Genomic DNA, 137,535 nt, shown 5'->3' on the forward strand with positions numbered 1-137,535 from the left:
CGTGTGTGCATGTGTGCGTGCGTGCGTGTGTGAAACCCAGGCTTTTCCCCCCTTGGGACCTGCACAAACACGCTTCCCATCTTTCCTTTGAGTTTCACATTCAAAGGTTCCACTCGTTCAGCTGTCAGTCATTCTCTCAGCCAATCAAGGCGCCTCATTCTCAGTCTGTTTATAGATCAAGGGTAGTTTAAGCGTATGTATGTGATGTGACTGGAATTTTTACCATGACTAATACTAATACTGTAAATATTCATATTTTTTTTACACATCACCAGCAGTGTCAATCAAAATCAAGACTATTGTGACATATACGGTGAGTGCACTGGAAGTCTGAAACAATGTAGGTGAACACTCTCACACTGCTCCTCCTGGAAGCTCATTGTTGGTACTGGAAGGATGCTGGGAAATGCAGAAAGGAAATTTGGACCGAGGGGAGAAAAAATGTCTCAAATGTGGCTGAACGGAATGAAGTTAGTTTATGGGGTCTGTGAAAAGATAGGGTCGCAGATGGAGGTTATACAAGGAGGTAGCTCTGTGTGTAAGTTAGGCCTAGTGTGTGTGTGTGTGTGTGCATGTGTGCATGTGTGTGTGTGTGTGTGTTTGTGTGCATAATATGTGTGCTATCAAAAGAGATTCAGCACCGTATAGAAGAAGCATTAACTATTGTGTTATCGGGCTATCGCAACCCAGATATGTCAAGCTTAATTTAGCAGCTAAGAGTACAAGAGAAAGAAAAAAACAAAGTTACAAATTACGGTGAAATGCACAATATGTCTGTAAGTAACTGTAAGTGCACCACACAGCGACTGTATAAATGAATAAGAAAACTGAGAAGGGAATAGATATAAAGTGATAGAGGAAGACAGGGGGGGTGAACAGACGGAGCATCAGGTGACAGCAGGCGTTATCAGACCTCACCTCTGATTGCCGTGTATTATCGTGGAACAATAGTTTCCTGTGGGGCATGCTAACGACCTGTGTGTCTGTGTGTGTCGGAGCAACGGGGGAAATTAACCCAAGCCGTACTTTGTCTGCTGTTTAATGCCAGGAGGGAAATTGACAAAAGAAGACGAACAGAGTTATTTGGTGATAGACAGCTGCCATATGTCCACGTACCTGCAGCGCGTGGGAACAACTGGGTGGGACTCGGCTACCGACAGAGGGCAGCAGAGAGCTTCAGCGCTGACAGGTCCCCTTAGAGGCCCCGCTCACAGAAAAGCTCAGGCTGGGACTCGCAGACGGTTCGTGCTGTTAAGATCTACATGTCACCTCACAGACGACCACTCAACATTCACATTATATACATATATGATATCAAATATCTTCAGGGAGATGCTGAACTAATGATGGCTTCACCTTGGAGCTGCTGCGGCGAGATACTTTGTTTGTTTTTGTCAACTTTACCTATTTTTCTCTGCTGGAATAAGGTGGGAGTGTGGTTTGAACTGCAGGGCACTGGTAATGGCGGAGCGAGTGTTCTACAGCACGTCTCGGCGAGAAACTAGCTCGATCTATTCACACTACATGCAGAGCCGTGGCCCCCAGGCTCGAGTTCCTGCTTCGGTAATGACTCTGTTCCCCTGTGGAATGTAGAACATTGTCTTTCCTCAAATGAGGGAAGCACACAATCACATGCACACACACATTTACACACACTCAAACTCTCACACACACACACACACACTTACACACAAGCATGCACTCCAATATGCATGAAACACACAAGAGTTGTAAACATATAAAGGCAAAATAGTGCACAATTTCATGTAAGTACACACACACACACACACACACACACACACACACACACACTCACAGACACACACACAGAGGCATGGATTGGGCCTCCCTCTCAGGTTCGCCCTGCCTCCACCATGATCAATCAGTAAGTTTATAGACCACAATGTGTGGCAGCCTGTATTGCTCTTTCTGCCTCTTCGTTACCGATCAGAGAAAATCCCCACTCTAAGCAGGCGCAATGCACATTCATGCAATTTTAATGACTCTTAAATTAACCATCATATTTTTGCTCCACTCCTTCACCGACTAAATCGCTTAATATGCATCAACACCGGCCTCACTTGTGGGTTCGCCGTGACATTTTTATAATTCCTCTGCACGGGCATTGTGTTTATTTATGAGCGTGTAGGCTTTTTTGGCTGATAAATGGCACAATTAAACAGTGCTCAGACACTCGAGCAGGCGCTTCAGTCTGCTGACAGATTTTTAGTGTCCTCTTCCCTGGCTAACGATGAAAGTAAATAATGTCTTAACGAGGTTGCTGGAGCAGTTGTTTGAGGATTCATTTTTATCTTTCCCTTTTTTTCCATTCGCTTTGAGCAGCAGTGGTTGAAAACAACACAGAAGTAAGGTTCACAGCCCAGATTTAACGCTTTGAACATGATTTAGTAGCTTGTTAACAAATTCCTTTACAATTATTAGCAAGGTTACAAACGAAATTTGATTTTGGAATTTTTTAGCAGTGAGCAGTCTAATGGCAGTATCAATTAAACATTTTCTTCCTTGTTTTTGCAGTATTTTTAGACTGGAGGAGTCTATTTTTATTTTATATGTGTACAACATGATGGGAGAGCAGGGTCAAAGCAGACAGATACAGCCCGTGTTGAGTTGCAGTTTGCAGGCAGCCACGGAACTGGAATCCTCCGACTTCCTGTATGCATTATTCAAGCACCCCTATTGGCTGCTGTGGGTTTAGTGATGAAAGCAGCCTGACGCAATACTCGGCAACAGTGTTTTACAGTATTGTTTTACAAACTATTGTAAGGCTGGGCTAGAACAAGAGAGAGTATTAGCCAGGCCCTGGGAGGAGGGTAGCTTTATGAGCCCTCTGAGGCTGGCTAGAGAGCGCCTGGGCTCCTGTGCAGTTAAGCAGTGGGCTCCGGCGCTACAAGCTGCCCCTACATTTACAGAATGCCCTTGGACGGAGGATGTGTGTGCGAGAGAAAGTGTTGGGCATGCATGCTCATGGGCTAATGAGTGCATGTGTTAATGCCCGTGTGTGTTTGTGTGCACATGCGAGTGTGCGTGGACGAGATGTTGTTGGGTTGAGTCAGTCTCCAGAGGGAAGGAGAAGGACAAATGCTCCTTAAAAATAGCCCCTGGGCAGCTGGTGTACACAGTCTATCAGCAGTCCGTCCCTGGGGCCAAGGAAGGGAGGGAGGGAGGGGAGGGGAGGGGAGATGGAGATGGAGAGAAAGAGAGAGAGACAGAGGATGGATGTAAGAGAGAGTGAGAGAAATGTGGAAAAAAAACAGAGTAGAATATGGGCGGAATGAAATGAGAGAATGGGGAAAAAAAACATTATATATGTATAAAGTTAAAAAAAGATAACCCTCTTTTCAAGACAGAAGAGAGAAGATGGTGAGAGAAGACAAAAAAAACAGAAGTCAAAGAGAAACGGAGAGCAAACTGACACAGTCAGCGAAACAGGGGAAGAAAGAGAGAAGGCAAAAGATTGCGGGTGCCTCCCGGTTCCAGTTGTGAATGCTCTGGAGGTCACAGTGGAGCGATGGGGTTTTGGAGAGAGCAGTTTTGTCCCCAGACGTCTTCAGTTACTAATATACCAGTGTGTGCTGCACTAAATCGCTCCCAGTCGGCGGGAGTAGAGATCCTTGAGACCCACTGAGACCCTTTATGGAAATAACTCTACCCCATTTGCTCTCAATAACTTGCTGTAACATTCTGTCTGTCGGTGTGTGTGTGTCTGTGTGTGTGCATATTTGAATTGAAGGTGCTCATTGAGCATTTGTGTGCGCAGTCTTAATGGACATGCACATAATGGATAGATGGCTTTTACAACTGCTCAATCTACTGGGAGCACCAAAGCCATCGGGCGATTAGGTATTTATGGCTCGGGAAATGCTCAGATTTTTTGAAGACTGCAACGAGGTGATGTGTGATTTTTGAGACGGTGTAGTGATCTCAGGTATGGCGCATTACCACATGCTAGAAATAATTAGATTAAACCCAGACATGAGAGGAGACTCTCAAAAGGAATATCAGGTGGTTGTACAGTGTGCGGCAGCCACAGGGAGGTTTTTGTGGGTGTATTTCAACTTTAAATGAGAAATAAAGAGCTGGAAGACACATTCTATGGTTGCCTGAAGGATCCCACACTCTCACAGTATCATCAACACGCCAATTAGAGCCACAGACTGGGGAAGGATCAATGCGCTTCTGAGTGTGTGTGGGTGGTGTGTGTATCTGTGTGTGTGTGTGTGTATGTATAGATGTATTTCGTCAGTTCCTCCACTGGGCTAATTGAGCTGTTTTTCCTCAACAGTTGGGAGCTCTTAGGCTGCGGACAGATGCCCTTGGGCACAAGGTGTGTGTGCGCATGCATGTTTGTGTGTGTGTGTGTGTGTGTGTGTGTATCAGTTTGTGTGCATCTGTGTGTTTGCCGCTGCAAGCATGTGTTCCACACTGCTATAGTGATTGCAAGAGTTTGTCAGTGCATGCCAAAATGAAAACTTGTGTATGATGTGTGTATGCGCGGCATGCTGGCCGTTGGTCTGTCAGTGGCGTATTTAGCGGTCTCCAGGCGTCATTAGTAACCTGACTGTCACATCGAGCCGTCTAACTTGAGCTCTTTATAAAGCTTTGTTTGGAATACTCCAGCCACATGTGCTCCACTGCGACTGATGAGTCCTGAGCGGGTGGTGATGGAGTGGGTGCGTGTGTGTGCAAGTGTGTGTGTGTGTGTGCATGGAGGCGGGGTGGTGACGGAGCAGAGCCGTCCTGACAAAGATGTTACCCAGAAGCAGGATCCTGTGACCCCCAACAAACACACACACACACACACACACACACACACACACACACAAACCAGCATCACCTACCCAAATGACCTGACTCTCAATGTCATCGTTAGGGTCGTGTTTAACTTGAGAGAAGAGGATATACTTTGTTTATTCCAGGGAAAAGACAGATGACCATTCCTCACATACAGGAAATACAGCAGTGCATGACCCTGATGGTCCCACTACACTGCAGCACTGCGGAAAGTAATCCACTATCTTTAATCAAGTACAAATTTGAGGTACTTATACTTCATCCTATACTCCTACCTGAAATATAATTTGTTTTATTTATCTATATGTCTTTGACAGCTCTAGTTAGAATTACTTTGGATATCAAGATTTGCACACACACACATATAAAAAAAATTGTATGCATAAAACACAACATCACACCCGATTAAACTAGCGACTTAAGTTCTTGCAGGATCATCATTTACAACAGCTGTTCCTAAACATTTCAGCCCCCGACCCCCTTATCTCACAAGCTGATTTTACATGTGAATATGCAGAGTCTGGAGGTGAGGGACAGGATTCTGGGACTGGAAGTCTTCTGGTTTCTGTTTCTAGTTTTACTAATCATGTTTGAGAGGCTTCGGTTGCCTGCAGGTAAACACACTGTGTGGAGTGGAAAAGAGGCAGAACACATTAACCGAAGTACACCAGGTTTCTGATTTATATGCTTTCGTAAGCAGATAACTTTTAATAGAGATTAGCCAAGCTGTCGACTTGACGCAAAACACCTACAAAAGGTATCACTGTGTTTTGTGAGGAGAAATGTTCAATTCGTGATAAAAGAAATTTGGCCTGGGGTCTTGGCCCGGATATTCACTGACAGCCCAAAATTATTGGCGGTTGCCTCCAGAAAATAATTCTTCATCAGACAATAGCAGATGGGCTCCAATTGCCAACCCCCAAACTCACAGTGCTACAGATTTGGGACCCCAGTTATCCCCCAAAAATATTCATTTGAACTCACTCCCAAAACAAGAAATTTCGTTCATGCACATGTCACAAGGTTTTCTTGTTGTTTTGTAAATTGACTTCCTGCAACTGAATCACCTCAGGTGAAAATGTTTTTGTTATGATCATTTATTTTATGACTACCTTTTTTTAAATGTTTGTTATGATTATGTGCACGTAACACTGCAACATGGACATTTATGCAAAGGCATGATTACAAAGGAAAGGTTTAAACCTCTGCTTCGCTTCTTTTCTTCTTCTTCTTGCCCTTTTTTCTTCTCATTCTTCGTTGAATAACTTGTATCACTTCTCCTGCTCAGCTGAGGGCAGCGCCATGAATGGCTTCCAGGAGAAAGTGTCTCCGCCCTTATCCCCATTTTTACGACTCACTGTCGAGACCACAAAGACTCACTGGAGACACAATATCAGGGAGGCAGAGGGACACAGCCAGGAGGAGGCTTTTTGCTCCACCTTCAAGTGTGTCCGTTTTCCTCTTTACACGCTCTGATGACATGTGGCACAAACTAGTTGGCTGCCAGATCTCCTGAAGTGGCTGTTATTTATTTATTCATCATTGTCAACAAACAAAAGAAAACCACAAGACTAAACTCATTCTTTTTTTACTGAAGTGGCACATCGTCAAATACAAGCTTATAAATATACTTACAGTTAATAGTTTTATTTTCAAAGAATGCTCATTAATTTCCTGCTGGGCACTGTTCTTCTTGAACAAATAAATGTAAATTGTGATCATCAGGGACCATTTTCAGCATCAAAGTTTTATTCCCCAAATTTGATCCCAGTGTTTATAAGTAAGCAGGTCATTATGTGTAGGATCGACAAAAAAAGAACTAGTGTCCATATTTTAAGTAATTCAAAAAATGTCATCGAGTATCACAGTTTGGTTTACAGATTATTAAATGGAAACAACTGCAGTATATCAGGCTTTTGCTACATAGACATTATTTGTAAACAGGTTTGATTCATTACTTTGGCCAAGGAGGTTATATTAAAAAAAACTACAGGACAGATTTCCACAACCTGGTGGAAGGATGTGGTAGGACAGGAAATAACCCCGTAAAGTTTGGTTTGGATCCGGTTCAGGGGGCGGATACAGGAATACTTTATCACTTTCTTTAGCATTTTCAACTTTATCCCAGGGATTCATTTGGTTATCTGGCAGATTTAGGGCAGTGATATCTATTAGAGTGTGAAATTGTTTGCATCTTAATTTGATTTAAGGAGACTACTGAGAGCCATTCCAGTTGGTTGTTTCAAGAGATTTGTTGGCAATAAGAAAAATGTTGAACTTTTTCAACCTTCCCCATCAAGATTTTGCTTTCATGTTAATGCAGCTGGAATTTTTGTATTAGTAATAAATACATAAATCATAATATTTAAATGCAGAATGATAAATGTGAATTTTCTTTTCTGCTTCTTCTACCTCCGGATGTGATGTGAATGAAATGCTGTCTGGGATTAAGGCCCTCACACGATTTTTGATGGACTTGCACATTAATATGTAATATATGTTTGCGCGCATGGATTCAACAAGTAGTCAATGTTGTTTTCAAGAAAACTTCCCTCCAGCATCTAGCTGGTGCTAGTCGTCTCTCTTCACCACGGCAGCTGCCTGTGATGGTTATCTCTCATTCATTTTCAAAAACACACACACACACACACACACACACCAGGCCAACGCACATTTGCCCGCCCACTTCTGCAACACACACACACACACTTCCACATTTGCACTTGCTTGTTCTTTTTCCTCTCTCCCTTTTTTTTAAGCAACACAACTTCCTGTTCAACTTCCAGCAGAAGTGCGCCACTCTCAGTCCTTCAGCGGGAGTCGTTACTTTGAGCTGCTCAGGAAATACAGTCTAACTTTCTAGTACAAGACTAGTCACTGAGTCTCTCTCCAGGGACCCCCTGCTATATAACTTACACTCACTTTACGAGACTTCCATATCAGTGGAAGGTATATATCTCTCTCTCTCTGTCTCTCTCTCTCTCGCTAACTCTCTAACTCTCTGAAAGCACTGAGATAGCAATCGGGATAAAGTTATTTGATGTTTTGTGGTGAATGTATCTGAGGTAATGGATACTGTGTGAAAGGCTACGGCAGCGGGAGTGAAGTGACAAAGTTAGTTTGGGCCTTACAGATCTTTAAATCCCACTGGATCGCTCAAAATGCCCTCTTCTACACTTACCACTCCACTGATTGTGTGTATGTGTGTGTGTGTGTGTGTGTGTGTGTGTGTGTCAGATGATTGGTACGTGGGCTAACAGAGCTGAGTCCCTCAGGTCCTTCTGTGGAGGTTCTCAGGTCTGGTCAGTTAACCTCCATCTCTCTCTTTGATCGCTGCGGCTCAGACGACCCTCAGGGAAAACACAACACAGTCAAACCTCAGTCAGATCTATTTTGACACACACACGCACACACACACACATACACACAAACACACACACTAAGCAGACAAAACAGATTGATACAAGAAAAACTTGCACATAATGCCAATGCATACACCCCCCTCTCATCCACACATATCTAAGTTGCCACACGGTGAGACCACGGAGTAATGCTATACAGCCAGTGTCAGTGAGAGCAGGGTACTTAAGGTGCTATTACACTCCCATTACCTCTACTCTCATGTGCAATCAGAGAGAGGTGATGGCCTGCGCTCTGGCAACACACACCCTGTTTCCCCCCTCTGACAGCACCGTGGACAGAAGCCCAGGGCAGTGAGCTCCGGGATGGTGAGGTAGGTAAGGCAAGAAGATTTAATCTGAAGGGTGCGTGTGTATGGTATCTGAAAGCAAAGCACTGTGACAGCAGCAGGGCTAACACAGATATCGCTCATATTCCCTATTTGCAAGATGGGGATGATGATGGATGCGCAGCGTTTCATGTGTTTGTGAATCTTTTTTAACAAAACATATCAAAAGAAAACATATTTCCCCCCAACCCCCATTTTTTAACTTTGCTTTTTGTGCCCTCTCTCCCTTCCTCTATTACACACACACACCAGCACACACACTCTCTCTCACTCTCTCTCACTCTCTCTCAGCTGGCCCTAGATAGTTTTGCTCTTCCCCCAGCTCCTCTGGGACCCCTTCTCTGTGTCGTTAATCAGAGCTCCTCAGCTCAGCTTCTCTCTCTCCTTCTCTCTCCCTTTTTCTCTCCTCTCCAACCAACACATGCACCTTGCTCGTTCACACACACACACACACACACACACACACACACAAACACACACACACACACACACACATACACACACACGCACGCACACACACAGTCTTGTAGTCTCTCTCTCTCCCCTCCTCCCACATGCATTCTCAGCCCCATCCATCATAAAATGGCAGTGGGAAGGTGGGGTTGTGTGTAAGTGTGACTGTGAGTGTGTATGTAAGTGTAACTGCGAGTGTGTGCGAAAGCGTGTGCGCCACTCTTCTGTGCGTGTGCGTTTGGTGCATGTGTCGGCTCATGTATGTGCACGCTATTGGCACGCATCTCTGTGTCTCCTCAGCAAAAACGAATTGAGACTTTACAAGAAGAAAGCAATTAGGCCAGGGCTTTGCCCTATCATTCACTGGCTAATGTATCAGAGGCAGAGTGAATATTATTAACGGACGGGGAGGGTACAGCTCTGTGGGTTTTACAGCCAGAAGGTAGGACAAGAAAAGACTAATGATTGTGATGAAGAAACCCTGAGTTGAAGGGTCTTAATCACTTGTATGCTTTGTGGCCTCGCAGTTGACACGCTCTTTATGATAACTGCATGGCTTCCAGCTCTCAATCTCCGCCATTCAACGGAACACTGATAGGAAGGAATCAATTGAGCCATTATTGAACATGGACATGGTTGGCTGGGTACAATGCAACAAGATTACTCATTCATCAGGGTGTGTGAGCGAGGCCCGCGGAGCCGAGGCAAACATATCATGAGTCAGAAAAATGGAAACTATGACGAACAAGTGGGAAAAATAGACAAATCACAGCTGAGGGAGAGGGCGCAGTGACAGAAGTGCAAAGGAGAGCGGGGTGACAGGGGTGGAGCATTGATGGACGGAGTCAAGGAGCAGACAGAGAAGAGAGGAGGTGAAGGAACAGTGTTGGGGCAGTGATGCGTAGAGGCAATCCATTTGCACCTCGGGAGCAACTGAGCAGAGTGCTCTTGACTTCTGTGTGTGAGATAGAGAGTGTGACATGTGAAACGGTCGGGGGGGAACTTGGTGCAGATTGAGGAGAGGTGGCCCTGTAATGGCGGGTTATTTTAACGACAATTTTCCTCTGCGCTCTTAAATGTCATGCGTTTTAAAAAGTCAGGTCTCTGCGGGTCGAGCTGACACTGATGTGTGCGCTCACTGCAGACAGGAACCTTCCTCTATGGGATTTAAAGCAACATTCCATGCGCTCCAGTTACATTTGTTGACATCGCTCAGCTCTTAACAGCAAATGTGATATGATAACTCAATCAGGCAAGACGCTAAATATTGAGATAAGTCCGTAGTGACCCCGAAGAAGAAAAAAATGAGGCCAATCTGTTCCAGCCTGTTTCTGTGTTACAGTCACAATTACTGGACATTACAGCCAAATCACTTCCACATGGGCTCAATGAAAACTTTACAATCTCTCCCACAACACACGATGAGGTGACTTTGTTTGGACTCGAACCAACAGAGCAAAGAGGAGGAGGTGAAGGAAGTGAAGGAGATTTCATGGATAGGTGGAGGATTTTTGCAGAGAGCTTACTTTTGAACCATCATGCAACCGTCATTTTCTCTCCCAAGAATTTCTTTTCCAAAATCTGTCAAATTGGAAACAAATGTTGTGGGTGAGACCGCACGAGAATAAAAAACATTCTTGTTGTTTCACAATCCACCACCAGAAAAGAGCTGGCTCAGAGGAGGAGTAAAAGAATGAGCAAGCAAAGAAAAATTAAAATCAGCTTCAACATCATAGAGCGCAGAGGAACGCTCTAAGGCAGAGACGTTAAAATATATTTGTATTTTTCTTAAAAAGATGCAGAGATGATAAGGGGAAAGTTGAGAGTTATGTCTTTTTTCATCTTACTAAAATAAATATGTTTTTGTAATGAGCAGGTGGTCAGTGTGACTTTTTTAAATACATTTTTCGCACCAGATTTATAATCTATTGAATATGTTTTCTTGAATTGTATTATAAATTAAAAAAAAAAAAATTGCATGAAGAATGTCAAGCTTTTCTGCCAAAAGTCCTTAACTTATGGCTTGGGATACACACAGGACAACTGTCATAATTTGGTTCATGGTTGCTTCATGAAAATGATAATTTGTTTAAAAGATTTATTCACCAATGTAGTTTTGCAATCCTATGATAAGGTTAGACCAGAGTCCAGGCAAGTTTCATCTTGACCCTCTCTTGGCACACCCATGAGCAGTTATTTCAACATTGTTATGTGTAACACAAGAGCTGGACCTGAACAGTAAGCTCAGACACAGAGACAGAGTCAGAGTTAAACAGAAATGTAATAAATCTGAAGGTGCAACAGAAAATCTAGATTATCCAACAGTCGAGTTGAGAGCAGACAGGCAGGTTATGAAGCTAATCCAGGAAAAACACTAAGTGAAATGACTTATATGAGGTCACTGTGACCTTTGACCACTGAAATCTAATCAGTACTAATCATGAAGACTTGAGATCTTGTGTACAAGAAACAAAAAACATGTTTTATGAGGCCACTGTGACCTTGACCTTTGACCCTTGACCACCCAAATCGAACCAGCTCATCTACTGAACTTTTTTTACCAAATCTGATGAAATTCTCTTGAGGTGTTCCGGACATTTTGAGATCACATGACCGAAACTTGTTCTCTGAAAACCCGAAATCATAAGGCCTCAAGCCACTGTCTGTCGCCGGCATGGAGGCATGAAAAGAGACTTACACAAGGAGCAGCTGAATCAGATGGAGCGTACGAACCTGATAAACAAAAATAGGCAGGATGGCAGGTAAGCAGGCGAAAACATGATTTAAAAAGAGGCAACAGGAGTCTCAGGAATTATTCCTGGGACGATTCGACCAGCTCTGGATGCACAGCCGCGATTTAATCGGAGGATGATAGGCAACATGTGGGATCAGGTGAGGAGGAGGAGGAGGAGGAGGAAGGATGGAGCAGACCTGTGGCAGTGGCCTGTAGCAGCACATTCACACTCACAGACGCAGGACACACAGAGGGAAGGGATAGATTCTAAATGGATAGAAGAGATAGAGAGACATTACTACAGTTTCAATGGTCACCAGTCAACACTGATTGAAGTTGCTTAAAAGGTCACAGGTTATAGTTCTATGATGCATGCACAAAGACCAGAGGGTGAGAGAGGGAGGCTATGGACACAATAACAAATGATATTCTTCTCTCTGTGCTTGTTTGAGGACTCGTTGCTGCTCCTTCCTGGCACCACATCAGTTGGAACTGTCATGAACCTCAACTATGCGCTCGTGTCAGTGCAACGACAGAATGAACTTCACATGTTTCCCAGTTGTTATAAAGCAGACAGTTGTTCTAATGGGTGAAGAGGCAGGATATGTGTCACACAACTGTCATCTTTGGAATGATGGACTTTTTTTTCAGGATTGTTAAAGGGATCAATCTGTATCTTTGTTTACGGTCGGACTCACAATGGATGGGTTAAACATATTTAGACGGATGCTGTGGATTTAAACACAGCATCTTATTTTATCCCACACATTCTTCCTTCTTGTTAAAATGTCAAGAGCTTCTGGTGGGCTACGTTAATAGTGGCTAATGCAGCCGCAAGCAGGAATGAGCCTCACAGACTTTCGATAAAAATGGATGAAAAAACCGAAGCCAAAATATCTCAGATACAGGTGCTGCCATCCTGCCCATTACAGTCTGTGCAGTAGTGATTGTGGTGTGAAGCCACATTTCACTTTATTTTTATAGCATTAAGTAACAAAAAAACAAACTTAGCAGAAAAGCTAACTCCTCATCAAACATCACTGTGATGAAACTACCTAGAGTGACAGAAACCATCTTTTGGGTAAACTTATTTAACACCCTGTGGCCCCGCATCCTCTTATGAGTTCATAACATTTAAGGTTTTCTGCAGTTTATAATCTATTCTACTAAACTGAAATCCCGCCACTTTTTGTGCCATCTTGGGTAACAACAGCACATTACGCTCATCGGTTGAACTAGGTGGCTGCAATCTCAGTCAAGTTGTCCTACAGCCGATCTCAACACAAAAGGGGACAAGGCCCAAAACCTTTCAATGTTTGTATAAATTTACTTTTTAGTTTGGTCATTGTCCAACCTGCTAACACAGGATTTATGACCTACACTGCAGCCAATCACCAAGGGGCATTTTTGAGCGCTGTCATGCAGTTCGTCTTCACATACGTCTGTGGGCGTGTTAAAGAGGTGTGGTCACATCCTCCAGATGATTTTCATTCTGAAGCTTACCCTCAACTGACTCAGGTGACATCACTTGAGACAATTTATCAGATTTCTGGCAGTTTCCCTTTAATGTGATTTTAGTGAATCAGTCGCCCTGTTACATTTTTCTCACACCCATTTTTCTCTGTCACTCAGTGGGAGGGTTAAAAAACTCCATTCATTTAGTACAGTGCTCAAGTCAGTGAGAGGAAGGGGTTGATTGTTGCACAAAAGTAATTTCTAGTTTTTCCCCCTTTTCCTCCATAAAGTCAGCTTGTTGAAATGTCCTCTTTGTCCACCGCAGCTCCTTGGTAAAACAATCCAGGGTAAAGTCAGAGCATGTGGTCGTTAACTCAGCCTGGCATACCTGTCTTGCTTTTATAGGTGGCAAAAGCTACTAATCCTTCAGTCCAATATTTACTTAGTCCAAGTTATGCTTTCCTGGACCATAGCTATGCATCTCTGCTCCCTGCTTATATATTCTTGGCCCTTGATGTATTCCTGGCTCAGGAAACAACTTTTAGTGGCCCGCAAGGGCTGAGTGAGAATTGACAGTGTGTGCCAGAGAGAGCGCGCGAGGTAGGGGCCCTGTTTTAGTTCCACTGTGTTTGTAAGGTCACTCAGAGTACATCTGTATGGAGTGGGAACTCACTCGCTTTCACTGTCACAACCACTCACAACAGCCATCTGTAACGCTGTTATGTGGAGCACTGTGTCCCTTTGTCCCTCACACACACACTTACAGAGGCAACCACACAGTCACTCACACACCCTCACACGTATATAGGCACATACGTGAGCGCGCACTCGCTCACACACGCTCTCTCACGGCGGCGTCACCGCTCACAGGACAACAAATGAACCAGCACAAACACACATTAACATAATGCTGGGTTCTAATTGCGAAAGCATGTGTTTCTAATGGAAAAGTTGTTTTAGGGTTCGATTCCGCTCGGCTGTCAAACAATTCGCTCATGTTTTGAAATATAATTGTGGGGACTGTAAGAGTTTCGAAACCAAACCAAAACATTGCCGCGATTCCTGGTTTCTAATGTTTCTAATTTCTTAAAATATGCTGAGTGAATGACAAAAGTAGAAGCGGGACCTGCCAAGAAAAACATATCGGAGGCCGGGCCGTGTGGAAATACAGAGTCTCTTTTAGAAACATGATCAATGTAACCTTTGTTACAGGAAGGAGAGAGGGGGGGAGAGAGGGAGAGAGAGGTAGAGAGAGAGTGAGAGAAGGGGGGAGGCAGGGATAAGGAGACAACGTAGCAAAGACAGTAGGTTCATGTCTGTGTATGTGTTCACTATATCCGCAGCGTGCACAGTAAAAACAAGGCGGGAATTCAAGTGGACAGTCTCATTGTGCAGATGTGTGCACCACACATCTGACACAGCCGACGTTGCATTGTTGTGGTGGAGCTAAAGATTCCTCTGTGCCGGGTGAATACGTTACAGAGTCATTTTCACAAACTGTCAAACGCGGAGGAGGAGAATAAGAGGAGGAGAAGGATTTAATCAGTTACAGATGGAAAGTAGATCTTTTACTTCTCGTTTATGCTCTTTCTCTCTCAGGACATGCACCCCCTCGCCCCCTCCATCCCACACAGTCCCAACCCAAAACTAACATACAGCCTGGAAGTGGGCTGAGGTGTGTGTGTGTGTGTGTGCGTGTATGTACGTGTGTGTGTGTGTGAGAGAGGGAGAGCCAAATTCATATGGTTGCAGAGCATTCCCTCTCCTCCTCCTCCTGCTGCTCTCTGCTTCTCGTTCTGTCTGTCTCCCCCTTCCCTCGCCACATATCTGTTTCTCCGAAGAATAACATACAAACCCTCTGTGAAAGGATTCAAGGTTTATTAAACCAGAGGTCCTTTTCCTGTTTCAACACTGAGACGAAAAAAATAAATACCCTGGTTTGTTTTCTCTCCCTCATAGCTTCGTCCTCTATCTGTCTCTCTATCTATTTTCATAAATTTTTTCCTCCTCTTATTTTTTTTCTACCACACTGGGTGTGTCGGTCAATCTTTCAACTTTCCCCCCCCAAACCTTTTTTTACCCTTGAACTTCCCATACACGCTTTGCCCCGTGCTTGTTTCAAGTCTTATTTTTAATTTTCATCTCTTGGACACCAATCAGTCTCACGGGCCATTAAAGCAGAGTGTGTGACCAGTGAATGGAACCCATTAGTTTACACCCCGTGTCTGCTCGGCCAGTGAGAATGTGTGTCTGTATTAGAGGAGGGCAGACTAGGATAACTCAGGGTAATGTATTGTCCTGGGCGTGCACCCTGACAGTTCCCCCAGCCGGTGCCTGGTCATTCATTAATGCTAATTTGACATGTTTACGGACCCCCCTCCTAACATTACATACTTAAGGCGATCGACTGACCTTAAATGGAAACACCTACAGCAGCCCGACATGTCAATATCAGATGAGGATGTTTGTGTGTGTGTGTGTGTGTGTGTGTGTGTGTATGTGTGCGCGCGCTCTCATGTGCGTACCTGTAAAGCAGTGCATCAATACTGAGTTAGTGGTTAATCTGGAGGAGCAGGTGAGTTATGTCTGCCGAGAAGGCTCCCTGCATTATCTGAGTAAGTGTCTGTAATGCAGCTAAGAGGGGAACAATTCAGAATAATGCATGGCGTGTGTGTGTGTTTGTGTGTCTGTGTGTGTGTGTGTACTCATGTTGTTACCTCTTTAGAACCTTTTCCAGCATAAACCAGAACCAATAGACCACCCGTGGACCAATGGGTGGTCATAATTAAGCACAATGCCATTTCTGAGGTCCTTGTTAAGGTTAACTGTTATGTATGAGTGTTTGCGCTCATGTGCGTAACTGTGACGCAGTGCATCAATACTGGGTTAGTGCTTAAACTGGAGGAGCAGGCTAGACTCACAAAGGGTATGTTATCCAACTAATAGGTGAACAGTTCAAAATAATAAAGTGTGTGTGTACGTGTGTGTGTGTGTGTGTGTGTGTGTGTGTGTGTGTGTGTGTGTCTGTGTGTGTGTGTGTGTGTGTGAGTGTGAAGAGGTACGAGTAGGAGATTAGACCTTTAAGAACCTGATATCTGTTCTGATTTCTATCCCGACTTCTACTAATTCCCCCCCCCCCCCCTCCCTCCCCTCTGTTTGTGTTTTTACACATTCAGCACTTAAATACAGTGTTGTGCCATTAAATGGCCAATCTAGCGTTGTCTCTCACTGATACACAACATTAATCACCAATTAGCTTGTCCTGCGACCGGCCACCTCTCTCATTAGAATATGATAGAATATAATGGTACTTAATGATGCTTGGAAAACATAATTAAATGAGTGAGCTGTAGAACATGTGGAGGAACCATGGTGCATCAATCAAAGACGACCCCGTCAATCCAAGACTGCGCAGCGAGGTAGAGGGTGTGTATATACAAACACAGGGTGTGTGTGTGCGTGAGCTTGTGTGTGTGTGTGTGTGTGTGTGTATGCACTCAGCAACCACTGGCCTCTATAGTGACCTCATTAGGGAGAAATGAAGGGTGGACGTGTCCCCATCACAAGATACCGTTGGTGCTTCAAAGTGTGAATGACATTAATATGTGACTGTCTCAATGTCAGTCGGTCTGTCTGCTCGCACTGGAACAGATGATGAGGATGGGGGGGGGGGGGGGAATAATAAAATCTCTCTGAGGTATCTGCTTCCTGGCTCTAATTAGCATGTGAATAAATGGAATAAATAATCCATATTATTTATGGATTTGCTTTTACCATTAATCAACATAACAAAAAGGCTGTCTAATGCGCCCGCTGCAGTCGCCACTGTAACATCAGCTGAGGGGAGGAGGACGGAGGGGGGGAGACAGCGAGAGAGAAAGAGAGAGGGGGGGAGGAGGAGGAGGGGCAAATAGCTTATCTTTTGTTTTTTCTTTTTTTTCATTTTAGTAGAACAATAAAGATAAGTGTTCTACATGCTTGCTTAACACACACAGTTCGCCGGCCTCCTCCCCTCCTCCCCTCCTCCCCTCCTCTCCTCCTCTCCTCCTCTCTCTCTCTCTCTCTCTCTCGCGCTCGCTCTCGCTCTCTCTCAGTGGTGAAATCCATCTCTCTATCTCTATCTCCCTAACATCCATTACATACCCCAGCCCCTCACCTCCCTACTCATTAGGCCAGCGCACACAGTAAATTAGCGGCAGCAATTACAGGGGAATATAAAGCACGGGCTCTGCCGGGCCGCCTCTGACAGGTATACCACACAGATCATAGACAGACACCCACAGTCACCAGGATAATTACTGTGGGAAACGACCACACAGCCGCCGTGCGAGCGCCAGCGTGCAGCCTGGGATGTTAGTGCACACTCATCCTAGGTACTGCCTGCACTCAGATATGCTCTGTCTTCTACCGGCAGGCGTGTTCATGCACACGCAGTTGCAGAACATGCAGGTCGTGTGCATCTGGAAACACACATTCATTACAGTAGGGCCAGGAACTTGCTTCCCGTTGCCTCTCGACGTCTCTTTATGATGTCCATTGTGACTATTTTCCTGCACTGAATATTATTAATATTCATTCCTCTTTCTCCTTGTCTTTTGTTCACTGTCTAGGTCTGCCTCCATTCTGAATACCCCCTCCCCAACTCACTCACACTCAGCATTCCTCTCCTCTTTCTACTTCTTTCCTTCTCTTTCTTTATCCGGGATCCCCATGGGGACTCCTGTTTTTCTTTCAAACACGCCTCTCCGCTCTTCCTCCCTTCATGTGTCCAACGTGAGGGAGGAAGGGAGAACGACGAAGAGGAGTGGGAGAGCAAGGAATACAGCGTGCACATTAATATATTTCATTAGGCAACTAGTAGCACAGAAGCTCCTGAACAGCACCTCTCTTGATGTGCGAAGGCTCTGCCGCCTCTATCTGGAGGAGCGGTTCTCCAGGAATAGCGTCTTTAATGTTATGTCTCCAGAGGGCTGAGGTCCGCCGGCTCCGCGCTGCCCTCGGCCTTCCAATCCTATTGTCCTCCTCCCACACTGACCAGTCTATCTGGGCCTGAAAAGCTGCTGGAAATAAAGTGCAAAAATGGCTTCACCTTTTGTCTATGTGTATTTATGATTTATGAGTGTGTGCATGTGTGTGTGTGTTGAAAGTACAAGCTGCATTTGGGGTTGGGGGGGGGGGGGGGGGGGTTCGAATCCCTGCAGCTGTGCACTGCAACACCGTTTGGCTCGCTAATCAAAAACATTAGGCCCCAGGACTCGTTCTCCCCTGCACTGTGAGAGTGTAACCTCCATAATTCAATATTGTTGCACGCCCCAACCCTCTTTACTGTTTGTCAGCAACTATCAGCTCCGTTATTAGATATATGGGAGGAAAAAAATTAAAAATAAACAGCCTTGTGCAGTTGTGAACCTTTGGGCAATTAAGCAGGCAAACACACACACACACACACACTCACACACACACACACACACACACACACACACACACACACACACACACAAGCGTACACGGTGTTTACGAGCCCTTAACTCATCAGTACTTCCAGGTCTTCTCGCTCCCCCCCCCCCCCCCCCCCCCCGGCGTTACGGAAGCCTCCAGTCACCGTGGAGACCCTGGAACACGTCGAGGTCAGCAGAATCCCGGGATCCGCTGATGTCTCCTGCTAATCCAATCGCGGCCCCTCCAAATTAGATATGCACAAAAATAAAAAATAAATTAATTTTCTGCTGATGACCGGGTATGCAAATGATGACTCAATTATTGGTGGGCTGGTGCGTTTGCAATTAATAACCTTGGAATCATCATTAACTAATATGTTTAGGAGGAAACTTGTCAGGCTAACCATGTTCACCATGCCATCAGTAATGCATTAATGAATTAGATTCATTAGAGGAAGGAGCCGGGGGGGGGGGGGGGGGGGGGGGGCAGGCCTGTGTCTCTGACCTGTGGAATTACTCTCAGCCAGGCCTCCTCTTCTTCTCAGTCAGCTGCCCGTCAGCTATATGAGCCAGTGACATTTTCAGTCAAACAAGAGAATAAACACCACAAATCCTCACTGGTCTCCACACAGCGGCATCAGAAAATACTCACACCCCCTTTTGCCCTTTGCACGTTTTATTGCGTTGCAGATTTCATTTTAAAGGATGAAATTCCGATATTTGCCCATGAAGTTTGCACTTAATGACCTGTTCTGACAAACTGTTCTGACTAACTCACAGAAGAATTCATTCCCATAATTCAAAGACTTTGTAGAAGCTCCTTCAGCAGCAGATACGGCTTCAAGTCCTCTTGGCTAAAGTCTCAACGGGCTTTGCACACCTGGATTTGGGCGGCTTACCCCATTCTTCATGGCAAATCCTCTCGAGCTCCTCCAGATTGGATGAGAAATGTTCGTGAGCTGCCATCTTCACGTCTCTCCACAGATGTTCTCCGGGGTTTAAATTTGACCTTTGACTGGATCATTCGGGGACAGTGAGAGACGGAGCAACTCCAACATTGTCTCGGCTGTATTCTTCTTAAGGTGAACAACTGCACTCTGCATGATTTTGTCAAGGACCTCTCTATTTGTGGCTGCATTCATCCTTCCCTCAGTTCTGACCGGTCTCCCTGCAGCTGAAACCCCCCTCATATGACGATGCTGCCTCCACGCTTTACAGTGCACATCATATTAGCCAGGTGATGTAGTACCTGGCATGTTTGCAGTTTTTTTTGTTTTGAATCATTTTCCTTCATCCTTTCAAAAGCATTTCATTTCTGTCAGGAAAACTACAAGTGTCCTGTCAACTGCCTTTTACTCAGTGTGGCTTCCGTCCAGCCGCTCTACCATAAAGCCCTGATTGATGGAGCGCTGCTGAGACTATTGTCCTTTCGGCAAGTTGTCCAGTCGCTGCAGAGGACGTCTCTGTCAGCTGGTTTGTTGGTCACCTCTCTATTACCTTTATCCATTTAAGTGGGACAGTTAACTTTAAGAAGACTCGCGGTTTGAAAATCCTTCAGTTTGGGTTATTGAGGCCACTGTGGAAACACTCAGAGCTTTAAACATGGTTTTATACCTTTGTCCTGATCTATGTCTTGTTCCCTGGACTTCATAAAATCATTGTTTTTGGATAATTAAAGCAAACAGGATGTAGGTGACGACAATGTGGAGCACCAAAGTAAAGGGTCTGAATATGTTTTGTAAATATGAGCTTTTATGTTTCTATATGTTGGTAAAAATTTCTTTTCATATTAAGATTAGAGATTATTGAGTTTAGACTGTCTGGAAGAAATGGTTATTATTTGCATTCAAAATTAAATCTACAATGCATTTAAGATTAGTAAATAGTATATAAGTAAATAACGAAGTGACTGTAACTCAAATCAGAAACGAATGTTAATGATATTTTAAAATAACAAAATAACAACATAGGTCACACACAAGAGGTAACTTTAATTCAACATTGTGAGTCCAAAAGTTATCTTACAGCTCATTTTTCATCAAAAACAATAACAATCTATACAGTAGATTTTTTTCTTCCCTTATATCGTAGAGCTGTTCAGTGTATTTGCAGTCAAAGACAAAACAGAGGAAAAAATAGACACCAGCTATTTGGTTTGCATCTTTTTTGTTTGTTTGTTACCTAAATACAAAACTTTGTCACCCATTACCAATATTTATAATCGGGATGGAACTTTGCTTACAAAGCAACCATTGTATACAACAGACCTCTGACTTTCATTTGAAACAGATATGGTGCAGCCCCTCCTGCCCCGGCCCAGACCAGCGCAGGCACCCAAGTGCCTGAAAAACACTCGTCTGTCAGCAGGCGCCTCTGTTAAAATGCTCCTCTCTACCCACTTAACAAATCCAGACTTTAGAAAAGAAAAGCAGAGTGAAAAGCCCTATTCTCTGTCCAGCAACAGCTTGAAGACACACAAAGAAAAAGACTACAGAAATGGCCGAGGGGCCAAAGAGCTCCGTTTCATGCCTCCTCACTCGTTCTTGTTCTGTTTGGCTTGTAATGAAGCTGTATTGTCCAAAAGGCTGAAACAGGGGGAGGAGAGGACCGGGGGGATCGACTGTCAGATACTGGAGTCGGACCTGTTCGACTCCATGTGTGAGAGTAAAATTGTGCTGTGACAGTGCTCGTCTTCACTGTGCGCCCTTTTGTACTGCAATAAAACAGCTCAGTGTCGTCGCTCTGTTGTGATCCTGTGGTTAACCAGAAATATCGCCAACATGCTGTTTAACTTATTTCATTAATCGAAAAAGAAATGATATATTTAATCGCTACAACAAAAAGACAAAGTGTTTGTGTGAACACTTCAGTGCAATGAGCACAGCTGAGAGAGGCCTCTCAGTGCTGACTGTCCTTCAAAGCATGCCATCGCTGTAGTATTATAGTACATCAGGGTGTGTGTGATTGTTGAATTATGGCTCTTTGTATTCTAGTCTGGCTTCACCACCAAACGGACTGGGTTTGTGCTTTGTCCCCAAGTTCCCATGAATTCCTCTGTGGCAATAGACAATTGTGGTGAGGGTAGAAAACTGTACACGTGATTGAATGAAGAATGGGTTTGCATTGTTAAGGCATCTAGACTGCTGGTAAAGATTACAGTGACAGAAAAAAAAGAAAGAGTATATAGATACAGTATGTAAGCAGGCATAAATAACATAGGAAAAGAAAGAACAGAGGAGGGAGAAAAGAAGAGGAAAAACAAAGAAAGAAAAAACACAGAGCATTTTCTTCCTTCTCTTGGTTTTTCCACGCACAAAAAACGAAAGTGTCACTCAAGAGAAGAACCCATGCATATTATCAGTTCAAGAACAGTATCAATCTGAAAGCCTCAAACAAAAAAGATATAGATTTACAGTATATATTAATGTGTGTATATATTCTTAAAAAATCTACTTCAACCAAATACTCTGAATAAGATGCTACTTTGTTGCCGTACAATAAACATTTTCAAAAGGAAAAAAATGAAATTGTTTTTTATTAACTTACAAATAATACAAAAATAGACAATGCCATGTTTTAAATCAACAAATGAAAGCATGGTATACCGATGCAAAACAACATACAAAACAAAAACAAGAGAAAAAAGATTAAAAAAAACCCAAAGAAGTCACATTTAAATAGTGGGGGACAACAGTAATAATGAAACAAAACACTGTGAAATATGTTCACTTACTGTATTAAACTTACACAACACAACTAAACAGAGGGGGGTGAGAGGCAATGTACAAATACAAGGGATAAATACATTATTTATAGGATATTTTACAGGAATCCCCTTTTTGTATCCAAATCCATGTTTGCTCATGTTTCGCAGATGAGATATTGACAACACACAGTAAATCTATCTTCTGCATTGAGAAGCTGCCTTAAGACATTTAATGTTTACATTTCAAACTATACCTATCGCAAAAACAAAAAAAGAAAACTCAATGTCAAATGAAAAATTCAACATTAGTTTTTTTTTTATGTACAAAAATATATCACATATAATCACGCATTTATTCTAATCTGATATTTGCTAGACTCCTTCAGTACAGTGCTGGCTGGACTCACACATCCTCTGGCTTTTCAAGTCTTTCGCTAAAACCTCCGACAAAACGTCAATTTTGGCTAAATCTTCACACGCCAAGCAGAAAAAGCATATTGCAAACAGCTCAATCCTCACAGTTTTTTTTTTTTATTAAAAGTCAAACAAACAAACTAAATGAGAAAAAAAGAAAAGAGAGAAAGAGAGGCATGGTTTTCTGATCTTAAAATATAGCACAGGGAGATTTTGATACACCACTTTTAGTTGTGTGGGAAAATTAGCAGCAAAATTAAGGGGTTGATGATTTTACTCGTGTTTGTATTTCTTTGCCTTTTTTCTGTGTTCTCGACCCTTGCTCCATTTGGCCGGCGGGCTGCTTGATGGTTTTCAGAAAAGCCAGCTGAGCTAAGGAAAGCATCTTCTATTGTGACAGAGGTTAGGTAAACTCCGCGGCCAAACCGACACTTTGCTGTTGTTTGTGCGAGCTATGGATTGCGAGACGGCGTGTGTGTGTGTGTGGGGGGGGGGGGGGGGGGGGGGGGGGGCTCCGGTAATCAAAGCCAAACCTTACAGGCATAAACATAAAGATAAATAAATGTTCTTTTCATGAGGTCAGTGTCACACTGTGGGCAAACTATCAGTCTCTACACACTCCACGAGAGGCGATGTCAGAGAAGCTACACTAATTCAACCAAGAGGGAAATAACATCACAAAGGTTTGGACTGTTCCTTCTTTTTTCCTCCTCCCCTTATCCCTTCAGATGAAATCCCAATGGAAAGGCCTGAGTTTAACAGAGTCCTGGCGTCTTATCTTGACTTCCTTCAGCTCAGCTCCGGAGCAGGGCAGAGACTCGCCAGACTCTGCTACTGTGTCTTTTCCTCTTTAAAAAAAAAAAAATCCCAAATCTCCAGCCATCCCAGATTCCTCTACATGGGTGGAACGATCATCCCGGGAATCGCTGCTTTGTGGGAAAAGAGGGGGGGGGGGAAGAGAAATAGGAGGAAAAAACGAAACGGAGAGAGAGAGAGAGAGAGAGAGAGAGAGAGGTCAGTCATGTGATTGCTGGGTTTCATCTGTCATCACAACAGTCACATAACAGCAATGTGCTCCAGCATCTGGCGAACAAAGACGACTCTCCCTCATTATCTCTTCATTCGGAGGCCCCCCCGAAAATCAAAACATTTTCCCTCGGCCGCGCCACAAACTTGGTCCGCGCCGACGACATGATTTAACTGTTCTCAGGGCTTTCGGAATGAGCTTCATGCGAGAGCTCCCTCTGTTAATTGTTAGCAGTTACAGCGTGCGAGGCCGTCGTGCAATCGCGGGCCGTAAATCAGACACGAGGGAGAGAGCATGGCGGTGACGTGGAATGACCGAGGTGATGAAATCCCGCTCGATGCTCGGAGATGGAAATGGAATCTGCGGCCCCTCTGCGGGGAGCTTTATTAACATTCCTGACTTCTTATATCGTGCTCTGCCGTGCCACTATAGCTCCTACTCTCACCTCCTCACTGCCGCCTCCCCCCCTCTCCCTTCCCCCCATTTTTACACACGAAGCCATCACAGGGAGGAATTTTTCATATAACATATTGGCTGCCTATTGATCCCGCCCTCTCTTCAATCCACTAATTCCCTGGTTATTTCCTAAGTGTCTCCGGTTTGCTGGGATTAACAGAATAGTGTGTGTGTGTGTGCGTGTGTGTGTGTGTGTGTGTGTGTGTGTGTGTGTGTGTGTCAGCATGATCAGCACACATCGGCCACTAGCCCCTGGGTCACCGTGGTCAGCGCTCATCAACGCCGACAGAGGAAGTGAGGAAGTGCTTAGCTTGGGGCTCTGATAAAGATTCCCATCCATCATTTCTCTCTCTCTCAGGATCTCAACACCATACAACATCCTGCCTAGACGAACAGACCCCGCGCTGCATTCGAATGGAAATGGGAGAAAACAGAATGACCTGTGGTGGCGCAACAGGCCCCCACCCTCCCCCAGCACCACCACCACCACCACCACCTCCTCCTCATAGAGACACCCACTGAAAGCGCAGGCAGGAAGCAGGAAGCGAAAACAGGAAATGGAACACATATGGTGTGGCATGCTGTCCCTCTGACGAGTCGAGAGCGACAAATAAAAACAGAAAAGAGAAGGAAGGGTAGGGCAGGATGAGCTGGTGTTCGCAAAAAGAAACGAGCGGTGGGATAGTGTGCGGTGGAAAGAACGGGAGAAAAAAGAGAAGAGCCAGAGCAAGGGATAACATACTTCAGGAGAAGGCCAGGCCCTGCAGAGAGCTGGCTGATGAGTACTTGCTAGAGTCCACAAAAGACTGATCTACAGTGAGGAAGGAGAATGGAGGGTTCAAGGGGGGGGAAGAAAAGGAAAAAGAGGGAGTGAAGGGGAGGGAGAAAAGGAGGATTGGAGAAAGAAGTAGGGGTAAAAGTGAGTTATTATTATCATAAGGAGGAGAAAAGCAGGATTAAAGCAAGAGAGTGAAAGTTTCTGAGTAATTAACCTGACTTTTTCAGTACATATACTACAATCTTTTCCACATAAGCAGCTAAAATTGTATTAAATATGTAAATAAATGCTTGGTGGCTTTTTGTTTTTGACATCTTACCTTGCAGGCCGTTAGCGTTAGAGCTGTTGCATGTGGGCGGGGGGGAGTTCTGGGGTCGAACGACAGGGGCGAAGGCGCTCTTCTGCTTGACGGCTGCAGACACCATGTTGGCCGGGGAGAAGGAGAAGATGCCGGAGGAGCTACTGCAGTTGGAGGGCAGGCTGGTCGATGAGGCCATGGTGGGGCTTGATGGGACGACTGAGAGAAGAGAGAGACGGGTGGCAATGGGGGGGAAGGAGATTAAGGGGGGGTCAGAGGGAGCATGTCAGGGAAGGACAGGGAGGAAGGATGAAGACGGAGGGGGGGTAAGACGGGGTTAGAGAGAGGACCGTGGGCAGAGGACAGGCAGACGGGATGAACAGAAAGGGACTGGTCAATGGACAATGGTAGGAGGGATAATATTTCGGACTCAGATCATTAAGCTGGGACTTTTTTCTTTTTGAGTTACTAAGTAAAATCACCTGGCATGGAGATATTCCATAGCAAAGACAAAATGTGTTTAGCTGGCACAGAAAACAGCTCGAAGAATTTTCTTTTGCCTTTGATCACTCGGTTTTGATGACTCATCCTCGGCTCTGGGGTTACAACAACTTTATAAACATCTCCTCGCAAACTCAAGGGGCTGTACCCCCAATGTGTTTCCAGAACCAGTTATAAACAGCAAATACAACAAATGTGCTGATAATACATGGTGTCTGCTGCCTGGTCACTAGATGCCTCACTGTGTTCATATTGGACTGTGTGAATGTATATATTGTTTCATATTATGCTCTATTGTTTGTTTTGTTGTGTTGCAAATACAATGAGCTTTTAACTGCAATGTTTTCCATCAATTGGAAGTTGCTTTATGTTCCACCACATAAGATGGGTGAATGGACGAAGTTTGCGTGTGAGAAGTCTGACACAAAACCGTGGACAGGCTCCCACAATAGACTCAACAACCACTAATCTCTCTTTCCACCAAGAATCATGTCAAATGACACAGAGAAGGTCGACCGCTTTAAATCAACTCTAAACTCAGACGTGGTAAGAGGCTTTTGTCTGCGGATTCAAGATATTGGTCATATGGCTGAGCCCTTCATCTATTGTTTTAGGAGCATATTTTGTTGTAGAAGCTGACAGTGTTTCTAGGGCTTGATTAGTTGGTGAATTATTAGCTAGCGAGTTAACTGCTAAAGGTTAAGCTCAATATACTACAAATAATTACTGTAGCTCTGTCAAATTAAGGAGCCTTCTCCTTCAGTGGATGCAATTGAAGAGCGATTGCATCACAGCGGCCCGACATGGCTTTCCCAATTATGAAAGCTTGTTCAAGCGTGACCGACAAATGAATCCTTTAATCGCCAAGCAATAAAAGCTTCAACATGTGGATCTTTCTCACGCCCGCCTATCGCATCATTTATTGCGCGTCGTTGACAAAACTGTTTTAAAGAAATGAATGCGGGAAACAATGTGACTAAAACACCTAAAGAGTAAACTTTTAAACGTGACTGGGTTCTTTCCTGACCTGGGACACAGCGTTTATATCTGAGATTCTTTGAATTTTCTCTGAACTGAGACACATCCTCACTGCTGACATTTTATTCTCCGGATGGGATCGAATTTCATTCTAATCAGAGTTGAAAGATAAAAGGAAGAAGCTTTATGCTAATGTGATTGTGAATTGCAAGCTGACTGTCATTTAGCTTAAGAAACCTCATTAGCTTTGTTGCTAGCAGGAAGGTAAGACTGGGTACAAACAATTACATGATTATCTGTAACCCCTGTTTTTGTAGAGAAGTAACGCTAACAAGGAGGTTGCATTTAACTGGATGGCAACACTCAGCTAATAACCTCCTCCATTTAGGACTCTCCAGTGACACTGTCAAGACCAATTGCTATTGGTCAATGGCTTAATCCTTTGTCTTAAAGTTCACCAGAGATGAACTCTGCTGGTCACCACACACTTTTAGTGTTTTCAAGCTGGTGTGTCCAGGAATTAAATCTTTGAAATGATGTGAGATTACACACCAAAACAGCATTTAATATAAATATTATTTCATTAAATATTTGGATTCTTATGATTAATATTAATATACAATAGCTGTGAGCTGGATTTCCTTTCTAAGTTGCAAAAATGAGACTCGACCACAGGTTATCTTCACAGCCCAAACCCCTTCTCCTCCTGACAGCCTCCCGACCATCCTCTCCTCCCGGGTTTGTCTTTTGTCTGCTAATACACTAAGAGCATTTTCCCCCTCAGTGATTTTACAATCAGCCGAGTCGTATTTCACCTGCCCTCTGATATCTGCTTCTGCCTTTATTGTTGTTATTATCCAACACTTAGCCTTTATGGCTCTTCCTGACAAATCCTCGCAATAAAGTCATAATCCATTTATGAAGGGGCCTAACTAATCAATTAATGAAAATTGGACCTACAAAGGCAGGCCGAGGGGCCATTGATTGAAAGTGTCTGTGTGGGGCCGATGAGCCTGTTAAAATACTTGTTAACACCCAGGAATCAAAGAGCTGAAATGGAATTGCTTCTCTAGCAATTAGTTTATTGATTTAATCAAGGGTCTTTAATGTAGAGGTGTGTGTGTGTGTGTGTGTGTGTGTGTGTGTGTGTGTGTGTGTGTGTGTCAGGGGGGTGCTCGGTGGTCTGCTCCCCTGGCCAATAAAGTGAGGATTTGCGTTTGACTCTGTTCTTAAAGAAACAGATGAGCCAGCTGAACTGAAAGACTCTCCCTGCGTGCTGTCTTCTCGTTTCCACCTCCCTGTGTCAATAACCATCAGACTTTCTTCTTCTTTCATGTACAAAAGCCTCTCATTCATTCATGTCTAACTTGCCTGCCTCGATTTGTGGCTACACCCATACCACACATCCATTCTATTATGGACAGAATGGCATCTTCACTATTCCAAAGTTTTAGAGATGCTAAATGATTGTTTTTTTTTTGGTTTTGACGTAGCCTTTGCTGATAAGTCCGCCTCCTATATCAAGATCCCTTCCAACAAGCAACACTGGGACATGCATGGGACATGTATGTCCAGAATACTTGAGTTTCATGTCACGTTATATGTGTTTTCAGGCATGTCAATATGGATAGGAATTAAAACTGATACTGAGCCAAAACGTTTGTGTGGACAGATATGGTTTTAGTTCCAATCCGTGATTTAAAATTTAGAGGTACGGATGTAGCCTTTGTCAACCCCTACCTAGATTTCAGAGCTACGATGTGGTGTATGTACTCACTAGCATAGGGCGAGTTGCCGGCAGATCCATTGAGGAAGTTGGGCGAGGTGCCCAAGGTTGCCATGCCAGAGTTAGCGTAGCCATTCATGCTATTGGAGACAGAGCTGTAGCTATTCTGCTGGGGGGTGGAGCCAGGGACATAACCGTGAGGGGACACACTGCTTGTATTCCTACTGAAACCTATGGACAGGGAAAGAGAGGGAGACAGAGATAGAGAGAGAGAGAGAGAGAGAGAGAGAGAGAGAGAGAGAGAGAGAGAGAATAGGTGTTAGGGGCATAGCAGATGGCAGTCAAAACAAAAATCCAGAAAGCCTACATGCAACGCTGCCAGATACTTGTTTCCTTACATGGCTAATGGACTCATAAGCCAAAAGAAGAGAAAAAAACAGCATATGGCAGAGTGAGAAAGCAATGAACGGAGCGGAGGAAGAATGATATGAGAGGGGTCGGTCGACAATCCAGCCCCTTAAAAAAAGTGGCCTTTAACCTTAGCGGCTCCTCACCAAAATTACATATATTGATAAGGCAATTAACACTAAAAGGCCTCTGCAGCCCTCTTGTAATTTATAAAGAATGAAGCCAGTATTCCTGACAGAACATTTGTCTCCCTCACGCTTTACATACAGGGGCGGCGAACAAAAGGAGGACAAGATGAAACGACGACTATAAATATATATCTCAGGTCAAACACGCTGACACTGGAGAAAAAAATAAACACAGCTGGAATTAAACATCAGGAATTTGTACTCTCTGGTGCGACAAGGGCCGCACTTCACTACCTGTATTAGCCTCCAATTCTATAATTAGGTGCCACCAGTTCCCTGTTCTCATCTGCTATGGGATGGGGATCAGAATAGGCCACAAGTCAAAAAGCTGATATCTGTTGTTTTCTTCACATCTGAGGAAATGTCCAGATGGATGAAGGGCAGAGGAAGAGGAGAGGAAGCTCATTGTGAGTATTGAGACACATCCAGATGCAGGTCTTCCTCTTCATCCCCTGATAGATGTGATGAATCACCACAGACTGCACCCACATCTCTCTTTGTCAGACAGGGGCCTACCCCCGTCTAATATACACACCCCTAGGACCCACTCATATTTCTCCATCGCACTCCATCCATGACTCTCTTTTTCTCCATTCTTCACTCCCTTCGTCTTCTTTCAATCCTCCTCTCAAGTTTTCCCTGTTTCTTGCTGCCATCTCCCATCCTCCTCCCCCTCTTCCTGTCCTCTTTTTTTTTCAAACTCTTTCTTATTTTCTACGGGCTCTTAAATCACCCTCTCTGAATTTCCCTCGTGAAAAATAAAATTTCCCTATCGCACTACTCATATTTACAATCCATCCCAAAAAAGAAAAAAACAACACATAAATCAGCACCGCATTTCTCATGATGATAGACCTCTCTTGTTGAGCTTGCTCACCCTGATTGCCCGTTTGCGCCACCTCCGACCCAGTGAAGGAGTTTACAGACATCATGCCAGCATGGACGGAGCCGCTGCCAAGACCGGAGAGCTGGTTGTGCCCTCTTGGCACCGTTGTGTACAGGGCCTCTGCGATATCTGCCGCTCGTTTCAGAATCATCTCCTGGCGAAGCGGGATAAAGAAAGAGAGAGATGTGGTCAGCAACAGAGCCAGGAGGCTGGGGAGGGGAGGGGAGGAGAGGAGAGGTTTTCTTGGACCATTGCAGAGAAAAGAGAAGTCACTCTAAACCATCACTCAAAAGCAAAAAAAGTTAAACAAATATAAACAAAGCAACAAAACCGATCAATCAATACATTTCTCTAATTAATCAGCAGCTGTCCCCCCCCCGTCCCCCGTCCCCCCAGAATATAAAATACCCCCAATAGTCCATCTGTGACTAAAGGCCTGGACTGTTCACCATCTTGTAATATAAGTATTTCACTCTGAGTCGGGCCTTCAACAGTCCCTTCAAAGAAAAAAGGAGAGAGGAGGAGAGGGTAAAAGAAGAGGGGCGAGACGAGAGGACCAGAGAAGAAAAGAGATGAGTAGAGGAAGGAAAAAGGAAGGGAAGAGATGAAAAGAGAGGAAAAGATAAAGAGAGAGGAGGAGAAGAGACAGACAACAGAAGAAAAGAGGAGCGAAGTGAAGCCCAGAGTAGAGAGAGGAGGAGGAGAGAAGATAAGAAGAGAAGAGGACAGAGAAGAAGAGAAGAACATGCCCTTGATGGAGGCGTAATGCTCTCATAAGAATGTTTGATCCCTGCTCCAGATATTGCTCATGTAAACTCGCAGCAGGCTGAGTGGTTTTTATCAGTGGTCACAGGGAGTGGTGGGATTGGTTCCAGTAAATGGAGGAAAGGCTCATTAACAGTCTCATCAAATCTACAGCCTGCCTCTTCCTCTCTTCCTCCTTCATTTCTGTTTCCTCTCCTCCTCTGGAGCCCCACCTCTACCTTCCCTGCTCTCCTCCTCGCCTCCCTCTGCATTTAGTTTTTCACTGCACTTCTCCTCCCTTCCAACTCAGAATATCAGCTGATAAAAGAACCGACAAATTCCCATGTGTGTGTTTGTGGTTCCCAGATCTTGTGTGAAAACACAGCGGGGAGCTGCAGGGCCAGTGGAGACACCGCTTTTGAAGCTGCCAGTGGTCCTAACCACAAACATAATTTAATCTGAGAAAATGCTTGTCTACATGCTTGGCTTTTTAATTTGTGTATGTGTGTGTGCCTTTACCTGGTTGTTGTGAGGCATGCCGTACAAGGCCTCCACCAGGTCCGCTGCTCTCTTTAGGATCACCTCCTACAATCAAGCAAAGGAAGACAAAGGAGATGGATCACGCGTGTGACAGCTCAAAGAGTTCAGTCACTTTTATTACATTTCCCTTCTTGCATTATGGTGTGAATGCAGAACAGAGTGTGTGCGAGAGGGAGGATTGAGGCAGCCAGGGGAAGGAGAGAGAGAGAGAGATAGAGAGAGAGGAAGAGAAATGGGCCTGTCCTGGCACTTTGTTACTCGCTGGGGCAGTTTGGGAGAGCAGAGGGAAGATACGCTTATCTGTGAATAAAACATGAGCCTATATCTCTCTATCAGTCAACCATCTTCTACGTCTTCCCCTCCCACCTGTCAGCGCCGGATCATGAATCCAACGCACATGATCACGCATCAATCTCATTTAACACAACATATCATCAGGTTGACGGCTATACAACTCCCCTCGTCAGCCGGGACACACCCGTCTCCTGCCCCGTATTAACCCCGGTAATGATCCGAGTGAATAGTCCTGCATCCACTTTGTGTGATAAATGTAGAACATCATTGCTCGGATGAAAACCGCCAAGTGGAATTTCCCACATCAAACATTTATCCTAACACGGTGTTGCTGCTCCTCGGCGCTCATTTTCTACCGCTTACCCTCTTTTCTCTCCCCGCGCTGTCTCTATTCTTTTCCTCTCTCCCTGAGTGTATGAGTGTGTGACTCCAGGCAGTCGTTATATGTGCGCGTGTGATGTAGACACCTACAGCCCTACGAAACCCTTTTTAAAAGTTAATGTGCCGAGGCCAGGATATATGCTGGAGGCGCGACAACCAGAAAATTGCAGCCCCCTTTACCATACCCCCCCCCAAAACCTTCCCCATCGTTTCTTTCTCTCCCTCCTTCCCCTTCCACCCGCGCGCGCACACACACACACACACACACACACACGCTGTGCGCTGTACCCTCCTGAGTGTATCCCTCGCTGTGAACAAGCCCTGGAGCATGTGTGCTCTCTGTTCCGTGACACACCGCCTTTCAATCAGACCTCATATCATACACACACGCGCCCGCACACACAGCCGTGCACATGTGGAGCCTGTCGAGCACAGCCAGGACATGACGAGAGGGTCAGCAAAGCAATAAAGATTGTAGAGCGCTGTCCGAGGTGCTAAATTCACTCAATAATGGGAGCGCTGCCTCTGTGTTAACCTCCCATTACTAGCACTATCTGGGGGAAGCAGGAGAGGGGGAGGCAGGAACGGGGAAGGGGGGGACGGAAAGGGGGGAGAGCAGAGAGGAGGCCCGCTCGAGGTGATTGAGAGATGTAGAGGCCCTAGGTAGGTAAGTGGTTCTTTAGTATGTATGCTCTGCTCCTCGCTTCCTCCTCTCTTGCTTTTTCCTCGACGTCCCATGCCTCCCAGGGATTGCTAGATAGATGGATGGATGGATGAGGGGAGGGTGGGGAGGGAAGGAGGAGGGGGAGGAGGATGAGAGAGAGGAGGAGTTGGAAATGAGGAAAGTGTGAGGCGACGGGACACAAACAGATCCCCAGCTGGGATGGAACGGTGTTCAGGGAGGACATGAGGAGCATCAGTTACCTCATCTAAAAATGATTTTGTCCTCAGGGCCTACACTTTCTGTGCAACTCCTCCACATCACCTGCGCCTCCGCACTACTTTCTCTCATCTCCCTCTTCTTCTTCTCCTCTTCTATCCTCTTTTCTCTCTATTAATCACTCTCTAGTGGTCCCTGTGCCCTGTCTGTACCTATCAGCCTCTCGTTAGCGAAGGGATCTGTCCAGTAGCTAAACACGATTAGGAATCGCTCCAGAGTCGTTCTGATAAACAGATAAATGTGGTTAGCGCCGCACTGCCTCCCTGGCTCTGTTGCTGTTAGGGGAGACCATTTCCTGGGCGCAGGGTCTCTTCCCGTAAAAGTCAGGCCCACAGAGACGTCAACAGGAAAGGGAACCTGATCCAGAGCAGAGCCTGGCCTCGTCTGGCAGGGCGGTCACTCATTAGCTGGCCCCAGACCCCCAGCTACACCGCAGCCTCGGCTAAACACCCTGCGAGTCTGGCTGCCCAGCACTCCCTCCTCACTGCGACTATCAGCTAGAGCACAGTATGGGGCTGTTTTCAGCTGGACACCGGATCATTACCGTAACATACAGAGATAGAACAGGCCCTTGCAGATATCCTGCTTGTTTCCTGCTGTGGGTTCATTAAGAATCCCCTTGCAAAAGGTGCCACTGGACGTGAATACATTATATTCCCAATCAATCCCATCTCGATTAAAAATTGACTGAAGAGCAGCCACAAAGGGACTTTGCCAAGGTAGCCGTGAACGGATGCTTTTTTTTTCTTGAGAAGTTGCCAGTGTGTGCCCCTCTCTGTAATGATTGAGGCCAACGGTTGAGAGAAGTGTGGTCAACAAACTGTTATTACCTCAATAAAGGCACAAATCAATAGAGCTGAAATGAACAACTGGGCCTGCCAGCTACCGCTGTTCATTTAGAAGAGACAGAGACACCGGCGAGGAAAGGGAGGAAGAGGTGGAGAGAGGAGATGGATAGATACAAAGATATTTAGAGAGGTACAGGGGGTTGATAGGCTAAAGACCAGAACTCACCAGGACAAGTCTTGTGTCCACCAGGCATGACACACAGAGAGGACAAGTGATTTCTCTATCTTCCTTCTGCATCTACCTGGGCTCTCCATCTCTGCCTCATGGTGACTTCAGAGCACTGTGTGTGTGTGTGTGTGCACGCAGAGGCATGGAGGAGTGTGTATGTGCATTTCTGTGTATGTGTGTGCATGTGTGTGTGTGTGTGCTGGAAGTAATAAAGTCCACCCGGGGTTGACTTCGATCCACTGACCCAGCAGGAGGTAAGACTGGACAGCTATGATGGATCACCTAACCTGCTTCTGCCTCTCTCTTCCTCTCTCCCCTCAACCTCCTTTCCTTTCCTCCCCCTCTCCCTCCCTCTTTTTCCTCCCTCCATCTATCCCTTTCCTCTCTCCCACTTTGCCAGTCTAAATGACCTTATACTCAGTGAAAGGATGAATAGGGTTGTTTGTGCGTTCGCTGCTCAAATACAGTGTTTGTTTGAGCAGAAAATGACCATGAACATATGATAAAATGTTTATGTGCACGCTGCATAGTGTCATGTATAGCCCACTGTCCGCAACACACAATCATCCCTCTGTACGTGAGGTCATACTGCCCTTGTGCCATGTATATCCATATATACTATGAAACCCTAGAAGTTGTCAATATGTCTCTGCACCAGTGTTACCAAGACAAATTCCTATAAAATGAGTGCATGTGGCAACTAGCACGAGTACCGACACATGAGGAGGAGCGGCGGCACTGTACCTTGGGTAATCTCTCTTGGTCTCCGGGGTGTCTGGGGATGACCTTCTGTAACCTCTGGAAGCCGTAGTCTATAGTTGGCTCGTTCAGCGCTAAGCACGAGCCGGGTGGTGGTGGGGGGGAAAAGAGACGGAGAAAAAAAAACGTGTTTAATGCTTGATTCTTAATAATGAAAAGACCTAATGTTCAAGAGCAACTGAGAGATAAAGCAGGAGAATCAACTGACGGCAGAAAATGACTGAATTAAGCGCGGTTTTACACGCTGCAAATGTGGGTGTTCTCTATTAAGTCTGGTGTGTGTCTTTGTTTGCCTGTGATGTAATGAATCTCTCTCTGTCGCCTGCTTTGGTGGTTAATAAAAAGACTGTCAGGGAATCGGGTGTGCACGTGTATGTGTGTGCATGCATGTGTGTGTGTGTGTGTGTGTCTTGTGGTCTTGCGTTGATCAGCGACTAATATAAGCAATTACAGAGCCTGGTTCCAATATAACAAAGGCTTGATCGCTCCGGGGAACAAGCTAAACACACACACACGTAGAGAGAGTTGCACGCGCACACACACGCACACACACACACACACACACGCACACACACATAGAGTCAGATCATGCAGGCAGCAGGGAGAAAGCACTCTCTCTGCATGCTGGTTGTGCTACGGTAATTGAATATGAGAAGATTTACCATGAATATTTAAACATTAGAATAAATACAATGAAGATCTGAGGCTCATAGTACAAACACTTCAGAGGAGGATTGTAGGATAAGTGCTCTCTACACATAATTCATTTCTAATGTACTCTCTCTCTCTCTCTCTCTCTCTCTCTCTCTGTCTTTTACCCCCCTTCAGTGTCTTTGTGGTTTGCCGGGGGAGTCAGTACACATACATGGAGGCAGTCATGAAAACTTTACTGGGCTGCAGCCCGTAAGACTTTGCTTCTGTTAAGACTTTTCGGAACGGTGCATGTGGCTACGACGTGGCCACATGCACCGTAAAAAAACCGACGTAAAAAAACAGTGAGAGAAAAGGAGCCATGAAGCATGAGGATCGCATGTATGTGTCTGTTCTCTCCGTCTGTTTCCCCTGTGGGTCGCAGCTTGGACGTTTCCTGAGGGCTGATGCCCCGCTCGCCTCACATCTGAGCAGCCAGGCTGACTAGGCGGCCCTCAGAAAAAGGGCCCCCAGAGGCTATGAGTACAAGCTGTCCTGCTGGACCTCTGGTGACTTCACCCTGGCGCCTCCTGAGCCACTCGCTCCAACACACCAACGACAAAGGGAGCAAAGGGAGCAGGCATTGGTGATGCCCTGTTTTGGCAACACAAAGGTATTTGGACATGCTCTCCCAGCGGGCTGTTCCAGTAATCCATAAGAGTGAAAGAAAGGAAAGGTGAAAAGCTCGAGGAACAGAGAGAGCAGAGGGGAAAGAGTAGGAGCGGAGATGCCAGAAGGAGGCTCAACTTCTGAAGAACGACACACATTATATGGCAGCTGGTCCACTGATAAAATAAGCCAAAACAATGAGATGATCACATGCAACAAATAAAGTATGAATTATTTCTGAGGACAAATATTTGACATTACTTCCCTATTGTCTGATCTCTCTAAAGCCTTAAGGAGGATTTGCCCTGGATTAGGCCTGCAGTCTGAGGAGGGGATTGTTCCGACAACATCCTCCCTTTTCGTCTCAACGGCTTTTGTTTTCATGATGAATTTTTTATCAGTTCTCCACAATGTGCCAAATGAGCCTCGAGTGAACAATAGCATGAAAACCCGGAGACATACACAGATACCAACTATTACAAATAAAGAGACAATTTTGGTAATTGAGAGAGGAAGTGATATTGTCTCTGCTCGTATTCAAGGACCATAAACCAGGGGGAGTTGTACGCGGGGGACAAGGCACGCCGCTAACTACCTGGCTCTGTCTCTTTGGGGATTATCTTGGCATTTTATGCTCTTATATCTATGCTCGATATCTCACAAGGCGCCATAGGAATTATTGTTGGAAGGAGAAGAAGAGGGGAAAAAAAGAAAAAGAGAACGCTCCTGCCTGGAACGAGGAGTGGTGTGCAGGTACACTCCAGGATTCAAAGCACACTCTCCTATACAGGTATATTTATAATCCTTAGCTGTCGCTCTCCAGAAGAGCAAATCAAAGCCAGTAAAACATAACTGCCATAAATAAATGAATAGATGAGCAACAGCCCTGGACTGGAGGGATTCACCTAGCAATCACCCACATCAGATCAGATCAATGCTCATGGAAATTTCATGAAGCCCAGAATCCACACCGCTTCATATTTCACTATAATAACCCACAGAGCCGCAGGGGGAGTGTGTATGAACGGGTGAGGGGGGGTGTCTATAGGGTGGAGGGCTGCTCAAGGTATGAGCTTCAGGGGAGGAGTAAAAGGGGTGGGTTGGGGGAGTTGTGTTGATGATGGGGGGGTGATAATTGAGAGGTCAGAGTGGTGGAGTCGTCCTGGAAACACAGGAAAGGAGTAGAAGCTATGGTGGAGGAAGAGGAGGAGGAGGAGGAGGAGGAGGGGAAACTACAGCAAGTGTCCAGTAACGCCGACTCTCCTTCTCCTCCTGTGTCACAACACCAAGCCTGTTTGTGTGGGAGTGGAGTTGCAGGGTTAGGTAATTGGCTCTGAGGCTTGATGTTCACACCTTAACAGGCCCTCGGACAGTGGGTAAGGAGCTGATCATATCACAACCCTCTGTTTCTCTCAGTCTTCCTCTCGCTCTCTCTCCTTTCGCCTCCCCTCTCCCTCCTCACATCCCTCCCTTTCACTCCCCCCTCTCTCCCCTCCCCTCTGCAGTCTCCAGTGCTCAGGTGTGATCTCATAAGCGCTGCCTGGCGATCGATGCCGCCAGTGGCAGGGGGTTCAATAGCCCTGAATTACGGCTTCACCCCCCCCTCCTCCCTTCACACAGATGAGAGCCGCCCGCCCCCCACCCCCTCCTCATAACCACCATACACACACCCACACACACACAAATGTACCAACTACTCACAATCTGGATCAATACCATACAATCTAATTTTTATCCATTTTTCCATAAACCCCGAGATTGCGTTTATTTGCAGAATCCGACAAGCTAAATAAAGCATCGCTTGAACATGTCAGGGAGACTAATGCACGGCTGGAAATTCATATACAGAAAACAGATGAGTAGAGCTTTTTGCTCCTAAAGGAGGCTGAGGTTGTGAGAGGAGGAGAAAGAGGAGACGATGGAGGATGGAGGGGGGGGGGGGTCACAAAGAGATTCTACAAATCAATGGAGGTGTGGATGCTACTACAATCTAAGCTCTAATTATCTCTTGCGAAAAAAGTGTGTGTCGACAGTTAACAATACCTGACAGCGTGGATCCTAAACGGGAAAAATGCAAATTCTTTTAAAATAATGGATGAAAAGTGTACGCTTGGATTAAGATATAAGAAAACACACTGAAATCATTCCCGCTGGTGAACACTGCTCATTTCAGCGGGGGTATAAAATAATCTACATTCGAAATCCATTTACATCATCATCATGGAGCAGATGCTGCCGTAATAAGAAGGGAGGATGCTAAAGAGGGGAGACAAGCCACATGGTGCAGAAAATTAATCTCAATCTCAAATAGAGGTGTGGATTTCCTCATGTTTAAGGCTGCGTGCAGTAAACGTGTGCGGCTATCTGAGCCGGGCCCTGTCTCCAGCTGGAGACCGGCCCTTTTAATCAACTGCAGGCCTCCACCCAAGCTCAATAAAAAACCGCATTCACAAATAGGCGCAGGACGAGTAATTGACCAGCTCTCGGCTGCACCCCGCTTTTATTGCCAGATGACTACACGCTGCATTTGCGTGCCTGAGTGTAGGTGTATCACTTGTGCACGTGATGTAGGACATGTCTGTAAATTTAAGGTGAACAATCGCTATCGTTACAAATCTGTAGCAAAGCAGGCGACAGATTTTCTTACTGATTATCACGCAACTTGCACTTGAGTCATTATAGCAACAAAATGATCCTCAAAGTGCTCAGGATCAGAGTGTGTGTGTTTGTGTGTGTGTGTGTCAAGCTGAACGACTACAATAGAGCCAAATCAAATAAATCCTAACTTTATTGAGCTTTATTCATGCTTACAACACTTACTGTGGCTTTATCTGGGTTTCACCCCAGTGTCTGTGGTATATAAAATGACAGACCAGTGACTGACAGTCCTTCCTCTGCTCCTAAAACTAATTTGAACCTTAGACAGAGAGAGGGAGGGAGAGAGATATCAGCTTCTTCCCTGACTGGTTTAAATTCTGTTCTTGACTTTTGTCTTTTTCCCTCCCCGCCACTCCTGCTCCTCCTCAGCCACAACTGAGTGATGTTTCCTACACACCTAATCTGCACTCAGTGCTGAAAAACTACCCCTAATGTTTGTGCGTGCGCGCGTGCGGATGCTCGTCGGCGTGCGCAGTGCCGGCCTTAATGTGAGCCAGCAGAGCCTTTTAATATCAGCAGAGGCTGTGGTGGAAGCACTAAGGAGACAAGGCTGCATACTGAGGAGGGAGGGATTGCCTTTTGAACGACAAGGGCGATTCATCAACAGCCCCCCAATCTATGGCCAGTATCCCCCGTGTCACACACACACGGGTCCTAGTGACAGAGAGTATTATCACTCTATATTGCATGGAGAAAAGAAAAGGGAGAGCTTCTCTGATGAATGCTACAAAGACAGCAATCCAGTAAACGGCGATACGCAACCAAACATAGAGATGCATCTGGGGGAGGAGGTGGGGGGGGGGGATAATGAGACACAGAGAAAGAGCAAGAGAGAGAGAGAGAGAGAGAGAGAGAGAGAGAGAGAGAGAGAGAGAGAGAGAGAGGGGGGAGATTAGGGAGAGTTGTAAGCCCCCAGAGGTGGGTATAAGGCAGAGGGCAGAGAGAGGAACAGAAGGGGGATAAGGGGATAAAAAAGATAGAGGAAGAGCTGTGAATGAAAAAAAACAACATTCTTTTATTCTTATCAGTGGAGAGCTTAATTGCCTTTGATGAGTCTAATTGGAGCTTTCTGAAGTCTAATAGCAGAGGAGTCCTCAGAGACGACAGAGGACACATTACTGTAATAGCTCCTCACCGAAATCTCCTCTGCACCCAAAGTCGCCTGCTCGTCTCCTCTGTCCTCAACTATACAGCTGATTTTTTTTCTCCATTCAACAATGGCTGGTTGTGGAGTATCAATGATCACAAGGGAGAGGGAGAGTTAACCTATAGATGGGTGTTGTGTGTGTGTGTGTATGTGTGTGTGTGTGTGTCGGGTATGTTTGCAAAGTAGCAGTAGCAGCAGTATTGGGTATGTGTTGACTTAATTAGGTCTGTGAGCTGCTCGCTTTCCTCTCCTCAGCAGAAGTTGATTAGCAATGCCAGCTGTCCCCAATGCAATTGAGTGTGCGCATGTGTGTGTGTGTATGATGCTGTGTGCACATGTAATGTATGAGCGCATGCGCGCGTATGTGTGTGAGCGTGGGGCTGTGTCGATGTGTGTGTGTGTGTGTTTGTGTGCGAGCTGCCAGCTGCCACGCGGCGCTGCCAATCCTCCATGATTAGTACCCACTGGCAACTGGGCGCAAACTGGTGCCAAACAGACCCAGGAGGGCAACATGGCCCATGGTAATCCTCCATCCCTCCATCGTTCTCCGCTCCCCTCTTTCTCGTCTACCTCTTCGTCTCCACCACTCTCGTCAATTGCATTTCCCGTCCAAACGCTCTGCTCGTGGTCACGGTGCTTTCTGCCTCAGCGCTCATGAAGTCAAATATGAGGAGGTAATATTTTTAAAAAGAGCTGATAAGGAAGCTCCATATAGGAGAGGTGCAAATACCCGCTGAGGGTGCAGAGCAGTGGCTGGAGTGAGGTGTGTGAAGGGTAAAACTGGGATCTATGCCTCGACACGGTTGACTGTGTCACTGTGAGGGTGCCAGCGCTTGGCAAGCAGCATCACAGTGCGTTCAGCCCCCAGTGGATGACCTCTTGCTACTTCTCACCTGTTGAGATTCTTCTATGAGCCTCCACAGGAGCCGGAGAGAGAGGAGGGGATGAATTCGTTCAAAGAACCAAGTTTTGAATAAGTGGATGTGACAAGGTGAAAAAGTGGAAGGGGCTGAGAAGAGATAGGGCCATTATGCATACGGTTCCCACATGTCTGGCACATTTAAAGCGCGACACACACAGTAAAACACACACAGCTCTACAAGTTTGGCAGAGCGCTGGCTGTCGGACAGCTCTGGCATGGCAAAGGCTGCCCACCCATCTGCCCTCTGCCTCAGTAATGCAGTTACTTGTCAACATGCAGGAGTGGGCTCATGGGTAAATTTACGCATATGTAAAGAACAAACACAGGCAGCCTATCACAGGTTTTCCAATAAGTGCACAAACACAGAGTCATAATTGTGACGCATGGACATGGAGTTTGTCCATGCACAGTAATTAGGACACACACAACATGCAACAAAAAAAAAAACATACCGGTGATACAAGCGCACACACACTCTCTCTCTCAATTGTGATTTTGTCAAATGTTGGCAATTCCATCCGGAGCTTACAGCCTAAGTCTATCAGTGGTTGAGATTACAGACAGATTTATGTGATTCACAGTCTCCCCTGGGACCTGTGGCCTCGCACTGGTTAATCACCGCTTCACATTCACTCTCCCTGCCGCTCTTTCCGTGGCATGGCTATAACTCTGCGCCGATATGGCCTGATGTAACACTGGAGCTATTCGTGCCACTGCTCTCCAGCAAAATATCGGACTCTCTCGGCACGGACCTCTTCCTTTCTGAATCACGTCTTTGACAGGGTTAAATCTCAATAATCCCACTTATCAAAAGGTTAAACCGCCCTCTGACCTTCACCTGCTTCATAAAAGAGAGCAAACACTTTCCCTCCCCTCAATGGTGGTCGTTGTTTCACTGAATTATCGAGTCCGGTTATTGTTTAGCATGTACATTTTGCTCCAGAAACACTGAAGAAAACCATAAAATACCATCTTTTGGCATGATGTTGCAAATATTGCAATTTTTAGCTTTTTGATGTAATCCTTTTATGCTAATTTTATAGTCACATGTAATCATGCCAAATCTACACACGCACACACGCAAACACACACACACAGGCACACACACGTAAAACTTCTACTTCATATAATATTTCTGTTAGAAAGTGTGTGTGCTGCTACTGGAGTTGTATAGCTCATAGCCAGACAAGGTAGATAACAATGATAACTACCACGTTAATCGGTAATATGTGTGTGTGTGTGTGTGTGTGTGTGTGTGTGTGTGTGTTTGTTTCTGTGTGTGAATAAGTAGGCATGCATTTTTTTTTTTTATTCATCCAAAACTTAGGGGGAGTTACACTTCAAAGCCACTAGTTGCAGGGTTTGTATGGGATTGCAGCTTTACTTTAAACTATTCAAAATGTATATGTTGTCGTTTTTAGAATCCAGGATTTCATGGGTAAAGATGGATCATCGGTAGACTTGGGTTTCTTTATGGCTTTTGATACATGATTACACTGCAAAGTACAGTTCAGAGTATACGTTAGAGTATACAGAATAGAACATACCTGTGTAGATGAAGCGTCCAGGTGTGCCTTTGCAGAACTGTTTGGATTTGTAGGACAGCGTGACCTCCACCACCCCGGGGATGTGTCTGGGTGGAGTCTGCACACGAATGGCATGGGGGGTGATCAGCTATACGGAGAGAGAGAGAGAGAGAGGCAGAGAGGGCACAGAGATTAATGCAATGAAACTCCACATCTAAACACAGGCTCTAGGGACTGTTACCGGCTCGCCCCGGACCTTTCCTCCGCTGCTTTTTGACTTTCTTTCTTTGTATAATCAGCCTGAAAAGGGTGCGTTAGCGCCAAAGCCCTCAGGTGGCTGCATAGCCCAAGGCAATGTCACTGTGAGGCTCGGGATGGTTATCAATGCTGACACAGAGCCGGTAGGAGGGGGTTCAAAAGCAGTTATGTGTTTATGAATAAAACACACACCTTCCTCTGCATACGTCTGTTACAAAGTATAAGTAAACGTATAATAGGCCCCGACTCTGCCCCTGTCTCGGTCTCTGTCAGCTGAGGCTGTCCCGCCGCCGTTAGCCACATTAAAGCGCCACTGTGTCTGAAACACGCTCACTTAGTGTGGTTGATGAGCCCACTCGCCACGCATGCATGTGTGTTTGTGCACGCTGAAGGGTCTTTGAAGGAAAACGGTAACAAGACAAAACACAGATGAGACCTCAACGAGTGCTCGCTTCCAGCACGCTACAGTGAACTAGCACTCAAAGCTAGCAGCGCTCAAAAGCTATCAATGCTGCTGCCAGTAACGTGTGTGTGTGTGTGTGTGTGTGTGTGTGTGTACGTGCACGTGTGTGTGTAGATCTAACTGTCCCTTTCATTGCTCACTTAGCCAGGCTTTCATTCTGCTATTGTTTGGCCCCGCTCACCTCTCAGCGAGATAATATAGGAGCTTTTTATAGAATTATTTCTTTACTAAAGAGAAAGCTGTTTAGCTGAGCCGCACGCTGACCTTCAATTTCACACATACACTGCATTTACATTTTAGTCATGTGGCAGATGCTCCGTACAAAGAGATTCATACTGTAGGGTGTGCACATACTCCAATGAGGCAGATAGGAACATAATAAAAGACAGGAAGAGAGCTGAGCAGAGATATGACAGGGAGAGGAATGAGAACCCAGGCTGCTGCTCTTATTCTAAAACTGTTCTCATATGAGCTCACGTAGATGTTATTCATTTTTGATTAATTAATTAATTTATTGATTATCATTTGAGTTGCCACATTGCAATATTAGTTTGTAAAATGTTAACAGAATATATAGAGAGTATAACAGCATCTCTTATCTCTCTTATCTAATCTCTTATTTTGTCTTTTGAGATTTGGGGAATCTGGAGTTCACAATGATGCACAATCCAGGTTACATGGTTCTCACAGTTGAGCAGCTTTGTTTAGCATTTACACTTGACTTGAAATGATGAACTTTGATAAACCCTAAATAAAAATCTCTAAATGATCTGTTAGATGGCTCATTTTGATACTTGCTTTACAGCTGTATAGCAACAAACCTGAGGGATTGCTTTAGCGTTTTCTGATCTCTTGGAGAAACAAGCTATTTTCAGATAGGACTGATAGGTCCTGACATTGTCAGACGTCGACATGCTTTTCCTGCTCTTTTCTCACATGGGCTCACACAAACACAGGTTGGGGTGGCAGGGAACTGAAAATGTCTGAAGCAGCAGACATGGATACTTGCTTTCTCACTCTGAATCATTTCAGGAAAACATTTTGGTCTGAAAGCAGCTATACCTTCACCAGGTATTCAAAATATTCTCAATCCAAATCTGAGGAAGAAAAAAAACCTCTTTGTTTTGCCCACACCAGTGCTCCTTTACAAGTGGACATTGCTTCATAATAATCTGGCCCATAGCCACAAAACCATTGGGAACCATTGCTTTGCAGTGCAGCAGAAGGCCCCTGTTTAATATTTCAAAAATGTGTTGAGGGTGCACACATATGAACATGGTCTCTCCAGGTGACCAGATGGTGACTGACCTCACTCCAGACCAGCATGGTTCCGAAGATGACCTGCAGGCCGTCGAAGAAGTTGTCCCCGATGATGATGACTGTGGCGCCCCCTGTGGTCCAGCCTTCACTGGGGCTGATGGCTTTGATGCTGGGGGTTGCTGCGAGATTCAGAGACAAAATAGATTAGACGTTAACAACCCTAATGACAGCCTATAAAGGTCTTCGCTATCGGCAACATGTACAGTCCCCACCTCTTCGTTCCATCTCTATCTCCCTCGCACACACACTGCCACGCACAGATCACCTCTCTCCTCCCTCCCAGGGGTCGGGGGCCGGGCGAGGAATACTAATCAGAGTGATTATACGCGCCCCGTTATTAAACATCACCCCTGCCCTGTATGTGAGGGCGGCGGCGCTGCGCTTGTTTTATGACACGTGGCAAAGCGTGCGGGCGTGTAAATGTCAGGTGTGCTGAGTGTCTGATCAAAGGCCACGCGACCGGGGAGCAGAGCCCAGCCAACAGTCGCTCTGCCCTCTGAATACTCCGCCTTCATTAAGCAAACACTTAGCTGCTGCTCAGCTGTCTGTTCCATGTACATCCGTGTAGCTCTATCGGCGCCACGGCCACTGATGACGTGACCACACCAGGCCATGTGTTCGCCTCCTGCCGGGTATACTTGTAATGCGTTTTGTAAGCTTTCAGTGTTTTTTGTCTTGGAGCATATTCTTCATATCTTATCGGACAAAGTACATGGAACAACAACAATAAACCCCGCATTTTCAATAACGAGTATTCAATGTGCTTTTTTGTCCTTATCTGCTGGTATTATGGACTTGAAGATTACGGATGTGATTGAAGAAAAGAGCAGCATTGGGGAAAATACACGTTTATACAAGCTAAAGCTCCTCTCCTTAACAGATATGCAGCTTGTCAGACATGCTGTAATTCTGTAAAGCGGCATAATCCACTTTAGCCTAGGCTGACTTTTTTCCCCCTGCAGCCTCGCCTTTGCTCTTTGCCTGACTCCCTGTTCTGTTGATCCTCCCCAACAAGCTGGAATGATATTTAGCCCCCCGATACGCCTGCAGAGATCAACGTTCACCGAGCAGCAATCTGTGGCCGTAATCATGGCCTAAGATGCCTCCTTTTCACAGCCGCTGATATTATGTGCGCTCCATGTGCATGTGTGGATGTGTGTGTTTATGTGTGTGTGTGTGTGTGTGTGTGGATTAACCAGATGGTGGAACGTGAATCCATGTGATAGGATTATACTTTGGGGTGTTCCTCACCGCCATCTGTTCAGATCTATGCGCCGCTCATCTATTACCGCCTGAAATGGGCCCCCAAAGTTGTGTATCCCACACACAAACTCAACACACACCAGAGAGATAAGGGAATGGCAGAGGGAGGGGGGGGGGGGGGGGAGAAACAAAAAAAGAAACTTCTGTCATCTTTCCTGTCGTTTCGTCTTTTCTTTGTGCACTTTCACCCCGTCCTCTCATCTCCACCCACTGCGTCTCGTTCTTTCACTCCTGTTGTTCCTCTGTCTAACCCCCCCTAACCCCCCGTCATCAGGAGACTAGAAAATCAGAGAAGAGGAAATTCCCCAACAAATCTCTCCGACACAGGGAACATTTGTTAGTGTACTGCGAGCACTCCTCTCTCGGTGTAAAGATCCAAGTCTCGCTGACGTCTCCAATATGGCTCGTCTTTGTGAACTTTCCTAATCGTCTGCGAGACCAGTCACAGGGACAATTGGTCCACCTACCTCTGGAGGATAGTCATTAGAAAGACTTAACCATAACATTCATTCTTAATGCAATCTACTGTAGGCCATCATGTAAATCCCTTCTTAGTTTTTTTGTCATTATCATCCCTGAGGTTGACTCTCCTCAAAGAGAAAAAAATATGTTTCTCTTATTCAATGTCTGGGAAATCGAAATGAGAAAATAACTGGATTAGGGACTTGGGAATCAGTGCGGGCTCCTAAATCATGTGCACATGTCCTTATGAAGTATTAAAGGTTTGGGTCTGACTGTGCGTGCAGGGGTGTGCATGTGTGTGTGTGCATGGACATTTTTTATGGGTGTGTGTGCATGGGTGTGTTTGAAAACCTGAGGGATGGGGAGTGATGGAGGGCTGGGGGATAAAAGCAGGTCTCCGAGGAAATAAAGCCAGTGTTGGCTTTAAGCAGAACAGACCTCATAAGACACATAGTGCTTATGCGAGGCAGAGTAGAAGGCCCAGAGGCAGGGACCTGAGGGGAGCAAGCCACAAGGGAGAGACGAGAGACTCGCTCGCTACCACTCTCTCCTCTCTAAGCACGAGTCAGAAACCCTACAAGAGAGGGGAAAGTGAGAATCCGGGAGAGGAAGCAGGGGGGGAGAGATAAGAAAGAAAGCAGGAGAGCAGGTTTGAGAAGGGTAGTGGAGACAGAGGGGTTGAGTCGGGAGCCAGAGAGAGAGGGGGTGATGGGGGTAAGGGGGGAGTGTGGGGGGGGGGTGAACAGAGAGAAAGAGAAAGTGATGGAAGACAAAGAAAAGCTGCACGGTTGGGAGACTTGAGAGCCTGGGTGTTTTGCTCTTGTTTTTTAATACCATGCTCCAGGTAGGACGGCGTTCCTTCCGACGGGTCCAGTCTTCGGGCCCGGCGGCCGTGTTTGGAGTTGTTGTGCACAAACATGTTGTCGGACACGGCCAGGACGTGACCCTCCACGCTCACCGTAGTCGACACGACCACCTGAGGAAAGAGGGAAAGAATGAGTGAAAACACAGAAATGAGAATTGAAAAAACAATAATTCTCACATGGATATGGGAGTTTGTATCTTGTTCTGAATTGTTGTGCTAAATAATTCACATATTACCTTTTGGCTTCATCACTACAGTTTCACCCTTTCACATTTTATATTGTCATTTGATCCAGTGTTGTTATAATTATTTATATATCTTATATTATCTTACTTGTTTTTAATCCTGTATTACGTCTTGTCTTATTGACAGATTTCATCGCCTGTCAGTTTTATTTATAAAGCACTTTGTTTTGAGAAGTGCAGCATAAATAATGTTATTTGTTGTTATTATTATTATTATTATTATTAAAGTTATGGGAACAGTGGCAGCATTTTATCTACTTAGATGTCAAAGGTGCATCCAGATGATTTATACAGTGAGTGAGTGAGTGGGTGATGAATATAAATCATTGGTGGACGTTCTCTATTGCAAATAAATGGGCATCAAGACTTTCTATTTTGCAATTAGGGGCGTTAACAGGCCGTGTTCTAAACTTAGCATCTTTGTTTCTCGATTTTTGTAACTTTTCAGATCCCTTTAGCTACTTAAATCTTTCATTATAGCACCTGGCAACAAATGCAGAAACTTTTTGGACAAACTAAAGGTACTTTCTGCGGTAGAGACTTGTCAGTGTGGCTCTGCAAGCTGGAGGTTGAGCTCAGCCCCTCTGTACAGTATGTGTCTTGTACAGTAGATCCAATTCATTTTCCACTATATGTTCCACTGTGGGCCCATTATGCACTGTGTGCGCACAGACGGTTGCCTCGCACCTGAAAACGCCTCATGTCCCGAGGGTTCCCTGCATTCTTCAGGCAGTTCTGGTTACACTTCAGGAAGAACTTGAGGAAGAACCTGCACACACACACACACACAAAGAGAAAGAGAGAAACAGATGAGCAACTGAACAGAGCATTTGTCTACCAGTGAAAGTACAGTGTGAGCCGCCACAATAAAACACAAATAAAACAAATAAATAAAGCAGCCGTGGCAGACGAGGCTCGTACACAACACCGTCCTCATCCATCATTGGTTTATGACGAAGGCGGTTTTCTGTGTAAAAACAGCTCCGGGGATATTAAGTGAGATGCTACCTTGTATATATCCATCTCCTGAACTGCTGTCACATCTCGACCATAAACTCATGCAGGGGTGGACGCAGGACCCCCCCCCCCCCACCACCCCACCCCACCCTCCTGCGAGCTACAGAGCCGCGTGCAACGGAGGTTGCGCTTTACAGCGGCCACGCAGCAGCAGCAGCAGCGCGGCGTTGCCATCTCCTGCCTCCCTCAATCTCAGTGCGAGAGACCACATCAACAGCACCTGCCATGCATTATTAATAGGCTGAGATGGCAAGTATGGCTACCCGCATCAATACTTAATGAGGGAGGGAGGGAGGGTCAGGGGAGTAATGGTGGGGGAGTGTGTGTGTGCGTGGTGGGGGTATAGGGGGGTGATGGTGGTGGGGCGCACCGGAGGCCTGAAAAGCAGAAAAAGGGTTACGGCTGACAGTCTATTCCCTGGCCCCGCCCTGAGGCTCGGAGCCCGACAAGTCCTTCTCTGAGTGAAACCGCTGTAACCAGGGTAGTGTACATCTCTTCAAACCACCCCACCAACCCCTGCACCGTCTGGAAAAAAAAAGAAGAAACAAACTATATCAAATAAACCGCGAAAATAAACAGGGCCGTGTACAAATAAACAGGAACCCTCAAAAAGAAAAAGGAAAGGGGGGGGGGGGGGGGTAAAATTACAACATTTCCTGCCCCCCCCCCCTCTTCCCTCTCCCCCCTCCTCCTCCCCCTCTTTGAGGTAGCTCAAAGAAGTGCTGACAGCTGAAACTGCTTACAATACAGATCTCCGGCAGCCATAGAGAGAATCACCCCTTTGCTCAGCTTTTCTTTCATATGTCTTATTTTTCTCCCCCCTCTGTTCATTTGTTATGGCTGCGATTCTTGCACTGGCCAGCGCGTTTCAGAGCCAACTGCCTCAGATATAATCATGCACGAGCGGACGCATCTCACACACACACACACACACACACACAGAAATATGTCAAGAGAAACACAGTAAGCAGGACAATTGGACAATTGCTTCATCCAGGGGGTTGAAAAAAGAAAGAGAGAAGATAAATGGACGGACCAGGAGTTGTGTCCCATTTCAAGGGCCGGCCCTCTGCTGAGCGCATTACAAGCATCTGATGTAACACAAGAACTCGTGAATTTATCCCTGACAACTTTTAAATGCATGACAGCTGGTTAGTGGTAGACGTTCCTCTCCGACTAGGAGAAGAAAAAGCCTCTTATGATGTGAATAACAAACTGTCTTTCGCTGGTGCTTTCTTTTTCTTTTTTCTTCCTTCAGCTTTGTTTGTGTTCTGATTTACGATCTCGCTGGCGCAAGAGGCTCAATCTGAGGGAGGGAGGGTGAAAGAGGGAAGGAAAGCGATAGGAGAAAGTGATAGAAAGATAGACAGAAGGTAGAGAGCATGTGAAATCGGAAAGCAGAGACAGACCATCCTCCTGTATATTTTAGAAGCTGTAGGCCAATATCTCAATAATTCATGAAGCAGAGAGATGGAGTTTTTTCTCCTTTTTTCTTTTCTTTTTTCTTTTTTTCCAGGGGCTGTCGGACCCCACAGGCTGAGGGTCTCCCAACTTTCTTATCTCCTTGAGGTCAGGGAGCAGCCTCGCAGACAGCTGTGGACTACATCCACTTGTCCGACATACACTCCACCTTCCTCGCTGAGCCTCCTGTTTAATTCATCGACTCTGCTCTTTCCCCCAGCTGTCCTTCTCCTTCTCCTCTGAGGTATCCATGATGGATGTATGATGGATAAGTGGAGGGAGGAAAGATGGGGTCGCCGGAGTCAGGGGTGACCAAATCAGGAGGTTAAATATTAGAGTTTGGAGAGGCAGAAAGGAGGAGGTGATGGTAAGGGGGACAAGAGAGATATTGAGTGGAGGAAGGAGAGGAGGAAGAAGACAGAAAGTCAGCACATCTCCTCCACTGTGCCATATGTCAGCGTGTCCCCTCGATCTCCTGCATGCGTGGATCATCTGATTCATTATTTACACGACTTAAAGGTGTCTGGAGTCAGCCGCACGGAAACGTTACAAAACTGCGGCATGTTGATTCTTCGGTGTCCTGTCTCATCTCCCCAGGAGCGAGGACTGGAGTCATTTCCTACATTAACATGGCTCGACAGAGCGTGGTGGTGCTGGCGGTGGCGGTGGTTTTGGGGGAGTGGGTGGGGGGCGGTTTGTGCGGGTGTGCGTGTTGATGTGCAATTGCGGAGAGATTACCATGGGGATTTATGGATAATCGGATTGACAGCTGACCAGTAAATATGGACAGAAAGATGACTATCGCCTGTAATTCTCTTCATCAGCTCCCTATTATCATGTTTTTAATCAATCAAAAAGCTAATCTAATCTGTTTTCGTCACATATACCCTCATATCCCTGTGACACGAGCTGTTACTACTAATTATCCATTAGCTTTATATGAACATTCATATTGTTTAATCTTCACTATTCCATATTTATATCCTTGCTGGCTCACTTCCTCAATGGCAATCTCTGTACTGATTCTAGCTTTTAGCTTAAAGGATATTGTGATCTGAAGAAAATAATCAAAAGTGCTGCAACACACCACTTTGTAATCCTATGTGTGGATGTTAATCATGATCCTGGACATAATTTCTTCTTTATTATTCTCCTAAAGACATCTTTTTGCATATATTTACAACTACCCCACACTCTTTTCATGTGCCCCCTGGCTACTGCAGCTGCAGTTGAGGTGCCCACTGCTCCGTACAGCCTCACAGATATTCACTTCAATCCAGTTATTTAAAAAGGCGAACGATTTCTTAAAGAAACTGCAAATAATTTCAGTTGCCAATGCCATAATTCATTAATTTCTATAATGAATTATTTACTGTATGATCATCAATGAGGTCAGGTCCGTATATACGCTGAAGATTCTTCAGCAATTTTTACGACCTCAGGAGCAACTGTTTACTTTCTAAAAATAACACAAATATGATATATCAAACAATCAATCTAGATATTGATTCTGACATTTTGTTTTTAGAGCCAATGTCTTTAAATCAGACATTTAGATCATTATGTCGTGAGATGTATTTAAACAAACCTCAGTTTTTCAAACATCTTGGCTCAAGCTCTGCATATGACGCTTCAAAACATCCACTTCCAGTCCATCGACAACACTGTCCCCGGATTGATTCTCACATTGATTCTCCGCTGCCTCCTCTGCCTTCTTTCCCTTGTAAATGCAACTCTCGCCGGTTTCCAGCTGTTTTACTGTGCAAACTCCACAGCTACAAATATTATACCAACGCAAATTGCTGCAGCGACCGGATTAAATGAAATAAAACCATTTTGCTCTCACGTAATTACCCCCCCCCCCCCCCCCCCCCCAAAAATCCGGGAATGGCTGTGGAAGTGAATTTGTGTAAATAACTGCTTGGCCTCTCGCAGCCTCATGGCGTACATTTGTAATGGGCGGAAAAAAAACCCGCGAGCGAATAAAAACATGCAGCCGGTCGCCGTGGTAATTTAATGATCTCACACTTTCATCATATCGTAACGGGCATTATTTGTCACTTCGGAGCAATTAAACACAAAATCACCCCCTGTCCATAAAAAAAAACAAAACAAGGAAAGCAATTATAACACAACTTTTAAGTAATCCCTGTAGCATCTAAATATTATTACTGCAGTGATAAAGATTGTCTATGTGATTAGCAAACAGCAAGGAAGCCTCCGAGGGACAATTCTCTTATATTTTCTAATAATTTCCCTGCATTAGCCACAAATGAGGTAAAGAGTAGTTTCCTTGTCCAATCCAACACGGGTAACTTTAACGCTCTGTGATTTTGTCTTCGTCGCTCTAGTTTATTCATCATTTCGGCCTTTCGTTTCACACTGTGCTTTACATCACCTCATTCCTTTGCTCTCTGCCCCTCCTCTCTCCACCACACGCTGTAAAAATGGCAGTGGTTGACGATGCCATAACTCAGCCTTCTCCTCTTCCTCGCCCTCCATCCATTTCTGCCGCACAGATCATCTCCCCAAGAAAAGCTCGGTGTCTGGCTCCTAATATGCTTCATGAGGTGTGTAATTCACTGTGCTCCAGAGGGGAGCCATTTGTCTCGGGGGTTAACTAAGTGACACAACAGCACTTCCCCGCGCCTGCTACCACCGTGGGACATGTTGAACTAATCCAGACAGGTATATAGAGGAATGGAAGACCCCGGCACTTTCTGCAGTTAAGCGTTAAGATTTGTTTCGTAAATCGATCCTCATCAAGTCGGAGGCAGGTTCAAATGAAGTGTAAATATTTGTTAGCTAATGTAATGTTACGACGGGAAGGAAAGGAGTGATGAATAGGAGACAAACCTATAGGCGAAGTCTGGCTCTGACGGAGAATCAAATATCTTCCCCAACCCCTGTTTTGTGTATTTTCTTTTCTTCCCCTTGTGATTCCTTTCTCATTTTCTTTCTTTTTCTCTCTAACTCTTTCTTTCGCTCTTTCCGCCATGCATCACTGACACTTCAACCAGGAGCCTGACTGGCTTGTTTTCATGGTAACCTGTCTCCCTGCCTGTAGTATATGTTTAAGCGTGGACACACACACATGCACACGCACGCACGCGCGCACACACACACACACACACACACACACACACACACACATACACACACGCACACACACTAATTTAGGGAGATTTATGAGGGGGGCCTTGCACCAGGAGCCATGCAGGCTGACCCTAGGGGTGTAAGGGGGCACTGGGTGGGGGAGGGGCCTGGCTCCACAGGGGGGGACATTAATAATCCACAACCAGGTCTGTCTCTGGGACTGGCCCTGGGCCTCGGACACCAGGCAGTAACAGGCTGCAGTGGCCCACTTTAGATATACTGCGAGAGAGACATCCAGTTTCTCGTGCCATATAATACAAGATAGATAGCTGGATTTGAAGAGAAAGAAACCTCGGCTAAAAAAAAAGATAGAACATAGAAGAAAACATGCAGAAACACACAGGAACACAGGGGCAGACGACAAAGAGAAACACACACAAACACACACACTTCCCTCCATTCCCTTGGAGTGGTACATCGGAAAGTAACAGGGAGCACCTCTTTATTGCCCCCATGTCTATCTTAAGTGTCATGATTTATTCAAATAGAACATCTCAGCGCACTGAAAAATTCATCTCCGGCTCGCTCCACGCATCGTCCCATCCTCCTCGTCAGGATCCGCTCGTTGTGTGTGCATGTCATATCAGCCATATTTGCCCCGTCGTTAAATATTTCTTAGAACAAATGGACCCTGGAGGAGGGAGATGGTGGGTCAGGGGGAATCCGCGCTGTGCCTTTGCCGCTCGGGGAGAGGTCCCACTTGGGAGAGATCGCTCCTCGTTTCCCCCGGAGCCGGAGCTCCAAGTCTCAGCTTGGGGACAGAAGTCCCAGGGACACTTAACCAATTGTGTTTCATCCATTTCATCCGAAAAGGATCATTCAAAATTCAACCAGGGACTCACGCAGGGAGCATTGAAAGACAGGCGATGAGATCTGTGCAGCTATGGAGGAGCAGCGCTGGAGAATGGAGTAGTGGGTGCGACAACCTGTAGCCTGATAACATGTGGACCTGTGGCCTGGCTTTGCACCAGAGCACCGGGGAGGGAAATACAAATAAACATATGTGTATGTGTGTCTATGTGTGTGTGTGTGTGTGTATCAAAGCAATGATGAATAAGAGGCTGTCTGGGTGATGGACAAGCTTGGCAGGCAGTGCTGATTGAAACACTTCCTCTGTCGGGCCTGGCCCATTAATCTGATGAAGACAAAGAGAGTGAGAGAGAGAGGTGGAGGGGGGAGGGCTCCGGGCGCTCAAACCATAGGAGTAATGAAGGGTCCTGGTCCCCCTCACCTCTGTGCTGTCCTGCCACGCTGGGACACTCTGCTACCCTGTCCAGTCCAAGCCCTGCCCTCGTGGGACTGACCAGTGAATAATGGCCCTGTCACCGGCCTGGGTAGACGCCGCCGCACAGCCGAAGGGTGTGTGTGACCGCGCGTGTGTGTGTGTGTGTGTGTGTGTGTGTGTGTGACCGCTTGCTTATGCCTGCATGCCTCCCCACGCAGTCATTTACCCTAACTGTTCTCCCCTCTACCTCAGCTGAAGACTGATGTATTCATATTGAACAGTGTTGATTTAAGCACATGTTAAACTTAATGCATAATGCATCCACTATATATAGCTTGATAAAGAGCATTGTGTCAACCCGGGACCGGCCCCATACATTGTGGGGATGAATGTGCCGCTTGCAAAAGTTCTTTCTTTTTGTTCCATTTAAGCACCGTATTAAATCATAACTGTGACTGTGACTGTACACAGGCTCAAGGTTATGTTTCTAAATGCAGCAGGATCAGAAATCAGAAACTTAATTAGTGTGCCATGTTTGTTCTCGGGTAAAGAAAGTTGTTCCTTCCAATGGGTCTGGAGGGAGGAATATCGAACCAGAGAATGAGAGAGAGTTTGAAAATATGAGACAGAGAGTGTTGTGTGTGTGACAGGGGAGAGACAGAGGGAGACTGATACTGAACAGAGACGTACGGCTCTCTGCACTGTGTGTTTGTGTGTGTGGATGTGCACGTGTGTTTTGGCCTTGCTTCCCTCTGTGTTTATCAAACATATTACAGCTCCTTCTAGATTCCTCACCTGCACACCCCCAGCCTGCTACATATGGCCCACCAATCACAAAATAAGGAATCATGCATACATTAGCATAGCTAATGGCCTACCCTCTCCATTTAATATGCAAATTTCCTGAAACATTACTGAATGCCGTCTGTTCTAAATGAATAAATTTGAATCGCAATTAGAATAATCCTTTATAATTAATGAAAACTGTCAATTTTGGTTCATAAGTAATTTGATTAAAGTGGTGATGGGACACTTATGAAGTTCATCGGGCTGCAAGGAGTGTGAACGCACACTTGCATGCATGCATGCAAACACGCACACACACCAACCACATGACGACCAACAGCAGGGCCGGGGGCTGCATTATTGATGAAGATGATTAATAAACTTATGAAAGTGGTTGTCACACATGCCAGACCTTTTTATTTTTTTTTAACCCAACACAACTTCTTTCCCACTCCTTTAACGCGGCGGAGAAACAACAGATCAATCACGGCTTTCTGCCACCTGACAGAGAGGGAAAACTGAGGAAGTGATTGAAAAGGTTTCTCGGCCTCGTGGTGCTGTGTCAGTGGCCTGTCTGTCCAGCGCGAGACACTGATGGACTGTCGAGGCAGAGAGAGCGCCACCCACACCCACACACACGTATACACACACAAACACACACACACACACACACACATGCCAAGTCATCACAGGGGGGCTGAAACGCTTCTCTGTTGTTCCTCACAGGAGGACGAGGCCTCTCGCTGCCGTTTGTACATAATAACACTACACGAGGAGAATGTAGTTGAAGAAGAGGGAGGCCGATACAGTGCAACTATTCATCAACATCGCCTTCTTCACCATTAACTCTCTCATGCTGGGCTATGCTGCTGCTGAAGCGCATAATGGTGTCACTTAAATTAGGGTCACTCAACTGTGGAAAATTGTGTGCTGCATGTGTATCACTTCCACCTTGTATGGTATGTATATGAACGTGAGTGCGCTGGTGTTTGTGCATCAGCCTGAACGCGTGTGTGTGTGTGTGTGTGTGTGTGTGTGTGTGTGTGTGTGTGTGTGTGTGTACGTGAGCACGTTTGCATGGCTTCAACCCAATAATAATGGTCCAGATAGTGTAGAGCCTCGCAGACTAATTAGCCAAATCACTGAGAAAATAGCAGCTTGCTAATTAATGGGTATTATGGCATTTCAGAAGTCACTGCTCTAATTGGGAGGGAACTGAGTCTCCCCATTTCCATACTGCAGTAATTCCCGGCTTTATCCGTTTGTCTATCTGTCCGTCTGTCTGCCTACTTGACATGCTTGCTTTTAAACACAATCCTCCGCAGGCACGCGGGGGGACACAATTATCCTGCACGAGCTCATATTTTCAAACATGCATGTACAGGATGCATATATACAGGGCCAAGTTTGGCACACAAACAAAAGCCCTTTAGCCAACAGGGAGGATCCCTCGGCAAAACATTCCCCTCACCTCTGACCCATTGTCTTCTCTATTTATTCTAATTGAATAGCTTTTTATTGCTGCAAGAGGGAAATAGTCATGATGCAAGTGAATTGGTGAGTAATACAATCCACCTGAATAATTCCCCCACTTTATTTTGTATGTGTGCGTGTGTTTGTTTCTCCGACCAGCCGTCTGATACACAATGCATACATGCATATCCCCTATAGGTTCCTCTTAACTCTATCAGACGGCAGGGACAATCAAAATAGATTTGCATTCAAATGCCACATGCTCGCTATCAAATATCAAATCAAGCCGGAGTCGCTGAGACAGACGGACAGTCGCCTCCTCCGCCCCCCCCCCCCCCCCCTCGCACCTCCCTCCTTCCCCCTTTTCTCCTCAGGGTCCCAGGGACTCCCATTCTCACCGGGACAAGCTCTATCGAGGAGTGACAGGCCGCGGCCGGTGGCTTGATTGACAGCCTGTTGATGCCTCTCTCCCCACCACGCGCGCGCGCACACACACACACACAAGCAACACACAAATACACAATCCTCTCCTAAACTAAACATTTACCCCCCACCGCCACCTCCCCCTGCCCGTGCGCTGGCCTGGGTGACTGTGATAGCCGCTGGGTTAGTGCCCCGCAGGCTGCACAGCACTCTACATACAAATCACAGTGTGTCACTCTTGTGAATGGGCCCATTTTGACTTTGTCGTTGTAAAGTCAGCCCCCCCTTGAAGCGGGCTGCGTCTGTATCCTGCCTCCTTTTTGTGTTTTGTAACTCATTCGTAGATGCACGCAGGGAGATGCATGACGGAAGTTATACGAAGGGACAAGTGGTTTAAGTATGGACGCGCGGAGACACACATGCATAAAAAAAACACTGGGAAAAATGGCCAACTTAAATGTGGTGCTAATGGGCAGCACCTCACAGGAGCAGGGTATAAATACATCAACAACAACACGGCCGCGTAGACGCTGCACACACTCACACACGCGCACGCACACACACACACACACACACACACACGCACACCACAACAACCAAGACCTGGGGCCTAATCTCACACACTCAGCTCGTACACCTGGTTAATGTTAAGAGGGCAGTTATAGTCAATTACATTCCCATATAACGCATAAACCTCCACCCTGCCTGTGCCGGGAGAGTAATTGAAAACAGGCGCAGAACAGCAACCGGGGTCCAGGCAGAAAGTCAACTTCCCAACCCTTGACTTTCCCATTCACTGCATACGTGCCGTCTTCCCGTTCAATATTCTGGTGTCCTCGGGGTAAACGTGTAGGGGGGGAGGAGGGGAGGGGGAGTGAGGTTGCCATTTGGATATAAGGCCGCGAAAAGAGCAGGGAGGATATGCGGTCCTATATGAGGAAGACAAAAGGAGTGGGCCGGCAAGGGGCTTTGTCTCCTACAGGTGAGGTCCAGGGATGGAGGAGCGGTTTAGGGTCGGGGGTGTGAGGGGTGGCAGACTGTGGCGCTGTTGTGTGTGGGGGAGTTAAGGAGGGTGGGGGGTGGGGGGGGGGGCAGCGGTTGTAAGTAGGAGTTGGAGACTGACAGGTGACATTACCCTGCGTCATGGCTGGAGGGACAGAGGGACAGAGGGCGCGATGGTTATCCAGGCAGAGAAATGTCAGCGTCCAGACACCGCTGTGACACACACACACACACACACACACACACACACACACACGCACGCACGCACACACACACGCACAAAGATCTGGGACAAAGGAGTCTGGAGTCTTTGAGAGTGAAGAAGGCTGGCTACAGTGGGCAGATGAGGAGATTACATGCTCTCCATTTAAAAAAGGAGGGGATGTGAATAAAAAAAGAGTGAAAGCAGAAGAAAAGCCAAAGAGAGACTGACCATACTATCACGAGTCAACAACCTCGCATTTATTCATATTGTCTGCTTTCTAAACATGAGCAACCCCCCCCCAACACGTCCTGTCGCCCAGTTCCTTCTCCACATTTGTCCCTTTTCCGATCTGCTCTCTGGCGTTTTCATTACAGCCTATATAACCTCATTTTTTTTGGCAAAGCTTATAAAATGTCCATATTGCTGCTCATTCAACCTCATTGATTTAGTGTTTGGTTAAATATTCACGACTGTGGATGCAATTAACATGCTGTTAATGAATAATTGATCGCATCTAAAGCGGCCATAAAACTCATGCATATTAATTATTGAAACAGGAAATAACGAGAAAAAAAAAACAACCTTCCTTGTTTTGCCTCATTCAACCTTCTTTCAGTTTTGGTTCTCAAATCAGGAAAGGCACGCCGAGTGTGTGTGTGAGAGAGGGAGAGAGAGTGTGTGTGCGTAAGTGCTATGAACACTATGCAAATGCCTCCCATAAACACCGCTTTAACAGCTCTTATATGCATTTAGCCGCCTTTTGAGTACATCCATTTTGCTCGTACATACATCTCCGGGTGCGTGTGTCTGTGTGTCGAGCGGCTCGGCGCGATGATGTGCGCCTGAGCGTTGTTTTGACAGCCTCCGCGTGACAGTGGCAGTCGCTGCCTGTTTTGAGAGGCAAGTGTTTACCAGGAGTGAACGCAACAAAAAAACAAATCCAGCGAACACGGGGAGGCTTGTCAGTGCGAGACTGGAGATCAGTCAGCCAACAATAAGCCTCCCTCTCCCACTGTGCCTCGGCTGGTGTTTGGTTATAGGCTGATGTCGCCCCTGGCACCTCCCTGGGCCCTGGCGTGTGGAGAACACTGGTGTAGAGAGCGAGTCGGGGAGGGGGGGGCGGGAGTCAGCCTCAGTGTGCCTGCATGGCTTTAAAGCTGTGGTGCACCTGTGGTCAGGTGTGTGTGCATGACAGCAAAACTGTGTGTTTGTGCACCGTTTGGGTTGTGGGGGTTACTTCATTATCCCTACATCCTGCACTCCTAAACCACTCTAAAATGTCTTGATATGAAAAATACATCCCAGGAGCAACCTCACGCTCCAGGAAAACACCAATTCACATCGTCGCTTGTTATTTATTTAGCACACGAAAAGCTCTTGGAGGTGTGTGTGTGTGAGTGTGTGTGTCTGTGTGTGTGTGTGTGTGCGTGCCTTCCCCCCTTTATACCTCCCTCCCCGGAACCTAACTAACTACTTGGCGATGTCGGTGCCTCGGAGCTAAAAGTGACAAGCCGTCAATTGTGTTCCAATATTAACCCCCTCTCAATGTCTGCCTGCCCGTCTTCTCCTCTGTGATGTTAGCTTGATCAAAGACGCGGCACTTTGGTAAAAATAACCAAGGGAGAGTGAGATGGAGGACACCATGCTGCTTACAGACGGATGAACGACGGACAGAGTTTCAGAAAAACCCTATCCCCCTCTTCTTTCCCTTTCTTTGTCTCTCCTTCTTCACTCTTTCTCATTATCTTCCTCTCTAGAGGAGGCAACTCCAGGCATTGGCTGAGCATGATTCAGTGTCTTCCATATGGAGCCAGGTGGTAAGTAGTAGTTCATGGAGTGTGTAGGGATACTGTTTTATGGGGAGGGGGAATGTATAGTATATGCTGAAGCTTTCAATATGGAGAGGAAGACGGTGCTTGCCAATACTTCTTTTTCTCCCTGTACTTTGTCCCTACTGCTCTAAAGAGAGATGAGATAAGCGACGGGCGGGGGATAAGAAAAGAAGAGCCGACCACCACGAGAGACAGAATATGATAGAAAGATGCCCCGTGTCTGTGTTTCATCTTATCTTAACAGGTTCACCTAGCGGTGAAATTCCTCAAACGCACCTTCAGTCATCAGCAAAGGGGGGGGGCTGACGGGAGAGGGACAGAGAGAAAAAGAGAGGGGAGAAGGAAGGTATACACACACACACACACACACACACACACACACACACACACACATATACAGTATATGAAGAGAGAGGGAGAGATGTGAGGTGGATCTCTGTGGCTAATTCTCTGGGTGTGGGAAAGCAGAGCACCTAACACAGGTTGGCCTGGTTTCAGTAATGAGTTTGATTCTTCTCGCTGCCTCCTGAGTCTCACTGGGGACCAAGACTGCATAATAACATCCTTCCCCACACACACACACAGACAGACACACACACACACACACACACACACACACACACACACATACACACGCACAAACAGGTCTATGGGGAGCTAATTATTCTCACCTGTGTTAATTATTGCTGTAAGCCAATCAGCGGACTCTGTGCTAATTAGGCAGTGTTAGGTCTGATTAGTGTTTTGCAGCAGGCCCACTCAAACTGTTATCTACCATACTAGTCCCCTCAGGCGAGAGAGGAGAACAGGTGGATGCTTGCCCGGTGTGTGTGTGTTTGTGTGTGTGCGTGCACTCATGCTTAATAATAAATAACTGAAGGACAGCAGCCTGAATTAATAATTAAACAAAGTCTCAAATCAGTTTCTTTGCGAAATAAAACTTAAAGATAACAACACATGCCATCAATTCAACTGGTCTCCGAGTTGAATTGGCTCTGGTTAGGGGGTTATTTCTTTTATCTGGACAAACAGCCCCTGTGCCCTTTTAGTTAATGAGGGCTGATCCCGGATCAGTTATGTCACTAATGGCTCCTTTTTGCCAGGATAACCCTTCGGATTGATCTGCACATCACACATGCAACCCCTGTCCTGACCCGTGAGTGCTATCTCTGTGTTCAGCAGAGAAACTGAGATGCTCCAAAAAAATGAAAAAGGAAGTCAGGGAAGAAGGGAGTGGTTAAAGAGTAAATGGATGGTTTGTGGGGAATCTCCCAGCTGAAAAGAATGAAGGGAAAAAAGAGGAAAAGGGGGGGGGGGGAGAAAGAGGAGCAAGGATGAGAGGAAGAAGAAGGGGGAAGAGAAAACGAGTAGGGGGAGGCTGGAGGAAACCTTCCTCTTATGACATGATTGATTTTCTTTCAGAGGCTTGAGCCTGTCACTACTGAACACTTGGTCCCCCCACACTGCTACACACACACACACACACACACACACACAAACACAAACTTCATGCCCTGACCTCCACGTGTGCCTGCTGGTCCATACTGGGTCTAATGACACCAGGGCCTCCCACAGATCAATACTAAGCTGTCACTCAGCTGGCAAGCACACACACACACATACATACACACACACACACACACACACACATTCACACACAAAAGCAGCCGGACAGATGCAGACGCACACACACACACGCAAAGCAGGGTATGCGTCTGCACATTTGTGTATGCTAGAAGCGATGTTTTCTACAACCTCAGCAGATGCCCCAACACCCCCAACCCACTACCCCACCCCACACACACACACATCCACACACATTCACACACACACACACACACACACACACACTGGACCAAAGCCATATTTTTCGCTCCTCAGCCGTTTTCCCACCATCCTGCTCCCTGCAGAGTCTGGGACCTGATGTAATATTGATGAGCCAGGATGGAGGCTCTATAAAAAGTGATAGGTCCTTGTGATTTTAAATTATAAATTGTTATTGATTTAATGTCCATGTCTCCACACACACAGATATACACACACACATAAAAAACACAGGAGAGGAGTCATTTTATTTCCTCCTCTTGACTAAGTTACTCCACGTCATTCACCGCCATCTCTTCCCGTTTCTTTTCTTCTCTCCACCCCCCCCCCGCCTCCCTCCTCCCTTTTCCCTCTTCTCCTCCTCCTCAACGATCTCAAGCACCCATCCGCCTCTCTCCACACACATCTCAAGTGCCACTTAGAAAACCAGACTCGAGCTCGAGCCAGAACACTGGACCGCTCTCAGTGGTTCAGCGTTATGTGTGTGTGAATTTTTGGGGCCCTAGAGTCAAGATCACAGAAAAACAAACAATAGAAAAAAAGAAAGGGAAAAAAAAAACCCGCCACACACTCTCTGTTAATTCTGGACAAACACGATAATTTACGTCCAACTAAAAAATCCGGTGCTTTATTGTGAAAAAAAGCTGGAGCTAAAAAACATTTGTTTGTCTCTGTTAAATCACTAATTATAGCCTGGCACAACACAGGGCAGATGCAGGCTAATTCACCATTAGGCCGTTTGGTGTTTATTAAACTTTTATAATGTGATCACTCTGATAACGGCACAATTGTTTCCCTGGGCGTGTGTGATTACACTGTTGTACCCCTCTGTCCCCTTGTAATGGCTCCCACTGTGTGCATGTGTGCGTTAATCCATATATGTGTGTGTGTGTCTTGCGGAGCAGTGTTTTCCATTTCTCATTAGAGTGGCACAGACTCCTGCTGCAGGGTCAATGGAGGGGGGAGACGCTGTATGTGTGTGTGTGTGTGTGTATCTGTTTCAAGGGGAGTGGGGTGGTAATGAGCGCAGGAACATAACACTACGGCGTCCATTAATGCTCTGAGGCAGTGACATTAGGCATACTTAACTAATAGAGCCAGTCTCTGCAATTACCCACTGTTATCTCTGCAGCTTTCGAGGGGAACCGGCTTTAATAAATGTTTGTAGTAATGTGATAAATGCCAGGTTTGCTCATTTGTAATCTACACTGCGGGACAAGGGGGGAAGCGGGCGGATCTAATTGTTTTCCTCTGGATTTGAGAATGCGGTCGAGTTCAGAGAAGTCCTCCGTAGACAGAAGAGAAATGATTTCCTTTTCAGAACATTTTTCCTCCAGGTACATCTCTCTCTATCTCTCTGTTGTCTGTCTGCCCATCTCTCCGAGTCTTCTCTCTCGGCTCTCAGTGGGGTACTGTTACAACTCTCCTCCTGTCAAACCGAGAGAAGCAGTCCATACCCGACGCTCACCGTCGCCGCTTTGCCTCCTATTTTTTTTCTCTCCTCTCATGTCTCTTTCATCCCGGCCCACATCAGAGGCGCGGGCGTGATTTTGTGTGTAAACATCTTGTCATGCTAACACAGGCGTCATGACAGAACAGAGATGCGCTTCATTAGCGGCGCGCTTGTAAGTTTGTCTTTGTGTTTGAACACGTGCGTGTGTGGGCTATATGTCTTACCGTGAGTGTGTGTGTGTGTGTGTGTGTGTGTGTGTAAGAGAGTGCATTTTCTAGGGTCAGTGGCAGATAAACTGGAGGAGATGGAGAAACAGTTTAAGATCAGGTACAATGCTGCAAAAGCAAAGTTTATACCGTCTCCACGTTATTCGTTCTTGCAAACTCCTCTGAGAATCCACCAAAAAGGAAAACTGTCAGTTAACAAGCAGGTAATCACTTGCTACAGCGTGTGCACTAACAATTTCTCCTCGTCGCACACACTCACTCTTTTTTGGCAGTAAATCTTCCCTGTTTGTGTGAGACAATAGCCAAGAGGAAGAGTGAGAGGGAGTAGTGTGTAGAAATAGAGAGAGAGAGAGAGAGATAGAGAGAGAGAGAGAGAGAGAGAGAGAGAGAGAGAGAGAGAGAGAGAGAGAAGAAAGAGGGTACAGGAGGGAGGCAGAGGAGAAAGCTGTGCTGTTAATTGTTTTCCAGAAAAAGGTTGCGAAGGTCTACGCATTTGAACTGAATGTCACCTCATGTAAATGTCAGCTACCATGTTGGAGAAGCCAATAACCGGGATAATTAGCGTGACTCTCTCCGCGCCGCATAACGCGCTGCCGAGGAAAGAGCGTTCAAACGTGTGGGGGGGGGGGGAGATTCCAAGTGTGATTAACCGAAAAAAACCTCCAGAGTTAAATCTGGAGTTTTGAGTGGGAGGACCAAAAGAGAAAAAAAGACACATAGACAGAGGGGCAGGGAGAGGAGAAGGAGAAAAAAAAGAGGAGGAGGAAGAGGAGAAGGAGGAGGAGGAGGAAGAAGGAGAAGAGAGACAGATGGATGGAGAAAATCAGAGAGGCAAACACGGGAGGGAGAGGAAACGAGCGAACATTCTTCTCAGCGAGGTCAAGCCGCTCTGCAAACAAACAAACAACGTGAGCCGCACACACACAAAAGGGGGTGAGGCGGTGTAAAACAACAAAGTGTCTGCGTCGATTGCCTACGCCTTACTTTGTCTCCCCTCGTCACTTACATAAACACAAACACGGGCCTTTAAATCCAGCTCGGCTTTTTGAAGTGGAACGGTGACATGTGCTTGGGTCTCGTTTGCTGATGATTAATGCAAAGTAAAAAAGAATACATTAGGAGTGTGGAAATATATTGTCCCTTTGATCGAAGAATGCTGTTGACCATAATTGTCTGCGTGTTGACGTCCCTGCTTTACTTTTTAATTACGGCAGAGACGCTTCCCTTGAAGATCTGCTTTCGTCTCTTAATGCTACAGCTCAAATTAGTCAAGCTCAATGTCACAATATTCATATATAGGGAAAAAGTTCACCTTGGAAATGGTGATGTACTTATTGATAGTACTAACTAGCTGCTAGGGGTTTCACAGACTACTCGACAACCGATCAAACCACTAGTCGACACTGTGAATTGTTGAAGAACGGTCTTTCATCTGCGGTTTTAGCACAAAGCATTAGGGGCAGTGGCAATGCATGTACAGTTGTCTGTTACAGTGGGATACATACTTGCTTTAAACTGCGCGTACCTGCCCCGCGTATCCTGCGTCCGTTTGCAGCTTCGGTCGGGCACATCCTCGGAAATTAACGCAACGATGCCACGATGCAGTACGTACGGGGAACGGTAGGGGGCGATGTAGGGGCAGTATAAGACCTCTACAAAATGCAAATTCGTTAACTCCACACGGTCTGAGTTTTGTCATGTGTACCAAAGAGGCATCGGGTTGTCTACGCAAACGCATAGCTGAATAACAAGTATAACCGGAGAGAAAGATGGCAGATTCCGTTTTGCATTTAATCTACTAGTCAGCTACTTTTTGGGAATAGTTGACAACTTCTGCAATTCTGTAGTCGGCCTATAACACTAGGTGTATGTTGTCTTTTCCTGTGCTTTTAAGGAAACCTAAACCCGATGGAAAGTCGAGCAGCCTATTCAGAACTTCTTAAAAAGGATCACTTCTGTGTCGCAGAGACCCACTGCTACAATCGCACTCCATATCTCTCCCTCCCTGTCTCCTCTCTATGGCGAGCAGGTTTTCCTTCCATTGTGGCGTGTGAAACGGTGAACGCCGCTCAGAGCGCCCGGCCAGCGATCCATTCTTCCTGGACAGATTGATGGAAAACAATCAACCGGCTATACACCTCGCTCGGGCCCAGCGGGTCACCGGCACTCATCCTGGACACCTGGACTCAACATCCTGGGCCACGGCGCTGAGGTAAAGTGCCAGAGGAGGAGGCTGGGGAGGGAAACGGGATGGGAGGAAGTGAGACGCCGGCTATTGGGGTGGGGGGGGCGGGGGGGGTACATATGGAGCGGGCAAGACGCGTTCAGTCTGCGATCTCACTTGGCGGGAGATAATCAGTAAACAATGAATAATCAGTGAGGTCTGAGAAAGCGATACTGCTGGATGACACCGTGGCTCAGCGGCCTGCTGGGAGAGGACGCCTGAGTATCCTTCAGCGGAGAGCGTGCTGCTGGTGTGTCTATTCAATTACGAGCAGCAGCACAGGCAGCCGCGTAGCACATTGGCTATGAGAGAGCACTTAGTGGACCCTGCGCAAGACTGTCCACACACATCAGAGCATCGAGAAAACAAAGCCCTGCTCCTGCTTAACAAACACACACACACACTCACACACACACATAACCATGCATGTCCAAATGTATAGCATCACACTGAGAGGCGCACACACTCGTGCTCTTCACGCCTCATTTGAAAAGCAAATTGAGCGCATCTTCTGGGGCCGAGTCGCGGACTAAATCCTGGAAAACGTCGCTCCTTTCTCACTCGCAGCACCACACGTGTTCACACGTCACACATGAGAGCCTTCATATGGTAAATATATCTTCACTCTGTTTAACTCCCCTTCTATCTCTATCTCTCGCTCCGTGTCCTGCAATTTCCAACACAGAGAAATGTCTTAAATAGCTCTCAGAGAAGTAGGACGCTACTCATTTGGGTCAGCTCTGGTCGGCCGAAACCCTTCATTCTGGGACAGAGCAAACACTGACACAAAGGCAGAGGGGACGGCCAAGGAGAGCGGCCGTGCAGGTCAAGCGTGGAATGTTGAGCAGTAATGACAAAGCAGTTTACAGAGAAAATAGAGCTACAACCGGGCTATTTACGGTAGCCGCAGCCAAAAAACTCCCCATGCCGTGAAAGTCAGAACTTTCCCCTATAACGACATTGCAAATTACATTTTATACGTCCTAATAAACTGACTGCTACCTGCATTCAGCTGGTGAGCGTGAGTAAGTACCTATAAAGTGTGATGGCAGCTCTTTTTCAGTTTAATGGGGGAAAGAATTAAACAATGCAACAAGCAGACAAACTTGAGCATTAAAAAAAAGAAATGCTTATTTCCAGTGTGTTTCTCATTGTTTCCTCCACCGCAAAACAAAAACAGCTTGTGTTAATTTGATATTTCATACTGGGATAAACAAACTCAGGTATACACAGCGCTTTTTTTTTTTTTTGTATTGTGGGGTGTTCACAAATGAAAGCGAGCCAGTTGTCGGTGGGGGTGAGAGCGCTGAAGGTCTGGATGAGAGAGAAAGAGGGAGCGCTGTTTTAGAGGCTCCTCGACCTCCAAACTCCCTGCTGTCAATCAGCACAGCAGTCCATCCCCTGGGGCCCAGCTTTCCTCCAGCCCTGGGGGTGGGTGGGGGGTCCCACCGCAGGGGGAAAAAAGAACACAACCAAACAGATGCAGAGAGTTGCAGGTCAATCTGCGAGGGTGTGTATTATATTGGTGCGCGCCTGTGGAGTGTCAAGCCTGCGCATGCGTGCATCTACATGCGTTGTTGTGTACGAGTTTATCTGGGGGTGAGACCTGCATCTGTGTGTGTGCATGTGCATGTGCAGATTTGTGAGGCAGCCAGCACCTGAGGGAGGGGAGTTCTGCCTGCATATCGATGAGCCAGCAACTCTGCCTCTTTGCCCCTGAGCCCTGCACAAACCCCACAACCAGCTCAGGGCCTGGTCCTTTTCAAAAGCCTCTGATAACGTCTAATACAGCCGTCCCTCCTAAGACTGCACAAAAAGCAACAGCACATCGAGAAGAAAACACAACGCGTGAAGAGGAGGGGGACCTTCTGAAAAATCATGGCACATTTTCTACCACAACAAGCTGAGATAAGATCATATAAGTTGATAAAGGTGCAGAGCAGCTACTGTAATCCACCACATGAGCAACATTATAGAGCGCAACAGTGCCATTTTAGTGCAGCTCTGGATCCGTAAGTTGATTTCCCCTTTAATTTCCTCCATTGACGTTTCAAAAAATGACTTGCCTAAAACCAGGAAGACCAACTACGAAATGAGTCGTGTCCATAAAATATTTGAGGTGGAGCAGATAAAAAAAGGCTAAGGTACAAGTCTGTGAACATAATTATGTTTAGAGTAAAGGAACTACGCATCCCATAAACAATTGCGAAGGACATCCAGTATGTTTCTTCTTGAATATAACATTTCATATTGTGTACAGCATTGTAATCTAGTATAGTAATGCAGAACACTCTGATTAAAGCCAAACGTAGCCGATCATAGCCGACATGATTTTTGTAGTTCTGGTAAACATTTCCATGGTAACACGAAGCTCTACTAATCAGAGATGTTGCTATTACACCTGAGGATTGTGGGTAGTAAATACTAAAACGCAATCGATATCATACTTGGGGCTTCTACAGGAACATTTAACATTGTTTCACAATCTGGTAGCTCGTGGTTAGTCTACCTAGGATGGTTAAAATAATGTGGCTGACAGTCGAAATCTCTGTGCAGAGAATAAAGGGGATTTCTAATCTTGGAACCTGGCTGATGAGCTCCATCCTTCTCAGGATCTCGTGACTCAGTTTCTGGCTGTTCTTTGTCTTAGAGGGAAATATCAAGCTAGTGCTTGGCGAAACAACAGGAAATTCAGCCGCTAAAAAAAGGTAAATAGAGGAGGGAGGGTGAATCCTGCGTATAATAAAACATAAGTAAGATAAGCAAATAATGAAGACCTCAGTGGGTAGGAACCAGTAGATCAGAGCTGATTGCAGTCAGTGGGATGAAGGATAACTGCGCTGCAAGTGTGCTTTCACCTTGTCACCATAACACAGTCGTGGATATGAAAGTGAAACTGCAGTGAGGGGACGGAAGGCGCTGCCAGTAAACCACATTAGCATCAAATGCAAATGAGAAGGGAGGCTAATGGCTGGACAGGTGCAGACTGGGCCTCTAAATGGCACACACACATATACATGTTGGCTCTCTCTCTCTCGCTCTCTCTCTCTCTCTCTCTCTCTCTCTCTCTCTCACACACACAAACCCATGTGCATTTACACAAGCGCACACACAAATGAGATGGATGAATTAAACATGGGTGGGCTCGGCTTGGGGGGCTGGCAGCACTGACATAAAGTCAATGACATACATTATTCACTAGCACACGTTAGCCAAGCCAAGACAACACATGACCTCTCACCCCAGGAAGTGCATCTAAACGCAACTACCAAAACAATAATGGGGTTCCCCACTCGAAACAGAGACAAAGAGGCGGAGAGTGACCAGCAAGAAATGCTTTGGCTTGAAAAATGCACCAATCGTCAAAACACGGGGAGAGAAGTTTATTTGTTTCTGTCCAGATGTGTCGGCTGATGACCCAGGTGCAGACCAGAAGCAGCTGAGACGTAAACCAAAAACCATGAAGCGTGCTTCTGGTCCACAAGTGCTAACTACCCACCATGAAGCTGAGACCTCGTTCCACTCTGCTCGCAGAACAGGAAGCCGTCGGCCATGACATCATCCTCCCCGGGAGGAGCACTTCCTGCCCGACATTCTTCACTCAAGACACACACACACTCGCCAGGAAGTGGCCTCTATCAACACACACACACTCCTGGGGAAATAACCAACATCGACGCGGATACACAAGCACAGACACGGCATGCGAGGAAATGGGCCACATCAACAGCGGGCTGCGAGGAGTGTGTGCAAACACAAACACACACTCAAAAACAGCAATAAACCTGAAACAACATTGTGTGCATGTAAATTCAACCCCACCGCCGCGCCGCTCCCCTCGCTGTGACTGGAAATGGGGATCATGGGATATGCAGGGCGAACCCAGCGGATCCTTATCTCTGGTAACACAGAGTCTCTCTCCCCCTCCTCCAGAGAGGCTCTCCCTGCCGGCGGGGACACCCTGCGGCCGGCCTGGGGGAGCTGGACGGGCAGGAGAGGGACACAGGACACAGGTGGTGGTAGGACACACGGGGCCGCAGGGACAGTCATACCCCCAAAGCGAGCAAGGCCGAGAGATTAGTCCACAATTACATGGATGAAAATGAACAACAGCAGTTCCGTGTCAGAGGGCGCAGATTTAAGAGGGGCTATGTGGAGAGACAGCAAAGGTGTAACATGGGTGAGAGGGAAACGTGTTTGTGATTTGAGGCCCATCTAGGCACATGATAGGCTGACTGGCAGTGGCTGCATATGATTAACCCCACGCTAACCAGGACTGCGAAGAGAGGTGGAAGTGGAGGTTGGGGGGGTTAAGGGCTCCCCTCATATTATCCTGCCGCTGTAAGAGGCTAAAGTGGACCACACAAGCTTCCCTTGGGGATGACATGGAGAGGCACACGGGAGCCTCTCACCTCTCAGCTGCACCCCCCCCCCCCCCCCCCACCCCCTCACCCCACACAGTGTCGAGCACAGACGCAACATGTCCCGACAGGGTCCCTCTGAAGTTCCCAAAACACTCACCACCTCCGAGATTCCATACATAAAATATGGCACGAGCTGTCTTCGTCTCCGGCACGAGCTGATTCACATCAGATGGGCTTTGAAACTCATCGGAGACGGTGGGAGATGACAACAATGGTTGTGAAACAGAAACGCTGCCTCGGCCGCCAACAGGCCTCAACCGAAACAGCCGGGGAGCACGACATTACGCGGAGGCATGTTTCTTTCGACTCGAGTAAAAATCCAAGTCATCCCTAAGTGCTTTCCCGCTCATCGTGGGCCCAAACAAACGCTCCGTAATTAAAATCGGAATCACGTCGCTCCTCGTCGGTGCTTTCAAGCCCAAACAAATTTTTCTTTTCAACAGGGGGCGAGATGCACACAGCGGTGAGAGAGTGGGATCCTCCCGGAGAGCCAGTACAGCACCCAGAGCGCCGCTGATTCCACACCCTACCAGATTTGTTCTCCTAACAATCAAATAAGTTTCTCATTAGCTGACTTTATTTTTTTTCCCCCCGTTCCTGCGGTTTTGCTGCAGTGGCCTGTTTCTCCCGTCTTTAACGAGAGAGAGCTAATTAGGCAATCAGACCCATTACTCTTCCAGAAGAGTTAGAGCTAGCCCGGCTAATTAGGGCTGTAAAATCTAATCATCTCTGTGAAACAGCGGAGGGCTAACGAGCCCTTATTTAACGAACTAAATAACTTCAAGGGTGGAAAGGGGGCCGAGTGCTGATGATATTTCTTTATGAATCTGAAGGAGGGAAACTCGCGGTAATTGAGTCAGTTTCAGCCTCACAGTTGTTTGTTTGTGTATGAATCTCTGATTATTACAACTGCCAAGAATATAGTGGTACTAAACGAGCGCACGTATAAACCCTGCTCTCCTTATACCTCTCCCCCCCCCACACACACACTCTTTAAAACAAGCTACCTACCCCCACAACCACTCTCCTCTCACCTGACCTATTTTCGTGTCCAGAAGAGAGGAAAAGGGAGATATGTTGCTGTTGTTTTTCCTTCCCCCCCCCCCCCGCCCCTGTTCTAATTTGTTGTTCGTTAATGCTGCCCTCACACCTGAGCCACGAGGGCGCCGGGGGAATACCGCCAGCGAGCGGCCACAACACATGCTCGGTGTGGGAAAGAAAGCTGTTTGCGGCAGCCTGTTTCACCAAGGTGGCTCAAAAAGTGCGGGACAACTGCGGGGGAGAAAGTTTACCCAGTGCCCCGCCCCCCCCCCCCCGAAAAATACGGAGTGATGGAGGGGGCACAGATGAGAAATTCAACAAGTATGCACAAGGGGAAACAGAAATCAGAAAGATGGCACAGAGTGATGGGCAGGCGTGTTGTCTGAGGCCATGTGGTGGGGTGCAGCTGTCTCAGGGAGCACTGAGGTGAGGCCTTCCGCTTCACTGGAGCGGAACAAGGGTGGCGCCCGTACACACACACACACACACGCACACACACACACACAAAGACTTACACGCACACATACATACACAGGTAAAGAGTATTTGACAGAGCAGCAGCGAGAACAGGACAGCTGTGTTCATCCGATAGCACAGGTCACCGCCTCATTAACACAAACACACGTGAATGTGACAAATTCAAATCCGACCATCAAACCAGAATCGCCCACAACTCCTACTTATTCACCTGATAACACAAAAACACAGAGACGGTGACTTTTCTGTGGAAGATCACTTCAGCTCATCTTCCCGTCTCGAGCGGAGCCGCCTTAAATCTGCACGCTTCAGCAAACGCTCAAGTATAAACAAATAAATCTCCTCTCAGCCCGTTTGTCCACACGTGTGCCACACACATGCACACACAGCGCAGCCACACTGTAAACCTACAGGGCTGCTCTTTTTCTTTTTTTCCCGACCGGCCATAAATCATGTGAGCTGCAGCAGATCAGTCAGAGGTAGTTTATGATGGAAGGGGAAAGGTGTGTACTCAAAGTAAAAAGTGTGTTAGTGTCAACCGTCGATAAACTAACCCCGTCCCACAGTGAGATTTAAACACACACACACACACACACACACACACCAGGCTGCAGCCAATAACGCTCATCAACGGAGTCATCAGCACGACCGCACAAACACTGTCAGACCTCACTTGAAGCTCAACAGCTCAGTGATTGCTCCTCCAAACACACACACACACACACACACACACACACTCTAACACAACCCTGGATTATTATTTACTGCTGTTTCAAACATTTTGCTCGCACACGATCATGGCTGCAGAAAATGGGAACAAACTTTGGCCTGTTCTATTAGGCCCGCAGGTTACATGTCCTCAGCCAAATCACACGTGGGAAAATAACTGTGATGACTGGAAATGTAAATAAAATGTTGTCGTGATTTTGGACTGTGTTTCTGCAACATTTTCCGCCGATGTATTCTGCACACTCACTCCCCTTGTTCAGAAACAACCACACGTGCTGCCATGACAGCGCAGCGTCACGTCAGCCGAGGTCAAAGGGCAGAGTTTGCTTACCTGTCGATGATGACGGGGTCTGACGGGGTCTCGTTCCTGTTGCCACAACTCTTCTTATCGCAGCATCGGCTGCACAGGGGGTGAAAGAATGGGAGGAGGAGGAGGAGGAGGAGGAGGGTGGGGGTGGTAGAGACAAAGCAGTGTTAGATGCCATGATGTTAACAACACGGGGAGCAAGACAAGGTACAACTCAGGCAACAGAGAGAGGAGCTAAAGGGCGTGAGACTCGTGAAGGAGCAGCATGAGTTGGATTTCTGCGGGGCTTGTGGAGGTAAGACCGGGGCTCTGGTGCTACAGCCGGGGAGATCAGCCGGCGAGATCAGCCCGGAGATTTTAGGCAAAGTTTAGAAGGGAAGAGCAAAAACAGCCCGTTTGTATGGGAGCTGGATACAAACTTGAATTAGCCTCCAGGGCTCAGGTTAGCTCCATTTCTGTCTGACATCACACAACCAGACATCTTATGTTCTCTATTTTTCCTCAGCTCCGGTCCCCTCCCTCTATCCTGCCTCCCTCTTTCTCTCTCTCGCTCTCAGAAGTGGGTCACAGAGTGGTCCCACTGGACCCGGGGAGTAGTGCATTCTGGGTAGAAGGGGGCTGCATACTGATGTGACGAGTCTCTTTTTTTTTTTTTTTTTTTTTAAATCATTTGACTGCAGCACAATTTAACAATGTGTTGTGAGACGTCACCCCCACTCTCCCCCGCACACCCACCCAAAAGTGTGTGTATGGTTTAAGCGTGTCTGTGTGTACCTGTGTCTGACAGCACGTGTGTATCTACTGGATGTGTATGGGAGGAGACACACATAAAAGTGAGTGAGAGATGTGGAGGGGGGAGAGTTTGACCCCCCCTCTCCGTGCTTTCTTGGGTCCCTCAGGACAGGAGGCTTGGAGAGCCAGATCAGATTTCTGATCTCTACCGTTTCCTGCAGCATATGAAAACAAGTGGTCTAAATTGCCTTGTGTGATAACCAGGAAGTGGCTACACTTTCGCCACCGGCCATTTCACTACATGCACCTCTACATGTATTTCTACATGGCGGCTTTGTGAGGGACGGTCACTGGGAGCTGTGCGATGCATTTAAGGACGCTTTTCATTGATTCTAAATGCTTCCTACTTTTCAGTGAGTGCCTGCGTGTGTGCGAGTGTGGGTCAATGTGTGTGTCTGTATTTTATGTGTAATTCGAGTCTGCACATAAGTCACTGTCAGGACACAGCAAACTGCATGTATTACACAGAGTAAGGAGGATGGGTTTGAGTAATGAGCTTTTCCTTGTCCTAATTAGCTGAACATGAGAAGGATACACACACACACACACACAGAGACAAAAAAATAGGCCAGGGCACATCTCCCCAACCCACTTTGAGGAGAATGATAAGATTCCTATTGTAATTTAGTCGTGCTTCTCATGTCTTTGCCCCCTCTTTACACCAACAGAGACAGTCCCAACGTGAGTAAAACATTCATCTTCATTTACACTCGGGGAAATAAAGAGCGCGTCGTAAGCTGGTTTTCTGTCTTACCTGCACATGATCTCGTGGGTCAACAGAACCCGACACATCTCTGGATTTTTATCCTGGCCCTCATAGATAATCGCCTAAAGAGGGAATTACAGAAAGTTAGAATGAAAACGATTTATATTTTTTTATGTGGCACGCTGAAAGAGAAAAAAGCAAGCACAACGCAGACCCAAATAAAACAGAAGAGAAAGTGAGTGTGTATGTGAGTGTGTGTGTGTGTGTGTGTGTGTGTGTGTGAGTGTGTCTTTCATCTGGGAGCAGTGTTGTCAATCTGGCAAATGTGTGTATCGTGGGAATCCAGTCCCCCTGAACAGGAACGCTCAGTTCTGACAGAGACAGTAACAGAGAAATTATTTGTGTGTGTGTGTGTGCCCGTGCGTGTGTGTTTATTCTTGCGTGTGCATTTGTGCTTGTGTGTGTAGGCCCAAGTGTTTATGTGCGGCGTACAGTGAGCAGTTGGACTGCCAGACTGGAGTATAGTGCACCATCTGGTCCATGCAGCACAGCGTCCAAAAATCTAGTCTGGTTACCCCTCCAACCCCACTCAACATGCTCTCCAGGGCTCTGATCACCCTGCACACACACACACACACACACACACGCACACACACACGGACACACACACACGCACACACACACCGTGATAAACATGCAAATGCACACATCCATGTGCACACACAAACAACATCCCCTCCTACTCCTTTCATGCTAAGGCAAACTCTCTTCAAGCCTAATGGCACTAGAGGCAGAATTGGCAAAACAAAAAGACCTGATATCAAAACAGAGCTGAAGAGGCTTTATTTTCTTCGTTATCGAATTCCTCCTCCTGCAGTTTTCCCTCAGTGTGCGCCACCCTACACATGTGCTGCTCTGTGTTTCTTTTGTGTGATTGAATTGGCCATAACACGACTGTGGGATAGTTTGTTCTGTTTCACATTGAGGAAATGAGGGTCAAGGTCCTCAAAGAGTGAGCTGGCATGCATCACTGTCTCCCTCACAACACTAACACAACTGCCTCTGCACCTCGCTGAGATATTCACACACTGCATGTGCACAATCACGCAGTCACACCACACAAACATACACACACACATACTGCCTGGTGCTTGTACAAACACACGCACACACACACACACCCCGTCCCCACTTACTGGCTGCTGTGTACAGCAGAGTATGAGGACACATGTCCTCTACTTTTCTAGGCCTCTGTAAATGTATTCCACAGGTAAGACAGGTCGTTTATCAAGGCGGCTGTGCTGTGCTGAAGTTGAGGGTCTCAGACACAGGCATGCAGGGGGGGTAGCAAGAGGAGGAGAGGGGCGGCTGGAGGTGGGGGCCAACATTCAGACCAACACAACCAGTGAGCTGATGGCAGAGTTTTCATTCTGGGAAGCATCGTAGTTAAGCAGAACATCTTACCTGTTTAGTCATGGAGTCAATGAGACGAACATACAAGTCCTGCTCTGTCCTGATCCCTGCGCGCGCACACACAAACACACACGCACACACACACACACACACACACACACACACACACACACACACACACAGCAAAAGAAGGAGAGGGAGAGGGAGAGAGGAATGGTTAAAATGCAACTGGCAGATCTCATGTCACATCTAAAGGCAACGCTTCAGATCACAAGTTTTATTCATCCAGACTTCCCCCTGTGAGCCACTTCAGGAAAACTCAATGAGCACAAACTGGTCCTAATGACTCCCACTGTGTGTTGCGTGCTGTCACAATTTGCTTAGAACTATAGCGCATTTAATTTACCTTCTTTATCTTGCTGATTCTTATCTCTAAAACTGCTTAATGAGAACTTAATTGTGAAAAATGTGGAACAACAGGAAGGACAAAAACAACACAGCCCCCCCCCCCCCCCCCCCCCTCTGTATTCTAATCAATATAATTTAATTATTCAATCAGGGCAACAAGGCTAAAAAAAAAATCTTAAAAAAGAGGATGTTAAGAATTATATTTTTGCTGCCTTGGGCTTTTGACCAGAGAAGATATACTTCCTGAGAGAGTGAAAAAATTAAATGAAACGTAACAATAATATTAATAATAATAAAGTGTAAATAATAACATTTAAAGCATTTTATTAAACGTATAAATCAACCATCCTTCATGAAAACAGTTCAGTTAAATAAATAAAACAGCAAGATAAACGATCTGACCTCGTAAAACATTTGTTTCCTGAGTTCCCTCACTTTGCTTTGTCGCATCTGCCTCTCTGCTTTTGTTTCTGCTCCATAAAAAAACGGTGGAACCCAAACTCACCGTTACTGTAGAGGAGCTGGAGTCTATAATGGATCCCATTGTTGGTCTTTTCCCCCGTCGTTTCCTATGAAAATCAAACCAAACACAGTCGCTCAGAGTCAGAGCGAGCCAGCTCCTCCTGGGACGATCACGGTGCGCGGCCGCAGCCTCTCATTATTATTACTATCATTATTGTTTTATCGTTTTGTCATGACAAACATGTTAGATTAATCTAACTGCAAATATAATCATATTAAATCAATTTAGAACCGGAAAGAAAGAATGAAAAAAATCGGTGCACAACTTAAAAACCCTTTCTGTATTTTACAATTGACAAAAAATATAGTCTGTAAAGTTTAAAACTTCTTCAGATTTAAATAACCTACTTCTCTTAAAACTTGATTAACGCTTACTGAAAAATACAAATTATTTGTAATGCTGTCAGACATTTCAGAGGACCAAAAACACAAAATAAATAATTAAAATGTTTCTTATTTGCAGTGAATTTCCGTGCAGTGATGGATGTGTCATAAATATTGACCGACAGTAAAAGGACATTTTGAAAGTGCTAAATAGTAAACAAGGCGATGAATAAAACAAGCGTCTAAAAGTTGAACCATCAGTATTAACGCCTCTCGCAAACAGATCAATAAAACACTGCAAACGCTGAGATTGATGAGTGTTTAAAAAACAGCTTATTAAATATATTGACTGACAGCACCTTCAGGAATATAGGTTCAAACTCTGAGTCAATATCATTAGTGGGACACAAGTTTCTGTTCATGCACTTGATGCAGTAAATGCGTCTGAATTAGATTATATTTGAGGGTTTTTGTGATTATGATTAGAAAGAAAAGTAAAAACAATAACGTCTCCGCGAGACTTTGCGGAAACCACATGTTAAAATCACATCAGAGCAGATTTCAGTTCAGTGCGTCTGCTCATTTATCACAGTGACTCTAACAGGCCACAGCGCTGTCAGTCATCAGTCACTAACACCATTTACACCACAGGACTATTTATTATGCACTCCCAAATAAAGACTGTCTCTTTTTTATCTTTTATGGTGAAATCATGTACAAACTCACCTTGTCCTTCTCCACGAAGTCGATGTAGGTGGTCCTCTCTATCTCCACCGGCTGACCCTGTCGGTCGTACAGAGCCAGGACGAAGTGGAAGAAGTTGGACTTGCGCAGGTTGGAGGGCGGCTGCTTCTCGAAGTGTGCCCGAGCGAGACCCACTCCGCTGCGGACACAAGCACAGCGCAGCGGCGCCCACCACGTCACCAATTAAAATCACATTAATTCAATTTGATAATAAATACACAACCATGTAGGAGAAACCCGCTTTTCAAATCCAGTTTTTGTCCGACTACATGTTCTCAGAAAATCCGCAGCTACGTGTCATTTAATTAAAAACTGCTCCCAGCGCGTAAAAAAGCACTTAAACAACAATTAAACAAATAAAATAAAATATTTATCTTGAGGTTTCAAGGCGCGAAAGGCCCCGAGAGGCATAATTTTGACTGCTTTCATTATGGCGGGCCGTTTGGGGATACAATTATTTTGAATTTAAAACCTCACCAACTTAATTTCGTGTTTTTTTTTTATTTTCTAAGAAAAACAGCATCTATAAATATGGCTAAATATTTCTGCATGCAGTGTGTGAGAAGTAACACACTCAAAGCCTTACTGAGGTGAGTTGAAAAACCATGATCACAAACTCTTTCCACGCAGCAAAGTTACATTTAAATCTTTTAAAAAGTGCTTCGATGAAACAGTGCTTCCCTTCCACAAACGTGCTAAATCACTTAGAGCCTCCCACTGCTTTAAATCATGTTGGACTTTGGGCTACAAAACTTCTAAAGCCAGCGGGATAGGAGGTTATCCAACAAACGCGTCCTCTGGGGACGCACGCACGCTGCCCCCGGAGTGATGCATCCGCTCCGCAGAGATCCACACCGCACATCTACCTCTCTCCCTTCCTCCCCCCTCTCCCGGTCCTCCTGACAAGCCCCGGTGTCAGCGCAGCGCCACGGCGGCTTCATGGCTCACCTCTGCGCGGCGGTGTTGGCGTCCAGCACCCCGGCGCCCTGCATCCATGTCCGAACGGCGTTCATCCCGGCCACCATGGGCTCCTCTTTCATACTACTCCCACTCCTCTGGATGCTCTCGTGGATGCCAAACATCAAAACGCACCTTCAAAGCTGTCGCTGTCCCTCTCTCTCACTCTCTCTCTCTCCCTCACTCTCTCTATCCTCCTCTCCTTGGCGCCCTCCTTCTTCGTCTTTCTCCTCTGCCTCCCCTCCTGCTCGCGTCTGTCTGATCGCGCTGTCACAGGAGCAAAGTGGCGTGGTCTGTTACACTTGGCGTCTAGTTGCGCGTGTGTTTCTGAAAGTAAACAAAAGATGCGACACGCGGAGGGAAGAGGGGAGCTGTCTGTCAGCATCCAGGGTTAGCGGCTCCTCGTGCGACTCCAGCAGGAAAAAGAAGAGGCGGAGGAGTGAGGCAGCAGCAGCTCTGAAGATGAGGAGCGATGAAAGGGGGAGCGCAGGATGAGAGGCTGCGCCGAGTTGGCGACGGTCCCCCGGATCAAGGTGCTGCCGCTGACAGGAACACAAGCGAAATGTCAGGTTTTTAAAACTAACAGTCAACGCTTTCCCCTCCGGTTCTTTTTTTTTTTACAAAGTCCTGTCCTCGGCTCAGATGGATGAGACGGAAGATTACGCGCAATTAAAAAAAGGCAGTCCCGGCGACGCGCTCCTTGTCAGCTCCTTGCTCCGGTGATTTGCGCTCCTTCTCTTCCCTGAGGAATCACTTTGGACCATCTCTGGGATGCCAAACAGGAGGAGAACTAGTAGGTGTTGGAGGCGGAGTCTGTGCGAGGCCGAGCAGGAACGCCCCCCAACGCCCCCTCCTCTCCAAACACAGTTAATAACACGGACAATCAGCTGTCCACCAACCCGACCAGCACGCTGCGCGCCCGCCCGCCTGCCTGCTGTCCCCGCCTCGTCCCACGCATGGGTCCCGCCCCGGCCACTTAGTCAGAAGCTGTGCCCGTGCGCGGTGTGTTCGTGTCTCTGTGTGTGTGTGTGTGTGTGTGTGTGTGTTTAAGCGTTGTGTGTGTGTTTAGACTTGACAATTAATGTATTCAAAACTATCAAACGCGCAGCTCAGGGGAGAACATGCGTTTAATCCACGCAGTCTGACCACAGACACTTGATGAGCGGTTGAAACATCAATATGAAAATATTCCCACATCTCTCAACAAAACAACACGAGTCCGATCATTACAAAATGATGAGACAAAACATTTTGTCTCATCATTACGCGCAAGAGTGAGAGAAAAATGAGGAACGGCTGCGCCACTTGCGCGCAAAATGTAATCGTGTTTACTTATCTTTGCTCGTCAAATTAATTCAGCATTACCACATGAACGGCCATATTTTAAATTTACCCGCATGGTGCACGACTGATTCTACATGAGGGAAAATAAATGTGACTTTATTTGAACACAAAATGGAATTTAAATGTTTTATTTTCCTCTTAAGAAGAGAATGAGACTGTGCTGAGCAATCCAACTGTTCATTTGAAGAATCAACTGATCGGCAGATTATGAGCTTAAGAAAAGTTTCAGCTCTCTCTCTCTCACACACACACACAAACACACACACACAGACACGCACGCACACACACGGACACACACACATTCACGCTGGCAGCCGGCTCGCAGTTGTTTTTCTTCTGTTACAGCCCGATGGTTTGAAATTAGCTTTGATTAGATGCATTACATAAATCTTGCGGGACTAAGGGCTGAATCCAACATAAATATGAGGATTACAGATAAACTGTGCGCTCTCCTGCTGTCCAAAAACATCGCAGTCACTGCAGAATAACTCAGTGACAAAAACAATAACATGACAAAATATGGTTTAAACAAAAAAGAACGTGCGTGGTCGCTCAGGGAAGCGTGAAGCTGCACGTGTGCGCTGAAAAGTGAGGATGTTACAGATCTGCTCATGTTCTCCATCAGTCCTGGTTTCCTTCTCTCATCATTACATTTGTAAATTGTCAAATCGAATTGTCAGGGGCCATGTGTTCAATAAGCGCTATTTGGTTAATTATAATGAAGTGGAGAGGACAAGAGTTGTTTTTTTATCATGGGGCTATCTCTGAAAATTAAGATTTCTATCAAGAAATTGCTGAATTGAGTGAGTTTTACAAGTTGGAGCTGCTGGTTTTACGCATCAATGAAACTGTGCAATTAAGAGCCTTACAAATGAAAAAGGAAGCGTAAAATTTGGCTCAAAATTACATAATTTGTAATTCTAATGATCTTGACTTTGATAGAAAATTAAAACCTTCATCCTCTTCGGCTGCAGCCTGCAGACACGAGAGGCTGAGCTGGTTGCGGGGTCTGATAAATGTCATAAACGGTCAAGGTTGGACACCGAACCCCGCGACCGTCTCATCATTGTCCATCGCTGTTTATTTATGTCTCCGTGCTGTGGAAGGAGAAATGTGAGCCCACCACGTTACACAATAAACAGTGATACATAAGAAACAGCGTGATATAAAATGTCTAACACACACTAACACACACACACACACACACACACACACACGGTAGGAGCTATCCTTCAGCACATTTGTTTGATTGTGCCCGGGTCTCTCAGCCAGGGTCTGGCTGCCTTGGTCGGCATGCGGGCCAACGCGCACTGCACCCCGGGCCCCCGGGGGCGACATGTATTTATATCCCCATGCACCCACACACACTGCTAGCCCAAATATCAGCGGCTCGGTATCCAAAAACAGAGATGTCATTTGGTGCCCCCGATGATCCATCCACGTTAATACTGTGATTTACTTAACTCCATGGCAGCCAGACATAAAGGTTTGCACGGTATCTCTGGCAGGAAATGCGCACGCCGTGTGAAGGCTCTAAAGTTGTGTGTGTGTGTGTGAATATGTGGGAGTGAGTATGTATACGACTTATGTTCAAGTGTCCACATATGGGCAGACTATTAAAAATACGCTGCGTTATAACTCTATTAGACATTTTGAAGTAACTGATCAGAAATGCGTTGTGGGCGCCGCAGACGCGCCTCCTGTGCCACCGGCAGATGTTCCCGTAAATCAAGAGGTTGAGCTGATGATAATAATGGTCCGATTGAATGGAAAACTCATAAAAATGACTAGTTGTAAAAGACCAGGCATATGCTAATGAGAATGGGCCTTATGTCTCACAATATGCTTCCTGGTCGACTTAAAAGGGGACAAATATAGTCATCTGTTTAAATATGTAGACAAGATATGGTCGCATGTTTTTTCTTGATACCTCCACAATATAACATTTCTATGTTATAATGAGTGTTCAGACATGTGAGGTTGATGTTTTAGCGCCACTGAACTGAAATAAAATGCTCTTTTTCCAAACAAGACCAGGTTTGAAAACGAGGAAATATTCAAACTATTTGTTATAAATAATATGATTTGTATAATTCAATTTGAAATCTTCACTTGCTGAGCAACACATCTGCAGCGGTTCCTCGCGATGACCTCCTCCACTTCACTGCAGGTCACTGCAGGAGCCAGCAGAACGCCACAGTAACTGTTGTTTAGTGCAATGTTGCCATCTACTGGCCTCAAGGAGACACTGCAGGACCCAATCTACAGTATTGAACAGCTCTCGGGTCAGATTAATTCTCAAATGTAGCAGTTGCATAGTAAGTAGCAGATGCAGATAAATGCCATCTGTCCAAATTGCTGTGTGTCTGTGCCCATTAATTAACGCGGCCAACAAACGTGGACAAGGTCAACGAGGCCGTAAATTCACGAGAACAAGTTCAGTATGTAATTGATCATGTAAACTGTTAGAATAAATCACGTGGATTCAGTTTAACCCTGCAGCTACTAAACACCATCAAATTAACTCCAAAGCATTAAGAGGAAAATCAACAGAGCCTTTATAAATGTTTACACTTTGTTTTCGGAATAATCTTCTTCCTTCAAGTTTTTAAGTCAGTGATGGGTATGAAAAGTGATCCTCTCTGACCCAGTGAAGGCAGAGGTCAACTTCTATGTAACATAAAAATAAACCAAATAATTCAGCCAAATAATTTGGTTTGGAAGCAACAATAACGTGGATCTTTCTCTCTGACCAAACATTTGATCTTCTGTTTTTGAGCCAAATAATTCCTCATTCTGATGTGGCATCACACATCTTAGACTTAATGATTAGTTTTTTTTTTATTTGGTCTGTGAGCCATAAAGACAATGTGGTGTTGACTGGCAGCTCCAGTTCAGCTCAAGTCAGTGACACATATTTTATCAAAAATAAGAGACCTGTATTTATCTATTATTGAAGCTATTAGTAAATGACCATAGCAGTTACTCTTAATAACAGGATCTGCATAATTTCTTCTATGAAGTTTAATGACATGTCTGTGATTTGACAAGACTGCTTCAGATCAGCTGCTTCAAAAATCAAGTTTATTCGTAGAGCACATTTAAAAACAACCAAAGTTGTACAAAAATACAAAAAATGAAATATGAGTAAAAGGCTAAAAAGTGAATAAAATCAACACTCAAAGCCTGAGAAAACATGTGGGTCTTCAGTTTAACTCAAAAAACCTCTACGAGGGGGGATCACTTAATTGTAAAATGGTCCATGACGTCCACACAGACAAAGCAACATCACCCAAACCCAGCAGCCTCGACCAAGGCACAGCCAGCAGCAGCTGGGCACAGGATGGGAGAGATCTGCAGAGTTGAACGGCGGCAGAGAAGCTCAGAGACGTATCGAGGGGATCAGGCCATTTAACAATTAAAATAACTAATAAAAGAATCTTATAATCAAGACAGGGTGCCACTGCAGGAATACAAGTACAGGTGAGATGTTGCATCTCCTCCTGGTGGTAGCACTGCAAAGAGCCAGGATGGTAGAAAATGTAATTTCTAAGACTGAGCCCATGACTACTATGTCCCTTGGCCTATATTAATAGCATGTATGTTTTTTTTTTGTGCCAGTGAAACCGTGTGGCTCACAAAAGAAAAACTACACACACCATCTTTTCAAAGTGATACTGGAGTCAAGGTCAAAGCTGATTCAGCCCCAGTCTATGTTCAATGAATCATCTTCATCGCTGCAGCTTCTGTCTCAGTGTCTTTAGCATCAGAGCTTCTTCTTGTTCACAATGTGAAGAAAGGTAAAATACAAATTTCTGCTCGTATCACTTTGTCCCGTTAAAATGTAAACAAGTGCTGAAATGTGGGATTATAAACTGAACATGTTTGACTGTTGATCAGATAAAATGAGAATGAAGAATAAGTACTTGTGAACTTAGGTTTTGGGAAATCAGAGCCTGTTTTAATGATAAATGATTTGGAATAAAATCAATGAATCACTAAAACAAAAAACAAAAAAATATTGATAGTGCACAGACTTGATAATAAAAAAACATCAGTAGCAGATCTATAGCAAATTTTTCAACACCCAATTTACTGTTAACTTATTAATATCAGAACTAAACATACAGATAAACGGTCCTACAAAGATTAGCTCTATCATTTAAAATGTGATTTATGGACGCACAGACTTAGATATAATGAACTATAAAGTCAGGAGTTTTACTTTCAACTATGCCCCACAGCTGCATGACGACATTTATAGTAGATCACATTTTTCTTGCGTTTGACCCTAAAAGACTAAAAGAACAAAATTAGGGATATTTCCCAACAATGTGTCAAGTGCCCTCTGTGATAAAAAGCAATCAACTAAAAATTAAAGGTCAGAGTTGCCAGGTTTAGAATGTGTGGAGCCTGAAAGTGCTTACATCACGTGCCCTCTTCCTCATTCTGTGACAGGGAAGTGGAGAGAAGGTTCACCACAACCTCCATCTGATTTACAAAAAACAGTACTGGAAAGAGTGGTGGCTCCTCTTGTGCTGGTGTGGAGCTTTTCTCTCATGTGATGTGGAATTTTAGCATAAACTTATCTGAATACTCACTTTGTGAAAAACCGGCTGTTTGGAACTGCTGTGTTTTTTCCCTCTGAAGGGTAATTAGTTCTCATAAAGAAATATTCCACTGGATTTGGTTTCTCTCCAAAGCACTTATTATGTTTTCATCATTAGTAGCAGGCACACAGTCAACAACCGAGTGCCCTTTACCACAGTTTGCATGACATTAAATATGTTTCAGAATCCTCTGCAATCTGTAATAATCAGTTTGAAATAAACAACCACAAGACCACAATGCAACATTTCTCATAATGCTCATGTCTAGCATATTTAGTTCTGTTAATACATGATTACATAGATTTCAGAGAGGGGGCAAAAGGATTGTTATTATTGGTAGTTGAATTTTTTATTTTGTTTGTCTGGATTAATCTTGATAAACTAGTTTCACCTACTAGACCAACGATCCACAAATGGGTCCCCGGTGTAAATGGTCACCAATTACTTGAATAATACAAGGGATCACGAGAATTACACACAGAATAACTGTCCTGTGCTTGTATGCCTCCACCAACCACTGCAGTTTCAGCCTTCATACATGTATTTCAACACACATATGGAGTCAGTGTGACCTTTGACCTCTGAAATCAGTTATTCTTTCAGTCCAAGTAACAACTAGTCAAAATTTGATTTCAATTTCCCTGAAGACTAACTTGAGATTTCATGTTTAAGAAGCCAGAAACACGTTTTGTGAGGTCACAGCCTTTGACCTCTAATTTCTACTTAGGTCATCTTCGAGTCCAAGTGAATGTTTGGGCCAAATATGAAGAAATTTCCTATACCCAGTTTTGACATTATGAATTCACAAGAAGCGTGTTAATCACAAGGTCAATGCCCTGCTATTAACATTTAAATGTCAATGTACTGGGTACCTGTTTCCCCTCAGAGGGATATTTAGAGGAAGAATGCTGCCTCGGACCTCAGTTCACATATTACTGTATATTCAGGGAGCATGAGCAGTCTATACCAGTTACTCATTGACATTAGTTTATAGGCTGCAATTTCAAAGACAGCTTTGTCACCTGATCCACAACAAGAAGTGGTTATATCAAAACAGGTGCATGATGATACTGTTCCTCTAAAAAGGTACATCTGGCAAATGGTAGCAACCATGTGAATGACAGTAAGAGCAAGACTGAAGGGGATCACAACATGAAATATCAAAGAGGAACGTGTATTTCTCATCATTCAGATTGTGATTTGTTGTTGAGTTGTTTTTCCCACATAAAGTCACACTCTCCTGTTGAGGGGAAAGACCTGAAGAACTCAGGGACAGCTGATGACATTTGAACCTGTTGTTTGTTTGGCGAAAGTGAAACAACTGCTCAGGTCTCTACATGAGGCCGTTATGAGTGTACAGCAGAACCCTCGTCAAGTCGAGTGAACACACATTTGGTGCTAAAGAAAACTTTGCACTTAAGTGTGAATAAAGTCGCCATGAACAGACCCTCTCCTTTCTTGGATAACTTATGACCGGGAAAAGGATTTTGATTGTGAATCAAATGATGTTGAATTTCCCTTTATTTCATTATTTATCATAATTTATAATTACACATTAAAAACATAATTATATACTATAGGATAAATAGTTATATATAAAATCATATAAATAAACCAAACAAAAAAAAGTCAAAAAATGTCCAGTGTTTGGATCCTCGCTCTTCTGTTAAGCTTGTTCACCGTTTTGCCGATGGTTGTTCTTCTATTTTCTCCTCAAACTGTAATAGAAGACAAGAAAACGAAGTAAGTCTGAATCAATTCTTAATTCCCAAACAAAAGCCAAGCAAACCAAATGGAGGGAAAGCCCTCTGGCCTATTGCTGCGATCTTATCGGGTACAAAGTCCTAAAACGAGAGGCAGATCAGTTACACAAGTTATAATGCAGTTTACTTTCGAAGAGCAAGACTCGCTTAAGTTTTACAGAATTTTAACAGAACTATTTACGATCAAACCACAGCAGAGGCAGCAGGGAAACTTCTCTTTATGACACTTTGACCAGTGTTGGTCAAGTTACTTCTAAAAAGTAATTAGTTACAGTAACAAATTACTTCTCCCAAAAAGTAATTGAGTTAGTAACTCAGTTACCACATCGTTAGAGTAATTTGTTACTCAGCAAAGTAACTGTGGCGTTATTTTTCATGTTTTATAACGCTGTTACGTTCTGTAACATCTTTAACGTCAAAGATGTTTATATTAACTGATTGAAGAATAAAAACACTATACCTCGCTCACCTGCAGGCATTTTTGTTTGGGACGTTTTGTTTGGGGATTATATTATGGACCTTGGGGGGAAATATTGATGTGTTGAATGTGTGTAAATAGCGTGTTTATGTTTACGGGGCCGCCATGGTTTGCGGGCTCGAGCACGGGGATATGTGGGATTGATGTGGGTTTTGTTTAAATACACTTATAATACGCAACTTTTTAGTGTCGAATTCGTTTATATTTATATTTATTTAATTAGGGGTTAGACCGATAACAAGGTCATCGGTCCAACCAGGGATCTTTCGTTTATAATAACTTGGTCGGGCAGCGCGCAAGGTACACAGCGGGTCGAGTCCGCCCGTGTCCTTAAAATTAAAAGCGTAGAGCATTTCCCCTGTGGTATGAACAGGGTGATTTGTTACAACCGCACGCTTCATTCAACCAAATTGTAGTAACGCGCCACTTTACATTATCAATAACGATAACGGCGTTGTAACGATGACAGAAGTAATTAATTAGATTACTCCGTTGCTGAAAAAGAACTCTGTTAATAACGCTGTTATACTTAAACGCCGTTACTCCCAACACTGACTATGACAGAGAATAGCAGCTAGGTACAGAAGGTATACACAGTAAAAGGGAAGCAAGTGCTGAATGTGCTGTGTTGCACCACTAGGGGGCACTGACCTGAGGTGGCTCCACTCGCTCCACTGGGAGTCACAGAGAGCGTCCTTTGCTCGGACACACACATCCTTCAACTTGTTCTTGACTTCAAATTGAAAGATGTAGGTAGATGGGTCTGTCAGTGTCTGAGAAATAGAAATCACATGTCAGTCAATTACTTGATTCCATATTTACCCTTTCAAATGTGCGATTCAGCTACAAATCCAGGGCTTTTCCTGTCATTCGATGCATTTACGTGCAGTAAGTTTGAAATGTAATAAATCTAACTTCTCTTTTGTAGAACTGATTACAGAATTAGTGGGTTCCTCTTACTTTTGCATGTTTTGACTCATTGCAGGGGTTCTCACACTGTTTGCATCCCCGCTTGAGCTGTGCTATCTCGAACGTGAGAGGGAAGTAGGAGTAGGGACTGCTCCAGGAGCTCGGGTAACTCCACTCTATCATCGTGGTGTTGACTTTACTGATCCTCACCATGTCAGGTTTCACTATTGAGGGATACAGACGAAAAGATGGAGTGAGATGAAAACAGCTCAAAAAGAAAGCATCTTGCATAAAACGTCTCGTAGAGATGTCTCACCTATCTCTGCCAGGTCAAACTGTAGAGAGTAGTTCTCCACCAGGAAGTCCTCGGTCAACATGTACACAGCGATGTAGATCCGCTGGCTCTCCTCAGCGTAGGGGCAGTGCTGCTCGTCCCGGCAGGAGATCCCGTGTCCATGTTCATCTACTGAGCAGCTGAAGCTACTCTGACCTGAGGAGCACGTCCAGCGCTGGGTGCTGGTGTCCAAAGAACACTGGGGGTCACTGTTGCTAGAACCGCTGCAACAAATAGAAAATGGATGAAACTCTTGATAACTGCTGGTGAACAACAGACGACTGATAGAGGCGCTGTCTAAGCAAAACATCTACCATACAAAAGCATTTACAGCTGTATCGTTTCTATACAACATCTGTTCCCAAGACATTAAATATGCTTTGTTGCGATAATTATCACCATAAATGTCACATTATTGTTTATTTTAAGTTTAAAGAAACCATTTCCGAAATCTGAGGCAGATCCAATGTGTTGTTCCTCTTCAGTGTGATTGCACAATGTACATGCAATATATCGATATAATTCCAACTTTTGTTTTATAGCTATTGACATAGATGATTAAATCTTTGATATTGTTTAATTGCCCAGCTCAATGAGGAGGTGGTTTTCCTTAATGGCTGTCATTGTATAGTCTCGGCTCTGATATGAGTCCCTGTCATCGATATGAGTCACTGTGTTAATACCAGAGAGGGAAACAGAAAACATTCACAGAGTTTGCAAACTTACCGCCAAACTTTGATAAATGCTACTTTTGCGACACGACTACTGTGCCACGTCCAAGAGCAGTGAAACTCTCCGTTGTAATTTTGAGCCAAGCACTCCATGTAATGCCCTAATTAGAAAAAGTCAGACAAAGGCGATTAGTCCGTTGAAATATTTCTTAAAATGTTCACATCCTAAATAAGATCGTACCTTGATCTTTTACAAGAATCTTCCTCAACTTTGTTTCCTCCTCCTGGATCAGAACCACAGTGTGATTGACCAGTGAACCGTCCTCTCGGTGGCAGGTGTAGTTGCCCCCTCCTGTACTTTCCTCCAGCTCCACCGAGTACAAGTTTCCTCTCTGTTCTTCCTCTACTCCGTTCTTCTTCCAAATAATGTCCTGACTCTTGTTGTCTTTCATCGACCCTTCCTGTGGCGAGCCCAGGCAGCTCAGGGGCTGCTGGCCCGGAGAGCCGTTCACCTCCACAACCAGAACTAGCAAAGACCATTAAACAAAAGGTTAATGTTATTTTATATGACATTGGGGTAATGTGTTCTAAATGGAAATTAAAAAAGAGCATACTGTTGGGGAGCAGAGTCCAAGAATTTTGGCTGGAGAGTTGTAGAAATACAGACATGATGATGCTGCAAGTGAAGAACTTCATCTGAATGAGAGGAAGAAGGAGATGTGAAGAGGAGAGGAAATTAGAGAATGGGAAAAAAAAGAGGGAATACATGAAGGGAAAAAAGGAAGTCAAGATTTGATCCTCAAATGAAATAAATATTCTGTTATAAAATTCACTTTCAACTTTCAAAGCAACAGTAAATAAACAAACGAAGCAAAACCAATATAAAGAAAACACAAAATGATCATTTCTGAAAGTCACACAGATAGAATTATTAAGCTCACATATTAAATGTACATTAATTTACATTATAACATTCACAATCGAGAGAGGTTACTCCGACTTTATATCCTATATCAAGTTTAAAAACAAAAAACTAGTAATGCTTTCATCCATGCAGCTTTTAAAATGAACTTTAACCAGAACCTGCTTATAGACTAAACGTTGACATTTTAGGAACCTTTACAGGAAACGTTTCATCAAATTATCCTTAACAAAACACAAGGATAGAGGTGGAAACCGCTGATAAATAATATCAGCATGAAGCCACATCTACTTCATGATATCACAATGAAGCCATATCTAGCTACTATTCATGAATTTATATTTATTTTATTCAAATTTATATGAATTTAACGACATGACGAATTGATGTGAATCACATCTGTATAAACAAATAAAGTTAGAAACAATGGTCTTACCTTGATCACTGATGTCCGGAACCAATGGCGCTTCTGTCAGTTCAGGGTGACTTTTATATGAGTGGCACACACATAGGCACACACACACCCACAAACACACACACAAACTTCCCGCATCGCCTGGAGTTGAAAAGTCCAGACTTCATATCACTTTCGAACCTCACACACGTGGCTTCTGTTCACATTCATCATCACTTCCACATGTTGGCGGATGGACGCACCACACGTTCCATAAAACACCGCGTACCACACTCACGCGTCTGTTAATGGACATTTCAACTGGTCCCTGTTTACGGTCTATGGTTTCACCTGGATCTCACGTTGTGTGTTCACCTTCATGTTGGCACGGACGCGTCTTTCACTTTCAGGACCGCTCGTTGCGCAGGCGCCGTCTGTAAACCGGTTCAGATGTGACCTAATTGCGGGCACTACCTGGTCCAGATGCCAAGTCCATCACTTTGACACGTCCCCGTGACAAAGGTGCTTTTGTCCTGGTGACGGATTGATTTCGTTGTTGAACTTTATTACGAAAACAGAAGTAACACAATGATCTTCTGAATTGATATGTGGAATGTTATCATATATTCATCAAAAAACCATAGATAACAACTTTAATGTCAGGTTAACGAGACATCACGTGTAACTACACTTGCAGGCCACGTTCAGTTTACATAATTTTAAATACGGCGCAGCAATGCAGTGATTTTTTTTTTTCAATTAGAAAAATCTTAATCCGTTTTTAGAATATGTTGTTTGGCCGTTTAAAAAAAGAAGAAAACTGATTTTAAGACTAATCTAATCCGCTATTACTGCCACTGACATCCTTTTAGTTTGCGTCTAATATTATCTTCGGCGCATGCTTCTGCGTTTTCACGGCCCCGCAAGCGCCCTTCCGGGCCCTTAGTGCTTACGTGCGTCGCCACATTTTTCTAACTAGACTGCAAAGCGACGCGAGCCTCCCGCAGCCCGCAAGGGATGTGATTGGTCTGCTAACTACATCCTTTCCGGAGTCTTAGTTCCGGTTTCATGCCACATAATAACCGCAGAAACAACGGGAGATTTAGAAGAACCAATATGGACCAAATAGAAGAGCGTTTGGCAGAAGAGACCCGAAAATATGATCACTTGGTTAACCCGTCACTGACTGGCGGATTTTTCCGCCAGAAAAAAGGCTACGAGGAGCCGCAGTGGCTATGTAAATAAACAATCGACGAAGAAGAAAGAAGGCGTCTCTAAGGTCGTCTTCGACAAAAAACATCACTCCGCCTAGTGTTCTGGCGGCGCATAGACGCGCAGCGCTTGGGGAAGCGTGAATGACAAAGAGTCCTGCGACACAGCTGCGTGAAAAGCCACCGACGCAGTTGCAGAAGCATGCGCCGGCCTAGTCAGGCTGCACAAAAGATACAGTTGAATCAAATGTTGTAAAAATATGTATTTTTGAACCATCAACCTACTTGCTGGAGAACGACCACTCTACCCCTAGTAATCCCAATATCCAAAATGAAATTAATAATTTTTTGTTTTAATGTTTAATCAGTTTTGTGATTTCCCCACAGATTGACACATGCTGCCAAATAATACGAAGATCACCGACATTAAAGCATCAACACTAATGGGATGTATTGTATAATTTTTCTATTTCCCCATTTGTCCTCTGAGCCATTTCCCTACATCACACAATTCAGTTATGTTTTAACCACCTCTGTTACTGAACACTGGACAACAACTCATGACATGTGTGTGTGTTTGTGTGTGGGTATGTCAGCTGTTTTTCTAATACAAAATAATGAGGTCAGTGCATTCCCATTGTTATCTGGAAACATCAAAGTGGTTATTATGTGTATTAAGACACTTTTTAATGAAAAATAAGGAATTTTCCCTCACAATAAACAATGTCTTATTTGTTTATTGGAGTTATCTTATTAAAGATAACTCCAATAAGTTATCTTATTAAATGACAAGTGTTAAAAAAAAGGTTTGTACATTGAAGGTACTTCTGTGATTTACTGATCCGCTTTGTTTAATTACTAATCTATCTTTATCCCCTATGATTTAAATAGATTAGCATGTCAGATGAAACAGTAAAAGCTATGTGCCGTTCTTTATCAGTATTCTTTATAGGAACTTTATTTGTGACATCATCCCAATATGTGGTAACATGTTGTTTATCCTTACAGTATCACTCTGATGCCACAGATACCTGTTGGTTCACATGCCATTTAGTGGTGCGCGTGTGTATGTGTCATCACTGAAAGATATGGTGTGATGATGCCGGACAAAACTCTCTCTCTATGAGAACAATTAGGTGATGTGTGGTGTAAAGTATACGTAAAGAAAATAAGGCACAAACACAATGATTATGAAAGATGTGACACACCCACAGCCCGTCATCCTTAGAGTTTCTCTACCTGAGGTTGAAACCAGTGAACCCAGCAGGGATATGAAACAGATGGTAGAAAGGGCAAATGTCCTGAGATAAGAAAATGAATGGAGGCATGAATATGTCAGACGAAGTATTCAAGCCAAGAAGGTGTTCAGGCAAAGCCCTGGATTTCTGATCTCTACTCCTGTGTGACTTGTTTTAAATGGTTAAATAGCAGTAATTTAGAACAGACCAACAATGAAGCCATGACCCAACATACTGTAATTCCACATCTCTCACGGATTGCACAGCACATCAACAGACACAGGTGCACAACAATACAAAACTAAAAACCGCAAAACTACTGGCACGAATGTCAGTAGCGATTTTAAGCCAGGCCCTTATCTAAGTTTGGAAAACACACACTAACAGCTTTCCTTTAGTAATTATATCCTTATGTGTTAACAAGTCATAGTGAACCACTGTTTGCTTGTATCCAAAAAGTACATCAGGTTTAAAGGTCATAAGTTCTTGAGGTTAGAATTTTCTCTGTCTGTACTTTCCACTAAAGTATCCATTGTATTATCTGCTAAATAATCAAGAATTACTTTTTGTATGGCGCACTGTTTAGCTTACCTTACTGTACATCACTTCTGAATTGTACTGTAGTGCAGTGATGAAACTTTTGGCCTCGTGGTTTGTGGTGGCTTTTACAGAAAGTCAGAGTCGAGTGGGAACGACTCTTATTCCCTTTTGTGGAAGGTTATCATGTGTATTATTAAATGTATGATTTGTGTATTATATAAATAGATTTTTAAAAGCATATTGAAAAGGATTTCACACATATTTTGCAGAGAAGGAAAGAAGGAAAGTACACGCCCTTAACTGGATGCTTCAGTACCGCTCAAATAAAGACATGAGTAAAAACACATAAATAATAATATACAACTAAAATCCTAAAATATAAAAGTAACTTTTAAGTAAGGCTGTCAAATATATGTAGTAAAGTAGAAAATACAATGATTATCTCTGAAATGTGTATCAAAAGCAGTAAAGAATGACACAGACACACACACGCACAATAAGTTGTCCATCTTCTTCCTGTGCTTAGTTTCTCATGGTACTGATCAGGTAATCCAATCTTTTATGTTAATGTAAGGATTGGCCAAGTGGGTAGAGTGGTTGTTCTCCAACAAGAAGGTTGGTGGTTCAATCCCCACTCTCCCCCATCTGCATGCTGAATTGTGCTTGGCAAGATACTGAACCCATACAATTGGCAGGACTTCAACTTGCCCTAATAATAAATTATCAGTCATAATAGAATAAAATAACTAAAAACTGTGACAGGAATTTAAGCATAACCAGTCATTACACTTATAAATCTAGGATTAGGTATAAAATGCAGTAAAATACAAGTATGTTTTCAGTTTTAATTCAAAGGAGACTTGTCACTCAGCCTGCTTTATTTCCTTGGGCGGGGTGTCCTTATTTCAAAGGCTGCGTCCCCCTAACTCTTCAGGTGGGATCAATAATTTCAAATAGTCAAGTAAAGCATCTAGTAATGTCTATAACGGGTAAGGAATGAAATTTGTATTCGGTTAATATGGGTAAATACAAATAATTTAATGTCAGAATACAAGTTCAAGGAAGCATTCATGATTCATTTGGGTCCTCAACTCCAAATACGTAACATGGTTTAAAAAGCTTGACATTTCATTTCTTAAGAACTTATAAACACACAACTTAAACATATATAATATTGCAGAAGCCCTTAGATTATGAATTACTTTTGTTTGGGATCCCATCAGTACTTTGATCTTTAATATGATCTAAGTAAAATATATCTATGTAGACTCCTGCATGTATCTGCTCTATGTAGTACAAATTTTTGGCCACAAGATGTCTCCAGAGGATCACAGGCGTTTGAAGTTTCCATCTGAAGTGAAAAAGCTACCCTGTTGTTCAAGTGATGGTTCAAAGATCACACTTCCTAAATCCTTGTGGTTTGACCAGTCATGCAGTCAGCAGAGTGTCTGAGCGATATATTCACATCACTCATACTCTGGAACATGTGAACTGTTGCAGAGCACAGATTCACATTTAATTCAATGCAGCTGATGTCCTTGGTCAAGTGTCATAATTTGCTGTTGTGCAGCTGTTGAGAGTTACAGAATTACACGGCTGGGCAGCAGGCTCCTCATGAGCCTGTGATCTGGGGCTTTTCACTGGAACGTCTCCCAGATGCCCTCAAACCGGAGCAGCTGGAATGAAAACAGCGCCATGATCTCATCTGTGTGAGGGAGAGAAAGTGGGGAAACAAAAGGAAAAACGAGAATATGGTGATGTGTGTGTGTGTGTGTGTGTGCACGTCATGTAAAGTGGGGGAGTCTCCAACCCTGAGCCACAAGCACGTCTATCTCTCTCTCTCCTATAGGGACTGAGCCAGTTGTGATTCTGAACATCAGCAGATTCAGTACGAACAGACCGCAGTGGCATCTGACTTGATTTGGTTGGACGTCGTGCCACTGAGTAAGTGTGTGTGTGTGTGTGTGTGTGTGTGCGTGTGTGTGTGTGTGTGTGTGGAAATACTTGTAGGAAAGATGGAGATTCACAGATTTATGGTGTTTTTGCCTGTGGATGTCATACTTTAGTGTAGTTGCCGGTCTTTACATTCCTCTTAGCGGTGAACCGCCCATCCACACATTTCCAGATTTATTGTGCTAATAACAATGAATTTAAACTCAAGTGAGGAATTTCCCCTGTCGTGCTCGTCTGAAATCCAGAGGTGTTTTGACTGAAGGATCCTGAAGATGAATAGCAGCAGATAATTTCTAGAGCACTGTTCTATTTAATTCCCATTCATTCTTCCTCTACTCTCAAGCTACACACAGGATGTTTAGTTTAATGAACGTCTTGTTCTTATTCTGAGCAGAAATGTGTCCTCATCCTCATCCAAGAGGAAAGGGCGGCAGACAAGTTAGCAGTTCTGTATTATGCTAATTAGATCAATTCAATGTTAAGAGTTGTCCAAACAATGGAATAAATGGAAATTCTGTCCTCAGGGTGGCACTAGAGGAAATTTCAGGGCCTCAATGGGAAGTCAGCTAGTTTTATTCTCACTATGGATTTCAAGTATATACATCATTGCTATCAACTGTTGAATTATTTCAGAGTGGGACAATATGGTGAACCGATTGGCTGAATGCCATCATTGCCATCCTAACAGCCAGGCTGGTATCTGGGGGAAAAATACAGAAACAAAATTATATGATCATTATTACAATATGTTCACATGTTTTGGATTCATGGATTCATAACTGAAAATCAAACATTATGGGGACTGATATTTCTTATCTAGTGAATGCTAATGTCATGTCATAAGAGGACCGTTGGGCCTTGGCATATGTGCTCTACTGAGTGCCCTTCTAATCTTAAGTTATAGTTATAATAATAAAATGATAAACCATCCTGGCCCGCCGAAACAAAAAAGGGTCAAAATCTATTTCAATTATACTCTGTGTCCTTTGTTTGACAGATTTGATAAATTGATGCATCCGTCATCTCCTATTCACACTGTATTTGACGTCCTCAATAAAATACATTGGCTTCACTTCAGATTCAATCATTAATAGAGCAAGAAAAAAGGAAGGGGACAAACACCTGAAGCCCCGGAATCAGAGTAAATGAGCGAGTTCACCAACTTTGAAAGTGAGCCTTGCAGAGGAGTAATTACTGACTGTGTCTCAGCCTCTATCATCCTCCTTCAGGTAAAATACCGGCTGGTGCTGCGTAGTTTATCGTCCCCCCTCAGAAGAACAGGGTCAGTGAGGGGTAGCCTGACGGAGAGAAGGGGTTGGTGGAGTCAATTTCTGAGGCGTTATATCACCTTTTCCCAGACTGCCTGTAAAGTTTCTCACCTCACACTGGAGCAAAGTCACTTTCCTTAAGTTACTACAGTTATAGCTGCAAATACACAGTTCTATTTTTTGAGGGGAAGGCTTGAGAAGGATCAATGTGATCAAACTGTCTGTCACATGGCCCGATAGTGTGGCTACAAAGAGGCCTTTGTGTCTGACAAAGCGTTTTTGTACCAGGATTCTCAAGGAGAAGTGACGATTTTCTCAACGGACGAGAACAATCATGTGAAGAATACAGAAACACTATCGGAAATGTTTAGGGAATGGATTTTTCCATTTTGCGTTCAGAAGCAAAAGGTTATTACGGGGAGTCGTGCACACTGAAATCTATTTCATAAAGACCGGGAGGGGAAGAGTTCATTACTCCATGACTGATATCTTATAACATATTATGAATCATAAATGATATTTTAGAATTGTCTTGAGGAGGAGGAATGAAGACAAAGTATGTAATAGCCTTCCTCCATTTTCTTGTAGAGTGTCTTTTACTTGACAGGAAATTATATGGCAGGGAAAAATCTATCAACTAATTCCAGGAATCTGTCTGGGTGTGAAATGGATTTCTTGAAAACCGTTCATCTTATCTGCTTCACGCCTGACATGTATATTGTTAAGGGCCCAAGGAAGGGCAGTGTCAAATTTTGTGTGATTTGGGCTTTCAGTGCGTTCAAGATGAATAAACTTTGTACAAAAAGACCACCAGCACTCAGTAGCTTAACCTGGGACATGTCACCATCAATGCTGTTGTTAAAATCATAATTGGTATTTTGGTAATTGCTTCGAGGAGGAGGAATGACGCTTCCTTTTTTACTTGCCATAAGTTCAAAGAGCCTTGTGATTTACAAGAAGTCAAATGGCAGGTAGAAATAATTGGAACAAGCATTGCACTCAGTGAAGCACATATACCTAAGTTTTCTTTTTCATCCAGATCTATTTTGACGCCCTTGGAAATTGGTGAAAACATCGTAAGAAACCTCCCAATGTTATAATTAAGGTGAATTCCTAGAACCTCTCCCTGTTCTGGATCCCCACAAAAATTGAATGGGGTCTTCCCTGACCCATAGCACAGAGAGTTGCATTCAGTAAGTAAGTAACAGGAAGACAAACACAGATGAAAAGAAAACATAACCTTATTTACATTTACTTTATATTTTTTACCTTAACCACTAGCAGGTTAGTGGTGAATAGTGGATAGTTTCTGTCACTCTCTCTCTCTCTCTGTCTCTCTCTCTCTCTCTCTCTCTCTCTCTCTCTCGCTCTCTCTCTCGAGCTTTGGCCTCTGCAGTCTCAGTCTGTGGGTGGTACTGTCACATTAAGGGGAGCGGGTTCATGCACAACATGTGGTTGTTTCTGTCTAACAACTTTATCAGTCTGTCTCATGAGGTCAGCGACTGTGTTTGTGTGTGTGCATAAAACATGCACACTTAAAATGGAAAGAGGACAAATAAGCTAAGCGACTCACTAATCACTTCCCTGAAAGTGTTATTTTCAGTGACTTCAGCCGGCCGACCGAGTCACAATTCCAATGAGTTGACCTCTGGCCTCGCTGTTATCTCCCAGTGTAATAGGCACGAAGCCAAGCTCTACATAACTATCGCTTTCCCTTTTTTCTTCCCTTGTAATTTTTCTGTGATTAATGTGTTTTGGTCTTTTCGGGTCCTAGTGGCACAAGGCAAAATGTCTGGACTCTCCTTGGGAATCCTGGCAACCTGCCTGGGAACCCTTTTTCAGTGCAAGTCAGGTTAAAGCCAGAGAAATCGGAGACAAAATGGATCAACTCTTCCCACTATGTGCAGAATATCATACCACAGCCTTACCATAGCTGTCAGGGTAATAAAGTCATAAAAAGTCAGCCTCAGTTTTTTGGTTGATGTCAATGGTGCCTTCAAAGTAATCCCATCTGTAGCCTGGGGCTACTTAACCCTATTTCTTCTCCTGTGTTTGAGTATGTAGAATCTGGCTTCTACTGAACCCTGGTTTGTGTCTCTCTTAATGTGTAATTTTCAGTCAGTGGATGTTGTTTTGATTACATTGTCAGAATCTGAAAATACTGTTTCATCCTTTTTTATATGTTAGGAAAATATGCATGTGTTATAACAAGTGAAAACTTAACATTATAAAAAGATAAGAATTGTGTGGAGAAATTAAAAAAATCGGTTAATGAGTCCAATATTGTTTCACATTAAAAATAGATGCCCCAGAGGTGGTGAAAGACATTTACTTAGGTTGTTTCCCTGATTAAAGGTAGAATGATTACAATTATTTATCCGGTTAAAATACACGCTGTCGACAAATACAACCAAGATCTGTTAACAACAGTCCATTAATAACTTAATTTCTGGCAGCCACAAGAGACAGGCAAAATGCATCGCTCCGTATTTCCGAAAGAAATTGAATATACATATTATAATTTATACCGTGCAGGAGATGTGGTTATGTGTTTTATGTCAGCTGGACCAAAGAAATGAATCCTTAAAGCAGCAATATGTGCTGATAAACAATATGCTGGGTTTTCCAAAGCCTGAAAAAGCATAAAGTGGGACAAGCACGTGTGAAATAAGCAGTCCTGTCAGACAGACCTGTTGAGGGATGCCAAACATCTGGCATGTACATGTTTTGAGAGACAGTTTGGTTTGCATGACAGAAAGAAACACAGTAAGAAGCGGTCTATAGAGGATTTGTGACTCACTACATTTGACCAAAGGTAGTACTTCCTATCTTAGATGCAATCAGGTGCAATTTGGGATCAAAGAGGGGGCAGTGTGCAAATGGTGGTAGTGTGAGCGGGCACAATCAACGTAATGGACTATTTTTGGTCTGGTCACATTGTATTATCGGAGCTGCACAGGCTGATATGTGGAAAAGCAGAGCTGTGATGTTGTGCCAGTGGAATGTCGAACGTCCAGCGAGGCAGCCTCTTCAAAGCCAGAGTCATGCCTGGGTATTGTTTTCTTTTTCTTGCCCCGTGAATACTTTGAGCGACGACGCGAAAAAAAAAGACTCAACCTGGTAAATTAGAGGTCCTGCTGGATTACGTCCAAGCTATTTGAAAACTCAGGACCTTCCAGGAAAGATTTCACAGTAGTTATATCAGTGACCCCGAACTCCACCAACACGTGCAGTTTGCTTTTTGATTGAATCTAAAGTAAATGACACGTGTTTATCTTTCTTTGTTCAATCAACTTGAAATAAACAGGTCATAAAGGGGAAACACTGGTCAAAAACTGGGATAGAAGCACACAAGTGGACATCAAAACAAACCGCATAATTACAGGATCTGCTCAATAGACTGGTGAAGTACGTGCAATTTGTTTTGTACATCCATAGCAAACATTGGTAGCTAGGCAACGCTGTCTCCTAGATATGTAATAGATTTTAAATCCCAGATATGATTTAAAATTAAAAACAACACCACCAACACATAATTTTTCTTAACATATTGAAGGATTTTTAAAGAACTCCTGATGTAATAAAGGACATTTAAAAAGTTATTATCATCTGACCTTCCTTAAAAAAAATCGATAAATGAATTTAAACCCCAACGTGTTTATTGAAAGAACTGTGTGTCTGTGTGTGTGTGTGAGTGTGTGTGTCCTTGTCAGGTAAACTGGACATCATGAGGACCCGCAGTGTGACGTCATTTCTCAAGTCCTGGATAAGGTCAGGGGTCAGATGTGACTTGTGATTGGGTTAAGGTTAGGGGTATGGTTTTGGTTAGACTGTTGGAAGTCAATGCAAAGTCCTGTAGTCCAGATATTACTCCTACATCTGTTTACACAGTCACATCATGGGGACTGGTCTTCCTTATGGGGACAAAAATCTATTTCTTCTAACATAAGGGTCAGGGTTAGACAACTGGTAAGTTAAGAGAAAGTGTCCAGGAAATCGATGTAATGTCCCCCTAAGCCGGAGAGACATGATTGTGTGAGTGTGTGTTTGTGTGTGTGTGTGTGTGTGTGTATGTGCGTCCTGGGGGTTTTGAGTTTTAACCTGGCCCATGATTGGCCCCAAACTTATGAAGTCATACACCCGGCACGTGTTAAACTTTCTCCCTCAGAACAGACTTCGAATGTCAAACTCTCCAAATACATCATTGTGCTCAGTGAAGGCCAAACATCCCACTGAGGTAAATGTAAAGAGACATATGGAGAGAGGCACTTGAACATGTTATAAGTCCCAAAGTGTTGATACCGACTGCACATGACAAATGTTCACCCACACCCTCAGTATATTTCCTTACCTTGCAATGTCCAGCCATGAAATAAAGTACCTGGTTATGGTGGGCAAATTTGACTCATCGTAAAACAATTGCTCATCGTGGCGACAACAGCAACTAATACACCTCTGTAGAGAGGATTTGAATACTGTACCAAGGCCATAAACATTGGCCTGACATTTTAGTCCAGTTGCATTTTTCCTGCATATCCACATTTTCCATTGGTCCTGTGATCATGTGGATTTGTGTGTTTCCTTTCATTTGACCACATGTAATCCCACATGTTTCACATGGGAAACTACACGGGCTTCACACATTAAATCCTCAAAATATCAAACCACAATACTTTCGTAAACCTGAAATCCTGAAATCCATTCAGTGTTTCTGTCAGGATTAGATACGATTAAATGCTGAGGGTGAAAAACTAAAACATTTTAAAGAAAACTAAACATGTAAGGTATTTCAAACAATCAGGAGATTGTGACAAAAAAAGATCAATGTTCTCATTGTCATAACTCTTGCAAGTTCTGAGGAACTCGCATGAACTCAGCTGATGGCCGTTTCAGCTTATTACCATGTCAATATTTATTTTTCTACCTCTTTCCTATTGCATTGTTTGTTACTCCCATACATCCCACTGCGATGGGAAATATATTTATTCAGCTACAGAATATGTTGGGTGACCTCTATTTTCATATTCGCTCTGCCAGTTTGTTAATTTATTCTTCCGATAAAATATGCAGGAATATCCATGTCTTCTCCTCTCAGACTGGTCCTGGACTGTTATCTCCAAAGCAGACATCCTCTAGCTGTGTGACGTTACGTTAGACATGAGGATGCTTCTGCTCTTACTACTTTATCAGCAACGTGGTTCAGACCATTGACTGTTTATAAAGATGAACGATATGAAAACTCCCAAAAGTGAAGCCAAATCATCCTCCATGTTAACAAATGGGTCATTGGCCAAAATAAAATGTGACATTAGATGTTAAATACATTATTCTCAAAGATGTTGACAAATGAGACTGACTCAAGAGAGTAATAGCAGGCAGGTGTGCCCTGGGAATTTTGGGCCTTGGAATCGTTCTAACCCTTCACGCTATTCAGCGCCCCTGTTGGCAGGCCCCACTCCACGATCAAGACTATGCAGACTCTGGCACCAAATGACATCAAGATGGCCTCACCTGTTTAGGATCCTGGCAAATCTGCACCTTCTTCGACACAGGTTGAAACATATCATGAAATGCCATAGTCCTGTCCTGACATAGACATGACGATGTAGAATTACTTCTAGTCAATGGCCATTCATTTGCCTCTGGATGCATGGTATGTTCATCTGCGTGGAACTTGCATCATACATCCAATTCCTCCTAAGTTATGACACAAATGGTCCACAGAATTCCATTATACTGGCACCTGGTAATAGTTGCTTACATGGTCTCTGGTCCACTTTTGATTAGTTGCCTGGATCTGGTATGGTTCACAGCCCTGTTTTAAGCAAGTGGTGAAATGTCCACTTGTCTTGATCACAGACAAGACGACGGCTGCACATTGTCAGAGAACTTGGGTCACATCCAGTGAACAGCTTGGCAGTGTACGTACAGCAGCAGCGTCATTTTTACAGACAAGAAACTACCTATGACTAATATTTGGTGACGATTGGTGATCATGGAATGCTGAAGCGATGGGCACTGCATAAATACAATGTCATGATGCATTATTGTTGTGGAAGTGTTTTAAAGAAAATCGGGCAATGGTAATCAAAAAGTTATTTTAATGATGCCGCATATTTGGTGAGATGTAATGTGGGTATTAGATATCTTGGTATTTAGGCCAACTACTTTTATCTTATTTTACTATTGTCATACACATCAACTGCTATCATTTAACAAGCTTGGAAAATACGTCCTGCACTGTCCACTCCTTGTTTGGAGAAACAGACGCAGATAAAGCAGATAAAAATGTGGCCTCGGGTACATCTTAAAATGTGTTGCTCTTTACTTAATGCTACTGGAAGATGTGTCTGAGCTGTGTTTGTTTACTCCAGTGTAGACCTACAAAACAGTGCAGCATCCAAATATATCAAACTACACTCAGACCTCCTGCTTACTTTCTCATTTCACAAACAAATTATTTTATCAGTTAGAGACCATAATTAAAAAGTGAATCCACCCCAATATTTGTTTCTAAGTCTTTATAAACAGAGATAAAATATTTCGCATACAGATATAAAATATTACCTGAGAATAATGCAGTACTTTTATTTTAAATTGTAAACTTAGCTCAGTATTATTCCAGGTCAAATGCTCTAAACATTATTAGAGAAGGAAAATGACTTGGTGCATCAACCTCTGTCATTATTGCCACTCACAGGGTCTTTGGGATGCAGATTTTGCTTTGCTAAATATTCCCATTTATATGCAGGTGAGCGAGCAGATGGATTGGGATCTATTATCCCTTTCATTCCTTTTTCATAAACACCACGTCAGAGATGATGGTGGAGATGGGGAGCTCCTAGATGCTTTAATTATATTAGCTCTCTTCCGGAACACAACGTTAATATCAGAGGTTCTGGGAATGCATCTTCCAGCCGAATAAAAATTAAAAAGCTGCATTATTTATCACCTGCAATCTTGGCAAAGCGACCTGGGTGAAAAGAGGGGGGCTTATCGTTCATTGCTTGATAAAAGCAGTTTGCCTAACTGAACGGAGGTTATCCAAAGCGAGATATATTCATGCTTTACTTTTAAGTGTTACTTTACATAACATTACATTTCATTTAGCTGACACTTTTATCCAAAGCGACTTACAATAAGTGCATTCAGGGGGTATAAACCTGGAACAGCAAGAACCAATTAAGTACAAATGTCTTAAAAAAAGCCAAACTACAAAGTGCTACATGGAAATGCCATATAAGTGCAACTAAAGTGAATAAATACATATCATTTTTTTATATAAACACCAGAGTAAATCAAGGTTTTGTTAGACATCATCTTCTTAACCAAGGTATAGTCGGAAGAGATGTGTCTTTAATCTGCGCTGTGGATTTGTAGACTCTCTGCTGTTCTGATGCCAATGAAGAGCTCGTTCCACCATTTGGGAATCAGGACAGCAAACAGTCGGTATTTTGTCGAGTGTTTAGCTCGCATTGAGGGAGCAGCGTAAGGCTGGTGTTTAAGGTTTGGTTTGGTAAAAATCATGTAATAACTTAAGAATGATCTAATGTCTACATACCAACTAATTGTGAGGAAAAACAACGTCATAAAAATGCAACAGCAGGTACGCCAGGGACAGTTTCCACTGCCAGCTCACTGAACTCATTCATATTTAAGTTGACAAATTAAAGAAATTCATTACATTCAAATGGATTAGTGCCTAGATCGTTCAACTTCATGAATGTCAAGCTATCATTTATTTGACTAATTTTAGAAAATAATACATTAAAAAAGCAATCCTCTTGATTTACATCATGGCATTCACAGTATAAGATTAGAGAATACTTCGGTGCATTTTCATTAAGTGGTGCACAGCTGCACACACTGCAGCACCTGGACCAAGCAGCAAGGTCACATCCATCATGTTTAATGTAAAGTGACAGGCAGTATAATAAAACAGCCCCTCAACGCTAATAACACACGACTCTGCTTATCTGAACCTTAACACTGAACCTCTTTTTCTCTGTCTCTCTAGCCATACATAGTGTTACCAAAATTGTGGCTACAAAAAGTTTCAATCAAGAGCCGAGCTAAGAGGTTTTATTACTGTTTTCAAATCACGATCTTTAAATAAATAGGGAGAGGGCATGGCAAGTGTTTAAAGACACAGTGACTCAAACCAACTGAAGACCATGAGTTTTAAACCTCTGTTATTGCTGCAGGGGACGATCCACACTGCACATGAGCCTTATCCTCTTTAGACAGCAGTAGGAGTAATGCTTAAACCATGAATCAATTTATCAAAACCTGGGTCTAATTCTTCTTGGTCGGCCAGCATTTAATTTATCAGCACAGTCTGATATAGGTCAAACTTGCAAATATGCCATCCAAGATAAGAATGATACGCCATTGCCCAGATCTCATTCCATCCCATCATCTGTTGGATATGTTGGAAAAACAGGTCTGATCCATGGCGGCCCCATTTAGCAATTTAGAGGACTTAAAGGATCTGCTGCTAATACCTTGGTGCCAGACACCACAGAACACCTGCAGAGCCGGTCCAGGCCCCAGTGGGTCAGAGACGTTTTGGTTGCCCAAGTGCGAACCTTACAATATTAGGCAGGTGTTTTTAATGTTCTGGTAAAGATCTGTGTGAGCCACTAAAACGATGTTTTACATTACAATTACAGTCAGGAGGTCTGTGTCGGCCTGCTCTTATTTTCTCCTCCAAATCAGTCTGACGAACACGGTTATTCATTTAAGATCATGCTTTTCTTACCCTGTCATACTTCTTGTTAGCCATGTGTCACAACGTTGGTACATTAGTGTTATTATTAGTACGAATGAAAGCCCAAACTAACAAAATACACATTTTAATGAAACTCAATTATCTCATAAGTGATCCGCCGTGCAGCGATGGTCGGTGACGCATTCTCTATTGTTCCGACTCCGTACTCCAACACAGTGGATGAGGACTCAAACAATGGCCATATCCAGATGGAGCTATAGTTTACTCCTACGTTACTGTTACTGCTATTCATCAAACAGATAGGAGCATGGCCTCTTTGGTGATGTCCCATTGGTCATGCTTTGTCTGAGATCTATTGACATAAATTCTGTCCTGAAATGTGCGTTGTGTAACTGTTTTATGTGGCATCAGAGTGCACAGGAAATTTAAGAGATCTAGATCTAGACCGGACTTTAAAAGAGCAACGATTAGACCTTTGTGACTAAACACATATTTATCCCATGTCCTGATGTCTGTGGTCCGTCCGACTCGTGCATTCTTCGCCTGACCACTGTTAGCTCAATAGAAGGGCAGGACAGAAGGAGACCTGTCTGTCCGGCTTTTTGTGTAAAGTAGTTCCAGATACAGTGTGCTGTACTCAAAGAGCTAACTCAGGACTTAACCTGAGATGCTCTAAATCCACATTTTGATCTTGATAAATGCTGTTTGTCAGGTTTACACAGACAAATGGAGGAATGTACTCCTCTAGCATTTTTTACAAATCATCAGATCAGAAGACGGTCAGGCTCTTATCTGTTACATAAATATCCTGTTTCAGGCTGTGTTGGCCCATAGCTTACGATTTCATGAGAAAGATAAATAAATTAACCTTTCCGGTAAGAAGTTTCAGTACATGTAAAAAGGGCCAAATGTACCTCTATCTCACTCAAATGAATAGTAGACTACAGCAAAACTACGTTTGATATTTGTGCAGCAGATATAAAACAATGTTCGCTGTTTTGATCCTTAACGTAGCCACTGTTTATAAAATGGTTATAAACTAATCTGATTTGTCGACTGAATTAATGTTATTGGACGTTGCTCATGAATTTGACTCACCCCTTTTTAAAGTTCATTACAGTACAAGGGAGTAATTTCTAAGTACTTTGCTCGTAGGTCATTTCTATGAATTACATTAACCAAGAAAAAGTTACTGGTGCTGGTTTGTATGTTTAATTATCTTTTGTACGTTTTATTGGTAAGCAGGATTACACAAAAATACTAGAATTTAATGAAGTTTGGGGAGGGTGGGGCGGAGGGTAGGGCATGATCCAAAGACAAACCAATTTGATTTTGTGTGCGGAGCAGAATTTGACATTCTTTAACATAGTGAGATAGGGCATTTTTCCACATTTAAATTGATTTCTATAAATATGTCATAGATAGATAGATAAATGTACTTTATTGATCCCAATTTCGGAAATTATTGTATTACAACAGCATGTCAAGGGCAATTTCACAAAGAGCAAGGAAAAAGGCTAAATACAAAAGACAACAACAGAAAACAACCTACAAAATGGCAGTATTTGAAACATGACTAAAATTAATAAATATGTCTATAAGATGTGCAGTAAATCATGAATATGAATATAATATGTGCAAACATGTGATGAATCTTGATGGAAATAATCAGACACATTTAAGGGACAGATGTGTTTGAAGTTGTGCAATTCCATTTTAAAATCTTTTCACAAGTGGTCTGTTTGGCCTAGGTTGAGATGTGCATGCAGCTGAGTGCTATTCTAGTTTAATTTACATTCAGTTTCAATCCAACGCTGCGCATAGGGATCAGCAAGAAATCACCGCCTAAATGTGCTCAGTATTACGGTAAATTACTATAACAGTTGTAACCAAGGTGCATACAATTATATTAAGTAAGACTCGCAATCATAGACTGTATTGGATGTATTATATTGTATTAAGATTTTAGCTAGTGGAGAGTTAGTCATGTGATCAGGATTTGATATTTCAGTACTGAGTTACAGTGTTTTTCTGTCTGTAATTGTGGTAATTAAAAGGAGGCGGAGGACCACGGCAGCACAGGTCGTCTGTTCTCTGGTAATTGTTGCTGTTCTGGGCTATGACTTGAAAATGAAAATCATTCTTTTATTATTTCCTTGGTGCTGGTTTCTCACCAGTGTCTCGTTTAAAGTACACATTAAGATGATGAGGCAGTTAGGGAGCTAGATGGTGAATCATGTTGTGCCCCTCATCCTGCTGCTGATTGCAGCATTTAAAAGAATATTACTTTGAAATTATGGCTGAGCCCCCCTTTTCCTGAACTCTGAGCAGACTGTCTGCCCTGCCCAGGGAGTCTTTAATTGTTGCTCTTTTCATTTGGCTTTTTAGGCCCCCCCACTACGTAAAGGACAACTAGACCGAAGCTTTTCTTCTCAGAACCTCCTGCTCTCTGGGTGCATCTCTGTGAGCATGGCAACCAGACAGAGCGCCTGAGCAGAAAAGGTGAGTGAAAAATGAAGAGAGTGAGTCATCTTCATGCGTAAAAACACATCCATATAAGTTAAAGAAAGCTTGTGGAAGAGCTGAAGAGATCTCAACACCAGTATAAACCCTTTTAAGACACTTTCCCTCGAAAACAGTATGCTAACACAGATAATACTTTTACTAAAATAAGAGGATGCAAATGCACTCCAATGTGTGTCAGTTACCCTGCATAACCTATTTTACTTACCTCCAAATGGGGTGTCTGTATTTCCAGTCATTACTGGACTGTTTATACTGTGTCAACAATAATGTCTGCAAAAATAAACTCCTGCAGCTGATTCTCATCATTAAACATTCGCTAGAAACACCAAAGAGCACAACGGGGTGTCCGGGAATAAAACACCCACATTAAACTAACTTCTTCTTTCATGACTCACATCTCAAATCTTTTAAAGGTCCAGTGTGTATGATTTAGGTGAAAGGGCTGTATTGGCAGAAACTCAATATAAACTAATCCTAGTGATGTTTTCAATAGTGTGTTTCTTCAAAATTAAACAAATTGTTAATTCTTAACTCTTGAATGGGCCCTTTATATTTAAATACTTAATATATACATCTGGAGGGGGGTCCTCTCTGCGGAGGCCCCCATGTTTTTTTTACAGTAGCCCAAACTGGACAAACTAAACACTTTTTAATTTTTATGACAACTAAAGACTACCACCGGTTAATTTTCATGATTGGAAGGGGAGGTTGAGTTGAGGGGTATTCAGCTGCAGAATGCAACTTCACCACTAGATAACACTAACTTCTACACACTGAACCTTTAAGAAAACCTTTATTTGCAGATGGAGGTTTTCCTAGTTCTCATTTGGCAAACTTCTTGCTAGTGACACATGTAAAGAATCCTGGCTCTCTTGACAGACACTTTATAAGCTTTTTTATTTTTGGGGAACTGAAGTTATTATTATTATAAATTACCGTGTTGAATGGAAATGTGAGCAATCTAAAGCTTCCTTGCTTGACACCTGCAGGAAGTCAGATAGCAGGCAGTAAGAGAGCATTTCTATAACGCAATTACCAGAGCACTCTCCAATTTGAGACCCTCACTCAGGCATACATTCAAAGCTGGCTTCATTAAATCAAGTGCAGATGCCAATGATTTTTTAAATTTATTTAACCTCACAGTTGGGAGCTGCAGCTGTTTATGAATTTGAGAGCAATGTCATGCTTAACACAGTTTAAATTAGTTGACTTTTGCTGGTGCATACGGTACATGTGCACAAATATGTACAATTTGTACACAAGCCCCTACACATGGCCTCTGCACACCTGTCCCATGTGCACACTGTTGAATGTTCCAGAGATGTACATTTCCCAAAAGCTTTGTTGTAGTATTTTGGCTCTCGTCAGACCAGCCAGACCTGTTCACACCTTTCTATTCCTGCCTGCTGGCCACTCACATAGTGTTCCAGGTTATAAATACTAAAATGAAGCCTTCAGACAGAGGTGGTGACTGACAGATGTGTTTTTATCAATAATAAACTAATTTAAGATGTAAGTCTGACCCTTTCTTGTTTAAAACATATTAAGGAAAGTAACACTCAAGGCCCCTGGGTCTAAGACAAACAGTAAAAGGTTCTGCCTTTATTTCTAGGTACTTAACGTTGCAGTAAAAGAAAATGCGTTGTTAAACGTCTGTGGTGAAAGTGCACCTTAGACCATGAGCAGATTTCTTCGTGCTGCGTCTGCGCCAGACTTACTTTTAGACATTTCTATTAATATTTCATGGCCATTTTTTGCTTTTGTTGCAGGTGGATAAACTAAGACCCCAAACTATTAAATTGCTTTTAGAAATGGATTCAGGAAAAAAACAAAACATTTCCATAACTGAGCGTCGAGATCGCGTCTATTTTTCACCTCTATCATATACAAATAAATGATTATAATAAAATAGATGTATACTTGTGTTTATTTAATATATGTTTATATACCTATATGTATATGTGTATACACGTGTTAATATATATATATATAAATGAATATATGAACATACATATTTAAATATATATACATGCAGTAAATATAGGAATATAACAATATATTTGTGTGTGCGCACATATACATGTATCTACATTAAATATTATACTATTTAATTTGATATAATTCTTATCATAACTGTTCAGCTTAACCCTAATCAGTTATGATAAGAATTATAAACTTGACCATTTCATTTGCTCGTCAAAGTGCATAAATTACAGAAAGTATTTATAAGAGCATACATGCCCAGATTTTCTCCAGTGCTGTCATGTGATAAGGAGGGAAGTAGCCTACGGTATAAATAGTCAACTTTCTGTCTGTGTCTGTGAGTAATTCTGGCCCCATGCTGTCCTGGACTGAACTGCCAGCTATCAGGAATACTCAGGAGTACTATACAAGGTTTCATTGAAATTCATAGGGTAACTGTAAGTGACGGTAGTGGTATCACGTGCACAGATATTTGGAGATACGATGCTGTACACCACTCAAATGCAGGCGTGTAGACACATAGACATACCAACACCCAATCAGGAGCCAAGCATGTGTAGAGAATTTGCAGTATCAAGCAGGCACACACACACACACACATACACACACACACACACACACACACACACACACACACACACACGCACACACACATGAAACTCTCACACGGCTAAGCCAGAGCTCCACATGCAGCATTTCTCCTCAGACTTGCCTCACATTGCAAACCGTTTGTCACAGACCTTATGTGGTTGTGCCATTGTCTCTGGAACCTAGCTTGACAACCAGGTGATGCCTCATCTGTCATATCTGTCATTCTTGTGGGTGTTACTGTGTCATGTCGATGAAGGCGCGGGCTTGTCAAGCAAGGGAGGAGTCACATTTGTATGCCTCCCTGGTGGAGACAGCCAGTGGCCCCAGGCATAGTGTTTTCAGGTTGTCTGTCTGCCCATATGTCCGTCCCATTGTTGTGTACACGATACATCAAGAATGCTATGAGGATATTTCTTCAAATTTCGTAAAATGTTCATTGGGACACATAGATGAACTGATTAGAGTTTGGTCTAGCTCAAGAACAAGAGAATCCTTTCACATTTGGCACATTTTCCCTGAGACTGTCCTAATTAAATCTGGGTTGTCAATGTCACAGTGGCAACACAAACTGTTTCCTGACTCTTTGTCTGGATATCTGAAGTCTGCCTAAAGGGAATTTTTTCAACAGATCTACCAATTAAATTTCATCAGTCAGAGATTATGCTGACTTCATATTATTGTGAAAGCTATATGCCACGAACACTGGTCAGGGGAGGCAGACAAGCGCAAAGCGGAACTTCTAGCTTTGGACTTTTTTGCATCGGCTGATGAGTGACCAGCTTTAGATAAATTATTCCCGCCGCTGCTTCAGAGTAATGGCAGACCGCGGCAGACACAGATCATTGACCCGGTATCCTTGTACTGTGCTGTATTGCCCTGCTGCATGTTCTCCCTCCTAACTCACTAAACAGAAGTTATTAGGACACGTACAGTACCTAAAGTTTACTTTGTGTATGTTTGATTCGCCTCGAGAGTTTAGGGCCAACTGGATACAGTAAAGGCTATAATCAGAGTTTTTCACCGCACAAGCCTTAGTACAATGATGTGAAACAGTCTAAAATAATAACATCACTATTCATTTGATATTATCTTATTTATTTTGGGGGGGTGGCCACACCGACCCCGCTGAAAAAAAAGGAAAACACTCAATCGATTTAAGTTGTCTTCCAAATGAGAGTTATGGTTGAGGCATAATGAGGCAGGGAAATACAAGATTCTGCAGTGCCGTCTGAACTGAGAATTCAATGGTAATTATCAGAACACACTCCAATGGGTTGATTGATAGGGGTTAATAATTGGTTTCTCTGGTCTTCTTGCCTATCTGCAAAACGAACCGCATGCCGCTGGGTTCAAGTCATATGGCATTGGCCCAGATGACCTAAAAGCTATTGAAAATAAAGCAGCAAAGCTCCTGTAAACCGTGTGAAGTTTTTTTGTAATGAGAGAAAAGTTTCTTTATGTTGATTGTACAGAGTGTCAATGTTGATTCATCAGTCCAAATTCGCTTCTCCAGAGGCATCAGCCAGCGGTAAACATATAATAGCGCAGTATTGTATCATGCTCATCATGAGGGACTGATGATGACAGGCTATAAAGAACCACTTTACGGTTGACCCATGCAAAACACAAATTAAATCAGTCTATTTCCTATTTCTTATGAACATCTCTGGACAGCAACATCAGCAGACCTAAGCAAACATATCTACATGAGTTTCTGATTCCTTTAAACCACCCAGTTGGTACATTATGCACAGTATTCACTCCCTCTCTCTTTCGCCAAACTAAATTTCCACAAAGTTCCCACACAAGGCTCCTTCAGGACGCCTGGGACCTAAGAGAGTGATTAAAACCTGCCCATCCTTTTGCCGGTTTCCTGTGTGTGTTTGTCATGCTTCGATCCAGCTGTATGACACATTGTTGTCAACAAAACCTCCCTTCTAGCTCCAGAGTGCAATGGTGGAATACAGTTTGATCTGCTCTTTTGTTATTGACTTGAGTGTATTTGTCAAAAAATCTATTCTTCCCCTTGTCTAAAGTAAAAAACCAGCAGCAAATCAGTGAAAAAAAACAAGAAATGTGAACAAATTCTAATCAGTGGCAGATCTTGCACTTTTGCCAATGTGCAGGTTGACCTTTACTCACCTGCTGTACATACAGTATGTGAGCGGGAGCCCTACCTTTTTTTCTGTAATGATGGGCGGCCATGGGAAACCAACGTCACAGAGGGACCTGGCAAGGTTTGCAGGGGCTGATGGAGCCCTTCCACTAACAGCTAGCGCTGCTGTGATAATTATAGCTCCAGCGGGGACAATCTGGAAAGGTTACTTCCATCTGCTGAAAGGATTGTGGGTGGGCTTCCTCTTGGCCCTCATTTAAAAAAAAAGTCAGACAAGGCTTGAAGGAAGATTTATGAAGCCATAAAGGGCTACTTTTTACATGAATGAGATTATATTAACAATTTAATAAAACAATTTTATGGTTATTTAGGGAGGGGGTATGTTGTATATCTGCCTTTGTCAAGTACATGTTATACAATTAATCCTATTAAAACGTTGTATATACCTGAACCAGATGAACATCTGATACCTCCTATTTGGTGCAGGTATCCTTTTTTTCAAAGTATCTTTAAGCAATTGTGTTTCACCATGCAACCTTTACAAATCTTACCCATGCATTAGCATCATAAACTCATCAAAAACATTTCCTCCAGAACCAAAACCTGATGTTGGGACCAGTGTTGATTCCATTATTTGTTATCAGTGTAATATTGAATGAAAACAAATTGACAAAATGTTAAGAAAAAAGGGTTACGTGTTATTTGTCACTTTATGAATGTTATTAATGTAAAATAAAAAAAAAACACTAGATTCATGATCAACCTGATCTCCTTATTGATAGAGTAACATACTACATTCATTTAAATTTCTAAAGGGTATAATACACCTGTGGTCATGATAATAATAATTGTAAATTATATTTAAAAAGCACTTTTTAAGTCATTGGAAAGACGCTTTGACTTGTAATAACTGTATCTTATGGAGGTTCAGAGGCCATTCATTTTCACATGTATTGATCAAGTGTTTCCTGCATCATTTTGAATTGCCAGGTGGTGACATTTGCTGTGAAACTAGTGAAAAGGTTAATGATATATGAAACAAATGAAACACTTGAGGAGGTGAGGTTGTACGAGCTGCTGTTTCCCTGCTCCCCATCACAATAAGTCTAATAGATTCATAATGTAGATTTAGAAATAATGATGATTTACATGGACACAAGACGATAATGAAATGTAATTGTTAATTACAGTCAGGATATTATGAAAGTCAGCACGTAACTACAACAGAAGAAAAGACACTGTCCCTTAGGATAAATTATTTGTGTTAACATGTGAAGACATAATCTGTTTTCTCCTATTTTAGATGAAGATAAACCGTCACAGGCTTAAATCAATAATGTTAACAATATAAGTAGTTTAATTTTCATTGTTTCTTTCTGCACTGCTTTTCCTCTCAAGTATTAAACTGTCTCCACAATTCCTTAACTCGTTATTATTAATTATATAAAGTATAATAAGATATCAATGGCTGGATGGATGAGCAATGGTCCGCTGAGCACAGATAAGGAAAGGCTTACATACGGACAAGAACAAAGAGATATTACCTGATTTTGTCTCCTCAAATCATATAGCATCACCTTTGGTTGTTTTATGGTCATTTTTCTTCTCTTTCTAGTTGTTTTCCTGATTTTGAGCCTAGCTTTAAATTGTATAGATAATCACATCGGTGAGAAATTGAGTCACTGCCTGTAGCAGATTAATCACATGCATCAGCCTAATTTTATGCTCAGCACAACTAACTACTAACTAACAAGGCAAACTGCCTTGGAAAAATAAAGCTTGCTCCAAAAAAGTTGTCCTAATTCTCAGGGTTTCAAGTAACCCTGAGAAGAGCTCTGTTGGCATTAGTCCAAATTGTTCATACATTTCAGAATGATGATTAGCTGGGTAGGTGCAATATCAAATTCATATATGACATGTTCACAGAGCACTAGGAGTTGTATTAAATTTTGTTGTTTTCCAATCAAAGCTTAAGTGGTTGAAAAACATTGTACTGTGTCGTGGTTTAAGAAACACAGAGTCAGTACAGACTCCAGTTGTGTTTCCCATTCACAAGGTCTGACCAGACAGGAACTGTGAATGACCCTTACCGTGGCTGTGATTGATGAAGGCCAGAAAACAAGAGAAGAGGGTGGGTCGAGGAACTCAGAGTGGCCTAAAGGAAATAAGGTTATGGAAAAATTGATGAGAAAATTAGGGGGTTAACAAAGGGTGGACTCCCTTCGCACAGTCAGTAACAGCACAAGCAACATACAATTCTGACCTGTTAGTATCTGACATTGGGAAATTTATGTATTAAAGGTTTGATCACAAAGAATTTATATTCCCAAATTATTCCTGTAACATCTGCGACCTGATGTGATAAATACTACATTACAGTGATATTCATTTATTTGGAGCAATAACACATGGGTTGAAATATACACAATTGTCAATATCAAAGGAAAAAGTAAGTTATTACCACTAGTAATGTTAATAATTATAATAATAACTTATCTAAACAAGGAAAAAGCCAATGGCAAAAAGATGAATGAATTATAATAAAAAGTTCTCAATTCAGTTTAATTTTAAGGGCAAAATCATAACATTTTAAGGTCTAGACCTTAAATACAATAATAATGATTATGCAATCCATGTTTAAGCTGTTGTTGAAAAATATCAGATAATATTTTGTGTATGTTTTGGTGGTGGTGCACACATTGCAATTATAGGTATTGACAATCGAGTTCATTTTAAAATGTCAGTTCAAGATATGCTTTTTGGAATGGAGTTCACTCACTGCTGACGGATGGGTGTGTTGGCAGCTACCTGCTTTTGCCATTTACGAGTGTGTGACAGACGCGTCTATCACGAGAAAAAAAACATGAGAATGCACATGCTACAAGTTGTCATTCTGCTGCCTGAAGCGCAAGCCTTTTAAAATTGTAATCCTATTCGACAAGCATAGTTCATTTAGCTCAGCTCAGCATTTAAGAAGAATAGATAGTTTTTTACTGTGGTGGCCAGAAAAAAGGTTTTACCTAGAATTGAGCAGTTAAGCATTCCTGCTCTATTCTATCTGCTCAGACTGTGAGGCGAAAAATACCCACATTACTCCACATGAAAAGAGATACAGATCAGAAGTAGATTATAACCCAACGTTTTTTGGTCAAAACCTTTAAGTTGACTCAAAGTCTTAAATGTGAATATTTTGTAATAACAGTGCAGTGTGTACTACACTGTGCAGCATAGTAAACCTGTCATAAGCCCGTGAGCATGTAGACACACCCATGCTTAGATTATGTGCTTCCTCTGGAGAAAACTTGAAAAACAGTTTGAGACAGAAACCTGAATCTATACATAACAATTTACTAAGTTCATAAGCTCACTCCTCAATGTACAAGCTTTGGTGTAGAGTGTAGACATAACTTATGAGGCTTAACCAGTGCAGCCTTTCAGAGTTTTAACATTCCACAGATTTGTAGCTGCTGCTATAATCCTGCGATCCACAGTCATGTTTGCACTGTGTTCTTGCATGAGAAAGATGCATCTGAAGAACCTGTTTCAGGTGTCCCTGCTATGCAACCCTCACTTGATATTAGGATCCAAATGTAAAAAATATATATATATATATTAAAAAGAAGGCTATGCTAAATAATATGCCACTGTTTTGGTTGCCATTCATTTAATTTAAGCTCTTATAAAAAGCACTGACTTTGGCAAATCCTCTTATATTTATGTTAGCATATAAAGTTACTAACATCTGTTAATTCAAACCCAATGCATAAGGGTAAGAGGAAACTAAGTGCTTATTTGTTAACAGCTTTCAGTTTCGTCAATAGAAATAATGCTTAGACTAATCGCTGAAAGGTCCGAGCTCATGCGGATAGTGTTTGTAATGAGGAGAGATGAGGTTGGTAATAGGATAGGGGAGCACGAAAGGCCACAGTGTCTGATGCCCGCTTATGATTTGTCTCATAGAGCAGTATTGATCATGTTAGTGTGGTGGTGTGCTGGATGGCAGACTCTCTCAGTGGGTAAAACCACGGGGCTCAGCTGTTCCTTGAAATTGGAGCAATCTTTTCCATCTGCAACTTGTGCTCAATGAGGTCAGCGGGAGCAGACAAAGTGGAGAGGACCTCTCAGCAGGGCTAATTGTCATTGAAGCTGTGCCTTCTCGTCGGTGTCAACAATTACAGTGGAGACCTTGTTACAGTCTACAAGCCGAAATGCGTCTTTTAATGACAATGAAGATGCTCTTCACATTGTGCGTGTTGCTACGTACATCTCTGGTCCAGAATGACTGCAGAGTGTTTGTTTTGTGTCTCCAATTGTAAACCCAAATCACAGAGCACACTCTTCTCTGAAGTCAGTGGGATGGACCGGGCTGAGCAGTTAATTTACAAAGTCCCGTGGGACAAGTACTGGTTATTTAGGGAGGGGATATGTTGTATATCTGCCTTTGTCAAGTACATGTTATACAGTGAATCCTATTAAAACGTTGTATATACCTGAACCAGATGAACAACTGATACCTCCTATTTGGTGCAGGTATCCTTTTTTTCAAAGTATCTTTAAGAAATTGTGTTTCACCATGCAACCTTTACAAATCTTACCCACGCATTCGCATCATATACTCTAGCAGAGCACACACCAGATCATTGGGTTTAAATTTTGAGGATGACCAAGTTCCACAGGAATCTATTCACAGGCCTGTATCATTTCTGACTTTAATTATTTATCAACAGTTACAGAAACTCTAGTATGACGATAACATGTTAGTGAAATCTGATTGAAGTCAATTGACCAACAAATACTCAATATGGAGTTCAATTTTTAACCTGTACTTGAAATCATTTTAAACGTTATGATGTAGCATGTAAATTCTAGAATTACCTCGACATCCATTTCCTGCAAATCAGTTGCATGTTAAGTATTTGGGTCAAGATTTGCTTGAGAAGGTTTTATTATATATTATATTATACTTCCTTAAAGTATCCTTGTCAAAAATGAAATGCTTGAGTATATTGAGCCTGTTCAGGCCTTTTTTCTAAACACTCAATACAAATAGATAAGGGAGAGGCTTTAAATTTGCATGTTGGAACAATTGCCTGACGGTACAGTTTCCTGACAGAAACTAGTTTGAACTAACTTCACATAACTCCAGCTGTCCTTGGGTTATAGATACTGTGAAGGCAGCATACATTTGTTTTTGACTAATATGTTACTGCATCAAGAGTCCTGTTTTTTTGGAAAGAACCTTGTATCTTAAGATGAACAGGTACACTAAGTTAATCCTTCTGATAGGGATCTGACAGTATCATAACTGTATAATAACATCACATAATTGTTACTATATTTGTGTGTGAAAGGGACTGAGGGGAAGTGACATTTAACACTAGCAAATTACCCTAGAAAAGCCTTGTCTAGTGTCTTAGTCAATACACAATTCCATTCACTGCACCAGAGCTAAGATTAGCAGCTAACTGTGATCCAGTCGGAAGCATTTACGACTGTGAGTGAGTGTGTTTGTGTGTGTGTGTGCGTCTGCCTGCGTGTCATGTGTGAATATTTCCGACTCCCAGCCTTTGTACTAACTGTTTTACGTCACCATTCCGCTAAATATGGTTTCCAGTTACAGAGGCTGTTGGCAACAGGAAGGAGTTTAATACGAGGCTCCAACTGCACCCTATCTCTCTCCAAACAAGGAGAATAATCAATGCTGTGGTCAGAGTGCAAACCAGATGGTGCTGCACAACAAGAGAAACAGGTTGACGTGTTACCAATGTATGGTAGACCATTGAGATGATTGGGTTCATTCCCTCTCCCCAAGGAATGAGGGAATGTTGTCACATGCTGGTTAACTAAAACCTGACATAAGTTATAAGATCGGTCCTTTCTTTTCTTCGGTCTCTCTGTTCTTCCGATTGTCTTTGTGTTTTTCACTTGCACACAGACACACACACACACACACACACAGAGCTCCATGTCAAGGCCAATGACACAAGACAAAATAGTCGGGCATAAGAGCTTCTATAGCCAAGGTGTAGATAGAAGGAAATGAGAAATTGACAATCTGGAATCAAGTTACCCACACTGAGTCATAACACATGCACACACACCATATATAAAGTGATGTGGTGATATGTATCATACAAATGCACCCTGCAAAAAGGTAAGTTAAAAAGTCATCTGACAAATATACGATGTACACTCACATTTTCCAATTTTGCCCCAAGCTGGCTCTGTACCATGCAGCTCAGTTCAAATGAAATGTCTTTCATTTCCCTCTTGAAAAACTGTTTCCCAGTGCTTCTCACCTATCATTTCAAAATATGATGCTTCCTTACTGCCTTTGACTGTACACTTATATTGGACGTGTAAAGTTTGGGTTAGAAAATCCATCATGGAGGACACAAATACAATCAAATCATGTGCTGTCATGATTTGTTATTTTTATCCTCTGCAGATTGCAGAGTCTGTAGATCCACGTCTGTCTGTTGATCTATCTGTGCTTTTCTTACCCAGAGGGAAATATCCCATCAACTGTAGGAAGAATTGGCGCGGAATTTTACAGAACATTCCAGATTTCCAGATGTTAAATCCTGCTCTTTCTCTATAGTCAGCATCAGATGTGTTTTTTTGTGAAATGTCTAAAACTATTGGATTAATTGCATTGAAATTCAATGCACCCATTTATGTCCCCTCAAAGTTGATTTGTTATTTTATGAACTTTGTTCAACTTTTCATCTAGTGCCATCAATAAGTCTAATTTTCAAAAAAAACCTTCAGTTTATGATTTGCCAAACCATGACAATCCCATCAGCCTGAGTGCTGCTGTGCATAAGACACCCTCACAGAGTAGCTCTGATTGCTGTTAACTCTCAGCCTTGTTATTTATTATGTTTAACAACTGTTTATTGCCCTCGACCTGAACATTGAGAACAATACGTTCTGGGAACAGATGGTCACTAATCCTCTTCTTAACAAGACCAATAGCTGTACACAGTGCATCACTTTATGTTGCTGGTAATTTAACTTTTTATATGATCATCTGGTCAAATAAAGAAGACGTGACCACAATAAAAAAAAAGTCATCTGAGTCGGAAGAGGGCCTGGTTGACCTTGTAACTCCGTCTAAACATTTCATTCTGCTCTCCTTGTTCGATGCATCAAATGTTTATAACCTATTCAAACACAATTCTTTGTCTGACCCTTGGGTTTGACAAAGTGGAAGCGGAGGTGACGGGAGATAATATATTTGTTTATATTGCTGAGGGAAGAGAGTTGACGTTGCTGCCGATGTGCTATAAATTAAATCTCCTGATTTCCCCGGTGGAATTTGCATGTCATGCTCTGCCTCCTCTATGGAAATGGTTCTGTTGTGAATGAGTCTGACCCCAAAAATATCCTGCTGTGTTGTTCATATATAAAAGGCAAAAAATGTTTTTCTGCAAATGGCTTAAAATGACAGAGGAGGAGCCGCTTCACAAACTCCAGTGATTAACAGAGCACATTTTCTGGATGTTGGATCTGAATATTTCAAAAATATCAGATTTTACTACAGAACAGAAAGTTAAAGGTCTTCTCAGCACAGCATAATAAAGAAACATTCAGCCAATACCTAGACTGGAAGACAATACACATGTTGCAGATAGCAGATGTTACACATGCTCCATAAATAGGTGATTTGAGAACACTGGGCTTCACTCCCCATAATTGCTGTTTCTATGGTTTTGTGTTGCCCAGTAAATCTCCTGTGAGTTGCTGAAGAGAGGCTCTGCAAGCGAGGTGAGCATGACACTATGGTATGTGTGTTTTGTTCTCTACCAAGCAGCAAGCTGCCAGTGAGCTGACGTATTTTGGGTGAGGAGCATGTGGTCCAGGGGTTATCCAGAGGTTGTGTGGGACAGACTTCAAACACTCAGATTTACCCCTTTGTACCTCAGAGCCATATTTAAATAATACATACCACATCTGCATTACAGTTTCAAATATAATAATGCTGCATTGACCAGTCGGATGAATGAAGTAGTTTAAGTATTGTTAAAAAATAGCCACAGTTGATTGACACCAGCCAAACTGTAGCAGCAAGTCACTGACCTCATTCATGGACCCTAAGTGGTTATGCAACCTCAATTTGCTTCTTCCTCTGGGTGGTATCAGATAAGTGCCGAACAGTCTGTCCCCCTGCAGCAGAAAAGAGGAACAAGAAGTGAAGGCGAGGCAGAAAAAATAAAGAACACCTCCCAGTGGTATGGTCTAGCAGCCTAAGATTAGCGATCAACACTTCCTGTGTGCTTTGAGAGGGAACAAGGTTTCATTTTCTTTAGACACACATGTCAGAGAATGTCGGTGAAGTGTTTCTTGACAAACGCACAAAGAAAGTGAGTAATGTTTTAGATCAGATTGTACTTTGTACCCTGAAACAAGGGATGAGACGTCCCACAAGTTTGAGATGTAGATTTTAGAGCATCTTGCGGTGGGATCATTTCTACATTATTGCATTATGGGTAGGACCAAACCAATGTTTGAACACAGGCTTCATCTTGTTCTCAACTTTACACCTGTTGCATTGTATCTTGCTAGATTATGATGCATTGGCATCTGCAATAGTGATCCAAAACACCTCTGTGGTACCTCTGTCGATTCCTTCAGACCATATTGATAAGATAGCACACTGTGAACTAATTCAAGCTGTAGCAGTTGTAAATATAGAACATCAGAGTTACAGTTTTTACTTATTTTAAATATTTCTAAAAATATTTTTATAACATCCGGATGATAACATTTTATATATACATTTTTATACACATTTTCAGCCCAAGACCATATTTAATGCTTCATCCCAGCCTGACACATCTTTGTAGAACGCAGTAGCTACAGGGGAAAAAATCAAAAAATAGAAATGTCCTGGAGATAAACATAGAATCTGATGCATTGAGAAGTTGGCAAGAAACAAATGTTTAAAGACCTTTCCTGAAAAAGTACACTGCATTCGTTGAAAAGTCTATTGGGGAATTCACAGGATGAAAGAGAGCGGTTTGGATCCGCTGCAGAAAAAATTGACACACATTAAACAACATGCTAATCAGTTTTATCTCCTTCCTCTCTCTGTTTGATAGTGAGTCACAGCTGGCTTACAAGGTGGGAGAGAAGACGTCTTTACAGAAAAGTCAAAAGTTCCGCAGTTCCACCCTGAACTGGGAAAGCTCAGTGAAAAGGTAGTCGAAGGATATTTGGTAGTCTGGTGGTTATCAGCTCAGCTCACAGCAAATAAAACTTAAATCTGTGCAGGGACCTGCAGAGTCAGTAGGTTCCCTGGCTGTGATGGTCTGCTTGTTTTTACCTCGGGTTGCTATTTTTTTCATTATGGTCCAGACAGTTTTTGTCCTAAATATAACAAAATAAATGCAGCGGTCCTGTCGTCATGTCTCTGTGTGTGTGTGTATGTGTTTGAGTCTGTCTGCTGTCTTGATGGGTCAAATATTATTTATGATGAGGAAGACAACATGTTCTCTCTGTTTTGCTCAGATGAGTAAACTGACAAGGAAATGAACAAAGCTGTGTCTTTTTTCAGACAGGAAGCACTGGCATAAATTCACCAGAACGCTGGTCTTCTCTCAGGGATAGACACAAGCCCTGTCTAGTTTAACCTGTGATGTTGTACAATGAAGTCATTACGGTGATAATGGCCTCTAATTAGCCTTCTCCTGCAGGCTGGTTGCATCCTTCTCAGGCTAAGATTACAGAGGTCCAGCAGTGGGGCAACAGCTATTCTGCATTTATCTCCTTTACGCTGCACAGGCAAGGTCGTTGAAGGGAGTCGGCTTTATCGGCTGATCAACCACATCCTCAAAAGCTGCATAAGGGCTGTTGACCTGCAAAGTTGGGGTCAGGGTTTTCATTTAGGTCTGTTTGCTGCTCAGTCAAATTCTGACCCCCTGAAATTGCTGTTTTGTGCATGAACGTGCGCCTTTGCCGCTGACCTGGAGGACAGACAAGCATCTCAATCGTAGTCGGCACAGGACTAACAGCGTGGAAACAATACTGATAGATAAGTTCCCTCTCATTCTCATCTGCAATATATACACTATCTGCAAAAACGCAGACGGCGGATGGTTTGGGACGACAGCACCTTTGCCTTGCATCCCAACACTGGAACGCACGGTTAAAAATAATCAAACATTCTGGTTACTCAGTGAGTTTTACAATCTTTAAACAGGCAAAGAAATCCTCTCTCAAAACCTAGCAGGGTGAATATTCAGGCCTCAGTCAGAAGATTGGGTGCATGGGAAAACCCGGTGACAGAGATGATAATTTTACATATTGTCTCGGTTTTTACTGCCTGCTCAGTCAACCATGTAGCACATAGGACCCTCTGACCCTGTGATGATGTCCATGGTCATTAAGTTCATATGGAAATGTGTTTAAAATTTTGTCACACTGTTGTTGCTGCCATGTGCTGTCGGGTGTGTTTGTGGTCCCAGACATCACTCTACAATCTATAACAGTGATATGATCAAAAGACTCGCTGCAGCCGCTAGCTAGTTGCCGTTAGATCTGGTCAAAACGTAGAATGCATTTGCATTATGACTCAGTCAGATCACTTATGCTCTCAATATTGTCGACAATGATGTTACAAACATCCACAAGGGAAAATATCCAAATTGGGGTTATTCATTTCAACTGCCAGTTTAAAGTGTAGTATTATTTATAGTGTCGTAATGTAGCATTATCGATATAGCATTAAAGTTTTGTGTGTGCAATATGCACCCTATATATCTCACTCAGATTATCAACTAATCTAACTGTGATATTATCATTTTTAATCTATGGAATTTCTATATCTTATATGAGCAATACAGTTTACATTGTATATATCACTTTATTATAGTTCCATTTATTTAATGGATTTACTGTTAATTTTACATCACGTCTCATTTTTTTCCCTGCAGTAGGACTCATAGAGAACAATCTATTTTATCTTGCTGTGATTGACACTAAGAAAATCAAATTTTGAGTCATAATTTAATGATAAACCAGTTTTTTATTCAGTGTGTTGGGTTAACCCTAGTCTTGGCTCTGAGTCTGGTCAAGTCAAAAAGAGAGTGAACATGGTCATCGTTCTCTATGGGTTCAATCTTAAGGGATTCCTAAAAAACTTATCCAACCACCTTTTGTGGCAGAAAAGTGTCATAATCATCTCTTGTTATTGGGCTGTTGTCGTGGATTTGTTTTCCACCGAAAGATTTACGATTCTTAAACTGAAAAGATAATTTATATAATCTTATATCAAAGATAAAATAACGTGAAACCAGAGAAGGGACAAAACCTGTTTAGATGAATACCATTATATCATTGTTCTCTCCTTCTTATGACAAAAAGTTAAGGTAATTCAGATTTCCATGCATATTTTCACAAAGCGCTCCTCACCCACAATTGTTTGATGTATGACCAAATATTGGCTATTCCTGTGCTTCAGTAGAAACAACTCTTTATTTGTACTCTTTTGGAGCTTTTAGTGAAAAGAATGAAATTATTCTCCTAAAAATATCAGTGTTCTTTACTTTAAAAACCATTGCGCCACACGTTGAAGAACATCCATGTCCATCTGGATTCCATAGATGTTCTTCAATGTGGCGCACACAGCGCTGTGGATGATCCAACACAGCTGTGCTAGCATGTTTAAAGCCGTCACAACAGCTGCTGAAATGAATAGGCTCTACGACATTGATGCACACAATGTATCTAGCGTGGGGGAGATATTTCAAACTCAATAGTCCACTTGATGTTCACAGTGCTCTGGTCTTTGTATCACTGTGAATATGTGTCTCCACAGGCCCGTAATAACTTCCAGATAAGTATGACAATAATAAAATGCAGCTTACTGTAGATCTCATAAGCAGATGACAGGGCAAAGATGAATCATTTTGAATTCGATATGTAGCCTGGCCTGTTGGGACCCACTGTCTTTGACCGTCTGGATTTTTGGTGAAGGGTCAAAATACTGAGAAAGCAGCTCTCACATTAAGCCTGTTCATATCGGTACCTCACATGTGTGGCTGTAAGATGAAACATGTAGGGATGCAGAATCTAAAAGGCCTGGTGACAGCAGATTCTCTAGACCTTTTGACGAAGGGCTCTTTCACACCTACCTTGTTTGGCCTGGACCCTCTGACCTTTCATTTTAGTCCAAACCAAAATCACATGTATGAATGTTGCCTCTGACCACTGTCAAGACTGAAGGACCAAAACTTGGTACAACTAAAATCGGTGGTCTGGTTCCAGATCAGGCTGAACCCTAGTTTTTGGATATTTAGAACTTACCGATCAATATGGGGAGTTGGGACATCATTAAACAATAGATAAATAAAAAAAGCAGAAGCAGCAGGATTGCTTCACGTTTTCACATCCTATAATATCATGTTTGAATGACAAGGACGTTCATGTGGTGCGTACAAGTTGTCGATACTGTAATATTATACTGAAAGAAATGAACTGGTCGGATGCACCAATATATAGCCCACGTAGGTGATGTTGACTGAGAGGAAGTACATATGTCAAACAAAAGTCTTTAATGTGCTCGCTAAACTACAATTTCGAACCAAAACTAACCCGATCAAATGTAAATAAGGGAACAAAGACATGAACCTTGCTTTGGACCACATAACAATGAATCTATATCTGCCAATCTATATAAGTAAATAGCAGTGAGTAGATTGTCAATGGATATGTAATGTTGGCGTTTATTATCTTCACACATGCATCTGCATTGCAGACATGTAAACCCCCATAAACACACACACTTTAAAAATTAATTGAGGATTTTGTCACTTTTTATGGGCTTGTTAATAATCTGAGGCTGTAAAAAAAACACAGGCAAGGATGGGGATGGCTGACGCTGCCATCTCATCTTAATTGCCACGGATATTGACACAGTCCTTCACAGTTGTGTGTGCGTGTGCAAGTGTGTGTGTGTCTGTGTGTGCGCGCGTAAATCACTGCTAGAGTCAGACTGAGGGTCGTACATTCTAACAGCGTAACAAATAAGTGATAAATTACTGGGCTTGTGCCTCCATTCATCTGTTTTCCGTTTACACACTGCCAAAGGAATGGTAACCCCCTCCACTTGAGTGTGTCACTGAAACATAAAGATCTCACCAAAGCTCTGTCCCTTTCCCTTTCACTGTAAAGGCTCCCTGCTCGTGGCTTCAGAGGACAGAAACCATTCAAGAAAGCGGCTATTAATAGAAGATGTATATACATTTAAGTTACGGCGAGAAACATCTGTGAGAGGATGGAGTCGCTTCTTTAAGTGGTTAAGCTTCCTTCACACTGACGTAAATCATCGTACAAGTGGGGAGAACAAAGGACTGTAATTCCATCGGTCAGCCCTTATTCCCAGTTGTCTTAGTTTTTCAGATTTGCACACTCTTTGAGATACAAGAATTCCTAATTCAGCAGTGCACATGAACAAAGACAAGTAGTTTGTCTTTCTTGATTCTTGTTGTTCCGGGTTTGTAGCCTCATGGTTGACTGCACTTATTGTAAGTTGCTTTGGATAAAAGCGTCAGCTAAATGAAAATTAAATGTAAAAGTAACAATTGGTAGGTTACAGCGATGGAGCCATAAAGGATGAAGCATACTCTAAACTCAGATATGTGCAAGGAGCAGCACGGTCTGAGGACTGAAGCAGCAGGTGTGAAAAGAAAAATGGTCCAGAATGCTCATTTCCATCCCATGAATACTAATGGCTTCAAAAACTCATATAGGTGGCTGATAACATTGGCAGCTCAGTGATTGGTCCATATATGCGTATATAGTCCTCCACTTTCACTCAGGGAGATAAAAAAGGGGTCTGTTCATTTATTTATATCTCTATCTACTGTACCACTGCCATCATCTGTCGCCCATCAAGACCACAATCAACTGCATTGAAATGGCACCAACACGTAAAGGAGTATAAATCCCTCAAGATGCTATGGTTGTAGGTTTATTAGAGAAATGATGACTCAGGATTTATTACCTTTTACCTGTATTAAAGTAATTCACGGTGGAATGACTGGTGCTTTTAACACTCAAAAAATGATTTTATTTCCCTTTAGTGCTGAGCAGATGACATCAAGGACTTTTTTGCTGAATGGTTCAGATTTGGACACATTAATTAAATTCTCACAAGGACATGAATGCATTAGTTTACTTCCCATAAGGGTTAAGCAAAGCTAAAACTTCAGCTCAGGCCTTGCACATACATCTTCAGAATTACCATCTCGTTCTGCTAAATTCTGCTAAACCAAAAAGGTCATTGGGGCAATCCTAGCATTTGACCTTTAACCTTTTTAAACGTGTCTGATAATAAGCCTAATTCTATCTATGAGTGTTTCTCTTTGTGTGTCACAATCAATAAGACAGACAAATACAGTGATTCCCACGAGACCAGCCATTTCTCTGTCAAGCCAAGGACTTTGGGATTTTGCCCTCTCTTACTGACTTCATCAGAGTTTATGACCCTTGGCATAAATATTATTTTCAATGTCATCAATGCCACACAGGGAAATGTTTATTAGTTTTCCATGCTGAAATATAGTGCTGTTTATAAAAGAGGAGAGTAGAACAGGATGATGAAGCAAATTCAACCCTTTTGAAACAGTTTCATATCTTGTGAAACTGTTTGATCTTTTGTGTTAGGACACTAAAACATGGCAGTGTCCTTTGTAACACATGTGTTACATTGTTCACACCCAATACAAATAACCTGTATTTATTTTTTGTATATGTTGAGCTCTTTCTGGAAGCCACAGCCCAGTTTGTTGAATGGTACATTAAAGTATTTTTACAACCTTTTCCTCCGGCTGAACTTTATTAAGGGCAAACTGAGTGAACAATGACTCGTTCATCTGATCTTTAACTGCTTAGTTTCACATTATTGAAATAATCAAAATGCTTTTTTCCTAATCTTTCTGTTCATCATATAACATGCAACACCAGCTTTGATACTTGCAACAAGGACGCATTATTGTTGCATCAATCGAGAAACATTTGGGATCTTTGATGGTCGTACACTCGTTTGTTTTTGGGCGGACCTCAACCACATTCCCCCAGGGGCCTGTTTCACAGAACCAATTAGTGGTCCAGGCTTAGCATTAATCCCAAGAGGAATGTCTTTGTTTCAAAGAGGCAATGATTTGCCTGGACAATAACTCTTTGAATCGGACAGAGATTGAATGGATAGCTGACGGATCAGTTTGTAGCAGAGAGGTATCTTAAAATTATAATCACAATACATTTTAAAAGCCTTTTCTGATGTTTTTATTTAATTTTTGAAAATGTTGAGAAGATTTTTAGTTGTGAGAGAGGAATGGCATATACAGTACACCAACAATATCTTGTGTGTGTTTTTTCTCCCGGGGTTTTACTTTAATACCTCTGGATATTTTCACGTCTACTACTGAACTAAACAGCTGTCACACTGCGGATATTTTCGGTATTAGTTCAGCAAACATAATGTGTTTGATCAACTCTTCTGGCATTTAATATAGCCATTTTTTTTACAGTATAAGAATGTATTAGTTGCCTTTTTAATTGACTAGTTTAACAATCTGTGTATTGTTTAGAGTTTGTCTTTCTTACCCAGAAAAGTTGATCCCACTCTTATGTTTATGTGGATTTCAAACCACAAACAAAGACTAAGTGTAGCTCTTCTCCCAGGCTTTATGCTAATTTAAGCTAGTTAGCCATTGGTCCCCGGTTTATATCGACGGCACGGATATGAAAAATCAACACTCTCCTCTAACTCTGCATGAAACTGAATAAGTATTATTTATTTATTTTTGGAGTAATCTTTAATTTTGCAAATGTGCACTGCAGCAAAGGTTACACCAGCACTGACATTGGAGGAAACAAGTTCAAGTATTTAGAATTTCTCATTTCCCCTCAGGCTCCTGAAGCCTTTCCCTGGACGAACAATGCCTTGAGGTATTGTTCCTTTCAGATTACAGGAAAAATATACAGGGGAGGTGGGAGGTGCTGATGGGTCAACAGGTCAACATCACAGCTGTCTTTTAAGAAGAAAGGGGAGAGTCCAACAGGAGATTTTGTGTAGAGGAGATGGATTTATGGCAAGAGTGTTTGACTAAACAGAGCAATGTACAATATCCAAGAACAGACAGGAGGGGGGGGGGGGGGTACAAAAGTGAAATGGTTTTGCTCTGGGAGTGACAGGATACAGGAAGACAGATGTCACAGACTGAGGAAGCCAGTCGTGATTCATTGAACATGCTGTCTCCCGCTTTCCAAAACAGGACACTGTGGAGAACTTACATTTATATTAGTATAAAGGTGCATGCATCACTGTCAGTCGACTGAGGTGTAGTCCAAAAAGTACTATTAATTTCCAATGTTACTGTAGTTTGACTTTCTTTTTTTAAGTAGGTAAATCCTCAAACCCCACAGCAGTCTTTCCAATCCAAGTGTCAGGGTGAGGCTAAGCATGTTGGGTTTACAGGATGCACAGGATAGACTTACACAAGATCATGGGCGGCCACTCAGCAAATACCACATTCATCTTGGCTGCATGGTTTACATTCTCACCTCACTGATGCAAGAGTAAGCTAAAGGAGTGTTTCAGTTGTGGCCTAAAGGAAAAAGACAGATTTTGATATTTCTTAGGCACTTGTGAAAATCACAGTCTACTGGTTAGGATACAGCAATAGCCGACGGGGTCATCAAAACATTTGAATTATTTCAAATGTTTTGATGACCCCGTCGTTCAAAACATGATGGTTCGAAAGTCACCATCAGTAGTAATCCTTACAATTATGAGACTTTGACTAAAGAGCTGGTATCTGTCTTAAGGGTAAACTAAAGACACAATTCCCCCAAATTAGTAGTCTCATGAGAAATCACAACAGGAAGCAATAGATGAATCGCAGCTGTATTCGTTTCTGTTAAAAAAAAGTGCATCATGGAAAATGATTTGCACCGGAACATGTTACTGACTTCTGAGTACTGAGATCCTATGTGGATTGACTGATGGTATATGTTGTTGCGTCATTGGTCATATGGACTGTGTGAGAGCTCATTGTGCAGTTACATCGGTGAGGCTCAGTGCCGGTGGCGTCTGCATCCACGGAAGGTCAGAGCTCTGGGAGGTACCTCTGCTTCTCTGTGAGGTTAGAACAAGTCTTCACTAACACACACATACTCAGTATAGCCTCTACAGAGAACTAGCAACATATCCTTATGTATCTCAAAGGCTTCTTTATGATTTAGTCTCAGTACCATAATGAAGACATTATTCTCGAACTTCGCTTGACCTCACATGAACCGTATTTCAAATAAAAGTGTGCGACTCGTGATTATTATCAAAGGGAACTTTACCGAAATCATAACTCAACCAGATGAATAATTAACATGTGTTTATTGGTTGATGAGGATTTAAGTATTGATCATTTTACTGCAGTAGAGTGAGTCACAGTTGTTGCATGGTGTCAGAAGTCAGGGACCTAACTTGTTGTCAAATCAGTGGCAGAACAGGGACCAAAAAGGAGCCATTATTTACCAAGGGGCCAAGTATATATCTAACATCCCTGCACAATTCCTGATTCAATAAAGTGCACATTGAAGTCTTTTCTTGGTAACTGTTAGCTCTGTAACAAAGCCACACATCACTGAATATATTTTGAAAGTTGCATACTTATCAAATTGTCATCTTTTGCTTGTAACTAGTTTTAATAAAAAAGAAAAAAGAAAATGGGACAAACACACTTCAGTCAGATTCAGCTGGGATTCAGCTGCGGCCAGTGTCCCAGCCCCGGGTCTGCCCCTTTGTCCAATGTTTGTTTGTGTCAACATAGTAAATCTATGAGTTCAATTTGTGGCATATGTGAGCCTTTCCACAAGCAGGTTCTCTAGTGAAGTCATTTATCTCACTTTAAATTAGATGATATGGTTTTTAGATAAACACATAGTTAATGTTTGCACACAAAAAGCTGTGACCAGACATACTCAAAGTGATAGCTATTCAGTGCAGGAAGAAAACAAACATTTGCATCACACAGTGGCTGATTTGTTCTCGTTCCTCTGCCTCTTGCAGTCTGTCAAACAATTTGAATAGGATTTTAGATACACAAACAAAAGACTCATCCGTATCAACTGCATGTTAGAGAATTTGCATGGACTTTGTATTAATAAAAATGCAAATTTGTCCTCAAAACCTAAACCTAAGCTTCCTCTCTTTTTTTTTTATGCAGTGTTTGTGAAAGTGTGTTATCAGGATAAACCTTTCAGATTATTTTTTTGATTCCATATACAGCATCTGCAAAGGCTTAACTTTTCCCTATTTGTATGTGTGCTAGAGTATATATTTTACTACTAATCAACATGAATGGTAATAGTTAAATTATCATTTAATCACAGATTATAGACTAAAGATGATTTAACTTGACAATCGGATCACTTGTGCATTCAACTGTTTCATCATAGAGTCAAAGAAAGTATTTTAATACGATCCAGACCAACAGACAAGAGCTGTACCATTCCCTCAGTGCTTGGGCTGCACAACTGCACATAACACACACATTCTAAATGAAGACCTTTTAAGCATATGTTTGCGAAAAAGAAGTCAAGAAGAAATACTTTTCTTGTGTTTGCAGTCTTCGTCTCATGCAGCCATGCAGCAGCAGCAGCAGCAGCTGCAGGGACAGTGTGTTCAAACTGTCGGGAGCGCTCAGCACCCTCCGCAGGCTGGCTGTGTGATTGGCTGAGCACTGCCCGTGATGTCATCACAGCACATTATAAGGGCTCTGACAAATAGTCTGGGAGACACATTAGAGGAAACACCGCTCTACGGAGGCACTGAGGGAGTGAGGCACCCAGAGATTAAGATAAGAGGGTAGACCAGTTCAAAGAAAAAGTCACAGTGGAGTGGATAGAAAATAAGGTGAAGTAGAAAGTAGGGACATGTGACATGGAATACTCTACTGGAAAGACCTGAACAGCCACATTTCTACTTTATATGGGAGGCACGAAACAAGACAACCTGTGGAGGTTTGTAGTTTTTAGTTTTTGTTTGGCACGTTTTGTGAACAGGGTGTAATTTATTTGTTTTGTGGTGTAATTCTTGTTTTTCTCTATTTTGAAAAAATGCAGATCACTGCACATTCGTTACTCCTAGCTTTATATGAGCATTTAAGTTCCGTGTGAACAGTGTTGATATCTGTTTTCATCAGGCCATTTTTACAATTAGATCCTCACCTCCTTCTGTGTGTGTGTGTGTGTGTGTGTGTGTGTGTGTGTGTGTGTGTTTGTGTGTGTGTGTGTGCCTGTGTGTGTTAACACATGGTGTCCTCAGATGGGAAGCACAACCCCCCCGGTGTACCTCAATGTGAGTGCTGAAATGATCAACTCGTCGTCGGGCTCTGCTGAGCATCAGGGTGGCTACAGTGAGCCAACAAAGATCCTGCTGGGCATGATCATATCATTACTCGTCCTGTGCATAGTCTTTGGCAACATCCTGGTCATCACGGCAATCGGCCGCTTCCAGCGTCTCCAAAATGTCACCAACTGTTTCGTCACGTCCCTGGCCTGTGCCGACCTGGTCATGGGTCTTGTCGTGGTTCCTTTCGGGGCCTGTTACGTCATCTTTAACACCTGGCATTTTGGTAGCTTCTGGTGTGACTTCTGGACAGCGACCGACGTGCTCTGTGTGACTGCAAGCATCGAGACCCTGTGTGTCATCGCCATAGATCGTTATTTGGCCATCACGTCTCCTTTCCGCTACCAGTCCATCCTGACCAAATGCAAAGCTCGCATTGTGGTCGTGCTGGTGTGGGTGATTGCTGCTTTGATATCTTTCCTGCCCATCCACATGAAGTGGTGGATATCCGACGATGAGGAAGCTAAGAGCTGCATCGAGAAGAGTGACTGCTGCGAGTTCCATACCAACATGGCCTATGCCATCACCTCCTCCATAATCTCCTTCTACATCCCGTTGGTTATCATGGTTTTTGTCTACAGCCGTGTTTTCCAGGAGGCCAAGCGCCAGCTGAAGAAGATTGACCAAAGCGTTGGACGTTTTCACAACAGCGACAACAGCACCCTCAAATCTCTGGAGGCCAATAATGGACGCGCCAACAAGAAGGCTAAGTTTTGTCTGCGTGAACACAAAGCTCTGAAGACACTAGGTATCATCATGGGGATCTTCACTCTGTCCTGGCTGCCCTTTTTTCTGCTCAATGTGGTGGTAGCCATATGGAAGGTGGAGGGCATTGACCTCACTTTTAGGATACTCAACTGGATAGGTTACGCAAACTCCGCCTTCAACCCCCTCATTTACTGCCGGAGCCCTGAGTTCAGGTACGCCTTTAAGGAAATCCTCTGCATGAAGAGGAGCCGTCTCAGCATCCCTGGGACCGTGAATGGATACATCTACAACAGGCACAGTTGGCAGAGCGAGCAACAAGGGAGGAGTAAGGGCAGCTTGGAAGACAGTGACCCAAATGAAGGGTGTGTGGGGCAAGGTGCGGGGGTCTGCAGTGTTGCAATGGACAGAGTGATGGACCCAAATGGGAATTGCAGCAAAGGCCCAACGACTATTACGACTGTCCTGTAAACTTGGAGCCCTAACTCGTCAGTTGATCCAGACATGTTTACACTGCTTTCATACACTTTTCCCACTGACCAATGCAGGTAAAGTAACTGGCAGAGTATGTGGAGCCTGCTCTATACAGTCCAAACAGAACAACTATGTTCAGCAGAGGAAACTTCTTTTCACTCTTTGAACACAGCAAACAGATACTGTAGGAGATCACCTTTTCTTTGGTTACATTTATCAGTTACATTTGACATCTACCTCATCACTTCCTTTGTTTTTTCTTAACTGACTATATAGACTACTTCACACAACTTCACACAGGCAGTTTTTCAAATGTTCATTTACCCAAATAAATTGTCTGTGGGTTATGTAATAGACAATTATCCTGCTCCAATTAAATTTGTTGATGAAAGATCTGACAACCTAGTTACCTTTAAATATTTTGAAATTATTCTTTAAAATCCATTTGAGCATGCCAAGTAGGCATGGATAGAGGAGTAATGAAGGATCAAATTTAATAGTATGGGTGCTATTTTCTTTTTTTTAAGAAATACATTCCGATTCAAATACTAGAATTTGGCTTCATTTGCTTTCCAAGCCAGTTTTTTTAATGGGTTTTCTGAGAAAAAGATGCTCAACAATACGTGTGTGGCAGAACCTGTCTTTCTCTCTCTCTCTCTCTCTCTCTCTCTCTCTCTCTCTCTCTCTCTCTCTCTCTCTCCCCTTCCTCACTGTTCAGTAATGTCGTGAGGCCCGCCTCTGGTGTTTTCCAGCCTGTTGCATGGCGGGAGCATCTGCTGCCAGCAGATAGCACCAGATATATGCATGTTCACAGTTATCTACATCTCACTGGTGCAAGCTGAAAACTGCTGCAAGCATTTCCCCCCCTTCTTGAGCATTTGCTTCTGTGCATCAATTAAAACTAATATTTGGTACATTATAAAGCCATTACATAAGTATAAGGCAAACTAATAATCACTCCTGTCCTCACTTGGTGCCAGTAACAGTAACAGTTGTTCCTCTTGCAGCACAAACCGTTTTTGTTTATCAGATTTAGTTGTTTCTGTGTTTCAGCATCTACAGTGTTTACTGAAACAAGAGCTCCTTCCTTAGCCATGGCACAAGGGTACAAACCATAAACAATAATAAACAGCGTGGCGAATCAGCCAAGTGATAACAAAATTCCAGGCTGAGACACATTGCCGAAAAAAGAAATAAGAAGAGCAGACAAAAGCCGGTGCACCTTCGTTACTGCTCCCTGATATTTCACAGAGTCTCCACACTGTAAACGGTTGTCTGGATATTTACGAAATTTGTCTCACGTTTGAATAAGACCCTCAGTTGTCTGCTGAGCAGAGTCGCAGCTGTTCCAGTTGTTTCAGTCACTCTACTTCAGACCCCCTATCTGTGTGCAGTCTTCAGGAAATGCCCCCAATCCAGCTGAGCCCAGACAATTAACACAAATAAATCCATTATCTCTGCTGTTTAGCTGTACAATCAGATAAGTCCCAGACTAAAACCAACACTGATTTGCAGGTTGTGATGAGATTTTCTCTGTAATCACCTGGCTTAAGATCTCAGGCTCCTGGGGAGGTGGCTTCTCGACCTCGGCAAACAATGGCTACTTAGCATGCAGGTCTTTATGTGGAGAAGTCAATCCGCTTTTCTCACACTAACTGGTTTGCAGTGCCATTACTCTGTAGTGGAGTCATGGAGGTGTTGCTATAGATGTGACCCCCTTTCCCCCCGTCAGTTTGGCAATCTCCAGTATGTTCTGATTAAAGTGACAGCCTGCTAAATGTGTCTACTCGGGGTTGGGGGCTGGGGGACAGGGTTTCTCTGCCAGTCTAAAACGGTGTCAGTGACCTGTGTTTTTGTCCATGGTGCCTCTGGAGTTAGATCAGCTGACATGGTCAAAACTGTGAACTTCGTTCCCTCAGAGGAATCTCCATGTACTGTATCACTGTTTAGTCAGCGCTGTTGTCAAAGGCCTCAGGGACAGACGTAAATACAGTGTCATCATACGTCAGTGTTTGCTCTGTGAAAAACCAGCCTTCCGGCATGTTGATCCTTTTATTTTTATTATGGATTTTCAGCAAAATAAATGCAGGGGTTGAAAGTCAAAGCGAATTTTCTCCAACTCTTTTTACCCCTTCCAGCATTTCCACTGTACAGTAAAGCACAAAGCACAAAACAGATTCTAGACCAAGATCCATTGTATTTATTCACACTGAATTAATCGATGAATTGACACAATATTAACGAGTCACAGGATTTAAAATAAAGATCTGAATTCAAACCATCCATCTTTTGTAGAAGCACTTTCCAAGCTATGGTTCGCATGTCTTGCTTTATATATGTGGTGATGTGTTTTTCGTCGATTTTGGTGACGGTTCCTTTCAAAAGTGATCTGTGGTCGTCCAAGTGGAACCGGTTGTGAACTATAAATCCACACTGCTCCCTCCTGGCAGGGGCCTCTCCTCGCATCTCAGCTGTCCCACAGTGATTCACGGTTACTGTTTCATCGATACACCTGTATAATAAGGAATGTAACTCATGTCTTTGCCTCCTCTCGCTGGAGGACACCGCGTAGTTATGTGCAATGAGTCCTGAATTATTAGCTTACACTACGACATTCCAAGTACAGCTGATGGTTTGGTGCCTAGAGATGCACTCGACAAAGTCTGGCCCCAGATTAGCCTTTTTAACAACTGCTCTGTTCAAATAAAATGTTTTTCTACAGTGGATTCTCTGTTACAGACAAGTCTTAGAGAGTGGATTTAAATGTGGAACATATGTCATTGATTGACACAGTTTGATACGATCATGGCTGAGGTTGGCTAATGCTAACGCAATCCTCGCTAATTCACCTTTGCTCCCATTGAACAGGAACAGCTCCCCAACATGACGTTGATGAGAAGGTTCACTCACTTACAGCAGCACTGTGTAGCACTTTCATGAAACATTTGTGGTATTTAAAAAAAACAATGTTTGAACTATAAGTAATAGCTGAAGAGTTACGCCAGTTGACTTGTCATGTAATATTTTCCCCTTTTTGTAACTCAACGCGAAGTCGTTGTGAGAAACGGTCGCTTCGACGTCTCAGCACGGGTGTCGTTGATTCTGCACTGTTCTGATAAATCGATGTATGTAAATGTGAATCTTCTATGAAAGTTAAATATCGCTTCAGCCGTCACATGACAAGTCAAACCTTTAATATGTGAACTTCCTTTTTCCTGGCAAGAGTGAGAAAGTCATCACTCAGCTGAATGTTTACTAGATGTTCGCAAGCTATTTTCGCACAATTTTTTGTTTTTTTTCACTGTTTGTTAAGGTGAGGAAAATCTGTTACATGTGGTGTCCTGTGGTATTTATGAAAAAGCAAATGTGTATGTGCTGTAAGTAACATTTGTATTGAAATAAATTATGTACATGTTGCGTGTAACGTACTCATTCATGTGTCCTTTATGTCTGTTAGTGAGGAAAATACAAAGGTGTTTCAGACATGAACTAAATAAAATCAAAAAACATTATAATCAGGAAAAATGTCCGCAAAAAAGTGTGCCTGCACATTCGCGGGTGGTTTATATTTCAGAATCTTACTGAACAGATATTAAATTACAAACAGATACATGTACCCAGAAATATGGAAAATATAAAACAAAATCACTAAAGCTGGTTGCAGACGTGAAATCCACATAATGTCGATAAATTTCTGGTCATTTGCCTTTCAAATATGAAGAACGCAGCAGATACATTCTCAACAACAGGAATATATACAGAAAATTCAGGAAAGGGGTCGTGCCTGTGTAGACCTTGCAGGGACATAAGGAATAAATTCCACTGCGTAAATTACATGTTTTATTTTATTTATTATAGCACTTCTACATTAGCAGCGGCTCATAACACATGTTCATATTAGAACATATTATCGCTTACTGTGAATTTTACAAACACTCTCCTGAGATTATAACCGGGGATTAATTGGCAGGAGAAAATCCTGAAAATACTAATGCCATGCCGCAAAATTTGCACATATCTAAAAGCAGCTCCATGAAAGCATCAGGCCTGTACAATGACATCAGGTGTCACGGCCCTGTGTTGTTTCCATTCTCCTTTTGAAACTGGATGCAATTCTCCAAATAACCATAGATTATGGAGATCACCTCATTCTACCCCAGAAGTGCTGGGGACAGTAGAGATATACAGAGCCATAAAGATCTCCTGATGTTTGGCACTTAGCCACAGGAGTTAAAAGCTTTTTTAAGGTTTATTTCAAGCATAAAATATGAACACCAGCAATCTAAGGATTAACAAGACTAGATCACAACCTAGTGTGTGGATGGAGCTTGGCTACGTCCTTTTCATTATTCATCCTTAAAGATAAAGGTGTTACTGATCACATTAATGGTGGCTCGTTGTAGGTCAAACATCTCAGTCCTTTGTCTCATTTAACACTTGTTTCATGTTTAAATGTGCTGTAAAATGGCTGATACAATAAGATCCTCATGACGTCGTCGCCCTTTGGTTTTGTTTGTTTGCTTGTCAGGGAAATTGTAAAGTCTGTTTAATGTTCACTTGATTCTGACATTTGTGTCACACATGCAGTATTTCCAGATAATTGCCTCGAAAAATTCGGTGTGGCAGAGCATGTCTGACTGCAGGGTGCTTAGGAATGCATTGCGATCAAAGACCACGAGCATCCAATGACTTTTGTTATTGAGTTCAAATAATTTTGAGCAGACAATAATGAAAGCTCACAGTATTTATTTTCTCTGATCTGCTTTCATAAGCCTCGCTGCTCTTTTCTCTCTCCTCACATAACGGACACGGGTCCAAAAATAAGTTCAATAGGCAAAAATGACTTTATAAGTCATATGATGACTGTGTGTATGTCAGATGGCAACATACCTTGTGTAATATTTCTCTGTCTCTTTTTCTATTTCTCTCCCACTCTTTCTACAGTTTTGACACACAAGACTAAACAGAATGTTGTGCATTTAGACCATCAACACTTTGATGGGACTTGTCAGGATAAGTGAGCCTCATGTAAAATAGCTTTACTTAGTATTTTCCTCTAATGTCAGATAACTAGGAATTTTTGAGGGGATATGAAT

The 137,535-nt window shown here is 43.5% G+C and overlaps 3 protein-coding genes across 5 annotated transcripts; 1 reads left to right on the forward strand and 2 right to left on the reverse strand.

Moving 5' to 3' along the window:
* Nucleotides 1-23,264: 23,264 nt before the first annotated feature.
* Nucleotides 23,265-79,649, reverse strand: ebf1a (EBF transcription factor 1a). Of its 2 annotated transcripts, XM_062394149.1 has the most exons (17): nt 78,253-79,649; nt 77,287-77,443; nt 76,220-76,283; nt 75,358-75,413; nt 73,942-74,015; nt 72,420-72,488; nt 47,797-47,878; nt 46,834-46,975; nt 44,263-44,393; nt 42,255-42,381; nt 34,667-34,755; nt 31,270-31,335; nt 29,998-30,160; nt 28,576-28,755; nt 25,341-25,538; nt 24,986-25,054; nt 23,265-23,686 (listed from the first exon to the last, which is right to left on the reverse strand). In XM_062394149.1, the coding sequence occupies exons 1-16, from the start codon at nt 78,384-78,386 to the stop codon at nt 24,987-24,989; spliced, it is 1,800 nt and encodes a 599-aa protein (XP_062250133.1). In that variant the 5' UTR covers nt 78,387-79,649; the 3' UTR covers nt 23,265-23,686; nt 24,986. The 2 variants fall into 2 exon arrangements, with proteins under 2 accessions (XP_062250133.1, XP_062250134.1); XM_062394150.1 differs by lacking the exon at nt 24,986-25,054.
* Nucleotides 79,650-85,768: 6,119 nt separating this feature from the next.
* il12ba (interleukin 12Ba) lies at nt 85,769-90,277 on the reverse strand. Of its 2 annotated transcripts, none has more exons than XM_062393948.1 (8): nt 90,038-90,277; nt 88,985-89,066; nt 88,612-88,896; nt 88,426-88,531; nt 87,682-87,923; nt 87,417-87,589; nt 87,108-87,229; nt 85,769-85,933 (listed from the first exon to the last, which is right to left on the reverse strand). In XM_062393948.1, exons 1-8 carry the CDS (start codon nt 90,065-90,067, stop codon nt 85,918-85,920), a joined length of 1,056 nt encoding a protein of 351 aa, XP_062249932.1. In that variant the 5' UTR covers nt 90,068-90,277; the 3' UTR covers nt 85,769-85,917. The 2 variants fall into 2 exon arrangements, with proteins under 2 accessions (XP_062249932.1, XP_062249933.1); XM_062393949.1 differs by having other exon boundaries at nt 85,770-85,933; nt 89,729-90,277.
* A 40,465-nt stretch (nt 90,278-130,742) lies between these two features.
* On the forward strand, nt 130,743-135,856 carry adrb2a (adrenoceptor beta 2, surface a). The gene is made up of 2 exons (XM_062393674.1): nt 130,743-130,872; nt 131,177-135,856. The coding sequence occupies exon 2, from the start codon at nt 131,177-131,179 to the stop codon at nt 132,434-132,436; it is 1,260 nt and encodes a 419-aa protein (XP_062249658.1). The 5' UTR covers nt 130,743-130,872; the 3' UTR covers nt 132,437-135,856.
* Nucleotides 135,857-137,535: the final 1,679 nt, after the last annotated feature.

This window comes from Platichthys flesus, chromosome 8, assembly GCF_949316205.1.
Source record: "Platichthys flesus chromosome 8, fPlaFle2.1, whole genome shotgun sequence".
Classification (NCBI taxonomy): Eukaryota; Metazoa; Chordata; class Actinopteri; order Pleuronectiformes; family Pleuronectidae; genus Platichthys; species Platichthys flesus.

Excerpts from the sequence above, each read along its gene's own strand:
- adrb2a (XM_062393674.1), top strand. The coding sequence starts at position 131,177 with ATGGGAAGCACAACCCCCCCGGTGTACCTCAATGTGAGTGCTGAAATG.
- ebf1a (XM_062394149.1), bottom strand. The coding sequence starts at position 78,386 with ATGTTTGGCATCCACGAGAGCATCCAGAGGAGTGGGAGTAGTATGAAA. Across the intron at positions 34,756-42,254 it reads TGGACGCTTCATCTACACAG|CGCTGAACGAGCCAACTATA; the intron begins GTATGTTCTATT and ends GCTCGTGCTTAG. Across the intron at positions 25,539-28,575 it reads CGGCAACTCGCCCTATGCTA|TCGTCCCATCAAGCCCCACC; the intron begins GTGAGTACATAC and ends CTCTTCTCTCAG.
- il12ba (XM_062393948.1), bottom strand. The coding sequence starts at position 90,067 with ATGAAGGTGAACACACAACGTGAGATCCAG. Across the intron at positions 88,532-88,611 it reads GATTCTTGTAAAAGATCAAG|GGCATTACATGGAGTGCTTG; the intron begins GTACGATCTTAT and ends TTTTCTAATTAG. Across the intron at positions 87,230-87,416 it reads ATGAGTCAAAACATGCAAAA|ACACTGACAGACCCATCTAC; the intron begins GTAAGAGGAACC and ends TCTATTTCTCAG.